Below are 144,179 nucleotides of genomic sequence, written 5' to 3' on the forward strand. Positions count from 1 at the left end.
CACATGAAAATTCTCTTGGTTCTCTTATGGGAATCCTGCTTCAATATCACTTGCTATCTTGAGAAAGTTGTTAAATAATGGACAGGATTTTGGTTTTTCTTATCACTCTTATATATACCATTTGCATATATATGATGAATGAAAGAAATTAAAGTTTGGATAGACAGAAACATAGATAGATAGAACTTTTGGGATAATAGAGAATTATTTGAGCAATGCAATATGATAATATTGAGCTTTCAACCTGAAAATAAAACAGATAATCTTGAGATTTGAACCTGGCATTCTAAACTTCAAGAGACACCAGAGAATTTTTTTGCTAAAATTATCAAAAGAAATAGGACTTTAAATATATATGGTTAGCAATAATCATATAATACATCACCTTTACTAATTATAATGTGTATTTAAATTCAAATAATTCCAATGGCTGACAAAATTAAACCTGGCATCTCTAGAATATATATTCTAAAAAATGAGAAAAAAAAGGTAAAAAAAAGATATATAGGTGATTGAAAATATGCTTCACATGCCCTTTCCAGTCGTTTAGGATTGGCTTCTGTAAAATACTTTTGGTATGGAACTATTGCTGTTTTCTATACATAGATTGAGAAATTAGCTGGAAGAGATTGGAACAGAGGCATTGAGAATTAAAGCCACCTATGAAAATGAACCAATCTTGAGGATTGGAGAAGGTGCAATCAACCCTAGTTGTCCTTTAGAAATAAGAAGTAAATGTTTCATACATTGATAGTAGTGAAAAATTCTTTACACGAATAGGTCTAGATATAAGTAAATGTATCCAAGTAGAAAATTTAATGTGAATGAAGAATATGTGTCATGAGATTAGATCCAGTCGCGTAAAAAACTTTTTCCACTGGCACAAGAAAAAACATTAGTTCTAGAAACAGTAGATGTTTTTTCAAAGAAAATAGAACATCTATGGGCTAATTTCAACTAAGAACTTGCAAAATAGAAATTAGATAAGAATTTTTGTTAGCAACAGTCAGAGAATTTTATTTATCTATTATAGCATAATTAAAGAGAGATATATGTGCAGTAACATAATAATATACTTGATGAATTTTAATTCTCACAATGAAATATAGCAACATTTACAATTAATGATAATATAAGAAGGGCCTAATGAAGCAGATAGGTATTAATGACAAAATTTCCAAAAATACAATCTTAGGCGTGCAGGAACTTTCACCAATTTTATTTAAAAACCAAGGTTAAAAAAAACAGAAAAGAAAAGAAAAGAAGAAGATGATAATGAAAGTAAAGTCTTACCGCAGGTAAAATGTATACAACTTTTTGGTAAAATACTGAAAGTAACACATATAGTACACAGTTTTCTCCATGATGTTTTCTTTTTGTTTTTGCTTTTTGACTTTTCAATGTGGAGATGTTTTTTTTCCGGATTTCTTCCAAACCTTTCTAGAACTAGTGAATAATGAGAATTTGGAAGGACCCTTTTTTTTTTCTTTTCTTAAAGGAAGAACTGCGTCAAATTTGTAAAGGCTACCAGTAAGTTAGACAAAGTCATCAGTGGTTCTCTTAGCATAAGTCAAATGAATTACCAGGTAGACGAGAACCTAAAGGGTGATTGCCACTAAGTTGAAGCTAAATAAATAATGTGTTTGGATAGATTATTATTTAAAATATTATTTGGAGTAATTACTGTAGTATTTTTTGTGATTGATATGTGTGAGATAAAAAAGTGATTGAAAATATTAAAAGTTATGTTGAAAAGTATGTTTATGATGGAAGTGAAATAATATTTAAAAATTTTGGGAGAAATATAGTTTTGAACATTAATGTGTAGCATTTGTACAATTTTGGTACTTAAAGTTTTGATAAAAATAAATTTAGTCTCTAATATTTGGTACTCAATACGATTTTACTCCTTAAAGTTTCGGTAAAAACAAAGTCCCTAATGTTATCAATTTGAAGCAGATTTAGAACAATTAGCTGATTTTTCCATATATCAATGGAATCAATCATGTGTAGCCACGTGTTTGCTGAATTAAACTCCTTGAAAAAGAAACAAAATAACGAGTAATTTTGAAGCATAAGAATAACTCATGTGATAACATGTTAATAACTAAATTAACTAAGAAACAAAAAAAATTATTAATCTATACGAAAAAAAAATTAAATATTGCTATTTTTTTTTTTTGCTTCAGGCTGTGGGGATGGAGAGTGAAAATGAGTTCTGGATCAATGAACTGAATGTTCCAACTAGTTTTAGTTTTTATAGTTTAAAAAATTTTCTTCTACTTAGTAGCCAATTAATTAGCATGTGAGTTATTACTTCTTAATTTTTGTGGTTTAAAGTCTGCTATTATTTTGCTTCTTTATTCTGAAATATAATTTAATGTACATATCACTAGATATGATTAAATTCTGTCACTAATTAGGAAAAATTCTTCAAATGTCCTAAATATGCTTTAAATTGGATCTATTAAGGATCAAATTTGTTCTTACCAAAACTTTGGGAACTAAAATTACACATGCATTAAACATTGAAGACTAGATTTTCTTTTGTCAAAAATTTAAGGAGTAAAACTGCACAAAGACTAAACATTGCAGATTAAAACCGTATTTTCTTCGAAAAATTTTGTGTCCAAACACACATTCTTAAGTCCCACTAAATTAGTTAAAGCTAGCTAGATAGAGATGTGGTTGTGCTTGGATGTACCATTATTTGGCAAAAAATATTTGTTTGCATCACAAATATATTTTTAAATATGTTTTTATCTTTTTAATTTTTTCTTTTTATCTCACATATATCATATAACACAAGTGTTACAGTAATTATTTTAAAAAATATTTTAAATAATCTTCTATACAGTCACTCTTATTGGTTGATTTCTTGAAATATTTATCTTCAAGCATGCTTGAACCTTGAAAATTTTACTGGCAAAAGTAGGTAGGTTCATGTTGAGGTGATGAAATAACTATGGATACTTAAGAGTTCACAAATTATCTCAATACACGTGACATAAATTTTCAAAATGAAGACAGAATAAAACTTTGCCTCCCAAGAATGATCATCAAAAGTAGAACAACACTTTTATAATACATCCACAGTTCTCTCAATTTTTTTTTCTTTTTTTTTGCTTAATTAACTTTGGTCCTTTAAAGTTCTTTCATGTTCTTAATTTTATTTTTTCATTTACATTTTAGTGGAAATTTTCGAAGACCATTCTAAATACAAGAGAATTAGGAACTTTAATTGGTGTGAGACAGGGAAACTCAGGTCCATGCAACAATTGATTGATTGTGAGTGGAGTGATTCAAAATCTTATTAAATTTGGTGAAATTATTGAGAAATCAATATGTAAGGGTGCATTCGAATCTAATTGAGCTCTCCTGCTAACCGACAATATGTAACATCTCATCTCTTGAACGAGTAGCAAATTGATGATGAAGGCTACTTACCTCCACAGAAGTCAAATGAATCGCTGGTTCCGTCAAGACAACTGTAAGTTTGTAACCTTCACAGCAAGTTGACACCGACACGGTCCTAAAGGAGGATTTGTCCTCGGACCCCTTAACTTTTGCAAAATTTGCATTTTATCTACATTAATTGCCCCCAAAGATGTAAATTAGAGGTGCAAACGAGTCGAGTCAGAGTCGAGTTTTTGGTTTATCGAGTCGAGCCTCCAGTTAATTTCATGCAACTCGAACTCGAGCTCGAGCTTAAAAAATTAAAAAAAATAATTTTTATTTTTAAAAAATAATTATTTTTATTTTTAAAAATGAATAAAATAATAATTTTTTAATAAATAATAAAATATTAGAGATATATATGTAATTTTACTATTAAAATAAAAAATAAAAAAATATATAATCGAGCTCGCGAGCAAGGCTTAATATTTTTGAACTCGATCTCGACTTAATTAGCTCGAGCTCGACTCGAGTTTGATATTGACCGAGCTCGAGTCGAGCTCGTATTCAAGCGGCTGCAAACTGTACAAATTCTCCTTTTTATCTACCTTCCCCCTAAAATGATTTGAAACTTTATAGTGATCCAAGTACAATGATATCTCTGAACTAGTACAAACCAATCGTAATTATGCTTCTAAAGAAAATTTCCTCCTTTGATGCCTGATGCACACCCTGCTGATTTCTTTATCAAACTTAAGCAAATTAAGCATTTATCCAAACCCTTCACTAAACATATATTATTAGTTTGTGTAAGCCCATTTTTCACATTCTTGATCTTCTCCACCGGCTTAGGTTACATTGCTGTTCTCACGATTTTCCTAGAACAATGTCCATTTTCGAGCCAGTACATGATTAAAAAAAAATTCATATATTCAAGTAGAATAAACTAGTTTAATTGCAGAATAAATGCTAAAACAAATACAAAAAGTGTACCGCAAAAGTTGTATATAACCTACTTTCCTTAATTCCTGAAACGTTATTTGTTTTCTTGACCGTACCATGGAGTCCATGGACCTTTTATATATGACATTTGGATGTAATTATTACATTCTCCATTTGACAATAGAATCCAAGGATAACATATTAAATGAATGATATTATAATTTTGAATTTTGTAGTCAAGCAGATGCTTATTCTAGGAAAAAAAATAAACAAGAATATAAGGCATGACAGTAACGTGTTTTACTCTTTTTTGGGCATAGACATAAACATAGTTAAGATTAATGGGAAAGATGGCATATATATCAACTATTCTTACTACAAAAAAATAAAAAGGGATAATGGAGCGACATGACACCATTGAGATTTCAAAACGTAGGTAAAAAAAAAAAAACCATGATCAGAATTCACAAGATTGATTAGGCTTGAAGGCCAAGTAAAGTGCACAAGAATAATTGTTGGCTAATATTGGAGAGTCTTTTTTATCCATTACACCATAAAGCTTTATATTGTTCTGTAAAATACTACTAATCTTTGATGGACTTAAGTCACGAAATGAAAACTAGCAACATTTATATTAAAAGAAGAGAAAATGCAATTTTGGTACCTAAACTTTGACGCATGAGCGGTTTTAGTCCCCAAATTTTGGACAAAAACAAATTTGGTACCCGAACTTTCAAATTTTGAGCACATTAAGTACCCTTGACAATTTTTTCCCAAATTGTTACCGGAAAAAGCCACGTGTCCGGTCAAAAATGCAGTTTTGGTACCTAAACTTTGACGCACGAGTGGTTTTAGTCCCCAAATTTTGGACGAAAACAAATTTGGTACCCGAACTTTCAAATTTTGAGCACATTAAGTACCCTTGACTATTTTTTCCCAAATTATTATCGAAAAAAGCCATATGACAGTCACGTGTCCGGCCACAATTGTATAAAAAAGGCCCAAAAAATATCAAATGCCATTCTAATACTAAGTATTAAATTTAAGGACTAATAGCGTAATAAAGAAAAATCCAAGGACTAAATAACATCACATGAGTCAACAAAACCCAAGAACCGATACAAATGAGCTCCAATTCTAGACAAATTTTGTAACTTGATTCTTAGATTAATGAACTGGAATTGGAGCTCATTTGTATCGGTTCTTGGGTTTTGTTGACTCATGTGATGTTATTTAGTCCTTGGATTTTTTCTTTATTACGCTATTAGTCCTTAAATTTAATACCTAGTATTATAATGGCATTTGACATTTTTTGGCATTTTTTTATACAATTGTGGCCAGACACGTGACTGTCATATGGCTTTTTTTGGTAACAATTTGGGAAAAAATAGTCAAGGGTACTTAATGTGCTCAAAATTTGAAAGTTCGGGTACCAAATTTGTTTTTGTCCAAAATTTGAGGACTAAAACCGCTAGTGCGTCAAAGTTTAGGTACCAAAACTGCATTTTTTGCCTTTTTTAATTCCATTTTGGCCGGACACGTGACAGTCACATGGCTTTTTCCGGTAACAATTTGGGAAAAAATCGTCACGGGTACTTAATGTGCTCAAAATTGAAAGTTCGGGTACCAAATTTGTTTTCGTCCAAAATTTGGGGACTAAAACCGCTCGTGCGTCAAAGTTTAGGTACCAAAACTGCATTTTTCTCTTAAAAGAATGAAAGGGGATAGGACAGATCCCAACACTGCCAAATACACAATTTCTCGACCTTTTGTGTACCCAATTTTTCCTCCCTTTTGGCAAAGTCACCTTGTACTAGGGAGGAGGGTGGTTTGGCACTAGGATAAGGGCAAATGATATTTTACATCCCAAAAGTTTGGGAGCTGGACCATTTTTCCTTTCTAAAGTTTAAGTGAAAAAACAGTTGGGCCCTGTAATTTTAATTTTTGAGCAATTTAGTACAATTGACGTGAACCAGTTTGGACGGAAAAAAGTTTAGAAATAGTTCATTTAATTCTTCAACTTTTTTGTGCAAAGTATCTTTTAGTCCCTAATGTTTTAAATTTTCTCATTTAGTCGTTTTATTTTTGTTTAACACCAAAGTAGTCTTTATTTCACTTCTTTCCTTCCACCACCAAGCCCAGCGTTGCCAGTGGGCATGGCCAAAATTTTAACTATATATCCTCTTTTAAACTGTTTCCTTTCCATTTAATTTTTTTTTGCTTTTTTCTTTCTTTTTTTGTTTGTACTTACCTCAACCATTTTTCCTCTATTATTTTTATATAATTTATTCCTTTTGCTTGAAATAGAAAAGGAAGAAATTATATGTAAAAGATTAAGATTACTCTTCTATACATCGTCAATGTATCTTTTTATATAAGCGATTGAGTTCGCCTAGTTCCTCTTGAGTGTTAACGATCTGGTAAATCACAGCGACATCCCCGACTACATGACTTGATCCTATACGACATCACCAAAGAGTGGTAAGAAGAAACTATAGAAGGGCGGAGGATGAGTTCTGCTGGGGAAGATAAAGAAAATAAACTTTTCTTTTTAACCCCAAAGTTTCTTCATAATGTCGTTAAAACCTCAATTTGAAGGACAATGTATATTTATTAAAAAAAATCTGACTATTCTCCTTTGGCTGTTAAATCAAATGGAAAACTAATGGATTGAATTTAATCAAGAACTATAGGATTTAATGGTAAGTTTTCAAGTCACAGGGAGTTAATGTGCACAATCGCTTAACCTCAAGTAGGTTTTTTGTACTTAACCTTTAAAGATTTTATAACAACATATTTTTCCCAAGCACAAGTAGCAATCTAGCTAGATGTTTAAGAAACAGAAAGGGATAGATTCCGATGCAATCTTTTGTAGGATCTTACCATTTTAATCACAAAATTTACAACAGAAACGTTGTTGCGTTGACAATCTCTCTCTGTTTTTTTTCCCTTTTTTTTTTATATGTCCATATTGTTGAATTATCAATCACTGGTAACTTGTCAAGCAACAACATCAATTCAGGCGGCGCTGAGGTCCCCGACCTTATGAGTTATAACGTTAAATTACATTAAAATCAAGTATCTGTATGGAATTTGAGTATATCTGAGTTAATTTTCCAGCCACATCGCAAAACTTTACCCCTATAAGATGACGAGTCTTGGAGCCATGGACTGCAGCACAGCAAAATTAATTAAGTAAACTTCAAAGCTTCGAGCGAAAAATATGGGTTTCTTTCAAAAATGGTTTTGCATGTTCATTCTTGTCTTGGGCATTGCCTTGCGAGTGCAATTGCTCATGGCAATGGCGATTGTGAATTTGGTAGGAAAAGGTGCGCTGGCAGGGGAATAAGAGCTAGAGCACTTCTTGCTGATGGTGGAGGGACTGATGGGGGTGGGAGATTTTGGTATCATCACTCGCTTCCCTAAATAATTTCTAAATCAAAAAGTTTTCATCCCTATCATTTTATCAATTTATCATTAATGATTCCAACTTGCATTACAAAGCCATATTCCCAACACAAAGATCTCGAATTAGGTATGATTTCTTTTAATTTCGTTTTTTAAGTAACTTTGGAGAATGAACATATTTTAGATATGAATTCACAGTTTTATATATAATTTTTATATGCATATTTGATTGCAAACCTAATATTTTTGGAACATTTTGTAAGATTGGCTGAATATAACTAAAAACTTAATTTCAATATTTCTGAAACTTATAAAAATATAAAATAATTAAGACATTATGCTGACTTCAACCAATTTTTGAGAACGGTTTGAGTGATCCTACTAATTGACCCTTGACCCAAAAGTTTAGTCGAGTCACCATTCGATCCGAGTTTAACACCATTGATCTTGACATCTTATCATATGAAAAGGAAATATAAGAAAGAAGGTAGTTCGTTGCTAATTAAGAAGGAAAACATTGAAAATTAGAGAAAAAAATATTAGTTGTGTTTGGACAGGGATAGTTAAAAAAATTGTATTATCAACCAAGAAAAAAGATAGATGGTTCTAAAAAATATTAGAGAACCTGGGTTCAAATCCTTCTTTTCTCGTTCCCGCTTCTTCAATCTCACTCCTTTCTTGCCTACATACGGTGTGTGATATGGTTTGGCTGGAAAAAATGTGTCTGTGTTAGGAATCTACTAATATATAGAAAATACTCCAGCTAGACTTTAACAAGCTTAGAAAAGCAGGTTCAAACACAAAATTGATTATTTTTTATATTCAACTTCATTAATTAATGTGCATTCTGAAAACCTTGGAAGTTTAGCTGCTGGGTATTTTCATACACTCGGTATTTCGACATGTACCTGCTGTAAAGAAAATTTGAGAGGCTAGAACAGCGAGGAAGCTCGAAAGGGACGTGAAGGGGGACACAGAATTAATGGCGCATATAAAGTGAATCAGAGAGAGGACTGGAAAAGGTGCAATTAACCCGAAGTAATTTTAGCCCATGCATTTAGCGCGGGATTTTTTTTTTTTTTTTGTTAGCTGTGAATTTGTATAAGATATGAATAACTTAAGAAAGAAATATCAGCAACATTCTTGTATTGTTGTTCTATTTACTTTAGAACATTATTGTATTTTGGATGTTCAAATATCAGATCAATTCTTAATAACTTCTACAGTTTAGTTTATTATAATGTGAAAATATCCATCAAATACTGCAATGCCGAGAAAAAATTATATGTATTCTTTGACATAGTAATTAAACAGTTACAGTGATTATATATCTACTATCTACAACTATGTACTTTTTGAATTGAATATAGAAGATGTATCAACCTATTTTCTCACAAGCGAATATTTAGTTTCTAGCAAAGTTAATAGATTTACCAATTAAGAATTAAGATTATACTGAACAAAGTATGGATAAGAAAAAAATTCAAAATTGTTAAGAAAAAAGTTAAAGTTATTACAAGAGAGAAACGATGAGAGAAACCCAAATACATTTTCTCTTCAATTAGATATAAGGTTAAAAATATAAATAATTATATATTTAATGAGAAACCAATTAGATAAAAGTTGTTGAATGAGGCTCAAATAGAATAACAGGCTAAGTATCTGGTTGCCCCATCAACTCTCTTTAATTAAACATGCCACCTTGGTGCTTTCAGACATGCGCGCGCACGCACACACACACATATATATATTTATAGAAATCGTGGAATAAAACTCTCGAGAATCTTAAATAGATTTCTCATTCATTTACTTGCTTAAATTTATTCTTTTTCCAGCCTTACTTTTATGAGTTAATTTTTCCTGCGCAATCATTTTGTGCCACCTGATTAATGACACTATAATGTTCTTTACCTTTTACCACTTTAAAAGATTTAGAGTCATTTTTTTGACAATTAAGGAGATCAACAATTAAGGAAGGGAAGACTGTTTTGGCAGTTAAGAAGTTATATTAGATTACCAAACTTTCATGAATGAGGTATTGCAAGACTATGAATCGCTAGTGTAAAATGGGTTTTTATTGACGGTACAGGAAATATTTTTCTTTTCTTTTTTTTTTTAAATATGTTTCATTGGAATTTTCTGCCTACTATTCCATAGACAAGGTATTAGGAGATTTTGCAGCAATGCTTCAAGCTGATGACGCTGGATTACTTTTTCAAAAGTAATGGATCAAATGGAAATGGGACAGGCAACGCCCCTAAAGGTTGATGGTCGTGATTTAATTAAAAAAATATAAAATCCAAATCACATCTTATATATAGATTTCAATCTTCTCACAAAATTTTGGTTTATAATTATAAGTTATTGAAATTACATCATGTTGAAATTAGAGAAAAATAGTTCGAAACGGTTTTTGTGGTTACTGTTCGGGCCTTGGTACCAAATCAATGATTGTTTACTCAAAAGGTCAAATGAAGCCTCCCAATTGATCACCGGCTCCATGGTCTGTACCAAAAAGTCGAACAAAGACTGGCAAGTTGACTCCACTGATCACCAACACCGTCCACAGATGATGATGTGCGGGTTTTAGATCCAGACATTTTCTTCGGCCTTTACACTAATTTAATGTTCACCAAATTAGTTGAGCATCTTTAATACAAATGTTACAACGAAATCTTACTTATATAAAATAATCATGGATAACAGGATAATAGTCTACAGCATTTCTCAATACATTGGTTCATACCAAGGGAAAAAAAACACAAACACACACACGTACACAGATTTATGATGAACCCATCGTCTTCTATGTAAAAAAAATGCAATTTTTTTTCAATAAAAAAATATAAATTAAAAGAAAAAAGAAAACTATTTACTTCATCGCTTTCAATTGCCTATTCTCAACCAAGAATAGGTTTTGTACGTCATGGCCATTATTCTGATTAGTTTACATGCACAAATTTGGATATACATTTGGAGATGTTATCAAAATTAAAATACCGAAATCATGTCAAAAATTCTCAACCAGATATATAGGCCAGTTTGCCAATATCCCGAGTCAAGACTTGTAATGCATGGTTGTTCGACATGAAGGTGTAATCAACAATAGAGATACTCAAAGCAAAGACTGCTACCTTCTCAATGATCTCATATTCCAACAATAAAAGCAAGGAAAGGGGAAAATTATTACTTGCTAATTGTAGGTACAAATACTTGATGGCATGGCCTATCACGAGTTCAAGACTAGATCAGAATCTTTCAAAGACATTTCATACTTTTTCATTTGTTTTATGCCATTAATCAATTCTCGGAGCTCCATCACAAGAGCGAGCAGATGTGTAGGTGTCTAATAGTAAAGTACGCTGGAAGAGTTGGGTACCAATCCATGGCTGTGAATTTTAAGGGCAATCTATACTAAGTGTCCGTTTGATAACATAAAAAAGTGCTGACACTGAATTCATTCAGACATTCAGATGTTTTGGGTGTTTGATAAATAAAAATTTTTGTGTTGAACTTATTAAGTGGTGCTGAATTTGTATGTATTTTTTTCAGCACAAGAATCGTAACTGAATGCTTAATTTGATAAGAATCAAGAGATTTACTTCAACTACTTTATTTTATCTACCAAATCTATCCTTGTTTGTTAATTACACTCAAAATCCTTATCCAATTAAACAACCTAATATTCTCTATCCAAAATTCTTATCTAATTAAACAACCTGACATTCTTTGTCTAATGGCTTTCTACTTCTATTTTCTCCTTATTTAATGACTTTTTTACAATTTTTCCATGCTACTCACATCTGTCTACTCCTTATCTTTTTCCATCTTTCTACTCTTTCATAATTTTGTCATTTTTTTCCTCCCAATTTTTTTTATTGCTACCGTACTCACCGATCTCAAATTCATTATTTCCAAGGTAGCGTCAACATTTTTCCATTGAAGTAATTAAATTTCTATATAATTTGGTGTGAATTTAAAACTTGTTTATTGCAGCTTCCTTTTGCTTATATTTAGACTTTTCTTATCAAACTCTGATTTAAAAATATATTTGCACCGATATTTGGACTTTTCCATAATATATTTCTTCTTTTATATTACTTTGATTTAAAAATAAATATTGTCATTTTCATACCTAACAATTTTAACCTAATTAAATCATAGGTTCTATTTCCTTTTTGGATTAAAAGATAGAAGGGCAAAATTGTACAATTTAGCTTATTAAGCATTAAGTTATAAATGTTTATCAAACAGTATAAATATGTTCAGCATTAAGATTCAGATATTCATATATCTCTTTTCAGCGCTTAATATTCAGCAAATTAATTGTTTCAGAATTCAGAATACAGAATTCAGATTCAGTTTTATCAAAAGGAGCCTAAGTATCACCTCACCTCTACACCCACGGAAAATTTTAATAGATTTGGTTTTTGTGCAAACAAAGCTCTAAATATTTGTACCAAGTGGGTTAAATGTTGCACAATTGGAAAGGTATTATGCAAGTTATGGTCAGTAAAAAATAAGAGTTGTATTCTTGAAATTTATGCATGAGAAAAAGCGAGTTAGTACTTACTGATTCACTTTCAGTAGTATTGAAAATATGCTCCAAAGATGCATCAGAGATTGACTTTGGCAGCCATATAATCAATTTAATGGCTCCCGACTTCCCGCCACATCTCCCCAACGGTTTAGACGCGTTGAGCAAGAATTTCACATGCTTACATTAATGGTGGATTGACAATCTTAGCAATCTTGCATGGAAACCTGTATAAATGCCAAGTCTTATGGTGCAATAGAGCAAGCCAAAGTGAACTCCGAAGTGTAAACCTTGTTAACAGTATGGGTTCTCCTTCTAGAAAATGCTTTTTTGTGTTTCTTCTTCTCTTGAGCATTGTCTTAGACTTGAGCATAACAACTGCTGGTGATGCCAAAGTTGAGAAACAATGGGGGGAAGATGGTTGTGGAATTGGTAGGAGAGGCTGTGGTAGTAGGGGAAGGGAAGGACGAGGGTTAGGTGGAGTTGGAGGAGGTTTTGGAGGTGGTGGAGGTGGAGGAATTGGTGGTGGTGCAGGAAAAGGTGGAGGGTTTGGAGCAGGAGGTGGTGTTGGTGGCGGTGCCGGGGGTGGAATAGGTGGCGGAGGAGGTTTTGGAGGTGGTAAAGGTGGAGGAGTTGGTGGTGGTGGTGGTGAAGGTGGAGGGTTTGGAGCCGGAGGCGGTGTTGGTGGTGGTGCTGGGGGTGGAGTAGGCGGTGGAGGAGGTTTTGGAGGTGGTAAAGGTGGAGGAGTTGGTGGTGGTGCTGGAAAGGGTGGTGGGTTTGGAGCAGGAGGTGGTGTTGGTGGAGGTGCAGGTGGCGGAGGAGGTTTTGGAGGCGGTAAAGGTGGAGGAATTGGTGGTGGTGTCGGAAAGGTGGAGGGTTTGGAGCTGGAGGTGGAGTTGGTGGTGGTGCAGTGGAGTAGGTGGTGGAGGAGGTTTTGGAGGCGGTAAAGGTGGAGGAGTTGGTGGTGGTGCTGGAAAAGGTGGAGGGTTTGGAGCTGGAGGTGGTGTTGGTGGTGGTGCAGGGGGTGGAAGGAGGTTTTTGGAGGCGGTGAAGGTGGAGGAGTTGGTGGTGGTGCTGGAAAAGGTGGAGGTTTTGGAGCCGGAGGCGGTGTTGGTGGTGGTGCAGGGGGTGGAGTAGGTGGTGGAGGAGGTTTTGGAGGTGGTAAAGGTGGAGGAGTTGGTGGTGGTGTTGGAAAGGGTGGTGGGTTTGGTGCAGGAGGTGGTGTTGGTGGAGGTGCAGGTGGCGGAGGAGGGTGACAAGGGTTTATTTTACGTATTTTTAGTGTGTTTTATTAGTTAATTTTGGTTTGATTATTTAGTTTTATAACTAAAATAACTAAGGTTTTGGTAAAAATCTACATTTTATGTTAAATTGGCTAAATATTGCATTTGTTGGATTTGTATGGGAAAAACTTCATATTTTGTAGGTTTAATGATTCAATCATCAAATGAAGTGCATTGAGAAGATATTTGGATGATTGAAGATGGATTAAAGTGGTGAAAATAAAATATGAAGTGTAAAAAGGAAAAATGCAATTTGAATCAAGAAAAGTCAGGTTTTGACAACTCTGACACGTTTTGGTATTTTGACTATATCTGGAGCTACACAGATCGGATCAAGGTGATCTTGGTACCATTTTGAAGCTAAGAGATATATCTACATTTGGTATGAAGACATCAAAGTCCAGTTTAGCCGTTTTCATAGTCCAAAAGTTGAAATACCGAAATTCAACTCAGCTGTCCAAAGTGGAAAACAGAGCTCTGACCAGTGTTTAGTATTTCGATCATATCTCAGGCTAAAAAGCTCAGATTTGGATGATTCTTGAAGCATTGGAAAGCTAACTCAAAGGGCTACAACTTTGGTGTTTTACAAAAAATCCAGTTCAGCCTTTATGATAGAGAAAATCGCAGCTGAAGTAAGGACAAAGTGAATACGCGAGTACACAAAACGTGACTTGTAACCGCGTTTTGTGTAGGCGCGTTTTCCGGCCGCAATTCTGCAATTTTGCTCAGTCAATTCTCTTGTGTTCTGACTACTTTCCAGCTACAATCTGCAAGAGAATTCGGTGCACATGCTTTAGAAGACAAAAGGGCAAGAAGTTGGCATATTTTCAAGTCAAAAACAAAGGCTATTGACTATCTTAACAATTTCAGATTTGGAAATCAAATGCAGCAAATTTGGACCAATGGAAAAGGAGCTTTTGGAGCAGTTTATATAGGGAGCAACCAGGACATGCAGAGCATACGGGAGAAGCTTGGAGTCTGCAAAAATGTAGCTTTTCCATTCTCTTATTGTTAGATTAGTTTAGTATAGAGTAGTAGTTCAGCCTTCTTGTTTATTAGCTAGGCAAAGATGAAGAAGGAGATGAAGAAGGCAAGGAAAGAGCTCATGTGACAAGGGTTATTTTTCCTTTCCAACTCTTTATCTTTTGTATTTGATTCCAAGTTTAGCTAATATATAAGTTCTGGATTTTGTGTTTAATATGTTTAGTTAAAGTTTATGCCTAGAGTTATGGTTGAACTTGCTATATTTTGTTAATGATGTTTATTTGGTTATTTGGTCATATTATTTTGAGCAAGCTAATTTATCAACTTTTGGTTATCTAATCATGATTAACTGGCCATTAATTATGATAATCTTAAGGTGTTAAGTTGCAATGAAAATTGGAATTTAACACTAGTTCAAAGAAGTTGATAAGCCTAGGGAGTAACTCACGAAAGTAGAGGTGGGCACCTATGCGGCTTAAGTGACTTGTTTTCATGTAATTTCATAGAAGAATGAACTTGTAGTTAATTTCATAACCACGAGAGTAGGTATGGATTTAATTACAAGTAAGTTGAATTCACTACGAAAGTAAGGTTCACATACATTAGGAATTACGCATAACTAATAAGATAATAGCATTCACTTAACCTATATCTTATTTGCAAGAGTAGTAAGGAATTCATATCTCTAGGAGCTTTCTAGTGTTATTTTGTCTTAAATTTTATATTTGTGGTAGTCTAAATAATAAAGGAGTTTGAAAACATCGGTAATTGTTCATTCTTCCCTGTGGGATCGACCCGATATATACCCTAAACTACTAGTTGATCTGTATACTTGCAGTGAACGGGTGTAATTCGGTATTTTTTAGCTTGCACGTATGTAAAATACCCGTCAAGTTTTTGGCGCCGTTGCCGGGGAAGATTTGGCAATATCGGTGTGAAGAGCAACTTTATTAATTTAGACAATTTTTCTTAATTTTTGTTATTTTTGTTGTATCTTGTGTGTTTTATGTCATTTTTTTTTTTTAGTCAACTTTTATTATTATTATTATTTTTTTTTCTGTTTTAGTTTGTGTCTTGGAATCTATCCTTCTTAACTAATCTTACTTTTGAGATTGTTTAAAAGTAATTTTAGATAATGAGGAGGGTAGGTGAATTTGGAGGACAATGCTTGAGAAGTGGAAGATTGGCAATGGATGGTTACCAAGTGCAAAACTCCTTCAACAGAGGTAACCAAGAAATTACTGAAGGTATGTCTTTTAAAGATGGTTTAAGGTGCTTAAAGGCAAAATTTGATGTAATTAAGTTACAAGTTCAAATGGACACCATGATGCATGAAATTGAGCAGAGAAGGAATGTTAATGCTTTTAATTCTTATCATGTGATTTGTGACTTGTGTGGAGATTATCATGCTTCTAATACATGTAGACAAGCACAAAATATGGATTATTATGATGAATTAGAGCATTACAATCCTTGTTTTGATCAATATAGTGCTAATTTGAACAATTCTCCTGCTTATGGTTGGAATAATCAATGTACTTATAGTAATTCTTCATATTTTTATGATTACCAACCTGAATGTGTCCAATATGAATCAAAACCATCTTGGGAATTGGCAATTGAAATGGTAGCTAATGATTCTAAGCCATCTTGGGAGTTAGCTTTAGAAAAATTAGCTAATGCAACTTCCAACCGTTTTGATAGGATTGAGGAAAGAATAGATGAATTAACTTCTCACTTTGGCAGAATAAATGAGCAATTGAATGCATTGTGTGAGGTTATTTCTTCTAATAAATTACAAAATGATCCTAGCATGAATGGTAAGAATGTTGTATGTGAAAATGGATTGCATGTTGATGAAAATGATGAATCTCAATTGTGTTTCAATGAGCAAATGTCTATTTCACAAGATAATATCTTTGGAACTAACTTTGAGGCTCAAGAGGTGAGTTTTAATGACTCATTTTTCACCCCTCTTGAGGAGTGCATTGAAAGTGTAGGTTCTAAGGGTATTCCTGCCCAAGATACTTTCATGACATTTCCTTTGGTAAGTTCTCAAGTGGTGCATATTCAAGGTAATATCTATGAAACACTTTGAGGCTCAAGAGGTGAGTTTTAATGACTCATTTTTCACCCCTCTTGAGGAGTGCATTGAAAGTGTAGGTTCTAAGGGTATTCCTGCCCAAGATACTTTCATGACATTTCCTTTGGTAAGTTCTCAAGTGGTGCATATTCAAGGTAATATCTATGAAACACTTGGAATATTTAAGTCACTTCCATCTCTCATATCATTAGATCATGTGGCTTTTTCTATTAAGTCACCTTACAATGATCCACCAAGGCATAAAATGGTGGATTATTCGTTAACAAAACCTCCTTGAAAAATGAGGTGAAATAGTCAAGCTATTGACTTTAAAAAAGCGCTTATTGGGAGGCAACCCAATGTTTTGGTTATTTATGTTATTTTGGTGTGATTTTATGTTTAAAATATGTGTTTGAATCATTTCGTTATTTTTCATTTATAGGTATTGGAAATGAAAGCAAAAGTGACCAAATGAGGTGAAAAAGGCGAAGTTTGATCAAGGAACTCAACCCCTCGATTTGAGTAATTGTTGTTTTTGATTCGTTACAAGGGGTTAAAATGCATGTTTTGATCATTTTACATGTGCATGCATTGAGTATATTAGCAAACAAATGATCTATGATGCATTTTGGGAAATTGGGGTATTATTTGTAAATTTTCAAAAGTTGAATTTCTGCTAAAATTCGCAGCAGAAAACGCGTTTCTCAAGAAAACGCGCCTCTGAGTCGCGTGTTTACAGAATCGCGTTTTCGATTCTGCATCTGCAGAACAGAAAACGCGCCTTCAAAACGCGACTTGAAGTCGCGTTTTGATGGAAGTCGCGTTTTGTTGCCTGGATCAAAGATGAAAACGCGCCATTGAAAACGCGACTTGAAGTCGCGTTTTCTCACAGAACCGCGTTTTCAGTACTGCAACTTTTGGGAAGAAACGCGCCTACAAAACGCGATCTGAAGGCGCGTTTCTACTCGCGTTTTCTGAGCATTTTTTTTTAAAAAAAAATGCAGCTTCCTTGATTCTCTTTTTCTTCTTTTCCTCATATATTTTCTTGTACCTTGAGTTGCTTATTGTGTATTTTCTATTGGTACATCACCACCACAAAGGCTAGGGAATTACGGATCACCGTTATATGTTTATTAAGCCTTTGTTATCACTTTTGTTTCTCATTTTCCATTTTTAGGTTTATATCACTAATGGTTACCAAATGGAACTCATGAAGCGATGAAGACAAGCGAACAACATACCTTGAAGCTTCATATTCAATCACAACAATAGGGGAGTATTATTTTTTTATCTTGATTTTCCTTTTTACACATTGAGGACAATGTGTATGTTAAGTGTGGGGGGAGAATTGAGATTATATACATTGTATGTGATTGAATTATTAGTTGCAAATATTGGACTTGTGTTAAAATTCAAAATTTTTCTAAAATCTTGTCCAAAATTGCAAACTTGCCCCAAAAAGTTTCATATTTTTTCGATTTTATCCAAGGGGTAACAAGTTCCATACCATTAGTAGTTCAAATTCCTCCTACATTTGAGATAAATATATGTGATTTGGAAACTTCTTTTCTCATTTAACTTGGAAATGACTATTATGTGATTATAATTTTTGCATTTGTAGGAAAGTATATCTTTTAAAGTGGAGAAAATTATACCTATATTTTTTTTGCATATTTGATGAAATTTCTTCTCTTTATTGGATTTTATAAGTTAAGTGATAAATATGGTCAATAAGTGCAATACTCTTCTCATGATTATTCTTTTGAGGAATTTATTATTATCTTTGCTGTAAAAAGAAAAAAAATGAAAAAAAAGAAGAAAAAAAAAAGATCTATTCTACTCCAATGATTCTTGTACTTAGTAACCGGGAGTCTTCATCTACAAATGTCGACTTTCGCGTAAAACGGTACTTGAATTAAGAGTATGCAAAGCAACTTGAGTATGTGAAGTGTTGAGTAACCGGTGATCTTCATCTAAAAATGTCGATCCTCGCGTCAAAAGGCATTCTCACGTCTTAAGTAATATTTAGATATGTAATATTAATAAATATCTTTTTAAACAGAATTAAAAGATGATCATGAGTTTAGGAAGCATTATTATTGATCATATGAGTTGCTTGCTTGTGAAATCAGGTAAGGATGAAAAATCGATTTGAATTTGTTATAATGATGGTATAATTGGCTCTCCTTTACTTGATATTATGAGTACTTGAACTTAATTGAATAATTGCATAATGGTTATTTACTTTGTTTTGAGGAAATGAAGTTGAAATGCTACATATATTTATTTTCAAATTTTGGATCATTGTTGGTTTGTATTTTTATTGCTTGAGGACAAGCAATGGTTCAAGTGTGGGGGTATTTGACAAGGGTTTATTTTACGTATTTTTAGTGTGTTTTATTAGTTAATTTTGGTTTGATTATTTAGTTTTATAACTAAAATAACTAAGGTTTTGGTAAAAATCTACATTTTATGTTAAATTGGCTAAATATTGCATTTGTTGGATTTTTATGGGAAAAACTTCATATTTTGTAGGTTTAATGATTCAATCATCAAATGAAGTGCATTGAGAAGATATTTGGATGATTGAAGATGGATTAAAGTGGTGAAAATAAAATATGAAGTGTAAAAAGGAAAAATGCAATTTGAATCAAGAAAAGTCAGGTTTTGACAACTCTGACACGTTTTGGTATTTTGACTATATCTGGAGCTACACAGATCGGATCAAGGTGATCTTGGTACCATTTTGAAGCTAAGAGATATATCTACATTTGGTATGAAGACATCAAAGTCCAGTTCAGCCGTTTTCATAGTCCAAAAGTTGAAATACCGAAATTCAACTCAGCTGTCCAAAGTGGAAAACAGAGCTCTGACCAGTGTTTAGTATTTCGATCATATCTCAGGCTAAAAGCTCAGATTTGGATGATTCTTGAAGCATTGGAAAGCTAACTCAAAGGGCTACAACTTTGGTGTTTTACAAAAAATCCAGTTCAGCCTTTATGATAGAGAAAATCGCAGCTGAAGTAAGGACAAAGTGAATACGCGAGTACACAAAACGTGACTTGTAACCGCGTTTTGTGTAGGCGCGTTTTCCGGCCGCAATTCTGCAATTTTGCTCAGTCAATTCTCTTGTGTTCTGACTACTTTCCAGCTACAATCTGCAAGAGAATTCGGTGCACATGCTTTAGAAGACAAAAGGGCAAGAAGTTGGCATATTTTCAAGTCAAAAACAAAGGCTATTGACTATCTTAACAATTTCAGATTTGGAAATCAAATGCAGCAAATTTGGACCAATGGAAAAGGAGCTTTTGGAGCAGTTTATATAGGGAGCAACCAGGACATGCAGAGCATACGGGAGAAGCTTGGAGTCTGCAAAAATGTAGCTTTTCCATTCTCTTATTGTTAGATTAGTTTAGTATAGAGTAGTAGTTCAGCCTTCTTGTTTATTAGCTAGGCAAAGATGAAGAAGGAGATGAAGAAGGCAAGGAAAGAGCTCATGTGACAAGGGTTATTTTTCCTTTCCAACTCTTTATCTTTTGTATTTGATTCCAAGTTTAGCTAATATATAAGTTCTGGATTTTGTGTTTAATATGTTTAGTTAAAGTTTATGCCTAGAGTTATGGTTGAACTTGTTATATTTTGTTAATGATGTTTATTTGGTTATTTGGTCATATTATTTTGAGCAAGCTATTTATCACTTTTGGTTATCTAATCATGATTAACTGGCCATTAATTATGATAATCTTAAGGTGTTAAGTTTGCAATGAAAATTGGAATTTAACACTAGTTCAAAGAAGTGATAAGCCTAGGGAGTACACTCACGAAAGTAGAGGTGCACCTATGCGGCTTAAGTGACTTGTTTCATGTAATTTCATAGAAGAAATGAACTTGTAGTTAATTTCATAACCACGAGAGTAGGTATGATTTAATTACAAGTATAGTTGATTCACTACGAAAGTAGGTTTCACATACATTAGGAAATTACGCCATAACTAATCAAGATAATAGCATTCACTTAACCGATAATCTCATTTGCAAGAGTAGTAAGGAATTCCATATCTCTAGGAGCTTTCTAGTGTTATTTTCTTAAATTTTATATTTGTGGTAGTCTAAATAATAAAGGAGTTTGAAAACATCGGTAATTGCATTCTTCCCTGTGGGATCGACCCGATATATACCCTAAACTACTAGTTGATCTGTATACTTGCAGTGAACGGGTGTAATTCGGTATTTTTTAGCTTGCACGTATGTAAAATACCCGTCAGAGGGTTTGGCAGTGGTGGAGGTGGTGGCATTGGTGGTGGGTCAGGTCATGGTGGTGGACTTGGAGCAGGAGGAGGAGCAGGTGGAGGCATTGGTGGAGGTGCAGGAGGCGGCAGTGGCGCTGGTGGTGGTGAAGGCGGTGGTGTCGGTGGCGGTTTTGGCCATGGTGGAGGTGTTGGAGCGGGTGGTGGAGTAGGAGGTGGAGCTGGAGGAGGTTCTGGACATGGTGGTGGATTTGGTGCTGGAGGAGGTGGAGCCGGTGGAGGAGTTGGAGGCGGTGGAGGATTCGGAGGAGGAGGTGGTGGTGGAAACTAAAACATTTCTGCTGGGATTAGTTCAACTTTGGTCCTTTGTTTTCTTGAACGTATGTATTACCACGACCCTAGTCTATGGTTCGGTGGAGCTCGTTGATTTCCTTGGATTAGTTGCGTAATATGGAAATTTTGGAGAAAAGGACGTAGGTCCGGTTAAATAAACAATTAATGCCCTACTAAACGTTTCCTCGTTCCCCTTTCATGCAAGATCTGCTACTAGTCTTCCTCCTCCTTTTTTCTCTTTCGAAACATCCATTCTGGTTGACTCGTTTGAAAGCGAAAAGGTTTCACAATTACTGAAAGTTAGAATAATAAACTCAAATAGTAATATAGTTTGAATAATATCATATTAATTAACATGTTCCCATAATTATTAATTCTCATGGCTTATTGAAAGACAAATATATTAAGCGAGACAAAAGTAAATTGTTCTTCTTCTTAAGCAGGGCCTATGGCCCATTAATAAATTGTTGCTATTAGCTCTATGAGACTCAATTCTCGAGTACATGCGAAATATTTGAACCACATTATGGAAGTCGAAATGAATGAATTCGATGCATTTTGCTAAAGGAAATTGTTCAAAAAATTTTGACTACAACATGTATGATTTCAATTCTAATTCCAATTAAAATGAGGAAACAGCCTAAAACATTATTATTTCCTTGGGTGCAATTATTTGAGTTCACAAATGACATCCCTATATTGGCAAATATAGGACGTTGAATGTACAGCAAGACATATATAGATTTGATTGCCACTATAAGTTAGCTTAGTTGATAAAGATGGGTCAAATTCTTACAAAAGGTCGTATATTCGAATCTCGCTGTCAATATGAAAGTTGTATTAGTGGATTGACAATGTGAAAATTGTATTAGTGGACGATCTGTATCAATATTTGTAAGCGATATGTGGTCCCGAATGCATGCTTTAACCAATTGTGGTGATTGGAATCAAACCCATCAAACCTTTTTATTATGAAAGGGAAAAAAATGGAGATGGATTTGACTAGATTACAAGAATTAGGAAGACCCTAAATTACAGCCTCCACTGCCTTTAGAACACCCAAAAATCTTGCTAGTATCTATCAATTTTGTCTCTCACTCTTTACAATTGAATAAAGTGGCTAAGCACCCTATATATGACCCACAATATTCGATAAATAAGAAACAACTAAACTGGACAATAAACTACTGAATAAATACTTAATCTCTTAAATAACTAAATTACCAAAGCTTACACCAGAACAAAAACTTGTAAACTAAAAATAGGAAAAATTAACTATTAGAAGTTTGCTTTAATTATCTCAATTGTAGTTCTACTACCTTTAAGCCAAATCGTGGTGCCATACTATAATTGAAGCCACTTTTGCAGTAGGAGTACTCCCAAACAGTCCCACAATTCTTGTCATAGCACTGTAGCAATATAGAACTTGCATCTGAGCTAGCCAGACTATGTATTAGGAACCAGCAAGCGTCTTTCTCCTTATAGTTACTTTCCCTTCCCCACAAATTCTGGGTTTGTTGCACCCTAAAAGGCTGTTAGGCACCAAAAATTACCCTAATATCTACCTTCATCTTTTATTTTTATTTTTGGTTCTATCTTCATGATTAAATACAAATAGCGACCATGGACAATGTAACAAAAAATAGACTAATTTGGAAATTTACTCCACAAATAGTCTTACACTCAAGGGAATGTAACTTGCCCTTAATAAGACCAATCGGCTATTTTTCTTTTCTGTTGAAAATAAAAACAAATAAAAAGACCGCGATTCATAATGCTTTAAAATGAATAATTTCAGAAATCATATACGTCGAAGCAGATATATTTTTTTTCATAAATTACTGGTGATGCTTCTTACTTAGACTCTGTTTGATAACATAAAAAAGTTCTGAATCTGAACTTTTTCAGACATTCAGATGTTTTGAATGTTTGATAAATGAAAATCTATTTGCTAAACTTGTTAAGTAGTGCTGAACTTGTGTGTATTTTTTTCAGCTAACTGAATGCTTAATTCTGATAAGAATCAATAGAATTACTTCACTTATCTTATCTTATCTACCAAATCTACCATTATTTATTAATTATGTTCAAAATTCTTATATAATTAAACAATCCAATATTCTCTATCTAATGATTTTCTATTTCTCTTTTCTCTCTTTTGAATGACTTTCACTTCTTTTCTATACTCCTCATATAATATAATTCATCTTTTATATTAATTTGATTTAAAAATAAATATGGTCATTTTCATGCCTAATTTTCATCTAATTAAATCATAGGTTCTATTTCTTTTTTGGGTGAAAAGATATAAGGGCAAAATTGTCAAATTTAACTTATTAAGCGTTCAGTTATAAATGTTTATTAAACAGTATAAATAGGTTTAGCATTAAAATTCAGACATTCATATATTTCTTTTCAGTGCTTAAAATTCAACAAATTAATTGTTTCAGTATTCAGATTTCAGAATTCAGATTCAGTTTTATCAAACGGAATCTTAGTCCTAAATTGGTCGTCCTAAACGGAACCTTAGTTTTAACATAGACGAATGAGCATCACTCATCATCAGCATGGGAGGACAATCTTTAGTACTACGTAGATTTTGTATTATGACTGAATAAGATCCTTGTTTGTCTGTTTGTTTGTTTCTTGCCTTGAAAAAAAAATCCTTTTTGTTATCTTCAATTAAAAAAATTGGAAATGCACCAGGTTAAGCGAAAAAGTTAACTTCAATCCTTTGAGTCAGTTAATGTAAAGATTATGCGTTTCTCTCAACGATGATTTTGTGTTGCTTCTTCTCTTGAGCATTGCCTTGGACTTGAGTGCAATCGCTCGTGGCAATGGTGATTGTGAATTAGAGTTCTTTTTGGAGCTAATAGAAATTTTGCTGTTGCTTCTAGTGACTTAATTGACTTGAGGCTGCAGGAAGCAAGACAAGATTGTTTTGGCAATTAACAGGTTATAATGGATTAGAACATATTAGGATCACATATGTTATAACTTTGAGAGCTACAGGCGATTATGAACCACTATAGTATTTCGTAATTTTTTTTTTTTCAAAAATTATTTCATAATCCTGCTATAAGTTTGTCTCTAAAATTATAGATATACCTATCTTTGAAAAGTAAACAGTCTCATGATCTCATAAGATTCGAAAATTGCAGATGCAACTATAGTCCAAATAGATTACCAACTTTAATGAACGAGTTACTGCAAAACTATGAACTAAAGGAAACACTTGCGTTTTTTTTTTCTCATTTTTCAATATGTCTTATTGGAATTTTCTGCCGACTATTGTCAAAATAAGAGATGTAGGAGATTTCGCAGCCATGCTTCAAGTTGATGATGCTGGATGATTACTTTTTCAAAAGTAATTGACAAATGATTCTATATTCAAAATGTCAAATAAAGACTGCCAATTGATCACTGGTTCTATAGACTATATATAGTCACCATGCCCAAAATTAAGGTCAAACAAATACTGGTTAGTTGACTTCAATGAGCTTATTATCCAATGGGAAAGAAAGACATTTTTCTTCGGCATTAGGACTAAGTTAATGTTAACTAAATTAGTTGTAAGATACACCTTTACTAAATGTTACGAAGAAATTCTACTCATATAATAGTCATGGATAACAGGATAATAGTTTACAACATCTCTCAATACACGTAAATCTTCACACACACACACACACACAATTTTGACGAATCCATCCTCTTCTATGTAATAATGTTAATGCCATTTCCTTCAATCACTTTCAATTGACTTTATAAACCAAAAACCTCCCCGAATCACAAGTTCAGAACTTAGTTCTCAACTAGCAGTTGTCTTTAATCTCTTTGACTACTTGAGCCATTTTAGCCGTCAAGAGTAACATCTTTTACAACTTAAAATTGCGTTAGTTGTTTTCCACAACCATAATTGTTGTCTAAGGGACAATTTTACGTGAAATTACAACTCCGAGAGTTATAGAAAATTCCCTTTGTAAAGAAAAAAAATTATTAGCACAACCATTGCAAAGTTTGTAATTCAATTAAAAGGTACATTTGAAAAAGAAATGATGCCAAAGTGATAGCTCTAGAGTATCATATGTCAAAATCCCCCAAAAAGCAAAAAAAAAAAAAAAAAGTGTCTTAACCAACAAGAGTGTTGTATGTCATGGCCATTCTTTCTATTATTTTGCAAGCACAGTTTTGGATATATAATTGGAGATGTTGCCAGAATTGGACAGAATACTGAAATCGTGTCAAAAAATCTCAACCAGAAATACGGGCCATTTTGGCCATCCCTAGTCGTCACAAGACACGAAATGCATCGTTGTTCAACAATGGAGTTGTAAACAGCAATGTATGACTCTATGCAAAGACTGCTGCCTTCTCAATGATCTCAGCGCCAAGGACAAGAGCAAGAAAAGGGAAAAAAAATATTACTACTTGCACATTGTAGCATGGTAAAAATACTTGATGTCATGGCCTAGCATGAGTCCAAGCTAGATAAGAAGTTTTAAAGACATTTCATATTTACTATTTGTTTTATGCCATTAATCAATTCTTTGGAGCTCCATCTCAAGCAGATATGCAGGTGGCTAATAAATTTGGTTGCTGTGCAAGCAAAGCTCTAAATATTTGTGCCAAGTGGGTTGAAATTAACTTGCGCAATTTGAAAGGTAATATGCAAGTTATGTCTGTAAAAAACAAGAAGTTGTATTTTTAAACTTGAATGCATGAGAAACACCGACTCAGTAGTACTTTTTAGTTTTTTGTCAACAGATTGGAAAATATGCTCCAAAGATGCATCAGAGATTGACTTTGACAGTCACTTCATTAATTAATGGCTCCCGCCATATCTCCCCAACGGCTGTGACGCGTTGAGTAAGAATTTCTAATGCTTACATTAACGGTGTATTGACAATCTTGGCACTTTCGCTAGTCAGGTGAAGCCTATATAAATGCCAAGTCTTGGGGTGCAATAGAGCAAATCAAAGTGAACTGCGAAGTGTGAACCTTGTTAGCAATATGGGTTCTTCTTCGAGAAAATGTGTCTTTGTGTTTCTTCTTCTCTTGAGCATTGTGTTAGAGTTGAGTGTAACAACTCTTGGTGATGGCAAGCTTAACAAAGAATTGAAGGAAGATGGTTGTGGAATTGGTAGGAGGGGTTGTAGTGGTAGGGGAAGGGAAGGACGAGGGTTATTTGGAGTCGGAGGAATTGGTGGTGGTGCTGGACAAGGTGGAGGGTTTGGAGCTGGAGGCGGTGCTGGCGGAGGTGCAGGTGGCGGAGTTGGTGGAGGAGGAGGTTTTGGCGGTGGTGGAGGTGGTGGCATTGGGGGTGGGTCAGGTCATGGTGGTGGATTTGGAGCAGGAGGAGGTGTCGGAGGAGGCATTGGTGGAGGTGCTGGAGGAGGAGGCGGCAGCGGCGGCGGTGGTGGAGGAGGCGGCGGCCAAGGAGGCGGTGTCGGTGGCGGTTCTGGCCATGGGGGAGGTTTTGGAGCAGGTGGCGGAGTAGGAGGTGGCGTTGGAGGTGGTGGTGGTGGTGGTGGTGGTGGAGGTGGAGGTGGTGGAGGAGGAGGAGGCCTCGGAGGAGGTTTTGGACATGGTGGTGGATTTGGTGCTGGAGCGGGTGTAGGAGGTGGAGGCGTTGGAGGCGGTGGAGGATTCGGAGGAGGTGGTGGTAGTGGTGGTGGATTTTAATTATGTCCATGCAGGACTAGTTCAAGTGTTGTACTTTGTTTTCTTGAATCCCATGTCTAAGTATTACCTCCCTGGCCTATAAATGGTGGGGTGGAGCTCGTTAATTTCCATAAATCAGTTGCATATTATGGAAATCTTGGAAAAAAAAAAGTACGTATGTCCTATTAAATAAATAACTACTGCATGATTTTCATGCCCTACTAATTAAACACTTCCAGATTTCCTTGTTCCCTTTTTGTGCAAGATCTGCTAATCATCCGTCATTTTATGCACTTGCGTAACGAGACCTATAAAACCCGATGCTCAGCTCACTGATTTCCGTGAATCTAATTTGACAAATATTGTGTAAATTTGGCATCTAACATATTTTACTTCCAAATTGGTTTCTAGGTAGAATTATGTTACATATGGGCTTTTGTCCTACTTTTGTTCGCTGGATCATGACGTGTATCTCCACTGTTTCTTATTCTTTTAATTTGAATGGACAAAAGGTGGGCTATATCAAACCATCTAGAGGTCTCCGTCAAGGGGATCCCCTATCCCCCTACTTGTTCATTATATGCATGGAAGGGCTGCCCAATTTAATCAAGAAAGCTGTGGATTCTAAGCAACTAACGGGCATCAAAGTCTGCAAAGACAGCCCTATGATCTCTCATCTCTTTTTTGCAGACGATTCTCTTTTGTGTTGCAAAGCAAGCAAGGAGGAGGCTAAGAAGGTAAAGGAGATCATTCAGACTTATGGACAAGCCACGGGACAGGTAGTAAACTTTGATAAATCAGCCATGTTCTTTACTAAAAATACCCCCAACAGGATTCGAGGAGAGATTAGGGAGGTTTTGGGCAATATGAGGGAAGCCTCTAGTGGGAAATATTTAGGATTACCTATGACTATTGGGAGAGCTAAGAATCAGGTTTTTGGGTCCCTGAAAAGTACCATCATTAGCAAACTCCAAGGATGGAAACATAAAGTGCTTAGTCAAGGGGGTAAGGAGATCCTAATCAAATCTGTCATCATGCCCATGCCTACCTATATAATGTCTTGTTTTAAGCTCCCTAAAGGCTTGTGCAAGGGTATTAGTGCAACTATTGCCAGGTTCTGGTGGGGCGGGGGTGGTCTAGAGAACAAAGTGCATTGGGTGAGGTGGAGTAAGCTTACTGAAGTTAAAGGGAAAGGGGGATTGGGCTTTAGAGATTTAGAAGCCTTTAATGTTGCCTTGCTTGAAAAACAAATTTGGAGAGTTGTTACAAATCCGAATTTGTTAGTAAGCAAGGTTCTGAAAGCTAAGTACATGAAAAAGAATGACTGGCTTGTTCAAAAGCCCCCGAGCACAGCATCTTGGTGCTGGAAAAGTTTACACAAGGGAGGTGAGCTGCTTCAGCAGGGCCTATACAAGAGGGTAGGAGATGGAAGGTCAATTAAAATCTGGGAAGACAGATGGGTAGCTAGATCGTGCAATGGGAAATTAACTACGGCAAAACCAGCAGGGTGTCAACTTGAGTGTGTCCATGAACTAATAGAAGAGGGTAGGTGGAAGACTGATACTTTGCATCGCTGGTTTAACATAGATGATGTGGAACTCATAACTAACATCCCTCTTAGTCTATATGAAAGGAAAGACAGATTGTATTGGTTGCATAGCAAGTCTGGTGTTTATACAGTCAGAACAGGCTACGTTATTGCCAAAGGGGGAAGGGAGACTATGAACCACAGGATAGCACCTGACTCTGAGACTAGCTGGGCAATTAGGAAGCACACGGTGTGGAAAAGATTGTGGGGCTTAAATATCAAAATGAAGCTCAAGCATTTTTTATGGAGGTGTTTGCAAATGGGCTGGCTACTAGTGAAGCTCTCTACCAAAGAGTTGGGAAAGGAAGCAATCTGTGCCAATGTTGTGGTGAGGCTACGGAAACCATTGAACATGTATTCTTTTTTTGTCCAACAGCTCAAATGGCTTGGAGGCTAGCTCCGGTGAGTTGGGAAGGGATAGTTGAGCTACAATGCAACATGTGGAGGTGGTGGGATGCTGTGATGGAATCGGCAAAGGTGGCCCAAGGAATGGACCGCATCAAGCTCACAGTAAATATCCTTTGGCAACTCTGGAAGGCGAGAAACAAGAGAGTATTCCAGCTGGAGAGCGAGGATGCAAAAGTGATAATTGACAAAGCCCAGCAAGAGTGGATCGAATTTGAAGAGGCAACTGTTCCTCAACCCCGAGGATTCGCTTCAACAGAGCAGGAAAGACTGAGTCAGCATAATTGGGAGCCACCAAAGGATGGAGTAGTGAGAATTAATACGGACGCAGCAATCTCAGCAAAAATGGTCAGGACCGGATTGGGAATTGTTGCACGGAACTGGCGAGGAGATCTAGTGAAAGTCCGAGGGATTAGTAGAAGGAAAAAAGGGGAAGCTAACACGGAGGAATCATTAGCAATCCGAAGTGCGCTGGAAATGGCTCAAGCTGTAGGATGGACAAAGATAGAAGTCCAGTCGGACTGCAGAAACGTTGTGAGCTCGATTAATGAAGGCAATGTTCAGGATTGTAAGTTACAAACAATCCTAGAAGACATTGAGGCCCTAAAGACTAGTTTTGACAGTTGTATTTTCTCTTTTGTTCCCAGAAGTGCGAATGGCTGCAGTCATGCAATGGCTCAATTTGCAACCAAGGTGGTTAAAACCATTGATTGGCAAGCTTCATTTCCAACATGGTTAACTGTTCTTGCTAGAAAAGATATGGGGGTAGTTACCCATTTTTGTAATTAACCCTTGTATTTTCAAGTGTTAATATCTATATAATGTTATCGTTTGATTAAAAAATATATATTTTTTACTTCCAAAAGGAAACTTTTTATTATGCGTAAATTTTACTGAAGAACCAAAATGATGCGAATTTACTGAAACATTTGGACCTCGTTTGGCTCTTCAAAATTATACCAAAACAGGCTTATTAATTAATTCCAATCTTTTGGTTAAAACTGATTTCATTGACAGCTGATTTTGTCTCTACCGTGTGCTATTTCCTTCGGTTTGATGAGAATCTGGAGCTTCTCGTCCAAGTGCTAAATGTCCTTCTAGACATTGGCCTTCGTTTTACAAAAGAAGAAAAGGTGGAATAGGTTTAGTATTGATCTAACGTTTATAATCTAAACAAAATTGCCTTTACAATACTCAAACTTTCACTAGTCTCTCTTTTGCCTCACGCTCTTTGCAACTAAATACAATAACAAAAATTTGAAAACAAGAAACAAGCAGGAAATAAACTACCAAATAACCGCTTAATTTCCTAAATAGTTAAATTACCAGAAATTAGATTAGAACAAAAACTTCAAAATCAGAATAGAAAATATTAACTTTCAGAAATTTGGACTAATTATTAACTTTCAGATAGTTATTCTACAACATTTTAAGCCAAATCCAGGGGCCATTTTTGCCGTAGAAATACTACAAACAATCTCACAATTCTTGTCAAAGCTTAAATCCAATTATCTTTCCCCTCAAATCTTGATGCACCCTAAAGGCATTTAAGCTACCAGAATCGCCCTAATATTTACCTTCATCAGTGAAGTTCTTTTGGGTTCTAGCTTCATGGCTAAATATAGATACCAACGGTAAACATAAAACAGAGTATTTCAGAACATGTTTGGAAGATAATGGTAGGAAAAATTAAGTCAAAAAAGGAGACGTAATCTCACAGTAATACCAAACCTTTATTTCTCTTTTCTCATGCAAAAAAAAAATAAGAAAAAAGAAAAAAAACCATGAGTCTTAAGCTTGAAAATAATACTTTCGAAAACCATATACTTCAAAGTAAATACAGATGCACTCATATAAAAACTAACTGGGTGATGCATCTTTTTCTTTTTCTTTTGTGAAAAGGTAATGCATCTTAGTTATTCCTAAATTGGTATAAACTAATTAGCATTATTTGTTAGTATTATTTTCAATTAAAAAGTGCAAATGCATCAGGATCCGCCACTTTTTTTCCCATAACGGCGATCAGATCGCCAGTATGGAGATTTTCCGTGGTCGTTGACATTGAAATTTGATCTTGTCAAACGTACATTAATGGATATTTATGTCAAAGAAATTTAAACTTGACCAATGTACGTTAAAGTCTAATTATTCGACAGTATTTGACAATGGCTACATTTTTTTTTATTGACAGTATAATGGCTACATTTAAGTAGCTAGTAATCCTTCCATCCTAATAATTGGCTTGGTATTGTTTTAATAATGAATCTTTTCTACGCTTCAGCGTTAGATGAATGACAACTATGCAAATTTTGAATTTGAAACTCAACTTTTGTACACATATCATGAATCTAACGGTGATTGTGTATACATTGTCACTATTTACTCTTGTTTTAATATTTGACCTCAACAATTGTAGTGCCAAATGCATATTGCATTAGACAATATAGATCATAAAATAGTAATTTTAAAATAATAAATGCAGATATTAAAATTGTAAAAAAAAAATCTATCTCTACACATAGTTTTTAGAGGTTTAAACATTTTCTTGCAACTTTAAGTATTCCTCTTTGACCCTCAAAACAAGGGTAAAAAGATACTAACCTCTCCAAAAAGGAAAAAAAAACACACACGCGCTTACACTTGAAGCCTAATAAAACTTGCTAATTGCAGCAAATAACCAATACTTTCCAACAAAACACGCTCTATTGATGAACTTAACATAACTTCAAATGACTACCATAGATTTTCTTTTTCTTTTTCTGTGTAAATTTATTTTAAGTTATCTATTTATTGAACTACTACAGAATCAAATTTTCTTCAAATTTCAACTTTACCATTCATTATCAAAATGCTGGAATTTTATCATTAATTGCCCTCAGCAATTGCTCTAACAATTATTAAACCCATCATCCGAGATATACCTAGTTTCACTTAATAGGATACAAACTAATAATAATAATACACTTGCAAAAACAAGTAGAAAGGTTTAAAGGGGAAGGCCATTTACTTCAAGAACGTGGATATAAGAAGAAATTTATGGCCGATTGGCCCCAGTGACCATAGTTTCCATATGCATTAATCGTAGCGTGTCAATTTGGAGTAAAATAACTTAGTAAATCCTTGTCGGTGGAATTGAAAACAAGCACAAGCGATCCATTGGATTTGACTTTGAATATCTCTTCATTTAATGTTCCCGCCTCAATTTCTCTTATCTCCCCAACAACTCGAACGCGTCGTACAAGCCATGCAACAGTGCATGCATTAATTACGTAGTGAGAATTGAAAACCCTATTGCCAACTTACTACTTTTGGTAGTACTTTAAGGAATTAAGCCTCTATATATACCCATGTCTAAAGGCCAGTAGAGCAAAGCAAGTTTGAATTCTTGTAAGCATTATGGGTTCTTCTCAAAAATGGTTTTGCGTGCTTCTTCTTATCTTGAGTGTGGTGTTAGAATTGAATGTAGTTGCTTTTGGAGATAGCAAGATAGAAAAAGAGACGTGGGGAGATAATGATTGTGGATTTGGAAGGAGAGGTTGTTTTGGTGGTGGACGTGGTGGATTTGGAAGACCAGGAGGAAGAGGTCCTGGATTTGGAGGTGGACGTGGAGTGGTGGAGGTTTTGGTGGAGGAGCTGGAGGAGGTCTTGGTGGTGGAGGTGGAGTAGGTGGAGGTGGCGGTTTTGGCGGTGGAGTTGGGGGTGGTGCAGGTAAAGGTGGAGGGTTTGGAGCAGGAGGTGGTGTTGGTGGAGGTGCAGGAGGTGGTGTAGGTGGAGGAGGAGGGTTTGGAGGAGGTGGAGGTGGTGGTGTTGGAGGAGGTTCAGGTCATGGTGGTGGATTTGGAGCTGGAGGTGGTGTAGGTGGTGGTGGAGGACTTGGTGGTGGTGCTGGTGGAGGAGGAGGAGGGGTAGTGGTGGAGGCGGTGGCCTTGGAGGTGGTTCAGGTCATGGAGGTGGGTTTGGAGCTGGTGGAGGTGTAGGTGGTGGTGCTGGAGGAATTGGTGGAGGTGCTGGAGGAGGAGGTGGTGGCGGTGGAGGAGGAGGAGGTGGCATTGGTGGTGGCTCTGGGCATGGAGGAGGGTTTGGAGCAGGAGGTGGAGTAGGGGGTGGCATTGGAGGAGGAGCAGGTGGAGGTGGAGGAAGCGTGGCGGCATTGGAGGTGGTTCTGGCCACGGTGGTGGATTCGGTGCAGGAGGAGGTGTTGGAGGTGGGGCAGGTGGAGGATTTGGAGGTGGTGGTGGTGGAGGAAGAGGGGGAGGATCAGGCCATGGTGGTGGTTTTGGAGCTGGTGGAGGTGTAGGAGGTGGAGCTGGAGGTGGTGGTTTAGGAGGTGGCCATGGAGGTGGAATTGGTGTTGGGGTTGGAGTAGGCATTGGCGTAGGGGCTGCTGCTGGTGCTGGCAAGGGCGTTGGTGTTGGTAGTGGTTCCGGCAGCGGTGGAGAAGGTGGTGGACAGTAGAGATGCTGCTGCTTATAAACCCAGCCATGCAGATTCAAAGTTTCAACCCACATTCTGCTGTCAAAACTTAAATGAGTGCTACTTTTTTGTCCTTTTTTCTTTTCTTTGTTTTCTGCTTAAGGTGCTTAAAATGAATATGTTCTCGTGATTAATTGTAATATCATTACTACAACTAAAGCAATGCAATGCCATTTTCTTCCGTATCTATACAAGATTTAATTATTCGATGCAGATTGAACTATGAAAGTCCACTGGAAAATGGCAGCACAATCTTGTAATATAAAGAAAAATCTCACACTACTACTCTTTGTTTTCTTTCCAAACTTGAGGAGGAAATGGAAAGAAGAGCCCAGAAAGAGGAATGGAATATGTAACAATAGAACTATGGTTTTGACGTGGGTAATAAGAGTTCTTAACCATGATTTAAGAAGCAAGTGGAACGTATAGACAATTGATATGTATAATAAGAGTTTCCTTACGAACAATTTCTAGGAAAACGTTATTTGCACTTCTATTTTTGTTAATCATACTTTCACTACCATTTTAATTATATATTTTTCATATATTAATTTATATGATAAAATAAAGAATGAGACTGCAAATAACAAACTATGGAGTACAAATAACATTTTTCGAATTTTTATAATGCTAAAATTGCATCTAAATGTATTATCAAAGAAATGTTACTTTTGAATGTAACGTATGCTTAGATACTTTTCTTTCTGAATAATGTGTTCATATTGAGATTAAATCTTCATAATAGCATTGTAGACTCCTTTCAGGATTTTTTTTTTTAACAAAAATGACCTATTCCGGAATTATCTAGTGGTAAAGTGAACTTTATGGTGTGACTAAAAAAAGAATGCGAATTCAATTTAATGTTGTGAGATCTTAAGCAAATCGTTCATAGATACATTTTGCTGCAAGCAAAATGAATGCTGCTTTTTGCACATCAAAAAGATTAGATAAAGTTGCTTTTGAAGAAGATAAAATTTTTCCCAATTATCACTCTATTTAATTCTTGGGACGTCAAAGGCATCAAGAAGTGCAAGAATCCTTTGTTGGTGACAACCTTAGCTGCGGAGTACGATGTCTCTGCATATTCATATCAACTTTTTCTCTTGACCTGTATTTGCCATACATTGGGCAAATCTGAGTTTACAATTTATTCAAAGAAAAGATATACTAGTTACTTTTGAACCCATTTAATATGGAAAGCTGTCCCAGTCTTAACTATATTAATTATTTCGAAGAATAATTCATGGGAGTCAAAAGCAGCAATTTTTTTCTCAAAATTTTTCAAAGAATTAATTGAGTGTGTTTGGATAGGAGATTACTTCAAATATTATTTAGAATAAATACTGTAATACTTTTTGGAATGTGATCTATATGAGATAAAAATGTGATTGAAAATATAAAAAGTTGATTAGAAATTGTGTTTGTGATTACGCAATCGAAATAATATGCTTTGCTTATAGGGACCTTAGGGATCCTCACACATCTTCTTATTTTACAGGCTAATATATATTTTATAACTCATACTATTTCCATATGATTGTTGGCTTGCTATTTTCAGATATAGATGTTATTTCCTCTTTCTCTTTTGCTTTTTTGGATCCAATGGACTGACTTGTTACATTGGAACGAAACCAGGTATCGCAACACAAACAACATCTAAAACAAGAAGAGATTTGAGAGAGGATAACTTTTTTATATACTGTCAGTGTATAATTTTGTTTTTTACACTAACATATTTAGATTCCGTTACATATATGAATTCAAATTTGAAATCTAAATTATGTGCATATAACATATATCTAAAACTGTTAGTATAAAAAATTTACTACACTGTCAGTACATAAAAAATTAATCCTTTAAGAGATTCTAGTGGTTCCCGTGAACTTTGGAAGACTTATTTGGCACGCTGAGACTCATTTTAGCTAGATGATTAGCACAGAAGTTTCTTTTTCTCCATGGGTGTCAAAAATAGATATTTAGTTCTTAAGTCGATCGTCAAAGACTGTGGAATAGTTAATTACCTTGAAAAGTTTCAACTAATAGTAATCTTTGGACTATATTACTACATGCCAGTCGTTTTCATCTTAAGAATAGTCCATAGGTTGCTATATTATGTTCCCCTATGACAGAGGATCTTTGTCATAAGAAGTGGTTCGATGTAACCTCGTTACAAAAGAGTAAATTTTATTTACATGTGGGAAGTAAACGGAAATTATGAACTTTTCATAGTGAATCCGCCCTACTTTTATTTAATTAGTGTAGTTCTTTTTTGTTCTTAGTAAACCATGATGATAGAAACCATTAATTATTGTATCATGCAATAAGGATTAGTGGTTTATATTGTCATATCCAGTACAAAAATGAATGTAGACACAATAAAAATTAGTAATGGCAGTAGAGTGCAATGTAGACACTATAAAATAGGGATTAATCTTACATACACGGTTAGTATATACACTATCACCCTTAAGTATATGACATATGTGCAAAATTTGTTCCTGTGTCATCCATCCAACTGTAATAATATATATACTGACAATATATAAAAGTTACTCTAAAAATAAATGTAGACATTAAATAATAGATGTAAATATTAATACAAAAATAGGTAAAAGCACAATAAATTTTCTGTCTCATTAAAATTTGAGTCCAAAAATTTGTTGTAATTTTTAATCTTATTGTATTAGTGTCTACATTTACCATATTACTGTTTACATTAGTATTATATTAGTATTTATACTCTATTCTGCTGTAGTCACCCGTTCCTTGATCCATGCAATAATACTTGTCCATGTCAAATACGTCCAAATGGTTGGAGTTTCAAACACTTAATGGGCATAACTGGGTGATGGCAGAGTGTAAAAATAAAATTTTGACCAGCCGAATTGTTTAAACGAGCTAAAGCACTTTTTCTCTAATCAACATGGTTACTTGATCGGGTCTAACAATTTTTAGTTCACTAAAGTTAAAGTTTATTAGTGACGTTATAAATTTTTAACAGATTAAAGGTAAAAGATTTAGTTAAAAGGAAAAAGGGATTTAGTTCTCTAAGGCGCAATGTAGAAAATGAACAAAACTCGAGAAAATTAAGGGGTGCAGTAGAGAATTGTAAAATTTCAGGCTGTGCTTGGATTAAGTGTTTCTAAAATATTTTACCATAGGCTTTATTAGCTAAAAATAACTTTATATTTTTTTTTTGGAGTGTTTTTTCAGTTTTTTGAGTAGTTGTTAAGCATTGACACCCTTCCTCTTCCTCGCCATTCCGGCCAACCATTGCCTGCCGCCACTTTCTTTCCTTTCCCCTCCTTGACCCTGCCTAGAGTTCAAATCACGTTTCCCTTTCTTCCACCAACATCAAGCTAGCAGCAACCCCTCCCCTCCTCACTGATAGGGTATAATTTGTTAGTATTTTTATTATTAATTTTCCCTTTTATCCCTGACAAATATTGTGTTAATTGCTGATATTTACTCATATTTGGTATTTGGAATCAATTTCAGGAATGAAGCAGAAAACTACAAAAAAGGAGGGACTTTGTGAAAAATATGGAGACTTCTAAGGGCTTCAATCCTTGGGCCCTTGAATTGGTGGGGGACCACAAGCTAGTGAAAAACATTTGGTCATTTGGGCTTCAAAGAAAGCAACGTAGAGAGACTTGAAACAAGAAGTACTTGGGAGGCTTTGTCCATATGTGTGGGGACCACCTAGATAGCTTTTAGTCATCTTTCTTTTGTTGCTTTAAAAGGGGACAACGGACAGAAGCAAAAGATATCTAGGGCTTTAGTTTTAGTTTTTTAGTTTAGTTCTAGTTTTCTTTCTTTGGACTGGCCTCTGGCACACGCCAGGTATTCGACAATATTCCCCAACGGGGAGATTTTCTCATGAGGCGTGGTTAAGCTTTTCTAGTCAAGGGGACAACTGACGATTTGGTTCGACAATTACTGTGAGATCGAATCTGTTTTAATTATTTTCTTCATTTATTGGTATTTATATGTTTCTTGATTTTAATTGCTATGGCCTTGTGTATGATTGATTAGTGCGCAATAATTAATTATTCATATAGGCTATTTTTGCTAAATATGGGTAATTGAATCCGTAATTGTTCGTTATCTCTACCTCAGTAGCAACTGGCGTAATTGGGTTTATGTCAGGGGAGCATATGATCTAATTTAAACAAACCCTCGTAGCGTGTTTGTTGGTTAGGATTGGGCCTTTCTAATTATTAATGCAATCTAGAAATTAAATCCTACGGTCGTACCTAGGGTTATTTTTGGGTTAGAGAAATAGCTAACGGTCGTACCTTAGCTATCGAGAAATTAAGGAAGGGTTGGTTGTTTATCGCGTGCATGACAATTATAACTAATCTATTGCTAAATGTTGGAATTATTTCTGCATCAATGATCAGTGCATGAACCATTTCTGATGTGTACCCTTGGCTAGAGTTTTCCCTTAATTATTTCTCTTAATCAATTATTTTCTGCAGTTAATTTATTTAGTTAGCATTTAATCCAAAACCCCCCATACTTTGAACTCTAGAAGAAACGAATTATCCCCAGTCCCTGTGGATTCGACCCTACTCACCGCTATATACAAAATCTGTATTTTTCTCGAGTAGGTATTTATTATTGTACAGGTTCGGCACCTGTCAATTTTTGGCGCCGTTGCCGGGGACTGGTGCTAGATTAATTTGTTTCTTTTTGAGTTCATCTTATTTTTATTTTTATTTTTTTTATTTTATTTTTCCTCTATTTTTTTTATTATAGTTTATGGCTTCTAACACTCCGTATTTTGGTGATAGACTGGATTTTGTTTCCGGGGAAGGCGATGAGACTAGTTTTTTTGCTAAGTTTGCATATTCAGAGGCACTAAACTCTATTAGAGAAAGAATGGCTGCTGCAACCTGTAAAATTTGTTATGCCAGGGATCATTCGACCGGTATGTGCCCCGAATATCAAGATAATCTGAGTGTCCCACTCAATAATTATGGAGATTTTTCACCATGGTCTCAAACGTGGTATAACCCTAATCCAAACGGGTATGATCAAGGATGGTGGGATAACTCCAGTTATAATTATACAACAGGGCCACTAGATTTTCAACAGCTAGAGTCTCAAGAACCGTCATCCATGTCAGGTATGTCTCTTGAAGAAATGGTTGAATTAATAGCTACTAACACATATCAAATTCAACAGGAGGTACATCAACTTCAACAGGAGACACAAAAGATGAGTGAAGAGATGAAAGAAAGAAGGCGTGAATGGGCATCTAAAATGAGCAAATTGATTTCTCCAGTTTATGAAGAATTGCCCTCACCGACTATTATCGACCATGAGGAAGATGAGAGTGCAATTATTCTGACAAAGGACATGGTATTGCAAGGGTCTCAAGAAGAAGAATCTAAAGATGCAGTTGAAAAGAAAGTTGAAGCGCAAGAATTGAGACCCCAACATCAAATGGTTCAAGTGAATGAATCCAGTGAACAATCTCCAAATGCGGTGACATCTCCTCCATTTCTTGATCAATATTTTCCTGACTCTTATTCTTTAATTTCTGTTAGTGAGATTGATTTTATTATACCAGAAAATTTTGAGTTTCATGACAGGAACAAGTTAAGAGTCACGATGGCAAAATATCTCAAACCAGTAGGTGCTTGTGATGGAGGAGTGAATGAAGATTTAAAGTCATTACTTGGTTGTTTGACGCAATCTACTGGTCCATGGAAGACCGTAGCTCGTGTGCTCAAGAATTACTCTATTTACGAGGGCTATCAGGATCACATAGAAGATGAAGCACTGAAGCGAGCTACGCGATTTTATCCTCCATGAATAAACAGGACAATGTCTAGCCAAAGACATTAAAGAAAGGCGCTGCTTGGGAGGCAACCCAAGGCTTTTGTTTTAATTTTCTTATGTTTTTGGAGTTTTTGTTAAGTGTTAGTTGCATTTAGTGATTTGTTGCTTGGTGGCAGGAAAGTGGCAGTTAGACGTGCCCACGCCAGGTGGTCACGCCTGAGGGAAAGAAATTTTCGTTCAAGATCTGCGGACTCTATAGCAGTTAGACGTGCCCACGCCTAAGCCAGAGGTTCCTTGAAAAAAAAAAAAAAAGAGTTAAAATTTCACATTGAGAAAATTCAAAAATTCAAAAAGCATTTTTTTTTTTCTTTCCTTTTCTTCAAAAATTCAAATTTGGAAAATTTAAATTCGGAAAAAAAATCCAAAAACTATTTTTTTTTCTTTATTTTTTCTTTCTTTCTCTTTTTCTTTTTCTTTCTTTCTTCTTCTTTCTTTCTTTCTTTCTTCCCCGCTGCCCTGTTTCCCTTTTCTTTTATTTCTTCTTTCGGCTGCCCTCCATCGTCCGCCACCCACCTCGCTGGTGCACCTCCACCAGCTAATCGCAGCTTCTACCTCCACCACGGACCTCCACCTCCACCAGCCGAGCGCCGCGCCCCTCTCCTCCCATCGCGCGCGCAGCCAACAGCCGAGTGCACAGCTCCGCCTGAGCTCGCGCTCCACCAGCAGCCCACGGCGCGCGCCCGCCGCCTGCCGCTACCACCAACCCGCCGCCAGGAGTTTCCTCCGCTTCACCCACAGCCCACGGCCGAATCTTCACCTGCGCACAGCTCCTCCTACCCACTCGCAACACCATCAGCAGCATCCTCCTCTGCTCCGCACACCGCGCGTAACCCACGGACAACCAGCGCCGCCCTCTTTTCTCCCTTACTCACCCTCGCGCTCCACCTCTCGCTCAGCCCACGTCGTTCGTCCGTCGCCGCCGCTGTCCGCCACGCCACCAGACAACGCCGTGCGCCGCCCGTCTCTCTGTTTTCCCCTTGCCGCGCGTCACCACCTGTCAATTTTGACAGGTGGAGGTATTAACTTTCTACCCTTGTTTTGGCATTTTTCCTGAATCTTCAGGTGCTGGGTTTTGTGCCTCTTTGTGGGTTTCTTGATGGATAACGCAGGAGGTGATTTGAACATTTTCTGGGGTTAATTTTAGGGTGGAATTACGTTTCTTTACTGCTCCATTTGGGCGTATTTTCTGATAATGATTACATTGTTGAATATTGATTTGGTTTTACCTGCTTGAGGCCTCTATTTTTCATCTGTGTGGATTGAATTTGGGTTGGCCATTTGATTTACTTTCTCCTTGAGCATTTACCAGTGGTACTGATAGCAGTAGTTTGCCTCAAATTTCTTAATCTTAAGTGCTTGACTGCCTAATTGACTACTGGGCTCTCGTGCTTAAAGTGTTGCCCGAATTCTGCACTATGATTGCTGGAATTCCCACTCTCTTGGGTCATTTGCTATTTTTAGTAGGTTGAACTGTGTAATTGACTGTCCAATTGGAGACAGTTGTTGAGATTTTGGGTGGAGTTGTGTCCAATTGCTGAATTTGTTATTTTGATTAGCCACTAGCACCGCTCTTCGTTGTTCGAGTTATTGTTTTGTTGCATTGTTGGGAGCTGTGCTCTGGTGTGGTGGGTCCTTTTTCTGCGTCCGTTTGCTGAATTGGGATATGAATGTGACTTTGCATTTGCTTATTGAAGTGGGTTGCCTCTAATTGTCTTGTGTGGGAATATTTTGTCTTGTTCATCTCAATTACTTAGTTCATTGGGGTACCTTTACGGCCTTTGGGGGCCTTAGGTGTGCATTTTATTGTTTGGTTTGGCCGTGTGATTTACTTCTTTTCTACATGTGCACCAGTGGTACTGGTTGTGGTGTTTGGCTTATAATTTATTCGTCTTATGTGCACCAATGGTACTGGTTGTGTTGGTAATCTCGGACTGCTTTGTTTCTACATCTGACTGATTTGGGGCCACCAGTGAGTATTGATTGAAATTGCTGTATTGTTGGGATATTTGTATAGTCTCTAGGTGCCTAGGTTATGCATTTTGTTGATTGGGTTGTCTACGAGGGAGGCACCAGTGGCTATTAAATTGTTATTGTTTTGAATTTGTAAGTGGCCTCTCACACCGATGGCCTCTGATGCTAAGTGGCGCCACTTCCGAGATCAGGTTCACCACGCGGATGAGCAAGTAATGCATATCGCCAACCAGATGGCTCCAATCTCTAAGAACCTGGCCGCGTACTTCCACCATGTCTGCTTCACTCCCCGTTCCCGCCTATCCCGTAGCCGCTTGAGAGGGAAGTTTCATTTTTCTCTTCGCTTTAATTGCTATATTACCTCCATCGAGGGCAATGTCGGACATAGGTGTGGGGGGGACAGCTGTGGTACAGCTAGTATTTCTAATTTTTAGTTTGTACATGTTTTCCTTTATTTTTGTTATTTGTTCTATTTTTCGTTTATTTCCTTTTCTTTCTTTTTAGTGGTCAGTCTTCATATGACTACCAAGTTTTGATGCTGGATTGTTGCCTCTAATTCTGCTATTGCCAAGTTTTAGTAATAAAAGGATATCAAGTTGATGTGGTTGAGTTCAGGAACATCTCTTTGGTGAATATCAATAATTGCTTAACTTTTCCAATTTTTGGTTAACTTTTCTAGGCATAGGGAATGATTATTGGCATTCTTCATGTGAATTGGTCCAATTATTAATTTTAGTTCTCCATGTTTGAAATTTGAGGCTGGCTGCTGTTATTTTTATGTTATTTTTAGTTATTGTGCTATATGATTGTAAATAAAAGGTGACTGTACTCCGCTAGTTATCACTACTGAGTAATCGGGGATCTTCACCTAAAGTGTCGATTCTCGCGTCAAAAGGTAGTAGTTGCTATGAGTGCGTGGTCCTGTAGCGATTGGAGCTGAGTAACCGGGCTCCTTCATCTATCAAATGTTGGAGTTCGCGTCAAAATGCTCTAAGGGCTATAGACTAAGTCTTTTGTTCCTCAAAAAAAAAAACAAAAAAAACAAAAAAAAAAAAAAAAATAAAATAAAATAAAGATTGTGTTAGTATGTGAATAAGTCAGCTTGCCGGTTTGTGATCTTAATGTCGAGATTTTGGTTAATAGTTGGACCATTTGCTGATAAATGTGAGCAACCATTCCTTTTTCTTAGATTAGTTTGCTTTAAATTGGAGGAGTTGGTGGTTGAGAAGCTAACCGGAGTGATTTTTCTTGGATCTTAACTGTGATGCTTGATATATGTTTTTCTGGGTATCTTGGCAATATGATAGTTAGAGCAATAGCCATTGTCAAAATTTTGGTGTTCAATTGCTGTTCTTATGCTTGAGGGCAAGCATGATTCAGGTGTGGGGGAATTGATAGGGTATAATTTGTTAGTATTTTTATTATTAATTTTCCCTTCTATCCCTGACAAATATTGTGTTAATTGCTGATATTTACTCATATTTGGTATTTGGAATCAATTTCAGGAATGAAGCAGAAAACTACCAAAAAGGAAGGATTTTGTGAAAAATATGGAGACTTCTAAGGGTTTCAATCCTTGGGCCCTTGAATTGGTGGGGGACCACAAGCTAGTGAAAGACATTTGGTCATTTGGGCTTCAAAGAAAGCAACGTAGAGAGACTTGAAACAAGAAGTACTTGGGAGGCTTTGTCCATATGTGTGGGGACCACCTAGATAGCTTTTAGTCATCTTTCTTTTGTTGCTTTAAAAGGGGACAACGGACAGAAGCAAAAGATATCTAGGGCTTTAGTTTTAGTTTTTTAGTTTAGTTCTAGTTTTCTTTCTTTGGACTGGCCTCTGACACACGCCAGGTATTCGACAATATTCCCCAACGGGGAGATTTTCTCATGAGGCGTGGTTAAGCTTTTCTAGTCAAGGGGACAACTGACGATTTGGTTCGACAATTACTGTGAGATCGAATCTGTTTTAATTATTTTCTTCATTTATTGGTATTTATATGTTCCTTGATTTTAATTGCTATGGCCTTGTGTATGATTGATTAGTGCGAAATAATTAATTATTCATATAGGCTATTTTTGCTAAATAGGGGTAATTGAATCCGTAATTGTTCGTTATCTCTACCTCAGTAGCAACTGGCGTAATTGGATTTATGTCAGGGGAGCATATGATCTAATTTAAACAAACCCTCGTAGCGTGTTTGTTGGTTAGGATTGGGCCTTTCTAATTATTAATGCAATCTAGAAATTAAATCCTACGGTCGTACCTAGGGTTATTTTTGGGTTAGAGAAATAGCTAACGGTCGTACCTTAGCTAACGAGAAATTAAGGAAGGGTCGGTTGTTTATCGCGTGGATGACAACTATAACTAATCTATTGCTAAATGTTGGAATTATTTCTGCATCAATGATCAGTGCATGAACCATTTCTGATGTGTACCCTTGGCTAGAGTTTTCCATTAATTATTTCTCTTAATCAATTATTTTCTGCAGTTAATTTATTTAGTTAGCATTTAATCCAAAACCCCCCATACTTTGGACTCTAGAAGAAACGAATTATCCCCAGTCCCTGTGGATTCGACCCTACTCACCGCTATATACAAAATCTGTATTTTTCTCGAGTAGGTATTTATTATTGCACAGGTTCGGCACCTGTCACTCACCCTAACTGGCCACCCTGTTTGCTATACCTTGCCACTCATTTCTTCTCCCCTCTCCTTGATCCCAACTGACACTCCCCTTAATTACCTTTAGTCACTGTCAACGGACCAGGTTTTGATCAGGAACCAACTCGAACCCACTCAATATTTTTGGATACGGATATAGTTATAATTCTATTTACTCGGATTTGATCCAGACCCGTTTATACTAATCTAAAACTAGGTTGGTTATGGAATATTGAGTTTTGACCTAGGTTCGAACCGAACACGTTTGAATAAGTAATTGTTTTGACCATATGTTTGAGTATTTAATATTTGTTTGGATCTTCTAGGAGTTGTAATTTGTAGGCCTTAGAATAATTATCTAAAGTGATTTGTGATTTTTAATTGGGATTGTGGTGTGTAATTAATGTTTTTTTCGAAAGACATTTTTTTCATTTCTTTGCCTATTTTTTTTTTTGTTGGGCATACTTGACTTGTATCTGAACCTGATCGAATCTAGATCCTAGAGAATAAGTTCAAGACCCGTCGAGTATTTGGAGCAAATCTAGTACAAGTATAGTTAAGAGGGACTAGATCCGAAATATTCAATTCCGACCCGAAACTACCCAATGATAGGCCTAATCACTTTTAACCCTATTCCCGTTTCCTCCCGATTTGGATGCGACAAAATATTGATCCTATAATTAACTAAATACACGTCTCATCATGACCCTTCGAAGAAAGAAAACTATTTCTATATCTTATGTAACAAATACACTAATCTGCACCCCAACATGACCCAATGATTTTTTTTTTAATCATTCTATCCCTTCTCATACCCTTCCACCCTCGATTGTGCACATCAAATTCTGAACCTCACAATAGATGGACTCTAAAAGTCCTCTCAAAACCACTAGACTGGCCCTAGTAATTACATAGTCATCATGGTTCATTTATTACTTGAAGAGTGGTTCCAATTATGAATTAGCCCTTATGGTTTAGCCAAATTTGATTGACTTCCTCTATTATTTTTAAGATCCAAATCCAAATGATGGAAAAAGTGAAATGACAAAAGTGCCTATTGCTTAAGTATAGTTACCTCCCACATGATTGGTCCAAGTCAAGGAAAAAAAAAAGAGGGGGAGTGGGAGTTAGGAATAGGGCTAATGGTCCCCTATGGGCACCATTAGTAGGTGGAGTTCTTGAAATTTTTGGGTTGAAGGTTAAGTTTGTTGGTTTTTTGTTTCTGATTAGTTTACTAGGTTTAAGTGTTTGGTATACTATCTTTTGTCTATATTGCCCTTCATTTTGTTTATTTTTGACTATCTTACCCTTGTTGGTCTTTAATACCCTCGTACTTGCATTGGAGATTGTTATGTAGGATTCATTTTGTAGTCTTTTTCTCTTGTTGAAATCTAACAATATTGAACATTCAAATTTTCAAGCATCATTTCCAGTACAAATTCATGCTGTGCTAAGTGCGGTGTTAGCGGTAGTTAGCGGTGATGTGCTATGTGCTGGGTAGTGCATGTACTTTGAGCATTGGATTGAAGTTAAACCTAATCAGATTGTTAAAGTGATCAATATATAAACTAATCTGGTTGGAATTGTAGTTACATAAATGTCAGTGGAGACAAATATATATGTTCACAGTGAGACCTTCAAGAGATTATCTTAACATTTGGTTTGAAATTGCAATTTACAAATAGGGTCAGCCATTGGTTAGTTTAATTTTCATTTGTTTTTATGCTTCTTAATATACTATATTTGTGGAATTTTGATAGGGTATAATTTGTTAGTAAATTTATTATTGATTTCCCCTTCTATCCCTGACAAATATTGTGTTAATTGCTGATATTTACTCATATTTGGTATTTGGAATCAATTTCAGGAGTGAAGCAGAAAATTACCAAAAAGGAGGGACTTGTATGGAAAAATGCAGACTTCTAAGGGCTTCAACCTTTGGGTCCTTGAATTGGTGGGGACCACAAGCTAGTGCAAGGCATTTAGTCATTTGGGCTTTTCAAAGAAAGCAACGTAGAGAGATTTGGAACAACAAGTACTTTGGAGGCTTTGTCCACATGTGCGGGGACCACGGATAAGAAGCATGAGTCATTTGGACTCTAGGAAAAGAAACGTACAAGACTTTGAATTTGGTGTGGGGACCACTAGAGATAGCATTAGACTTCCTTTTGGCTTTAAAAAGGGGGAAACGTACAGAGAACTGGGAGGAATCGATAGTTTTAGTTTTTCTTTTCTTAGCTTTTTCGCATGGTTGTTCTCCATTAATGGAGGACTAACCTCTTAATTCTAGTCAAGGGGACAACTGAAGACTTGGCTCAACAATTACTGTGAGATCTAATTTATTTTAATTGTTTCCTTAATTTATTGGTATTTATATGTTTCCTGCTTTTAATTGCTATAGCTCGTGTGAGTGATTGAATAGACGCGCAATATTTAATTATTCACATAGGCTATTTTGCTAAATAGGGATAATTGAATCCGTAATTGTTCGTTATCTTTATCTCAGTAGCAACTGGCGTAATTGGGATTTACGTAGAAAGACAAGAAAACACGCACACGACTGTTGAGTGACCCCTTTCCCCCTTCTTCTTCAAAGTCAAGAAAACCCAAATTTTCGTTGTAATTTGGAAAACCCAGAAAATCCCTAATCCTACTTTTCATTTTCCTTCTTGTTTTAGGGATGAATCTCCGTTCTCGAGCTTCAAAAGGTACCGTTCCAAGAACCCTGCTGTTTATTGGTTGCTGACTTGCTGTTTGTCCTTCTTTATTTCCTTATCTACTACTCTTTGCTTGATCATTTGGTTCATTAAAATCGAAATGGGATGTCTTTTTTTTAGCTTTCATATTTCTGGGTTTTTTGAGGAAATAGATTTATAGATGCTATTGTTGTTTTTGAATTCTTCTTCAAAAGACGTGTCCTTTTTTTTTTCTGGGCTGAATTTTGATTATGATGTGGATGCAGGAAAAGATATTATTCAATATATAGAGAGCTCTGATGATGATGAACAAGGCCGTACAGATTCTTCGGATTCTGACATTTATATAATAAGTGGTTGTGAAGGTACAAATATGCACACACAGATAGTTTATATTACTTCAATAAATATTGATTTTTGCAAATATGAATGCCAGGATGAAAGATTTATTGATTTGTCTCTTTTGGATTGTTTAATTATATTTAATATTAATTCGATTAAATATATAATGACGAAGGCCAAGCACAAGGACCTCTAGTTTTTGCCCTTTTGATACTTTGGCCAATTTTGTAGTGGAATGCACACGGTTGTAATGAGAAACATGGAGTACATTTTTTTTTTTGCCTATTTTCCTGTTTGAAAGTTTAATTATGTTAATAATCACTGCTGTAGTAATGCATGTAAAAGCTAATGCTTTGGTGTCATGAAACTGTGAGTTTTACTATGGAAAAATTTGGTAATTGGTAAGTAATTTGTCCGATAATAACTGAGATGGTGAGTTAGATTAACTCTTAAAATGTCGGAGGTACATTACATTGTGGGGATTTTGCACGCGCATGTCTTTGTATCTCTGTGTGCGTGTGTATAGGGTTGTAAACTTTGGCGGTTTCTTAGTAGGCACCACATTGCTTTTCTTGATATTGGTTCTTGACATGCAGCCAAACCAAATACTTTTGAAGATATAAGCTAGTTTTGGAAATTGGAGATGATTCCAATTACCCACTGGACATTTCATGTTTTGAAAATATGTAGATCATTGGGTGTATTTTTGTTTAGAAATTGATAGAATTATTTTGTATCAGGAGTAAATGCTCATGTGAATTCGGAAATCTGAATGCTACAGGAAACCTAGTTGCATTCCATGTAAACCTGGTTTATGTATATTTTGAGTTCACTTGGTTGCATGGCATTTTATTGACTTGGGTTGCATTCCACGTATATCTTGTTTATGTATTTTATGGTACCAGCTCAACTCCAGAGTAAACACACTTAGTAATATTGTCTTTCAACCAATAAACACACTTATTGGTTCTTGCTAACAACCAAAGTCTCTTTCTTTTTTGAGTAAAATATTTTATCTATGTTTATATGTTCCTGGCAGAGGTAGCGGTGTGGATGAATGAATTGGACTGTACTAAATTGTTAGTTTTTTTGTGCTTGGGCAGCCAGGTTGGTACTTGCACTAGGTGCTTAGGCAAAGCTTGAATCTGTGCCTGGTGCTGCAGAGTATGCATTGCCATTTTCTACTCTTGAAGATGCTCGCGTTAGTATATGTACTACTGAGCATTAGTTATTCAGTAATTACTTCAAACAGTAATGCAGCATGTAAATTAGAATAATTGGTATTGTCTTGGTCTTCTTGAAATTCAGATGGTTGATGAAAAACTTAGAGCATTAGAGCGCCAGAACTTTGGTAAGGACTCTCAAATACGTGTAGCTGTTGTGGGATGTGGTTACTCTGGAGTTGAGCCAAAGTCCCCAGGCTCCCCCGAACGTATTGGCTATTTGAGAGTCCCAAGTTCTTATTTGATATTTACTCTCAAATACGTTTATTGGAATGATTTTTCTTTTAAAAAAAACAAAAAAAAAAGATCAAATGATGAAAACTTTCAATATTAAATGCCAAACGTCATGCTTGTCAGTGCATTAACCATCAACAAATAAAATTTTATAAACATTAGGATGGATCAAGTGGTGAAGAAGTGAAGATTGAGATAATCGAATAATTAGTGGTAAACTTGAGTTTCAACTTAGCAAAAACACTAGCTGAAACATGTATAATGGCATTTCCGGTCAATATCAAAATCATATGTCAAGAATACCTAAAAGACACTACAAGGACTTGAGGCGATTTACATGCATGCAAGAGAATCGAAGTCCAGCAAGAAATTTGTTGTATTATTCACCATGTGGGAATGTATATGCAATTGTTTTAGAAATTTGTCTTGTCCAAATATTCTATTTATGGGAACAAGAAAGCTAATTTTTGGACTTTGATTTACAAATAGAAAGGGCAAATATGTAAAGTTATATTCTCATAAAATCCTTTCTTTCCATATCTCTCCAACTCTCAAATAAAAGAAAGATATTTTTTTTCTTTTCTTTCATTAAACTCCCAAACGAAATATGCATCTTTTCCCTTCTCTTCCTTTCTTTCCTAAGCTATCTTTTCTTTTCTCTTCCTTCATAAACTCCCAAACTAAGCCGAAAACACGCACACGACTGTTGAGTGACCCCTTTCCCCCTTCTTCTTCAAAGTCAAGAAAACCCAAATTTTCGTTCTAATTTGGAAAACCCAGAAAATCCCTAATCCTACTTTTCATTTTCCTTCTTGTTTTAGGGATGAATCTCCGTTCTCGAGCTTCAAAAGGTACCGTTCCAAGAACCCTGCTGTTTATTGGTTGCTGACTTGCTGTTTGTCTTTCTTTATTTCCTTATCTACTACTCTTTGCTTGATCATTTGGTTCATTAAAATCGAAATGGGATTCTTTTTTTTAGCTTTCATATTTCTGGGTTTTTTGAGGAAATAGATTTATAGATGCTTATTGTTGTTTTTTGAATTCTTCTTCAAAGGACGTGTTCTTTTTTTTTCTGGGCTGAATTTTGATTATGATGTGGATGCAGGAAAAGATATTGTTCAATATATAGAGAGCTCTGATGATGATGAACAAGGCCGTACAGATTCTTCGGATTCTGACATTTATATAATAAGTGATTGTGAAGGTACAAATATGCACACAGATAGTTTATATTACTTTAATAAATATTGTATTTTTGCAAATATGAATGCCAGGATGAAAGATTTATTGATTTGTCTCTTTTGGATTGTTTAATTATATTTAATATTAATTCGACTAAATAGATAATGACGAAGGCCAAGCACAAGGACCTCTAGTTTTTGCCCTTTTGATACTTTGGCCAATTTTGTAGTGGAATGCACACGGTTGTAATGAGAAACATGGAGTACATTTTTTTTTTTTGCCTATTTTCCTGTTTGAAAGTTTAATGATATTAATAATCACTGCTGTAGTAATGCATGTAAAAGCTAATGCTTTGGTGTCATGAAACTGTGGTAGTAGGGGAAGGGAAGGGCGAGGGTTAGGTGGAGTTGGAGGAGGTTTGGAGGTGGTGGAGGTGGAGGATTTGGTGGTGGTGCAGGAAAAGGTGGAGGGTTTGGAGCAGGAGGTGGTGTTGGTGTTGGTGTTGGTGGTGGTGCCAGGGGTGGAGTAGGTGGTGGTGCAGGTGGCGGAGGAGGATTCAGAGGCGGTGAAGGTGGAGGAGTTTGTGGTGCTGCTGGAAAAAATGGAGGGTTTGGAGCCGGAGGTGGTGTTGGTGGTGGTGCAGGGGGTGGAGTAGGTGGTGGAGGAGGTTTTGGAGGTGGTAAAGGTGGAGGATTTGGTGGTGGTGCTGGAAAGGGTGGTGGGTTTGGAGCAGGAGGTGGTGTTGGTGGAGCTGCAGGTGGCGGAGGAGGTTTTGGAGGCGGTAAAGGTGGAGGAATTGGTGGTGGTGCTGGAAAACGTGGAGGGTTTGGAGCTGGAGGTGGTGTTGGTGGTGGTGCAGGGAGTGGAGTAGGTGGTGGTGCAAGGGGTGGAGGAGGTTTTGGAGGCGGTGAAGGTGGAGGAGTTGGTGGTGGTGTTGGAAAAGGTGGAGGGTTTGGAGCCGGAGGCGGTGTTGTGGTGGTGCAGGGATGGAGAAGGTTTTGGAGGTGGTAAAGGTGGAGGAGTTGGTAGTGGTGCTGGAAAGGGTGGTGGGTTCGGAGCAGGAGGTGGTGTTGGTAGAGGTGCAGGTGGCGGAGTTGGTGGAGGAGGGTTTGGCAGTGGTGGAGGTGGTGGTGTTGGCGGTGGGTCAGGTCATGGTGGTGGACTTGGAGTAGGAGGAGGAGTAGGTGGAGGCATTGGTGGAGGTGCAGGAGGCGGCGGCGGTGGCGGCGGCGGCGGTGGCGGTGGCGGTGGCGGTGGTGGTGGTGAAGGAGGTGGTGTCGGTGGCGGTTTTTCCATGGTGGAGGTTTTGGAGCAGGTGGTGGAGTAGGAGGTGGCATTGGAGGTGGAGCTGGAGGAGGTTCTGGACATGGTGGTGGATTTGGTGCTGGAGGAGGTGTAGGAGGTGGAGCAGGTGGAGGAGTTGGAGGCGGTGGAGGATTCGGAGGAGGAGGTGGTGGTGGTGGAAACTAAAACATGTCTACTGGGATTAGTTCAACCTTGGTCCTTTGTTTTCTTGAACGTATGTATTACCACCACCCTAGTCTATGGTTCGGTGGAGCTCGTTGATTTCCTTTAATATGGAAATTTTGGATAAAAGGACGTAGGTCCTGTTCGAGAAACAATTAATGCATGATTTACATGCCCTACTAAACGTTTCCTTGTTTCCTTTTTATGCAAGATCTGATACTAGTCTTCTAGTCTTCTTCTTCTTCTTCTTCTTTTGAAACATCCATTCTGGTTAAGGCGAAAAGTTTTCACAATTACTGAAGTTAGAATAAACTGAAATAGTAATATAGTTTGAATAATATCATATTAATATGTTCCCAGAATTATTAATTCTCATGGCTTATTGAAAGACAAATATATTAAGCAAGACAAAAGCTAGTTTACCAATTGGTGTAGACACTTCTATGGGTAGTATTTGATAGTATTTGATCTCCAAAAGCCAATTGTATATCCTTTGGAGTCAAAAGCTGATGCTGCTCACTGATTTCCCAGAATGGAATTTGACAAATACTGAGCGAATTCGATCTTTAACATATTTTAGCTTGCAAAAAAATCCTTCTTACAGAAAAATTTACTGACAAACCAAAAAGATGTGAAACTACTGAAAAATTTAGACCTCATTTGGCTCTTCAAAATTATACCTGCTTATTCCAGTCTTTTGTTTAATGGATTTCACTGCTTGCTGATTTTGTCTCTAGGGCGCTTATTCCTTCTTTTTACAAAAGTAAACTGTTCTTTTTTTTTTTTTCCTTTTGGTCTTAACCAGGTTCTATGGCCCATTAATAAATTGTTACTATTAGCTCTATGAGGCTCAATTCTAAAGTACATGCGAAATATTTGAACCAAATTATGGAACTCGAAAAGAATGAATTCTATGCATTTTGCTAAAGACAATTGTTAAGAAAATTTTGATCACAACTTGCAAGATTTCAGTTCTGATTCCAATTAAAATGAAGAAACAGCCTAAAACATTATTTCCATGGGTGCAAGCAATTATTTGAGTTCACAATGACATTCCTATATTGGCAAACATGGGACATTGAATGTAGATGGATTTGATTGCCACTACAAGTGGGTTCAATTGACAAGGATAAGTCACTTCTTCACAAAAGGTTGTATGTTTGAATTCGACTGTCGATGTGAGAGTTGTATTGGTGAGCGGTACGTAAGAATTTCTATAAATGACTTATGATCCCGTAAACATGTGTTGGCGAGCGACTGTAAGAGTCTTTATAAATGATTTATAGTTCTATTGGCATGCCCTGACTTGAAATGTTAATGGGAGTCAAATCCACCCTAATTTTAGAACTCCCAAAAGTCTGAATAGTATCTATTAATTTTGTCTCTCACTCTTTACAATTGAATACAGTGGCTAAACACCCTATATATGACCCACAATATTCAATAAATAAGAAACAACTATAACTGGACAATATTCAATATTCTGGGTTTGTTGCATCCTAAAAGGTTGTTAGGCACCAAAATTACCCTAATATTTACCCTAATCTTTTATTTTTATTTTTGGTTCTATCTGCATGATTAAATACAAATAGCGACCATGGACAATGGAACAAAAAATAGACTAATTTGGAAATTTACTTGACAAATAGTCTTACACTCAAGGAAATGCAACTTGCCCTCACTAAGACCAATCAGCTATTTTTCTTTTTTGTTGAAAATAAAAACAAATAAAAAGACTGCGATTCATAATGCTTTAAAATGAATACACTGAGAAATCATATACGTCGAAGCAGATATATTTATACTGGGAGGACAATCTTTAGTACTACGTAGATTTTAACTTCAATCCTTTTGAGTCAGTTAATGTAAAGAATATGCGTTTCTCTCAACGATGGTTTTGTGTGTTGCTTCTTCTCTTGAGCATTGCCTTGGACTTGAGTGCAATCGCACGTGGCAATGGTGATTGTGATTTTGGTCGGAAAGGAGCAGTGGCAGGTGAGCAAGAATTAGAGTGCTTCTTTGTAGAACTAAAAAAATTCACCAAAAATATATAGGAGATATATTTCATAAAATCAATGCATATGGAGAGGCAATTTACACACATAAAAATATGTGTGGAAGAAGAGGAATAATATCAATGATAATCTATTACTCAGATCATAAGAACAAGACTCTTAATCCTTCGCTCTTCTCAACTGACAATAATAATAAGACTCCCTATTTATAAACTACATGACTTAGTAAACAAGCCTTATAACCATAAGAAATTTCCTAATAAAATATTCATTTCTAAATAATGAAACTACCATAACTTGACTCCAATAGATTTACTAAAACCCTAACTTAACTGAAACACTACTAAATAACAATATAAAAAATTTCTAATTTTGAGTCTTGATTTAATATGCCAACATTCTTGGAGCTAATAGAAATTTTGCTGTTGCCTCTAGTGACTTAATTGACTTGAGGCAGGAGCTAGATTTGGTGTAGGATCAAGAGAAAATTGTTTTGGCAATTGACAGGTTATAATGGATTAGAACATATTAGGATTACATACGTTTATAACTTTGAGAGCTACAGGCGCTTATGAACCATTATAGTATTTCATAATTTTGATAAAAGTTTGTCTCTCAATTTAATTCTAATCATATCTCTAAAATTTTAGATATACCTATCCATGAATAGCAAACAGTCTCATGATCTCATAACATTCGAAAATTGCAGCGTCTTTGATGCAACTATAGTCCAAATAGATTACCAACTTTAATGAACGAGTTACTGCTCCAGCGTTTTTTTTTTTTCATTTTTCAATATGTCTTATTGGAATTTTCTGCCGACTATTGTCAAAATAAGAGATGCAGGAGATTTCGCAGCAGTGCCTCAAGTTGATGATGCTGGATGATTACTTTTTCAAAAGTAATCCACAAATGATTCTACACGCAAAATGTCAAATAAAGACTGCCAATTGATCACTGGTTCTATAGACTGTATATAGTCACCATGCCCCAAAATTAAGGTCAAACAAATACTGGTTAGTTGACTTCAATGAGCGTATTATCCAATGGGAAAGAAAGACATTTTTCTTCGCCTTTAAGACTGAGTTAATGTTAACTAAATTAGTTGTAAGATATATCTTTAATAAATGCTACGAAGAAATTCTACTTATATAATAATCATGGATAACAGGATAATAGTTTACAACATCTCTCAATACACATAAATCTGCACACACACACACACACACACACAATTTTGACGAATCCATCCTCTTCTATGTAATAATGTTAATGCCATTTCCTTCAATCACTTTCCATTGACTTTATAAACCAAAAACCTCCCCGAACCACAAGTTCCGAGCTTAGTTCTCAACTAGTAGTTGTCTTTAATCTCTTTGACTACTTGAGCCATTTTAGCCGTCAAGAGTAACATCTTTTACAACTTAAAATTGCGTTAGTTGTTTTCCACAACCATAATTGTTGTCTAAGGGACAATTTTACGTGAAATTACAACTCCGAGAGTTATAGAAAATTCCCTTTGTAAAGAAAAAAAATTATTAGCACAACCATTGCAAAGTTTGTAATTCAATTAAAAGGTACATTTGAAAAAGAAATGATGCCGAAGTGATAGCTCTAGAGTATCATATGTCAAAATCCCCCAAAAAGCAAAAAAAAAAAAAAAAAAAGTGTCTTAACCAACAAGAATGTTGTGTGTCATGGCCATTCTTCCTATTATTTTGCAAGCACAATTTTGGATATATAATTGGAGATGTTGCCAGAATTGGAGAAAATACTGAAATCGTGTCAGAAAATCTCCACCAGAAATACGGGCCATTTTGGCCATCCCTAGTCGTCTCAAGACACGTAATGCATCGTTGTTCAACAATGGAGTTGTAATCAGCAATGTATGACTCTATGCAAAGACTGCTGCCTTCTCAATGATCTCAGCGCCAAGGACAAGAGCAAGAAAAGGGAAAAAAAAATATTACTACTTGCACGTTGTAGCATGGTAAAATACTTGATGTCGTGGCTTATCATGAGTCCATCACAAGCAGATATGCAGGTGGCTAATAAATTTGGTTGCTGTGCAAGCAAAGCTCTAAATATTTGTGCCAAGTGGGTTGAAATTAACTTGCGCAATTTGAAAGGTAATATGCAAGTTATGTCTGTAAAAAACAAGAAGTTGTATTCTTACACTTGAATGCATGAGAAACACCGACTCAGTAATACTTTTCCTTTTTTTTTTTTTTGTCAACAGATTTGAAAATATGCTCCAAAGATGCATCAGAGATTGACTTTGATGGTCACTTCATTAATTAATGGCTCCCGCCATATCTCCCCAACGGCTGTGACGCGTTGAGTAAGAATTTTTAATGCTTACATTAACGGTGTATTGACAATCTTGGCACTTTCGCTAGTAAGGTGAAGCCTATATAAATGCCAAGTCTTGGGGTGCAATAGAGCACGCCAAATTGAACTGCGAAGTGTGAACCTTGTTAGCAATATGGGTTCATCTTCGAGAAAATGTGTCTTTGTGTTTCTTCTTCTCTTGAGCATTGTGTTAGAGTTGAGTGTAACAACTCTTGGTGATGGCAAGCTTAACAAAGAATTGAAGGAAGATGGTTGTGGAATTGGTAGGAGGGGTTGTAGTGGTAGGGGAAGGAAAGGACGAGGGTTATTTGGAGTCGGAGGAGTTGGTGGTGGCAGTGGGTTTGGAGCTGGAGGTGGTGTTGGCGGAGGTGCAGGTGGCGGAGTTGGTGGAGGAGGAGGGTTTGGCGGTGGTGAAGGTGGTGGCATTGGGGGTGGGTCAGGTCATGGTGGTGGATTTGGAGCAGGAGGAGGTGTCGGAGGAGGCATTGGTGGAGGTGCTGGAGGAGGCGGCGGCCAAGGAGGTGGTGTCGGTGGCGGTTCTGGCCATGGGGGAGGTTTTGGAGCAGGTGGCGGAGTAGGAGGTGGCATTGGAGGTGGTGGTGGAGGCGGTGGTGGTGGAGGTGGAGGTGGTGGAGGAGGAGGAGGCCTCGGAGGAGGTTTTGGACATGGTGGTGGATTTGGTGCTGGAGCGGGTGTAGGAGGTGGAGCAGGCGGAGGCGTTGGAGGCGGTGGAGGATTCGGAGGAGGTGGTGGTAGTGGTGGTGGATTTTAATTATGTCCATGCAGGACTAGTTCAAGTGTTGCACTTTGTTTTCTTGAATCCCATGTCTAAGTATTACCTCCCTGGCCTATACATAGTGGGGTGGAGCTCGTTAATTTCCATAAATCAGTTGCATATTATGGAAATCTTGGAAAAAAAAAAGTACGTATGTCCTATTAAATAAATAACTAATTAAACACTTCCCGATTTCCTTGTTCCCTTTTTGTGCAAGATCTGCTAATCATCCGTCATTTTATGCACTTGTGTAACGAGACCTATAAAACCCGATGCTCAGCTCATTGATTTCCGTGAATCTAATTTGACAAATATTGTGTAAATTTGGCATCTAACATATTTTACTTCCAAAAGGAAACTTTTTATTATGCGTAAATTTTACTGAAGAACCAAAATGATGCGAATTTACTGAAACATTTGGACCTCGTTTGGCTCTTCAAAATTATACCAAAACAGGCTTATTAATTAATTCCAATCTTTTGGTTAACTGATTTCATTGATAGCTGATTTTGTCTCTGCTGTGTGCTGTTTCCTTCGGTTTTGATGAGAATCTGGGAAATTCTCGTCCAAGTGCTAAATTTCCTTCTAGACAATGGCCTTCGTTTTACAAAGTGCTATTATTGACTCTATCAGACTCAATTCTCAAGTATGTGTGCGAGGCTTTTGAACTAAAGACAATTGTTCAGAAATTTTTTTTTTTTTTAAAGTTGTATGATTTCAATTCTAATTCCGATTAAAGTGAAGAAATAGCCTAAAACGATTATTTCCTTGACACAAATATTTGAGTTCGCTATGACATCTCTATATTGGCAAAGCATATTTTACGTCAAATGCTTAGCAGAATGAAATATATGAATCTTATAAGATTACAAGAATTAGGTTAAATTACCAAAAATTAGATTAGAACAAAAACTTCAAAATCAGGATAGAAAATATTAACATTCAGAAATTTGGTCTAATTATGTCGATAGTCATTTTAAGCCAAATCCAGGGGCCATTTTTGCCGTAGACTACAAACAATCTCACAATTCTTGTCATAGCTTAAATCCAATTATCTTTCCCTCAAATCTTGTTGCACCCTAAAGGCATTTAAGCTACCAGAATCGCCCTAATATTTACCTTTTCATCAGTGAAGTTCTTTTGGGTTCTAGCTTCATGGCTAAATATAGATACCAACGGCGGACATTGGAACATAAAAAACTATTCAGAACATGTTTGGAAGATAATGGTAGGAAAAATTAAGTCAAAAAAGGAGACGTAATCTCACAGTCAAGGAAATCAAACTGACTTGCCCAAGTAATACCAAACCTTTATTTCTCTTTTCTCATGCAAAAAAAAAAAAAGAGAAAAGAAAAAAAAACCATGTGTCTTAAGCTTGAAAAATAATACTTTCGAAAACCATATACTTCAAAGTAAATACAGATGCACTCATATAAAAACTAACTAGTGAAAAGGTAATGCATCTTAGGCTTTTTCTTTTTCTTTTTCTTTTTCTTTTGTGAAAAGGTAATGCATCTTAGTTATTCCTAAATTGGTATAAACTAATTAGCATTATTTGTTAGTATTATTGTCAATTAAAAAGCGCAAATGCACCAGGATAAGGCGTCAACGGTTGACCACCCTAACTGTATACAACCATGTGAACAGTTGATCCGCCGCTTTTTTTCCCATAACGGCGATCAGATCGCCAGTATGGAGATTTTCCGTGGTCGTTGACATTGAAATTTGATCTTGTCAAACATACATTAATGGATATTTATGTCAAAGAAATTTAAACTTGACCAATGTACGTTAAAGTCTAATTATTCAACAGTATTTGACAATGGCTACATTTTTTTTAATTGACAGTATAATGGCTACATTTAAGTAGCTAGTAATCCTTCCATCCTAATAATTGGCTTGGTATTGTTTTAATAATGAATCTTTTCTACGCTTCAGCGTTAGATGAATGACAAATATACAAATTTTGAATTTGAAATTCAACTTTTGTACACATATCATGAATCTAACGATGATAGTGTATACGCTGTCAATATTTACTCTTGTTTTAATATTTGACCTCAACAATTGTCAGTGCCAAATGCATATTGCATTAGACAATATAGATCATAAAATAGTAATTTTAAAATAATAAATGCAGATATTAAAATTGTAAAAAATAAAAAAATCTATCTCTACACATAGTTTTTAGAGGTTTAAACATTTTCTTGCAACTTTAAGTATTCCTCTTTGACCCTCAAAACAAGGGTAAAAAGATACTAACCTCTCCAAAAAGAAAAAAAACACACACGCGACACACACGCGCTTACACTTGAAGACTAATAAAACTTGCTAATTGCAGCAAATAACCAATACTGTCCAACAAAACACGCTCTATTGATGAACTTAACATAACTTCAATTGACTACCATAGATTTTTTTTCCTTTTTCTGTGTACCCTTTCCTCTAGTAAATTTATTTTAAGTCATCTATTTATTGAACTACTACATAATCAAATTTTCTTCAAATTCCAACTTTACCATTCATTATCAAAATGCTGGAATTTTATCATTAATTGCTCTAACAATTATTAAACCCATCATCCGAGATATACCTAGTTTCACTTAATAGGATACAAACTAATAATAATAACTAGGGAGGGACAGCCCGCGCGACGCGCGGGAATTTGGTGTTTGTAATTCAAGATAATTAATAATTATTGTTAAATATTTTGTAGTATAGGAACTGAAGTATGATGATTTTATCATGTGATTTTAATAGAAAAAACATAAGTTACATAGTGAGTCAATAAAATAATATGCAATGAAACATCCTTATCGTTATACTATGTAAGAATCCGTTGTGATCAAAGGTTATGTTTGAATTTCAATCACAAAGATAAGGGTAGTTTGAAAAGGTAAAAATGTTTAAAGTGCAATTGAAAATTATCCAAAAGTCTCTTCTAAAACTTATCCAAGATGATAAAACATTTTAAAGTATCAATTGGACCCCTCATCTCTCGAATCTATATATGTTCGTGAAAGATCCCTTAAGTAATGCTTCTGATTTCTCCCTCAACTTAAGGTCAACCTGAATTATCAAGTCAAGTTTATCCATCAATCACTTTGCGTCCAATCTAATCTAAAATAATTTTATTTTAGACTAACTATTTATATAATTTGGTGGGCATAATACGACTTAATCACATGTTTCTTACAGAGATAATAATGCCCAAAAATGATAGATAGATAAGAAACTTAAGTGGTCTTTTTCAAAGTTTTGTAGAAACTATTCAGATTTGGTGTTTTTTGCTAGGGGCATTTCTTTATAATCTCATAAATAAGTTCAAATCTGCATAATTGTTAAAGATCTGAATTGAAACTATCTTGATTATAAAAAATTGGTGCAAATAATATGTTCTAAATTTGAAATTGTAGAAAATGGTAACTAAAATCAGAAGAAATTCCTCATATGAATTCGAATTGCAAACTATAGGTAGAAACTGCTTAATGATATTTTCTAATGTTTACTTGTATGAGTATTCAATATAGCAACTCTACTTAATTGACTCGTTTGAACTATAGATAATAGTTGCTTCAATCAAATCAAGAAACATTATTTATCATTGTACAACATACAATTATGAGTAAATGAATTCATACAATGCAATCAAAATGGTGCTATAGCTAAAGCATTTAAACTCATCAAGTTCCACTGCAAATTCTTTTAGATAGCATAAAAAGTAAATTTTTTGTATTTGAAACTATATAAACATTAGAATACAAGAACGAGATCATAACAGGGAAAGCAAATAGAGTGCAAATGACATTTTAGTACTATGTAGCATGATTAATTTTTTTTTTTAGTTTCAATGAAGTACAAAATTCTAAGTTAATAAATTTTACAATCATAAAATTCTCAGTTAAAATAAACACAAGATGAATTCCAAATCATATTACATGAAAAAATAACTACTTGAACCATACTATATCCATAATATACAATGCCATAATAATTCTGTTCAACCATCAAAAAATTTGTCAAGCATTAAACTATCAGCAGAATCACCAGGCCTCAACTCCATCCCTTCTTGCTATACTTATTGCAACGCCGACACCCATATGCCTATTGCCTCAAACCCTCAAGTTTCAATCGCTTTCATCGATTTTTCATACCTTAGTTTCAACAATACTGATTAGCGTTTTCAAGCAATCTGAGACCTTAGAAGAAGATGTCAAGGTTGGGGTTTCTTCATGGTAATTGTCGGATCATACCCTTTTCTTTTTTCTTTTTTTTTCCACTTGGGAATTTGGATTCCTAGCTACTTGGTAACAACAAGACATCGGGAATTCTGGAAATTCAAACTCCTTTCTTTCGAGAACTGTCAAAATATATCATGCTTCTACATGATTTAGTTTGAATGATATATAGTATGTGACGGTATGTGTAGGTGGTGAATCACGACATATAAGAAAGTCTTTTTTTTTTAGTAAAATAAAGATGCATTAAAACAAAGTCAAAGTCTATAGAGTAATAGTTAAAGTAAAGTCATCCGTGTGTTGATGACACCCTTTTAAGTCTTGCAAAAGTAAGGGAAGGACAAAATCAGGATAGGATTAAAAAAAGGTGGAGTCTTCATTGATGCTTCTTCCCCAATTCGCTAGCATGTCTACACATTTGTTTGCTTTGCGGTAGTTATGGTAAAAACATAACTGCTAGAATGTAGTCAACAGATCCCTGGAGTCAAAAATAATAGGAGAAAGTTCATGAGAAATAAAGTTATTTGACTTAAATAAAGAGATAATACCTTGGCCGAGGAGAAAAAGATGATAAAATTGCTTTTCTGATTATTTTAGAAAGTGACAACATTATCTCAAATCAGAGACAGAATCTCTAGGATCTACTAAGGAAAATAATACAATTAGTCAGTTTTTGGAATTAGAAGTATCAAAAAGCAAACTATATTGAGTTCTTGAATAAACCACTCATCAGAAAAAAAAAACTACATTCGAAGAAGACTAACCCAAAGAACTCACCTCAATTTAAAGGAAAACCTATGCCTTCCACCAAATATTTAATAGCCATAATAAAACCAAAGAGGTGAAACCGAAAAAGAAGAAAGGGTATCGGCTTAACATGGGGGCATAAATATGATAATGATTGTTCAAATAACAATTAAGTTAATTAATTGTAATTAAAATCCAATTATGTAAACATCCAATTAATTCCTTAACGTATGAGAAAGGTTTTCAGGAAATTGGAAGGTTTGGATGTTAGTATAATAAATGATTAAAAGGGCTTTTATGTAATTCTATCAAAACACAAGCTTAATTCAGTTGTACTTGATACTCAACTTGGCACCAAATATTATAACATATCAAACCTGCACCTAACCTTAAATGTCTGAAATGTTATATAAGTAATTATAGTGAAATTAAAGTTGTAATGACTTGTACTCAATGCTCCAATTACACTTCAAACACTCTAACATTCCCAAAATAGCCCCACACTTGCGGTTGAAATCTAAAACCATCTTTGTCCTAAACTCGTTCTTATATAGTATAAAATAATAAAATATAAGGATACACTTGCAAAAACAAATAGAAAGGTTTAAAGGGGAAGGCCATTTACTTCAAGAACGTGGATATAAGAAGAAATTTATGGCCGATTGGCCCCAGTGACCACAGTTTCCATATGCATTAATCGTAGCGTGTCAATTTGGAGTAAAATAACTTAGTAAATCCTTGTCGGTGGAATTGAAAACAAGCACAAGCGATCCATTGGATTTGACTTTGAATATCTCTTCATTTAATGTTCCCGCCTCAATTTCTCTTATCTCCCCAACAACTCGAACGCGTCGTACAAGCCATGCAACAGTGCATGCATTAATTACGTAGTGAGAATTGAAAACCCTATTGCCAACTTACTACTTTTGGTAGTGCCTTTAAGGAATTAAGCCTCTATATATACCCATGTCTAAAGGCCAGTAGAGCAAAGCAAATTTGAATTCTTGTAAGCATTATGGGTTCTTCTCAAAAATGGTTTTGCGTGCTTCTTCTTATCTTGAGTGTGGTGTTAGAATTGAATGTAGTTGCTTTTGGAGATAGCAAGATAGAAAAAGAGACGTGGAGAGATAATGATTGTGGATTTGGAAGGAGAGGTTGTTTTGGTGGTGGACGTGGTGGATTTGGAAGACCAGGAGGAAGAGGTCCTGGATTTGGAGGTGGACGTGGAGGTGGTGGAGGTTTTGGTGGAGGAGCTGGAGGAGGTCTTGGTGGTGGAGGTGGAGTAGGTGGAGGTGGCGGTTTTGGTGGTGGAGGTGGTGGAGGAGTTGGGGGTGGTGCAGGTAAAGGTGGAGGGTTTGGAGCAGGAGGTGGTGTTGGTGGAGGTGCAGGAGGTGGTGTAGGTGGAGGAGGAGGGTTTGGAGGAGGTGGAGGTGGTGGTGTTGGAGGCGGTTCAGGTCATGGTGGTGGATTTGGAGCTGGAGGTGGTGTAGGTGGTGGTGGAGGACTTGGTGGTGGTGCTGGTGGAGGAGGAGGATGGGGTAGTGGTGGAGGCGGTGGCCTTGGAGGTGGTTCAGGTCATGGAGGTGGGTTTGGAGCTGGTGGAGGTGTAGGTGGTGGTGCTGGAGACTTGGTGGAGGTGCTGGAGCAGGAGGTGCAGTAGGGGGTGGCATTGGAGGAGGAGCAGGTGGAGGTGGCGGCGGAGGAGGAGGTGGAGGTGGAGGCGGTGGCGGCATTGGAGGTGGTTCTGGCCACGGTGGTGGATTCGGTGCAGGAGGAGGTGTTGGAGGTGGGGCAAGTGGAGGAGTTGGAGGTGGTGGAGGATTTGGAGGTGGTGGTGGTGGAGGAAGAGGGGGAGGATCAGGCCATGGTGGTGGTTTAGGAGCTGGTGGAGGTGTAGGAGGTGGAGCTGGAGGCGGTGCAGGTGGTGGTTTAGGAGGTGGCCATGGAGGTGGAATTGGTGTTGGGGTTGGAGTAGGCATTGGCGTAGGGGCTGGTGCTGGTGCTGGCAAGGGCATTGGTGTTGGTAGTGGTTCCGGCAGCGGTGGAGGAGGTGGTGGACAGTAGAGATGCTGCTGCTTATAAACCCATCCATGCAGATTCAAAGTTTCAACCCACATTCTGCTGTTAAAACCTAAATGAGTGCTACTTTTTTGTCCTTTTTTCTTTTCTTTGTTTTCTGCTTAAGCTGCAAAAAGTGTACTATCAATATGTTCTCGTGATTAATTGTAATATCATTACTACAACTAAAGCAATGCAATGCCATTTTCTTCAGTATCTATACAAGATTTAATTATTCCATGCAGATTGAACTATGAAAGTCCACTGGAAAATGGCAGCACAATCTTGTAATATAAAGAAAAATCTCACACTACTACTCTTTGTTTTCTTTCTAAACTTGAGTAGGAAATGGAAAGAAGAGCCCAGAAAGAGGAATGGAATATGTAACAATAGAACTATGGTTTTGGCGTGGGTAATAAGAGTTCTTAACCATGATTTAAGAAGCAAGTGGAACGTATAGACAATTGATATGTATAATAAGAGTTTCCTTACGAACAATTTCTAGGAAAACGTTATTTGCATTTCTATTTTTGTTAATCATACTTTTATTATTATTTTAATTATATAGTTTTCATATATTAATTTATATGATAAAATAAATAATGAGACTGCAAATAACAAACAATGGAGTACAAATAACATTTTTCAAATTTTTGTAATGCTAAAATTGCATCTAAATGTATTATCAAAGAAATGTTACTTTTGAATGTAACGTATGCTTGGAAGCCTTGGATACTTTTCTTTCTGAATAACACTTTTTAATTTTTAATTACAAACGTTAATACATTTATCATAAATTAAATATTTGAAAATAAAATATCTGTAAAGAGTCGGTACTTTAAATAGATTATGTGTATTTGCCTATAAACTATACTCTTTAAAGTAAGGAGTATAGTTTATTGATTTAAGTTAAGGAGTGTAGTTTATTAATTTAAGTAAGGAATGTAGTTTATTGATTTAAGTAAGGAGTGTAGTTTATAGGCAAATACACATAACCTATTTAAAGTATCCGCTCTTTACAGATATTTTATTTTCAAATATTTAATTTATGATAAATATATTAACGTTTGTATTAAAAAGTGTTACAGTAATATTCTCGCAAAAAGAAAATCAGTAGGTTATCTAAATTTATAAAGGATTAGTAACCTCAAGGGAGGTCAGTGTAATTGTTCAAACCACAGGGGAGGTTAGTGCAAATGTCAGAAACCTCAGGGGAGGTTTCTGAAATTATCCCTAAAAAAAATTGATCCTTTAAGAGATGCTAGTGGTTCCCCTGAACTTTGGAACACCTGTTTGGCACGTTGAGACTCATTTTAGCTAGACGATCGGCACAGAAGTTTCTTTTTCTCCATGGGTGTCAAAATAGATATTTAGTTCTTAAGTCGATCGTCAAAGACTGTGGAATAGTTAATTACCTTGAAAAGTTTCAACTAATAGTAATCTTTGGACTATATTACTACATGCCAGTCGTTTTCATCTTAAGAATAGTCCATAGGTTGCTATATTATGTTCCCCTGTGACGGAGGATCTTTGTCATAAGAAGTGGTTCGATGTCACCGTCGTTACAAAAGAGTAAATTTTATTTACTTGTGGGAAGTAAACGGAAATTGTGAATTTTTCATAGTGAATCCCCCAACTTTTATTTAATTAGTGTAGTTATTTTGTGCTCTTAGTAAACCATGATGATAGAAACCATTAATTATTGTATCATGCAATAAGGATTAGGGGTGTATATTGTCATATGCAGTACAAAAATGAATGTAGACACAATAAAAATTAGTAATGGCAGAAGAGTGCAATGTAGACACCATAAAAATAAGGATTAATTTTATACACACTGTGAGTATATACACTATCACCATTAAATATACGATATATGTGTAAAATTTGTTCCTGTGTCATCCATCCAACCGTAATAGTGCATGCCTTAACAATGTATATAAAAGTTACTCTAAAAATAAATGTAGATATTAAATAATAGATGTAAATATTAATACAAAAATAGGTAAAAGCACAATAGATTTTCTCTCTCATTAAAATTTGAGTCTAAAAATTTGTTGTAATTTTTAATCTTAATATATTAGTGTCTACATTTACCATATTACTGTTTACATTTATTATATTAGTATTTATACTCTATTGTCCTGTAGTCACCCGTTCCTTGATCCATGCAACAATACTTGTCCATGTCAAATACGTCCAAATGGTTGAAGTTTCAAACACTTAATGGGTATAACTAGGTAATGGCAGAGTGTAAAAATAAAATTTTGACTAGCCGAATTGTTTAAACGAGCTAAAGCACTTTTTCTCTAATCAACATCGCTACTTGATCGGGTCTAACAATTTTTAGTTCACTAAAGTTAAAGTTTATTCAGATTTTACTTATTGATGTAGTGACGTTATAAATTTTTAACAGAATAAAGGTAAAAGATTTAGTTAAAAGGAAAAAGGGATTTAGTTCTCTAAGGCGCAATGTAGAAAATGAACAAAACTCGAGAAAATTAAGGGGTGCAGTAGAGAATTGTAAAATTTCAGGCTGTGCTTGGATTAAGTGTTTCTAAAATATTTTACCATAGGCTTTATTAGCTAAAAATAGCTTTATATATATATTTTTGGAGTGTTTTTTCAGTTTTTTGAGTAGTTGTTAAGCATTGACACCCTTCCTCTTCCTCGCCATTCCGACCAACCATTGCCTGCCGCCACTTTCTTTCCTTTCCCCTCCTTGACCCTGCCTAGAGTTCAAATCACGTTTCCCTTTCTTCCACCAACATCAAGCTAGCAGCAACTCCTCCCCTCCGCACCCTAACTGGCCACCCTGTTTGCTATACCTTGCCACTCATTTCTTCTCCCCTCTCCTTGATCCCAACTGGCACTCCCCTTAGTTACCTTTAGGCACTGTCAACGGACCAGGTTTTGATCACGAACCAACTTGAACTCGCTCAATATTTTTGGATACAGATATAGTTATAATTCTATTTACTCGGACTTGATCCAGACCCGTCTATACTAATCTAAAAATGGATAAGGCATTTTTATCTTATGAAGCCAAAGTTGTCCAATAGTTAGCTAGGCATAAACTTGTGGGAGTCCCAATGGAACGTGACCAAGCCCAGTTTGCATCTCCAGTTTTCTGCAACTCTGCCAACTGTCATGAATCAATTCCATCAGCAACAGTATCAAGTAGAAGACTTGAGTTTAAACTTGTACATTTTCAAAATACTCAAAGCCAAGATTTAATATGTTTACTTTGTTTGGAGATGAAAATGTTGAAATATTATGATTTTCTTAGAGAAGCATAAGAATTCCAAGCGAAGTCTGTGTGCTGTCACTTAAATTTTCACAATGTGTTACTTGTAAGAAGATTAATCCAATCATAAGCTGCATTTACAAAAGAGGTAGATCTTTATAACATTTCTCATTATTCAAGTGTTTTTATGTTGCATGTTGGAAGTTTCAGTCTTACCGTCACCAGTGTATGGCTGTTGTAATAGTTAGCAGATGATAATTAGATGCACTAGGTACGATACGAAACTTAGAGTAGGCAATGAATTAGATTGCTTACTCTGCCATCTCTTAGCTCAAATATTGAAAAGTAAACAGTCTCATGATCTCATAAGATTCGAAAATTGCAGATGCAACTGTAGTCCAAATAGATTACCAACTTTAATGAACGAGTTACTGCAAAACTATGAACTAAAGGAAACACTTGAGGTTTTTTTTTTTTCATTTTTCAATATCTTATTGGAATTTTCTGCCGACTATTGTCAAAATAAGAGATGTAGGAGATTTCACAGCCATGCTTCAAGTTGATGATGCTGGATGATTACTTTTTCAAAAGTAATTGACAAATGATTCTATATTCAAAATGTCAAATAAAGACTGCCAATTGATCACTGGTTCTATAGACTATATATAGTCACCATGCCCAAAATTAAGGTCAAACAAATACTGGTTAGTTGACTTCAATGAGCTTATTATCCAATGGGAAAGAAAGACATTTTTCTTCGCCTTTAAGACTGAGTTAATGTAAACTAAACTAGTTGTAAGATATATCTTTAATAAATGTTACGAAGAAATTCTACTTATATAATAATCATGGATAACAGGATAATAGTTTACAACATCTCTCAATACACGTAAATCTTCACACACACACAATTTTGACGAATCCATGCTTTTCTATGTAATAATGTTAATGCCATTTCCTTCAATCACTTTCAATTGACTTTATAAACCAAAAACCTCCCCGAATCACAAGTTCAGAACTTCGTTCTCAACTAGTAGTTGTCTTTAATCTCTTTGACTACTTGAGCCATTTTAGCCGTCTAGAGTAACATCTTTTACAACTTAAAATTGCGTAAGTTGGTTTCCACAACTATAATTGTTGTCTAAGGGACAATTTTACGTGAAATTACAACTCCGAGAGTTATAGAAAATTCACTTTGTAAAGAAAAAAATTATTAGCACAACCCCTGCAAAGTTTGTAATCCAATTAAAAAGTACGTTTGAAAAAAAAAATGATGCCAAAGTGATAGCTCTAGATTATCATATGTCAAAATCCCCCAAAAAGCAAAAAAAAAAAAAGTGTCTTAACCAACAAGAATGTTGTGTGTCATGGCCATTCTTTCTATTATTTTGCAAGACAAGTTTGGATATATAATTGGAGATGTTGCCAAAATTGAACAAAATAGTGAAATCGTGTCAGAAAATCTCAACCAGAAATACGGGCCATTTTGGCCATCCCTAGTCGTCACAAGACACGTAATGCATCGTTGTTCAACAATGGAGTTGTAATCAGCAATGTATGACTCTATGCAAAGACTGCTACCTTCTCAATGATCTCAGCGCCAAGGACAAGAGCAAGAAAAGGGAAAAAAAATATTACTACTTGCACGTTGTAGCATGGTAAAAATACTTGATGTCATGGCTTATCATGAGTCCATCTCAAGCAAATATGCAGGTGGCTAACTGTTATAGCAGATGCAACGGAACAGAAGAACAAACAAGAACAGACAAGAACCACTTGGGAGAAATCAGATTTTATTAGGGTTGTAATCGAAATAGTTTACAGACTAAAATAAGGTGTATATATATACAACCAAATGAACTGGACCCAAAAATAGATCCAAAACAAGACCCGAAATAAAACAGATACGGTAACTAATATATACCGTAAGCTTCGGGGGCGTTGCCCCCAAACCCCCACTGGGGGCAACGCTGCCCCCCGGGCCCCCTAGCCGAGGCGCGTCGCCCCTTGGACCCCCGACTCGCTGACCGAGCAGCGAGACCCCCGATCAGCTCAACGAAGGTCGAAGATCTAATTCAAGGCATCTCAACAAATCTTCACCTTGACTTGAATCTTCCCCGAAAAAGATGTAACAGACGCACTAATGAAGTGCCAGATGTACTCAGAGAATTATCTCTAAGTACCATCAGGATGCCCATAAGGGCTATCAGAAACTCAGGACATTTAGCAAGTCCAAACAATGTTTGAACTTACTATGAGGAACCGACTTGGTGAACATATCAGCAGGATTGTCAGCCGTGCCAATTTTCTTCACCTTGATCCTTGTCTCAGATCTTAGAAAATGATATCGGACATCAATGTGTTTAGTCCTCTCATGATGGACTTGATCCTTGGCTAGACATATTGCACTGAAACTATCACAATATATATTAGTCTGATCCTGATGTAGGCCAAGATCTCCAACTAGTCCTTTTAACCAAATTCCCTCTTTAGCAGCCTCTGTTAGTGCCATATACTCTGTTTCAGTAGTAGACAGAGTCACTGTAGGTTGTAGAGTTGCTTTTCAACTAACTACAGAATGTCCAAAAGTGAAAACATAACCAGTCATCGACCTCCTATCATCAACATCTCCAGCATAATCAGAATCTGAATAGCCTGTAACCAAACACTCTGTATCACCTCCATAGATGAGACCAACATCAGATGTACCTCTCAAGTACCGAAAAATTCGCTTCACGGCCAGCCAGTGCTCTTTCCCAGGATTAGCCATAAATTTGTTAATAACACTGACTGCATGTGCCAGATCAGGTCTAGTGCAGACCATGGCATACATCAAACTGCCCACTGCACTAGAATAAGGAACCTTAACCATATACTCTATCTCGGCTTCTGACTGTGGTGCGAGTGTAACTGATAGTTGAGTATTCGCTGCACTCGGAGTATTCAAGGGCTTTGCTGTAGACATGCCAAATTTGGATAGTACCTTCTCAATATATCTCTTCTGTGATAAGAAAAGCTTCTTGTGACTTCTATCCCTGAAAATCTCCATTCCCAAAATTTTCTGTGCTACACCCAAGTCTTTCATCTCAAACTCTGCACTGAGAAGATTTTTCAACTTTTGTATATCAGCTTTGTTCCTCGCAGCTATGAGCATATCATCTACATACAGAATCAAGTAGATCATCGAACCATCTTCAAGCTTGTTGTGATATACACAACAATCATACTGACTTCTGTTGTAGCCGAGCTCAATCATGTAGCCGTCAAATCTTTTGTACCACTATCTTGGGGAATGTTTTAATCCATACAAGGATTTCTTCAACTTGCATACATAATCTTCTTTTCCTGGAACATGGAATCTATCTGGCTGAGTCATATAAATCTCTTCATCTAACTCTCCATGTAGGAAAGCTATCTTCACGTCTAGCTGCTCAAGTTCTAAGTCCTGATGTGCAACCATTGCTAGTAGCACCCTGATTGAAATGTGTCTGACCACTGGTGAGAAAATCTCATTGTAGTCTACTCCTTCTCTTTGAGTGAACCCTCTTGCAACAACACGTGTTTTATACTTGATGCTCTCAACTGGAGAATTCCTTCCTTCCTTTTAAAGACCCATTTGCAAGTCACAACCTTTCTCTCTACTGGCCGTTTAACTAATTTCCAAGTGTCATTCTTGTGTAATGACTCCATTTCATCACCCATTGCAGTAAGCCATTGAGCTGACTCACTGCCTGAAATAGCTTCTCTATAGGTAGAGGGCTCAGGAGAATCCACCTCCTCAGCAACCTGAAATGCATAACTTACAAAATCCCGATATCTGCTGGGAGGTCGTACTCCCACTCTCCTCGCACGATCATAAGCAATACCGTGCTGTTAAGTTTCTAACGCAGTATGGGATATAGGTGCCGACCTTTCTGCTGATGTAGGTTCTGGGGACTCTACTTCTGCAAGAGGTTCAGTTTCAAAGGATAGCTGTTGATGATCATCAAATTGCTGTTGTGATTCAAAACCATTTTGAATGATTTGTAACTCCACCTGCTTATCAACACCTACACTTTCTTCAACAACAGTCTTTACAAGGGGGTTAAGTATGGAGTTTTCATAAAAAATTACACTTCTGCTAAGTATAACTTTCTTTTCTGAGGGTGACCAGATTCTATACCCTTTAACCCCATCTCCGTATCCCAGAAACACTCCCTTTTTAGCTCTTGGTTCTAGTTTGCCCTCACTGACATAATAATACGCAGTACAACCAAAAGCTTTCAAACTTGAGTAGGAAGGGGACATATCAGACCACACTTCATAAGGTATCTTGCAGTCTATACCTGTATGAGGTGCACGATTGATCAAGAAGTAGGTTGTGCTCACTGCTTCTGCCCAGAACCTCCTTGGCAACCCAGCATTGAAGAGCATACACCGTGCTCTCTCTAGAAATGTCTGATTCATGCGTTCTGCTACACCGTTTTGTTGTGGTGTGTGTCGAACTGTGTGATGCCGAGCAATTTCTTCATCTTTGCAGAACTCATCAAACTCCTTTGAACAAAATTCCAGACCATTATCAGTTCGCAGCCTTTTGATCTTCTTTCCAGTTTGATTCTCCACTAAGGCCTTCCACTGCTTGAAGTTCTTGAAAGCTTCACCTTTTTCCTTCATAACGATTATCCAAGTCATCCTTGAATAATCATCAATCATGGATAAAAAATACCGACAACCTCCCAAAGACTCAACTAGTGAAGGACCCCAACAGTCAGAATGGATGTAATCAAGTGTGCCTTTTGTCTTGTGAATTGCCTTCCCAAACTTTCTGCGATGTAGTTTACCGAAAGTACAATGTTCACAGAATCCAAGATCGGTGACCTTGTGGCCTTCTAGAAGATCACGTTTAGACAGAACCTGCATCCCCCTTTCGCTCATATGACCAAGCCTAATGTGTCACATCTTGGTCATATCAGACCTACGATCTTCAGAAGATGCAACAGCAGCAGCGGCAGAACCTGTTAGCGTAGAACCCTGTAAGATGTACAGGGTGCCATGCTTAACTCCTTTGAGAACCACTAATGAACCTTTACTGATGCACAACTTTCCACTTCCTCCGCTGAACCTGAAACCTTTACTGTCAAGAGTACTAAGTGATATCAGATTCTTCGTCATTTTGGGAACGTGCCTGACTTCGTTCAGTGTGACAATTCTCCCAGCATGTGTCCTGATCTTAATCGAACCGATTCCAACAGCCTTGCAAACAGCGCTATTAGCCATCACGATATTTTCGCCATCTATCTGTTCATATGTTGTAAACCATTCCTTGTTTGGACATATGTGATAGGACGCCCCAAAATCAAGAACCCACACATCAGAGTGATGTGTTGGTTCGTTTGCAATTAGTGCCAGGTCTTCTTCTGAATTTTTCGCTTCCTTTTCAGCAACTGAAGCTGAAGCGTGTTGTTTTTCCTGCTGCTTCTTCTTCTTAGGACAATTAGATTTCCAATGACCCTTTTTCTTGCAGTAGTTACAGACATCATCCGGCTTGGGACCTTTAGAGAACTACTTCTTGTTTTCGGATTTCTTTTTCCAAAATTTTCCTTTACCACTGCTGACAACTAGCCCAGCAGCCTGATTATCTGTAACCTTATCAGCCGCCTTATGGCGCAACTCTCTACTATGCTGTGCTGATCTTATTTCTTCTAAAGTCACTGTATCTTTACCGCCAATGAAAGACTGAACAAAATTCTCATACGATAACGGTAGAGACACTAACAGAATCAACGCGGTATCCTCATCCTCAATTTTAACATCAATATTATGCAACTCAAGAAGAATCGTATTTAATTGATTTAAATGTTCTCGAAGAGGAGTACCTTCCTGCATACGCAGACTGAACAGACGTTGCTTTAGGAGCAACTTGTTGGCTAAAAACTTCGTCATATAGAGACTCTCAAGTTTAACCCACAGCAATTTCTTCACCGGCGACCTCAGTGATGACATCATCTGCCAGGCACAGCATGATTGTCGAGTGAGCCTTTTCCTCTAGACTCATCGACTCTTCATCAACGGAATCCGATTTCTTCTTCGTCAGCGGACTCCACAGACCCTGTTGCTTTAACAGAGCCCGCATCTTGATCTGCCACAGACTAAAACTATTTCTCTGGTGAACTTGTCGATCTTGATGTTCAAAGCAGACTCGTTATTGCGTGATCCGAGCCCTAGGACGAACCTAGAGCTCTGATACCAGTTTGTTATAACAGATGCAGCGGAACAGAAAAATAAACAAGAACAGACAAGAACAACTTGGAGGAAATCAGATTTTATTAGGGTTGTAATCGGAATAGTTTACAGACTAAAATAAGGTGTATATATATACAACCAAACGGACTGGACCAAAAATAGGCCCAAAACAAGACCCAAAATAAAACAGATACGGTAACTAATATTTACCGTAAGCTCAGCGAAGGTCGAAGATCTAATTCAAGGCATCTCAACACTAACAAATTTGGTTGCTATGCAAGCAAAGCTCTAAATATTTGTGCCAAGTGGGTTGAAATTAACTTGCGCAATTTGAAAGGTAATATGCAAATTATGTCTGTAAAAAACAAGAAGTTGCATTCTTAAACTTGAATGCATGAGAAACAGCGACTCAGTAATATTTTTTTTTTTTTGTCAACAGGTTTGAAAATATGCTCCAAAGATGCATCAGAGATTGACTTTGATAGTCACTTCATTAATTAATGGCTCCCGCCATATCTCCCCAATGGCTGTGACGCGTTGAGTAAGAATTTCTAATGCTTACATTAACGGTGATTTGACAATCTTGGCACTTTCGCTAGTAAGGTGAAGTGTGACGCCCCGAAAGAATGAGTGTGAAAACTAAAAAATTTTATATATTTTCTAGACATTATTTTGTTTTCTTGTCTATAATTTTATACCTTTCTTCAATATATTAATTTCCTATACATTTTTATAAGGGAATATAGTTTTCAAATCATTTCCTTGATACAAGTTAGTCCACGTTAAGTTTGAAGTGTATTATGGACGTGGGACCCGCTAGTGCGGTAAATGCGATATATTTTTGACAACTTGTTGGAGTTTTGTATTAAGTAATATTATTTTACAAGGTGTTAGGAAATAATTAGAGGTTACTTGGAGGGATTAACCATTGGAAGACAACAAAATGAGGATTAACCCTTGGATGCCATTTGTCCTTGAAACATTGGACCTTGACTTTGACTTGGACTTGTCTTAACCTTTACTAAACCAAATTTTGACCCAATTTCTTTCCATTTTCATTGTCTTGGCCGAAATTTATGGAGAGGAAAGAACAAGAGAGAGTTTCTTCAACTTCAACTTCAATTCTTGCTCAAATCTTGAGTTTCAACCGTTGAATTATCAAATTACTCCATCAAAGTTGTTTATTAAGGAGGATTAAAGCTTCTAGTGGAGGGATTTGTGAAAGGAAAATCCTAAGTTATCATCTTTCTTGAGGTGTTTAGGTACTTTGTTTACAAACTTTCTCTTTGTTCTTGCTAATGTCAAATTAGTGGCTTAGTGGCTAAATATGTTGATTTGTGGTAGATTTTATGGTTGAAAGTGGAGTTTTGATGAATTTTTGATTGATTAGTGATTTTTCTGTTTTTATATCATAATTATTGTTTAGTCATGGATTGATGGCCTGTTATAGTGTAAAATGGAGATTGGTATATGTTGGATATGATTAGTTGCAGAAAATTTCAGAGTTTATGCGGAATTTTCAGTTTAGGGTTTCATCCTACCCTGTTCTGTCCGAACCTGTTAGGCCATGATTGAGGCAGAATCAGCCTTTGCCCAAAACATGAAAGTTGTTGGTAATTGAGTTAGCTAGCTATCTGTAAAATTTCAACTCAATCGGAGCACTGTAGCATATGAAATGACAGAAATACCCTTGACTGCCCATGAGCCCTGTTTCGCGCCCAGATTTCTGTTTTCGTGGAGTTTTCCATTTTTTTGACTCTGAAAATGCATGATTTGGCTTTGGAGGTCTTCATAAGAAATGTAGGGTTATGTCTTGGTTTCGAAACGCCATAAGATTCGTTTCAATCCGATAAGTATAGCTTCAGTTATGGATATTGTGTCGAAAGGTGTATTTGATAGTCTATGATGTGTATGTGGTTGATTTGAGATGAATTGGTGTTGCTTGTAGGATGGAAAAGTAAGGAAATTAAGGGTATATGCTGTCCGATCTTTGAAAGCATTTGATTGCTTTGAGTTTGAGTTGAAGGGTTTGGACTTGAGCAAGGCAACGATATATGATGGATGGTTCCTGAGCCGTGGTTGGTGAGTGATCCCTCAACTACTTCCAAAGTTACTTTTGAACTAATTCTTGCTAATTCTTGCACTGGTTCCTCAATTGCTTGCATTGGTTGTTTGATTGCATATCATTTGTGTATGTGTGTGTGCTATGACATAATTTGGCTCCAATGAGTTTTTGAAAAAATCTTGTGTTTAGAACCAACGTCTCCACTACGGTTTACACATTCTTTGGAGCACGATGGCTCCTTATTTCTGTTTATCTGTTACCTGATCTAAATGAGCGTTGGATATTTAAGTACAAGAACTTCACCGGCTCACACGAGCAATAAATGTACATTTGATTACTGCATCATGACATCATCTAAATGCTTTATTGTGAAATATACTTAATTATTGATTTTACTGGACACTCGCTGAGTTTCTAGCTCACCTCCAAATGTTTTCTTCTCTCCATAGGGATCGAGGCAAAGGAAGCACGTGTAATAAGTTAACGTATCTGGAAGATTATTTCATGTATATTTCGCTTTTGATTCACTTGTGGTTTATATATTCGTGGAACTTGGGGAAAAATATTATTTTGTTTATTATTGAGATTGTACCATAGGTTATTGGATGTGATGATTCACCTTGTGTAATTGTGGGCCTGTATAAATATTTGGAATTGAATTGGTTGTATATATACGTTCCACGTTTAGAATTAGTTTTCGCTTCGCTTATGATATGTAATTTTTGGAGAATTTGATGTATTATTTGAGTTGTGCCTTATATTTTATTGAGGAATGTAGTGAGTGAGTAAGTCCCGACGAGAGCTGGGCAGGCGGTCCGCCGAACCCTTTGGTTTGCCTTAGGGGGAGGTGGGGCTGTCACATGAAGCCTATATAAATGCCAAATCTTGGGGTGCAATAGAGCACACCAAATTGAACTGCGAAGTGTGAACCTTGTTAGCAATATGGGTTCTTCTTCGAAAAAATGTGTCTTTGTGTTTCTTCTTCTCTTGAGCATTGTGTTAGAGTTGAGTGTAACAACTCTTGGTGATGGCAAGCTTAACAAAGAATTGAAGGAAGATGGTTGTGGAATTGGTAGGAGGGGTTGTAGTGGTAGGGGAAGGGAAGGACGAGGGTTATTTGGAGTCGGAGGAGTTGGTGGTGGCAGTGGGTTTGGAGCTGGAGGCGGTGTCGGCGCAGGTGCAAGTGGCGGAGTTGGTGGAGGAGAAGGTTTTGGAGCAGGTGGTGGCGTTGGATGTGGTGGTGGTGGAGGTGGAGGTGGAGGTGGAGGAGGAGGCCTCGGAGGAGGTTTTGGACAAGGTGGTGGATTTGGTGGTGGAGTTGGAGCAGGTGGAGGCGTTGGAGGCGGTGGAGGATTCGGAGGAGGTGGTGGAGTTGGAGCAGGTGGAGGCGTTGGAGGCGGTGGAGGATTCGGAGGAGGTGGTGGTGGTGGACTTTAATTATGTCCATGCAAGACTAGTTCAACTGTTGTACTTTGTTTTCTTGAATCCCATGTCTAAATATTACCTCCCTGGCCTATAAATGGTGGGGCGGAGCTCGTTAATTTTCATAAATAATATGGAAATCTTGGGGAAAAAAAGTACGTATGTCCTATTAAATAAATAACTAATGCACGATTTTCATGCCCTATTAATTAAACACTTCCAGATTTCCTTGTTCCCTTTTTGTGCAAGATCATCCGTCATTTTATGCACTCGTGTGACGAGACCTATGAAACCCGATGCTCAGCTCACTGATTTCCGTGAATCTAATTTGACAAATATTGTGTAAATTTGGTATCTAGCATATTTTACTTCCAAAAGGAAACTTTTTATTATGTGTAAATTTTGCTGAAGAACCAAAATGATACGAATTTACTGAAACATTTGGACCTCGTTTGGCTCTTCAAAATTATACCAAAACAGGCTTATTAATTGATTCCAATCTTTTGGTTAACTGATTTCATTCTGATTTTGTCTCTGCCGTCTGCTGTTTCCTTCGGTTTTGATGAGAATCTGGGAGCTTCTGTCCAAGTGCTAAATTTCCTTCTAGACAGTGGCCTTCGTTTTACAAAAGAAGAAAAGGTAGAATAGGTTTAGTACATAAAAGTACGTATTGATCTAACTTTTATAATCTAAACAAAATTGCCTTTACAATACGCAAACTTTCCCTAGACTCTTTTTTTTTTTTTTTGGTCAAACCACCCGGTATCCGGAGCCACTGCTCCAACTAATCCGAATTCGGCCCGGATTGCGCCCGCAGAGTCTGACTCTTGCTCAGGAGTAAGGCCTGGCCCGAACTGTTGAACTTGGCGCTCACAACGAGAGTCGAACCGAGGACCTCGTGTAGCATTCACTAGTCTCTCTTTTGCCTCACACTCTTTGCAACTAAATACAATAACAAAAATTTGAAAACAAGAAACAAGCAGGAAATAAACTACCAAATAACCGCTTAATTTCCTAAATAGTTAAATTACCAGAAATTAGATTAGAATAAAAACTTCAAAATCAGAATAGAAAATATTAACTTTCAGAAATTTGGTCTAATTATGTCGATAGTTATTCTACATCATTTTAATCCAAATCCAGGGGCCATTTTTGCCGTAGCAATACTACAAACAATCTCACAATTCTTGTCATAGCTTAAATCCAATTATCTTTCCCCTCAAATCTTGTTGCACCCTAAAGGCATTTAAGCTACCAGAATCGTCCTAATATTTACCTTCATCAGTGAAGTTCTTATGGGTTCTACCTTCATGGCTAAATATAGATACCAACGGCGGACATTGGAACATAAAACAGACTATTTCAGAACATGGTTGGAAGATAATGGTAGGAAAAATTAAGTCAAAAAAGGAGACGTAATCTCACAGTCAAGGAAATCAAACTGACTTGCCCGAGTAATACCAAACCTTTATTTCTCTTTTCTCATGCAAAAAAAAAAACCATGAGTCTTGAGCTTGAAAAAGAATACTTTCAAAAACCATATACTTCAAAGTAAATACAGATGCACTCATATAAAAACTAACTGGGTGATGCGTCTTAGGCTTTTTCTTTTTCTTTTGTGAAAAGGTAATAATGCATCTTAGTTATTCCTAAATTGGTATAAACTAATTAGCATTATTTGTTAGTATTATTTTCAATTAAAAAGCGCAAATGCACCAGGATAAGGCGTCAACGGTTGACCACCCTGACTGTATACAACCATGTGAACAGTTGATCCGCCGCTTTTTTTCCCATAACGCCGATCAGATCGCCAGTATGGAGATTTTCCGTGGTCGTTGACATTGAAATTTGATCTTGTCAAACGTACATTAATGGATATTTATGTCAAAGAAATTTAAACTTGACCAATGAGTTAAAGTCCGATTATTCAACAGTATTTGACAATGGCTAAATTTTTTTTTATTGACAGTATAATGGCTACATTTTTTTTTATTGACGGTAGTCCTTCCATCCTAATAATTGGCCTGGTATTGTTTTAAGGATTAATCTTTCCTACACTGACAGTGTATATACTGTCAGCGTTAGATGAATGACAATTATGCAAATTTAAATTTGAAATTCAACTTTTTGGACGCATATCATGGAATCTAATGGTGATAGTGTATACACTGTCAGTGTATATAAAATTTACTCTTGTTTTAATATTTGACCTCAACAATTGTTAGTGCCAAATGTAAATTGCACAAGGCAATAGAGATCATAAAATAGTAATATTAAAATAATAAATGCAGATATTAAAATTGTAAAAAAAAAATCTATCTCTGCACATAGTTTTTAGAAAATCTATCTCTACACATAGTTTTTAGAAAATCTATTTCTACACATAGTTTTTAGAGGTTTGAACATTTTTTGCAACTTTAAGTATTCCTCTTTGACCCTCAAAACAAGGGTAAAAAGATACTAACCTCTCCAAAAAGAAAAAAACACACACACACACACACACAGAAACACGCGCGCTTACACTTGAAGCCTAATAAAACTTACTAATAGCAGCAAATAACCAATACTTTCCAACAAAACACGCTCTATTGATGAACTTAACATAACTTCAAATGACTACCATAGATTATTATTATTTTTCTTTTCCTGTGTACCCTTTCCTCTAGTAAATGTATTTTAAGTTATCCATTTATTGAACTACTACATAATCAAATTTTCTTCAAATTCCAATTTTACCATTCAATATCAAAATACTGGAATTTTTATCATTAATTGCCCTCAGCAATTGCTCTCACAATTATTAAGCCCATCATCCGAGATATACCCAGTTTCACTTAATAGGATACAAACCACTGGCGGATTTAAGGTGGGGGCACGGGCCCCCACTGCTCCTCCTTAAATTCCTACAATATGCATAAAATTTTGATATTATCTTAAATGTGCCTCTAAAGTTTTTTTATGAAATAAATGAAAGAATTACATGATCTTTTAAATTGGTTCATGAACTAATATTCTAAAAGAATATGTGGATCACAAAATTTCATTTGAAATAAGTTCAAAATTTTTTTTTCATTTTAACTTATTGGTGAATATTTTTACTTAAAAAACTAACAAAAGAGTAGGAAAAAAATTTTAGTGTTACTTTTGCCCAAACTTTTTCTGGCTCCACCACTGATACAAACTAATAATAATAATACACTTGCAAAAAAAAATAGAAAGGTTTGAAGGGGAAGGCCATTTACTTCAAGAACGTGGATATAAGAAGAAATTTATGGCCGATTGTGACCATAGTTTCCATATGCATTAATCATAGCGTGTCAATTTGGAGTACAATAACTTAGGGGGCATTTGATAAAAGGGTATCAGAATGAAGTAATGGAATAAACTACATAATTGGTGTTTGGTTCACTGGTATGAGAATTGAAATTTTGGAATGATTTCTAAAAATTTGGCATCCCTTCATTCCTTAGTAAAATGGTGGGTTTTGTCCAAAACCCAAGTGTGATTCCAAAATCTTATAATTACATAATATTTAGTATAATTAATATTTATATATATTATATATTATATATTTATATTATAACATATACATATATTATAATATATTATAATTATAAAATTTTATTATAATTATATATTTTATTATAATATTAGTATATTATATAAATATATATTATAATTATTTAGTTAAATATAATTATATTTATATAATATATATTATAAATTTATTAATATTATACCATAATATATTTATAATATATATGTTTATTTATAAATGTATATTATATGTGCATATAATTATAATAAATACATGTATATAATATTAATAAATTATATAATTATATTTATATTTATTATTTTAAATATAATAATATATAATAATAACTATATCTAATTAATATGCATTATATTTATTTAAAATATTAGTACAATTAATATTTATATATTATATAATTATAATTATATATTTATATTATAACATTTGTATAATTATAATTAATTATATATAATATTTAATTTAATTAGTTACAAACTTATAATAATGATATTATTATATTATATAATTATATATTATAATTATTTAGTTAAATACAATTATATTTATATAATATACATATTATAAATTTATTAATATTATATAATAATATATATGTATATTTATAAATGTATATTATATGTGCATATAATTATAATATATACATGTATGCAATATTAATAAGTTATATAATAATAATTATTATTATTATTATTTTAAATATAATAATATATAATAATAACTATATTTAATATGTATATATATTATATTTATAATTAATATTTGTATAATTAATATTTGTATATATTATATAATTATAATTATATATTTATATTATAACATTTGTATATTTATATTTAATTATATATATAACATTTAATTTAATTAGTTACAAACTTATAATAATAATAATATTATTAGTTATATGTATTTTATAATGTATATTAATTTATGTAATATAATTAATATTATCAATTATACTAATAATTATACATGTTTACTAATAGAAATTATTAATCAGTTAGACTAAATTTACTAATACATTTATACTAATATATTTAATTAGTGAAAATTTCTTATATCCCATTTACAAAGAGCCAATAACTATCATTTACGATTTAGTTTATGATATATTTATTATATTCCATTCTGAAAGAGTCGACGAACCAAACATCAACTATAGTAATGATATACATTTCTGGTATTTGAACCAAACAAATGTATTGAAATGAATGATCTCATTCCAAACCCAAGATATTCAATTCCGAATCCGATTCCGATTCCGATTTGCGAACCAAACGCCACCTTAGTAAATCCTTGTCGGTGGAATTGAAAACAAGCACAAGCGACCTATGGGATTTGACTTTGAATATATCTTCATTTAATGTTCCCGCCTCAATTTCTCTTATCTCCCCAACAACTCGAACGCGTCGTACAAGCCATGCAACAGAGCATGCATTAATTACGTAGTGAGAGTTGAAAACCCTATTGCCAACTTACTACTTTTGGTAGTATCTTTAAGGAATTAAGCCTCTATATATACCCATGTCTAAAGGCCAGTAGAGCAAAGCAAGTTTGAATTCTTGTAAGCATTATGGGTTCTTCTCAAAAATGGTTTTGCGTGCTTCTTCTTATCTTGAGTGTGGTGTTAGAATTGAGTGTAGTTGCTTTTGGAGATAGCAAGATAGAAAAAGAGAGGTGGGGAGGTAATGATTGTGGATTTGGAAGGAGAGGTTGTTTTGGTGGTGGACGTGGTGGATTTGGAAGACCAGGAGGAAGAGGTCCTGGATTTGGAGGTGGACGTGGACGTGGTGGAGGTTTTGGTGGAGGTGCTGGAGGAGGTCTTGGTGGTGGAGGTGGAGTAGGTGGAGGTGGCGGTTTTGGCGGTGGAGTTGGGGGTGGTGCAGGTAAAGGTGGAGGGTTTGGAGCAGGAGGTGGTGTTGGAGGAGGTGCGGGAGGCGGTGTAGGTGGAGGAGGAGGGTTTGGAGGAGGTGGAGGTGGTGGTGTTGGAGGAGGGTCAGGTCATGGTGGTGGATTTGGAGCTGGAGGTGGTGTAGGTGGTGGTGGAGGACTTGGTGGTGGTGCTGGTGGAGGAGGAGGAGGAGGTAGTGGTGGAGGCGGTGGCCTTGGAGGTGGTTCAGGTCATGGAGGTGGGTTTGGAGCTGGTGGAGGTGTAGGTGGTGGTGCTGGAGGAATTGGTGGAGGTGCTGGAGGAGGAGGTGGTGGCGGTGGAGGAGGAGGAGGTGGCATTGGTGGTGGCTCTGGGCATGGAGGAGGGTTTGGAGCAGGAGGTGGAGTAGGGGGTGGCATTGGAGGAGGAGCAGGTGGAGGGGGTGGCGGCGGAGGAGGTGGAGGTGGAGGTGGTGGCGGCATTGGAAGTGGTTCTGGCCACGGTGGTGGATTCGGTGCAGGAGGAGGTGTAGGGGGTGGGGCAGGTGGAGGAGTTGGAGGTGGTGGAGGATTTGGAGGTGGTGGTGGTGGAGGAGTAGGGGGAGGATCAGGCCATGGTGGTGGTTTTGGAGCTGGTGGAGGTGTAGGAGGTGGAGCTGGAGGCGGTGCAGGTGGTGGTTTAGGAGGTGGCCATGGAGGTGGAATTGGTGTTGGGGTTGGAGTAGGCATTGGCGTAGGGGCTGGTGCTGGTGCTGGCAAGGGCGTTGGTGTTGGTAGTGGTTCCGGCAGCGGTGGAGAAGGTGGTGGACAGTAGAGATGCTGCTGCTTATAAACCCCTCCATGCAGATTCAAAGTTTCAACCCACATTTTGCTGTCAAAACTTAAATGAGTGCTACTTTTTTGTCCTTTTTTCTTTTCTTTGTTTTCTGCTTAAGCTGCAAAAAGTATACCAGTAAAATGAATATGTTCTCGTGATTAATTGTAATATCATTACTACAACTAAAGCAATGCAATGCCATTTTCTTCCGTATCTATATAAGATTTAATTATTCCATGCAGATTGAACTATGAAAGTCCACTGGAAAATGGCTTTTCAAGCTGGGATAAGCCCTCCAGGAGGTCTGTTAGTAGGACCAAATCCACACACAATAGGAGAAGCTGTCATGGCACAAAAGCATCCAAAATATTACTGGCTTCTGATTCGGGCAAACACAATAGCATTTGTTTCATCTCTGAGCACAATTATTTTGCTCATTCGTGGGTCGAGCATCTCCAGCAAGTACTTGATGCCGCTGTTGGCCTTCGTCATGTGGCTAGCCATTGCAGCCATAGCCATAACTTATGCTATAGCACTTGTTACAGTAGCACCAAAAGGAGCAAGAGGGCGGCAATTGGGTAATACAAGTGATATTCTAGTCATCCTACTCATGGTCTGGAGCGGTTGGATGGTCACAACCCTGTATGAGATAAACGCTCTGTTCAAGAAATGGCTGAAAATTCGTCGGATGGACAGCAGAGGCTACTCGTTTTCTGATTTTGGCAGTCAGGTGCTCTCTCGGCTCAGCTTGCGGGCACCTAGGTCCAGTGGCGGAGTTAAGCAAATCGTTCTTACATTTTGCTGCAAGCAAAATGAATGCTGCTTTTTGCACATCAAAAAGATAAGATAAAGTTGCTTTTGAAGAAGATAAAATTTTTCCCAATTATCACTCTATTTAATTTTTGGGACGTCAAAGGCATCAAGAAGTGCAAGAATCCTTTGTTGGTGACAACCTTAGTTGCGGAGTACGATGTCTCTGCATATTCATATCAACTTTTTCTCTTGACCTGTATTTGCCATACATTGGGCAAATCTGAGTTTACAAATTATTCAAAGAAAAGATATATTAGATACTTTTGAACCCATTTAATATGGAAAGCTGTCCCAGTCTTAACTATATTAATTATTTCGAAGAATAATTCATGGGAGTCAAAAGCAGCAATTTTTTTCTTGAAATTTTTTCAAAGAATTAATTGAGTGTGTATGGATAGGAGATTACTTCAAATATTATTTGAAATAAATACTGTAGTACTGTTTGGAATATGATATACATGAAATAAAAAAGTGATTGAAAATATAAAAAAAGTTGATTAGAAATTGTGTTTGTGATTACGCAATCGAATTAATATGCTTTGCTTATAGGGACCTTATGGATCCTCACACATCTTCTTATTTTACAGGCTAATATATATTTTATAACTCATACTATTTCCATATGATTACTGGCTTGCTATTTTCAGAAATAGATGTTATTTCCTCTTTCTTTTTTGCTTTTTTGATCCTATGGACTGACTTGTTACATTGGAACGAAACCAGGTATTGCAACACAAATAACATCTAAAACAAGAAGAGATTTGAGAGAGGATAACTTTTTTATATACTATCATTGTATAATTTTTTTTTACACTTATATATTTAGATTCCGTTACATATATGAATTCAAATTTGAAATCTAAAATATACATATGGCATATATTTAAAACTGTTAGTATAAAAAATTCACTCCACTATAGTACATAAAAAATTGATCCTTTAAGAGATGCTAGTGGTTCCCCTGAAGTTTGGAACACCTGTTTGGCACGTTGAGACTCATTTTAGCTAGATGATCAGCACAGAAGTTTCTTTTTCTCCATGGGTGTCAAAAATAGATATTTAGTTCTTAAGTCGATCGTCAAAGACTGTGGAATAGTTAATTACCTAGTTGGATAGAGTATTATTTGAAATATTATTTGGAATAATTACTGTAGCACTTTTTATGATGTGATGTATGTGAGATAAAAAGATGATTGAGAATATAAAAATGTGGGTTGGAAAATATGTTTATATGCAAGCGAAATAATATTTGGGATAATTTCACAATCCAAACACTCTCAAGTAATCTTTGGACTATATTACTACATGCCAGTCGTTTTCATCTTAAGAATAGTCCACAGGCTGCTATATTATGTTTCCCTATGACAGAGGATCTTTGTCATAAGAAGTGGTTCGATGTAAACTCGTAACAAAAGAGTAAATTTCATTTACATGTGGGAAGTAAACGGAAATTGTGAATTTTTCATAGTGAATCCGCCCTACTTTTATTTAATTAGTGTAGTTATTTTGTGTTCTTAGTAAACCATAATGATAGAAACCATTGATTATTGTATCATGCAATAGGTATCAGGGGTCTCTATTGTCATATGCAGTACAAAAATGAATGTAGACACTATAAAAATTAGTAATGGCAGAAAAGTGCAATGTAGACACCATAAAAATAAGGATTAATTTTATACACACTGTGAGTATATACACTATCACCATTAAATATACGATATATGTGTAAAAAATTTTCCTGTGTTATCTATTCAACCGTAATAGTGCATGCCCTGACAATGTATATAAAAGTTACTCTAAAAATAAATGTAGATATTAAATAATAGATGTAAATATTAATACAAAAATAGGTAAAAGCACAATAGATTTTCTCTCTCATTAAAATTTGAGTCTAAAAATTTGTTGTAATTTTTAATCTTAATATATTAGTGTCTACATTTACCATATTACTGTTTACATTTATTATATTAGTATTTATACTCTATTGTGCTGCAGTCACCCGTTCCTTGATCCATGCAACAATACTTGTCCATGTCAAATACGTCCAAATGGTTGAAGTTTCAAACACTTAATGGGTATAACTAGGTAATGGCAGAGTGTAAAAATAAAATTTTTACTAGCCGAATTGTTTAAACGAGCTAAAGCACTTTTTCTTTAATCAACATGGTTATTTGATCAGGTCTAACAATTTTTAGTTCACTAAAGTTAAAGTTTATTCAGATTTTACTTATTCTTGTAGTGACGTTATAAATATTTAACAGAATAAATGTAAGAGATTAGTTTAAAGGAAAAAGGGATTTAGTTCTCTAAGGCGCAATGTAGAGTATGAACAAAACTCAAGAAAATTATGGGGTGCAGTAGAGAATTGTAAAATTTCAGGCTGTGCTTGGATTAAGTGTTTCTAAAATATTTTACCACAGGCTTTATTAGCTAAAAATAACTTTATATAGTTTTTTTTTGGAGTGTTTTTTCAGTTTTTTGAGTAGTTCTTAAGCATTGACACCCTTCCTCTTCCTCGCCATTCCGGCCAACCATTGTCTGCCGCCACTTTCTTTCCTTTCCCCTCCTTGACCCTGCCTAGAGTTCAAACTGGCCACCCTGTTTGCTATTCTTTGCCACTCATTTCTTCTCCTCTCTCCTTGATCCCAACTGGCACTCCCCTTAGTTACCTTTAGGCACTGTCAACGGACCAGGTTTTGATCACGAACCAACTCGAACTCGCTCAATATTTTTGGATACAGATATAGTTATAATTCTATTTACTCGGACTTGATCCAGACCCGTTTATACTAATCTAAAAATGGATTGGTTACGGAATATTGAGTTTTGACCCGGTTCGAACCGAACATGTTTGAATAAGTAATTGTTTTGATCATATGTTTGAGTATTTAATATTTGTTTGGATCTTCTAGGAGTTGTAATTTGTAGGCCTTAGAATAATTATCTAAAGTAATTTGTGATGTTTAATTGGGATTTGTGGTGTGTAATTAATGTTTTTTTTAGAAAGACATTTTCTTCATTTCTTTGCCTAATATTTTTTGTCGGGAATACTTGACTTGTATCTGAACCTGAACAGATCTGGATCCTAGAGAATAAGTTCAAGACCCGTCGAGTACTTGGGTCAAATCTAGTACAAGTATAATTAAGAGGGACTAGGTTCAAAATATTCAATTCCGACCTGGATCTGACCCAATGATAGGCCTAATCACTTTTAACCCTTTTCCATTTTCCTCCCAGTTTGGATGCGACAAAATATTGATCCTATAATTAAGTAAATAAACGTCTCATCATGACCCTTAGAAGAAAGAAAACTATTTCTATATCTTATGTAACAAATACACCAATCTACACCCCAACATGACCCAATGATTTTTTTTTAATCATTCAATCCCTTCTCATACGCTTCCACCCTTGACTGTGCACATCAACTCCTGAACCTCACAATAGATAGACTCTAAAAGTCCTCTCAAAACCACTAGACTGACCCTAGTAATTACATAGTCATCATGGTTCATTTATTACTTGGAGAGTTGTTCAAATTATGAATTAGCCCTTATGGTTTAGCCAAATTTTATTGACTACCTCTATTATTTTTAAGATCCAAATCCAAATGATGGAAAAAGTGAAATGACAAAAGTGCCTATTGCTTAAGTATAGTTACCTCCCACATGATTGGTCCAAGTCAAGGAAAAAAAAAAAAAAAAAAGAGGGCGAGTGGGAGTTAGGAATAGGGCTAATGGTACCCTATGGGCACCATTAGTAGGTGGAGTTTTTGAAATTTTTGGGTTGAAGGTTTAGTTTGTTGGGTTTTTTTTCTGATTAGTTTACTAGGTTTAAGTGTTTGGTATACTATCTTTTGTTCATATTGCCCTTCATTTTGTTTGATTTTTGACTATCTTACCCTTGTTGGTCTTTAATACCCTCGTACTTGCATTGGAGATTGTTATGTGGGATTCATTTTGTAGTCTTTTTCTCTTGTTGAAATCTAACAATATTGAACATTCAAATTTTCCAGTACAAATTCATGCGGCGCTAGCGGTAGTTAGCGGTGATGTGCTGTGTATTGCATGTACTTTCAGCATTGGATTGAAGTTAGGTTTAATCAGATAGTTAAAGTGATCAATATATAAACTACTCTGGTTGGACTGTAGTTACATAAATGTCTGTGGAGACAAATATATATGTTCACAGTGAGATCTTCAAGAGATTATCCTAACATTTGGTTTGAAATTGCAATTTACAAAGAGGGTCAGCCATTGGTTAGTTTAATTTTCATTTGTTTTTATGCTTCTTAGTATACTATATTTGTGGAATTTCGTATAGTTTATCATTGATGTAAGAATTATTGGATATCTTTCAACTGGTCTCATGTTCTTAGTTGCATGTGTTCTATTTGTGCAGATATTATCTGTGCTCTATGAATCTTTTAGTATTTCAAGTTTTCCTGAATAATGACCAGTTTCTATAAAGGGGCGATCCTCGGGTACCTGTGGACAAGCAAAGCGGATTAGGATCAAAAAAATAGTGATCCAATATATTAGGGTCGGATCAGCCATTTGCCGTTCGGGACGGGTACCCGACCCATGCCCACCTCCAATATTTATCCAAATACCAACATTACCCTCATTAGTAAGTCTCGTATATTTTCATTGATTTTGTTAGACCTATTATCCATCAATTACTCCTTTTCTTCCTCTTTCTCATTAACATAACATGGTTTTGTCTGCTTCTCTCACTTCCCCTCCAATCCTGTCTTCCAATCTCTCTCCATCTTTCCTATTTTATACTTTCTTTTCATTTTCTTGAAACTTTTGCAGCATGTGGTTCAAGATATTTTGCATAATACTCCTCTATTTCGCTCTTGTTATTTTTCCATCACTATCAGTAAGTTTTTCTTGGCTTTTTTTTTATTCCATTATTTGTTTTATTAAATAGTCTCTGCTTACAATTTTCTGGAGTGACCATAAATTTTGATTAAATTTGCAATGCAGTTTTGTTGCAATTCTAGAGAGATTCAAGTGTTCATCTTTTGAGTACTTTTTGTTGCAATTATAGCAATATATATATATATATATATATATTTGCTATTCACTCAAGCAGCACTGTGAAATTATAGGCTCTGTATTGAGTTTTTTCACGTTTTGCATCAATATGAATTTGGGTTCAATTATAAATGATGAGTAAGGGTTCAATTATAAATGATGAGGAAGACTTGTTACTTGCATAGGAGTTGTTTATGAATAGGATATTATAAAAAAAAATATGTCTATGAGCTATTGGAAATCGACTTAAGTACTAGAAAACTTTTACACAAGATCATAATAGTAATTTAGCTTGTAATATTTTAATAGGTATATAAAATCTAAACCATACTTAAATGCATGTTCTTTGTGTCTAATTTATGGCCAGAATATTAGATTAACATTTTTCTGAGTTTCCACAGAATGAAAGGTTATCAACTTGACTTCAGGAATCCTTAATTAGTTAAGAGCGTATTTTGTTTCATGTTCCTATCTCCTACTTAATGCTATAAATAGACTGTAACTATACTATATATCATCTCATGTTCTTGTTAATATATATTTGTTTCTAGATTGTGCAAATGGAAAATAAGGTTGGTAATCAAGTTTGAATATAAAACATTAAACTAAAAGAATTACAATATAAGGAAAAACATGATAAAAAAACTCAAAACCAAATCAATGTGATATGAAAACAATAGATAAATAAATTAAAGAGATTGAAGAAGTAGTCAAGCTTCTCAACTAATTAGAGAGAAGAAAACTAGGCCTAACAAAATCAATGAGAATATATAAGGTTGACTAGTGAGAATAATGTTAGTATTTGAATAAATATTGGTCCGGTCTGCGGCTGGAAAACCACTCGCAAGGTCGTGGGATCGAACCTCACCTAACGCCTGGGTGCGGTTGGGGTGGCGCTGTACTCCAGGCGCAGGGGATTAGTCGGGCCGCCTTCGGGTCTTGACCCGGACACCCCTGTGTTGACAAAAAAAAAAAAAAAAAAAAGAATAAATATTGGTCCGGCAAGAAGATTTTAGCTCTGGGAGTATCGGTAGTATCGCCAACCAACGTCACCTAACAAAAGAAGAAGAAAAGCCGACTGTCTAGAAATTGCTGAGTTATTGCAGCAATAATTGAATGAACACTTATACCTTCATTGAATCAGCCTTTAATGATCAAAGATGGGAAAGGTGAACAAAATCATTTCACCAAAAGTTAAAGCATCAATAACTTGTACATAATGCAAAAAACATACATCTAGATATGTTTCTATGGATGGAATCCAATTTGTATTATATATTTTTGCATCAATTATTGTTTCCCAAGGCTTGATGCTCTATGGTTAATTTATTCCTCTTTTGTGACAATTTTTCATGAAAATTTGTTGGTTTGTTGGAGAAGTTCAGAACTTGGTTAATTGGATGACAATGGAAAGAAATAGTCGCTAATTGTGACATATCGCAAAATCAATTGAATATCAATGGATTGGGTTAAGGAAAAGAGAATTGTTATCCATTTGTAACTAACACCTCGATTGGAAATTGACATGAAAAGCCTAAATTCATTACAGGCTTCTAGTTAGAATCAATTTTGATGTTTACATTGAGGGCTAACAGGCTTTTGAAAGCACTCCAAATCCCTCAAAAAAAAAAGGGTAAAAAAAAAACCCCTATGGTAAATCTAATACACAAAAAAGCTTCTCGTGGTTTCAAAATATACAACATGACACGCCATATTTTGAACTAAATTGTAAAGGTGACGGAATCTGTTAAACTTAATGGAAATGGACAAAATGACTAAAATGCTCTGATATAATTAAGCAAAAGACAGCTCAAAAAATCATTTGTTTTATTCTCTAGATAGAGAGAATTGAGAGTTAAGGGGTAGAATAGGTATATTTGTTAAAAATTAGATATAATTTTTTTTTTAGGTTCCAATAAGTAATTTCTGTTAAATTTAACGGATTCCGTCACCTTTACAATTTAGTTCAAAATACGGGGTGTCGTGTTGTATATTTTGAAATCACGAGTGACTTTTCTGTATATTAGATTTATCACAGGAGACTTTTTTGTATTTTACCAAAAAAAAAAACACTCCAAAGTCCATCAATCAAAGAATAACTCTTTTGATTTAAATCACAAATCAAGACAAAGGTGGGCATGAAGAGAAACGAAAACAAAGACCAAGTTTTGGAACTTTACCTTTCTATGATACTAAGCATATTCTTAAACTTTTTCATGTCCAAGGATAAGGAAACCATATTTGTGGAAGCCAAGCCAAGACCTTGGAAAAGACATGGAGGCCACAAAACCCTTTACATTCCTACTACCCGACTCCAACACCATATTTACCACCCCCCCCCCTACCCACAAAATTTTTGAACAAAATTTCATCAAAATTAATTTTGGACACACCATTCCCATGAGGATGCCATTACATGGAAGAATCTGAATTAGTTTAGACACAGTTGTCAATCAGTCAACCTGCATTTGCTTCATGATACTTTGTGGAGGAACTCAAATATAATCACTAAATTAATCTCTCTCTATGTTGGATACTGGGGTGAAGTGTACCCTTGACAAGATGATTGTGGAGAACAACATGGGAATTCACTTTTACCAAAAAAAAAAAAAATTAGCAATTCATAGTGCTGATTGGACTACTTTCAAATTAGATTATCTAGATTAATTACATGCACATTTTTTTCAAAATAAATACAAGGAGAAAATTGTGGGCTATTTTACAAAGATGAAGATGTACAACTTTCACAGGATGGTATAAGGGTTACTCTAAAACCTTTTATTTAGTTATTGATGTCCAATTAAGGATAGATGAGCCACTTATATGTCCAAATTGGATTATAAATTATTTGAGATAATTTTGAGAAAAAAATACTGTAACACTTTTTTGATATGATGTATGTGAGATAAAAAGATTATTGAAAAATGTGTTGATGATGCAAGCAAATCAGTGTATGTAAATAAGGTGTAAATAATGTGTAATAACTTACAATCCAAACACACTCTACATATAAAGGAGTTTTAGTTCAAAAGTAGCAGTATTAACACTTAACGTGTTCTTCAATCTGTACTAGTGAACATAATAACATTTTAGAGCATTTACTAATTGCATATATTTAGTTTTGTTAATGGAAACAAAAAGGCATAAGATATTTTCTATTTCAAAGTGTAAGAATCAAAAGTAAAACATCCCATAAGTTATAAAAAAGAAAGCCTTTTTTCCCCTATAATATATATTAAGAATGAATAGCAAGAAAAGACATTGGTTTCTTAAAGTACAATAATTACTTTTTTTTAAAAAAAGAGTCCAATATGTAAATTTCACCCTCTTCCTTTCAAAATCAAAAAATTACATCCTCTCGCGTATTGCCAGTCCACAACACTTTCTTTTCCAATTCTAAAAGACTTGTTTAATTTTTGTACATATGCAAATATGCCCCAAAAAAATTCTATATTACTCCATTTTCGAAGAATTCAATTAAAATCCAAAACGCTGATATCCTTGTACACATTGCATCAATACTTGTACCTCTGAAAATAAAAAAGAAACAAAAAGAGAAGAAATTGTCATTTGTCCTTAATCCTTTTTCCACAATATAAAATATACTTTCCCGCCGCGGAGACGAAGTAGCCTTTCTTTGCTCTCTTTTTCTCACTCTTCCCCACACACTGACATACTCACACGGTAGAAAGACAAGAAAACACGCACACGACTGTTGAGTGACCCCTTTCCCCCTTCTTCTTCAAAGTCAAGAAAACCCAAATTTTCGTTGTAATTTGGAAAACCCAGAAAATCCCTAATCCTACTTTTCATTTTCCTTCTTGTTTTAGGGATGAATCTCCGTTCTCGAGCTTCAAAAGGTACCGTTTCAAGAACCCTGCTGTTTATTGGTTGCTGACTTGCTGTTTGTCCTTCTTTATTTCCTTATCTACTACTCTTTGCTTGATCATTTGGTTCATTAAAATCGAAATGGGATGTCTTTTTTTTAGCTTTCATATTTCTGGGTTTTTTGAGGAAATAGATTTATAGATGCTATTGTTGTTTTTTGAATTCTTCTTCAAAAGACGTGTCCTTTTTTTTTTCTGGGCTGAATTTTGATTATGATGTGGATGCAGGAAAAGATATTGTTCAATATATAGAGAGCTCTGATGATGATGAACAAGGCCGTACAGATTCTTCGGATTCTGACATTTATATAATAAGTGATTGTGAAGGTACAAATATGCACACACAGATAGTTTATATTACTTCAATAAAAATTGATTTTTGCAAATATGAATGCCAGGATGAAAGATTTATTGATTTGTCTCTTTTGGATTGTTTAATTATATTTAATATTAATTCGACTAAATATATAATGACGAAGGCCAAGCACAAGGACCTCTAGTTTTTGCCCTTTTGATACTTTGGCCAATTTTGTAGTGGAATGCACACGGTTGTAATGAGAAACATGGAGTACATTTTTTTTTTTTTGCCTATTTTCCTGTTTGAAAGTTTAATTACGTTAATAATCACTGCTGCAGTAATGCCTGTAAAAGCTAATGCTTTGGTGTCATGAAACTGTGAGTTTTAGTTTTTGCCCTTTTGATACTTTGGCCAATTTTGTAGTGGAATGCACACGGTTGTAATGAGAAACATGGAGTACATTTTTTTTTTGCCTATTTTCCTGTTTGAAAGTTTAATTATGTTAATAATCACTGCTGTAGTAATGCATGTAAAAGCTAATGCTTTGGTGTCATGAAACTGTGAGTTTTACTATGGAAAAATTTGGCAATTGGTAAGTAAATTGTCGGATAATAACTGAGATGGTGAGTTAGATTAACTCTTAAAATGTCGGAGGTACATTACATTGTGGGGATTTTGCACGCGCATGTCTTTGTATCTTTGTGTGCGTGTGTATAGGGTTGTAAACTTTGGCGGTTTCTTAGTAGTATGAGCTAGAGCTTTTGTGGAGTTAAGTGTATGTGTACGAAAATGTAAATAAGTTTTGCTGGGACGAGTCTGTTATCCTATTAAGAATACTATCTTAATTAGTGAAAGCCACATGGATTACCTTGTGGCTCTAGCTGTGCTGAGCTGTCTAAAGTTCATGAAAAGCTTCTTGTCTAAATCTCTGACCCAAGGAATAGGAATAAACCCTTTTTGGGTGCTTATAATAGTTTTTGAGGTTGTTATTGCATGAATGGCAGTTTGTTCCATCATCAATTGCAGTTTCAATTTGCTTCTTCACTATACGAGTGTGAACTGCTTTTTTCTTTTTCTTGGTTCGCTTTATCACAAGTTGGACATTTTCAAGTTGGAAAAGATTTTATGATTTGGTTAGGAAATTTCAGCATTAATTAGTGTTGAATGGTATATTCTTGGCACGGTTACCATAATTTGCTTTCATGAATCAGATTTAAAGATATAGTGAGTCTTATACGTTGGTGTCCTCTGCTTTTGGTGGGGTATGAGTCATTTGGGAAACATTAATTAAGAAAATCTGGACTAGATTAGCTTGCCTGCTTGTGCTGACTTGTTCAATTATTTGCAAGTCGTATTTTTGCCGTGTTTATCCATCAAAGATGGTTTTTATATTAGTAATGGCAGCTTGAATTTTCTGTATTGTCTATGGACTAGCATTTTCTTGGTATGATCAGCATGAGTTCAATACATGGTCACATTTGAAAGTATCTTCATGCTTTTGATTTAAATCACATAGAAGGTACAGGAAGACAATCCGGGAGAATTACTTCTTATTAGTCAGACTAGTTGTTAATTTCTAGCACTTTTGTGTAACTGATTTGGGTATGCAGATGAAGTATGTATGCACATGTTGGATGAGCATGAGGGAAAGGATATTCCAGACATAAATCTTGAACCAACTTTTGAGATTTCTGATGATGATATCCAGGATAATGTGTCAAAGAGGAGGAAAGTGGGGCCTGTGAAAATGAGGGGAAGGCGGAGGAACAAGAACTTGGATGTGGTCCTTGTAAGTGTTGACAGAGATAGAGAGTGCAATCAGATGGATACTGTTTTTGAGGATATAGCTGATCAATCTGAGAAGAAAAGTTTGAAAAGGAAGAGTAAAGGGCATAAGAGGCCAATATTAGTGTGGGAAGCATTGCAACATGAAATTGAGAGATGGATTAAGGAGAATGAAGCTAATGATGTTGACTTGAGTAACCAGAATGAAATTTTGGCAGAAACTGTTGAGCCACCTGCCAATTTGATTATACCACTGCTCAGGTACCAGAAAGAGTGGTTAGCTTGGGCACTAAAGCAAGAGGAGTCCACCACAAGAGGAGGCATTCTTGCCGATGAAATGGGGATGGGAAAGACAGCCCAAGCAATTGCACTAGTTGTGGCTAAACAGGAGATCCAAAAGGCAATCAGTGAACCCAGTTTAGTAGCATCTGCTCCCAGTTCCTCCAGCACATTTCCAGCAGTCAAAGGCACTCTTGTAATATGTCCATTGGTGGCAGTGGTTCAATGGGTAAGTGAAATTGACCGTTTCACCACAAAAGGTAGCAATAAGGTTCTTGTTTATCATGGATCACACAGGGGAAGGAATATTGACCAGTTTTCCGAATATGATTTTGTTATTACCACCTATTCCATAGTAGAGGCTGAGTACCGGAGAAATGTGATGCCACCTAAACACAAATGCCAGTGGTGTGGAAAGTTACTTTATGAGCACAAGATGTCTGTTCACCTGAAGTATTTTTGTGGGCCTGATGCAATCAAAACGGCTAAGCTGTCAAAGCAACAGAGAAAGAAGTCAAATTCAAAAACAACAACCTCGAAGCAGAACTTAGAGTTTGATGAAGATGACGCCTTTGATTCGAATGGTGATATGCAAAAGCGAGGTCGTAAGAAGGGTGCAAAGACTTCGAATTTTGCTTATGGTATTCCAGCGGATATTGGAGAGTCATCTTCTACAAAGAAATCTATCTTGCATTCTGTGAAATGGGAGCGCATCATTCTGGATGAGGTAACCGTTTTGAGTCTGATGTTATGTACATATCTATACAGTATCAGAGGCGTCAAAACACAATGAGTTTGTTTGGATAAGAGTTTATTTGGATGATTTATTTGAGATATTTACTGTAGCACTTTTTGTGATGTGATGTATGTGAGATAAAAAGGTGATTGGGAAGATAAAAAGGTGATTGGAATTTGTGAAAACAAATTTTGCAAACCAAATTATCTTTGTCCAAACAAACTCAATGTTTTTTCTTTTTTTGTTTTTTAATTCATTCTCTTTTCAAATATTCAAACTTTTTTGTCATTTTTCATAGGATCCTATTCATGTTACGGAACAAACTGGTAATGTTGTTAACCATGTGCTCTGTGCTAATAAAAAAAACTTCACATCTATGATTTTTAATTATTGGTTTGTGTGTATGTTGACTTCTTATTTTGAGAATAATTATGACCTCATGTTTTGACGATTGCTGTATTTGTTGCTGGGACTTTCAGATTGTTTTGGTTTTGTCACTTATGGCAATTTGCAGTCTGGGGTGAACCCAATAATAAGTTCTTTAGTGAAATTGCATTATTTTTATTAGCATTTTGAAATCTGTTCGTAGATATGTGTTTCAAGTGCAACTGATTAATATTAGAAAGATTTACTTCTCAGTGGTTCATTATATTTTGAAATAGGCTCATTACATAAAAGATCGACGCTCTAGTACTACAAGAGCGGTGTTTGCTTTACAATCTTTGTACAAATGGGCACTCAGTGGTACTCCACTCCAGAATCGTGTTGGTGAACTCTACTCCCTTGTAAGTGTATTTGCAAATTGTAAGATTTTTTTTTCCACAAAAAGCAATTGGTTTGTTTTAGACCTATTATTCATTGACTTTGTTTCCTTAATACAAGGTACGCTTCTTGGAGATAGTTCCTTACTCTTATTACTACTGCAAGGACTGTGATTGCCGATCACTTGACTACAGGTATTCTCTAACCTTGTTTAGACCCTCTACATTTACCGTCAAATAAAATAGTGAAAAGACACATTTTGCATGCATACAACTAGAGACAACTTCACTTGTCAAACAAAATCTGTCCTCCACTTTTTCATTACAGCTAAATTGCTGTACAATATGGTTGAAACTCTTACACATGTTTACGAGTGAAGGCAAGATTAGGAGTTGACTGATTAATGATTATCTGGAGTGAGTTGTAAAATAGTATAATCCATACAAATGCACTTGATTTTGTTCCAATATGCACCCAAAAAAAAAAACAATTTATAAAAGATAAAGTTGTTTATGATAGGCAGAGGATTTGGTGTTCATGCGGCCTTGGCACTTTAGTAGCTTTGAAATTGCAAGCTTTCATGTCTTCTTTGTCATTGTATGTGGGGTTGTTCACTGGATTTTAATAGGATTATAATTGACTTATGCACCTACTGATTTATAATTTTTAACAGAATATGCTTGTTATTATTTGTAGAAAGCAGATTATAACTGTACTGTGATTGATGTTGCATCATGGTGGCATTGTAATTTTTTTTGGCTGTTAGAACATTTTAATTATTTGTGTTTTATAACTGATATTCTTCAAAGAATAATTTTTTGACTTGCAGCACCTCAACTGATTGTCCACACTGCCCCCATAAATCTGTCAGGCACTTTTGCTGGTGGAACAGAGTATGCAATTCAGTTCATCTTTTTCATTTTTGTATTTTTCTTTTTGCTTTTTTACTGGGGCTTGAGTGGTATCTTTTACTGAAGTTATCTGGTAATGAAATGTTGTCCTCATAGCATGTTGCTTCTCCAATAAAATATGCTGGAAATCTTGGGGAAGGGAGAAAAGCAATGCTGTTGCTGAAGCATAGGATTTTAAAAAGCATAGTGTTAAGACGTACTAAAAAAGGCAGGGCTGCTGATCTGGCACTTCCCCCTAGGATTGTAAGTTCAATGTGCCTCTGATGACTATATGCAATCTCTAAATGTGTTTAGATTTCTGTTGAAGTTTTTACTCTATGTCCTTTCTTTGTTGTAACACATTTTCCTTCTCTTATCTGTGACACATTTCAGGTTACCCTGAGGCGGGATGAACTTGATATCAAAGAAGAAGATTATTATACATCACTATATAATGAAAGTCAGGCACAATTTAATACGTATGTGTTTTAATGCGTCTCTCTTTTATGGTTTAGGTTTGACAATATTATTATTCTGAGTGTATACTGGGAGCAGTTGCTTGTTATATGGCTATATTGTTGATTTGACACAATTGTTTTCTTATATTTGTTGGTTGATTTTCAAAGATTATCCTCTGAACAGAGCATTTGATTATTATTGTTACTTTTGGTTGGGTTACCTTTCTTTCATGTGCAGATATATTGAAGCAAATACTCTGATGAATAACTATGCCCACATATTTGATCTTCTCACACGCCTGCGGCAGGTTAATTAAAACTTTAGTAATTTTGACTTTCTATGACTTTGATACCCATTATTCCCACTTTCTGGACTTTCTTTTCTTTTCTTTTGCTTGCCTTACATGGTTGTTCCCTGGTTTATTGGTTATTTTTGTGTCTAAATGCATATACCAGTGCACTGGTTGTATCATTTGAAATGCCTTCTTCTGGCTATTACTCTCTCTCTCTCTCTCTCTCTCTCTCTCGTTCCGATGATTGAGATATTGTAATTTATATCTGATTGTTAGCCGTGATAATTTGGTTTTACCTGTTGCTCAGCAGCTGAATGTTTTTTTTCCGTTCTTTTGTTCAGCAAGCAGCTGGATGCTATTAATCTTTGACTTATGAGTTCATTTTATAAGAATCTATGTGTTTCTTAAGATTACATGCGATCCATTTGACAACGCCAAATTATGATAGTATTTCAATTTGCTGCTCTTTGCCTAATCTAAGTCCATCATGTGAACCTAGAGTTTATTTTTACCAAGGCTTTGTTTCCAATTTGCTTCATTTCTTCTAGTGATGGCTTTGGATAGTTCTGCTAATGCGTAATGCCATTGGCTTTGCTGAATATTTATGTATACATTATTTGGACTTAAGTAGGAATTGACAAGTTGGTAGATGCATCTCATGAATTTTCTAAGGTACTACCAAGTATATCCCTGGTAATGTACATCCACTTATATTGTGCTGTCTTAGATTAGGACGGTTAAGATATAGATTCAAAAGATTTTTCAGTTTTTCAGGAAAAAATTTGTTCCACTGTCTGATGAATTTCAGTTTGTGATTGTAGGCTGTTGATCATCCTTACCTTGTGGTGTACTCTAGCACAGCTGCTGGAAGAGGTGGAAGCATAAGGAATGCTCCCAGTGGTGAAGTATGTGGCTTATGTCATGAGAATGCTGAAGATGCTGTGGTGGGTATATTATTTGCTTATATCCCTTGCTACTCACTGATCTTTTTCATCCGGTTCAGATTTGCTTTTTCTTGACAACCATGCAAGGGAGTTGGAACTCTTGAAGTTCAGCTCAAGACAGAAGATTTAGGTTTTGCAATAAAAGAAAAAGGAGATATTTGAACTTGTAAGTAGAACTTAGAGAAAAGCCCTCTCTTGGCGGTTAATTAGTAGATATTCCTTGCCACTTTTGCAACTGGAAAAGGGACTTAGTGTTTGCGGAGCTGAAAAAGCCCCATATGTAAGCTCTCTGTAATTGATGTAAAAGGTGGGATGCAGGTGGAATGCTAATAAGTGAGATTGTCATGGATTGTCTAGCCTACCAAGAGTGCTGATTGTTGAATAGAGAATGTGAAGTTTTAAGCACTTGTGAAGCCTAATTTTGCTTCAAATCACAAAAAATTGATGGAGTTTTTGTTCTGAGCTATAGCTTTATTCTTTGATGATCGTGAATTATGGCCTACATATTCGGTTGATTAGTTTTTAGAGGGTTAAGATGGTCAGCAGATTAATCAGTTAAGTTGTTGGTTTTCATTGTTTCAGGTGACTTCATGCACTCATGTATTTTGCAAGTCTTGTTTAATTGATTTCTCCGCTAGCATGGGACAGATATCATGCCCATCTTGTGCAAAACTGCTTACTGTGGACTTCACAGGAAACAAGGAAAATGAGGATCAGATGCCTAAAACAACTATTAAAGGATTTAGGCCATCAAGTATTCTTAATAGAATCCGGCTGGATGATTTCCAGACAAGCACAAAAATAGATGCTTTGGTAAACCTCCTATTATGATTTTGTTGTTTTCATTTAATATCTGTTCATCTTCTCATTCTTTTTACGCTCATCGGCAGAGTTCCGTTGGTTTTGCTTGTAACTGGTTATGCTCAGTTGTGCATTAAAATTTAAATTAGGCTGAGGTTTATGCCTTTCAATTTCTATAGCCTTGAAAGGTTAGAGAATCATGCTCTAAATTTTTGTTTTTCCACAATAAATGCACAGCAACAGCATTTGCTCTCAGTGGCTTGCATGTCTTGGAAATATGTGAAAAGGGATCAAAGCAGAAATATAAAATGTTAGACAAGCAGGCTTTTTCTGTATTTTACAACAAACTACTTGTGGATCTAATTTTCTTTATTCTCATTTTTTGATGTCAGAGGGAAGAAATCAGATTTATGGTTGAAAGGGATGGGTCTGCAAAGGGAATTGTTTTTAGCCAATTCACGTCATTTTTAGATCTGATACATTACTCCCTCCAGAAGGTGAAGTGTCTTGTGCTTGTTTGTTGATTTATATTCTGTCAAACAGTGAAACTCAAGAAATGGCAGGTACCCTTTTGCAGTCTGGGGTTAGTTGTGTTCAATTAGTTGGATCAATGTCTATGGCTGCAAGAGATGCAGCTATAAAAAAATTTACTGAAGATCCTGATTGCAGAATATTTTTAATGAGTCTCAAAGCAGGAGGTGTTGCACTCAACCTCACTGTGGCATCTCATGTAAGTCACCGTTTCTTGTTCCTGATGAGACTGCTGTATCACTCTCCTGGACTAGGTCATTAAAAGTTTTCCAGTGCTTGATTACTGTTAGGATACTGACCTTTAAATACATGCAAACCGGGTCCTGTATCTTTCCTTCCTTCCTTGGTTCTAAATAATACCAATAGTATTGAATTAGCTGCTGGTATGATGAATTGCTAATTCATGTCGGCCAGCTTGTGGAATTTACAGCTTATGCACAATCTTGTGAGAAATCGTGGTGGCAGGATAAACATGAGAGGCAAGTTAGGAAGAAATAAGGGAGAAATATCTGGGTGAGTATGATTTCTCAAGTGTAGAACGAACTCAGGTGTTAGGAAGGGAGAAGAGGGGTTTCCTTTTCTTCTTAATTACTTTGGAATTTAATTCGTTTGAAAAGGAATAGAGGAAGAAACTAGTGCTGCATTCCTGGCCTCAGAACACTAATTTTTGGGTCAGTGGATATCAGCAATAACTTGCTGTTTATGTGTTCATAGCTAGGTTACCTGTAGATAGGGCTTTTTTTAACATAAAAATTTGTTGAGAAGAATATGGAAATGAATCACTCCCAAACAAGCACTACTTTACGCGGTGAGGGAGTAAATATTCATCTTCGTGCTTACTCCTTAGTGGCACATGAGGCTTACCTTGAGAAGCTCAACATTTTTTGGTTAGATCTATATGTACCCATTTCAGCTTCCTTTGTGTCTATGGATGCATTACTGTTTTATTTACCTGGAAGTGGGAATCTGACGTAGTAGAGGTGTGACCGACACATAATGCATGAGAGAGAGAGAGAGAGAGAGAGGGAGAGACTTACACTCAAACATGCACCTCAATGTGCAAGATACTCTGGATTGATTGAGCTTTCTCTTGCAGCCTTCGAGCATCTGTTGTTTCATACTACGAAAGTGGGTATATTTATTCTGTCGGCGGATCAACTCCAGATTTCTAATATAGTAATGAGATACTATGCTGTGCTCACTTACACTTCTTTTGAGACTGTCATTCAACTTCATCGATGGCTTATCTTTGCCACTTTTTTTAGGTTTTTTTGATGGATCCGTGGTGGAATCCTGCAGTTGAAAGGCAAGCCCAGGATAGAATTCACCGAATAGGACAGTTTAAACCAATCAGGCCTGTTTGCTTTTCCAATACATGATACTTTTATAGTCTGCCTTAAGGTATATGGTGTTTCAACCTATTTACAGTTTAACTTGTACCCTTGCAGAATTGTGAGGTTTGTTATCAAGGATACAGTTGAGGAGAGAATCTTAAAGTTGCAAGAGAAGAAGGAACTGGTCTTTGAAGGGTAAGTTAATCTTCAATCAACCTTTGGTAAACACCTTTTTTCTTTTTTTCTTGTAATAACTGCCAAAATTTTGTAGGTGACTAAGTCTACATACCTTGTTGATCTTTTGCAGGACTGTGGGTGGCTCTTCAGAGGCTTTAGCAAAACTGACGGAGGCAGATCTCAGATTCCTGTTTCTTACTTGAGCAAAGACCACAGTTTGCAATCCATGTAATGCTTTTTGGTGGGTTTCTCCCAACTGTCTTATTTTGTAAGCATCTTAATAGACTTTGGAACTACCAAAACTCGACCGCATAGCTGCTGTTAAGTTTGTCCTTCTGGGCAACTGCTTTTAATCTATCTCTAGAACCTGGTCATACCATGAAACCTGTCCTTTTCTTGTTTGTGATATTGGAAATTTGAACTTGAAATAGCCTGTTTGCTATTCAGCTATCGAATGTGAATGATTGTGTTTGGACAACCCTTCTGTGGCCAACCCCTACAATACTTGAGTTACCATCACCTTCAATCTTTCAGCAAAGGTTGGAGAAACACTCAACATGACACAGACTGATTTTGTTCAAGAAAATCCCAGATAGGTCGCTTTGCCTAAACACATTATCAGAAGCCATTGAAAGAAACATGTAGACTGCAAGAACTATAGTTTTCGGGATCAACTGCTGAACAAGCAAACCGACTTGAAAATCACAACGCAAGACTTTTTGTTTGGACAAAGAGATTTTGGAAAAAAAAATTTTTGCCTCACAAATCCCAATCATCTTTTTATCTTCCCAATCACCTTTTTATCTCACATACATCACATCACAAAAAGTGCTACAGTAAATATCTCAAATAAATCATCTAAATAAACTCTTATCCAAACAAACTCAAGAATCAACCGCAAGAACATGGAAAATAGTGATGGAATGAAACTTATTGCGGAATCCGGGGGCTGGTTTAGGTGGGGATGTTTTAGCCATTTAACCGGAATTGTCTATTGCGGCTCTATGTCAGCACACATTAATAAAACAAAAGGATTTGTTTTAGAAAATTAATTTTATTTGTCCGGAAAAGAGTGAATACTATTTATCTTTAACGAGCGTGTGTTTAGTATCTGTTAATCACTTGTCAAGTCAATTCAAACAAAAATTTAATTAAAAACAAAGTCAAGAGATTGTAAAGGAAAAATAAAATGTTATTTTCCATGTTATATATGGTTTTTAACTATTTATTCTATTCTAAAACAACTAAAATTTTTCTTTGTTTTCATTTCTTATATCTAAAATTTGGGTGAAAATTTTTTATTGATAAATGATGTCTATACTCCAAAATAATCTGCCGACACTATTCCTTCACTGACAAAAGGGTAGAGGATGTCAGAAATTATTTTTGAAGTGCAAATATCACTTCGTAACAGTCTACCCTATTTTGTATGTGTAGGTGGCTTCCGAAGTCACAATTTTTTTGCATTTTTATGTGTAAAGCATTTTAGCTATTGCTCGTTAAGGGAGGACGGATGGGTCTGGATGGCGTGGGAAAATGAGGGTCTGTTTGGTTGGAAGTAAAATGTTTTCCTTGGGAAAATATTTTCCGTGGAAGTAATTTTCCATGAAAATCATTTCCCTTTCATCATTTTCAGGTGTTTGGTTAGCTTATTGAAAATATTTTCTTACTTCATTTTTCTGGTGTTTGTTTAACTTTTGAAATATTTTCACTTTTATCTCTATCTTTACTTTCTACACATTATAAATACATACTTCTTCCCATGGAAAATAAGAAAATTTATCTCATTGTTTAACTTTAAAAAATTTTGGAGATAGGTATATATGAATAAAAAATATCTCCTTAAGCAAATAAATAAATTGCTGGCCATTTAGTGTCAAATATCAATCACATGCAATGCTTATTGTGACATATATCTTGCACTCTCACTGCTGAAAGTTTCTCTAGAAAAGAATGTCCCTATTATACATAATTAATTACTAGCATAGGATGAACATGATGAGGTTTTTTTTTATTTTGAACATACTAGGGGGAGGGTTGGGTGGTACGGGGGAGGGAGTGTAAGGAAGAGGTCTTGGGTTCGAGTCTTCCTGTTTACACTAAAAAAAAAAAAGAACATACTGCAAGATGATTTCAGTAAGTTTGGAACATACTACAGGCAAGATGCATGCATTTCGGAAAACAACTTCAGGAAGTTGGGAAGGGAAGTTGTTTTCCATAAGATGAGTGAAAATATTTTACATAGGAAAATGTTTTCAGTAACTTTTGTGCAACCAAACACGGGAAATTAGGAAAATATTTTCCTGGAAAACATTTTCACCCGAAACAAACGGACCCTGAGTGTAAGTGGGAAGTGTTGAGTTCGAAATTTTTCACTAAAATTTTAAGAGAGTTATTGCTCATTAAAATAATAAAATTTCGTTTGCCAAATCCAATAAAGAAATGCCACAGCCACAATGGTTCTTTAGCAGTACTTACAGGCACCGACAGCACACGCAACCCACACTGAACAGTCAGTCAACCTTCACACATTCAAATTCCAGCAACCCGTGTAGACTCCCCAAATTTCCATACAAAACCCAGAAATCCCTTTCCATCCCTCTTTCTATTCAGCCAAGAATTGAGTAAATTCAGCAAAAAAAGAAAAAAAGAAAAAAAATGATACAACTGTTTTTCACTGTGATATTCTGTGAAATGGCAGTGATTTTGCTGCTATTGTTCAAAACCCCCTTGAGGAAGCTTGAAATCTTGACTCTTGATCGAGTGAAGCGTGGAAGTGGACCTCTTGTTGTCAAATCTGTGGGTGCTACAGTTTTGGTGATGATGACTTATTCAGTATACACGATTCGAGAACTCAATTCTCGACCCGTTGAGTCCTTCAACCCAACTGATCAAGTGCTCTTGGCTTATGAAGTTTTAGATACTTCACTTATGGGTAAAAATTAGTACCCTTTTTCAATATCAGATACTAGTTACCTAGTACTTTATTTTTTTTTAGCTTTTTGTGTGCGTAAATTTGTGGTTCCCCCAACCCCTCCTCCTAACAATGGGTTTTTGCTCAGATTGTTTGATTATTAAGTTATTTGGTGGGAAAGGGAAAAATGTTTTGTCCTTGAAGGGATGGAGAAATTACTCGATTAATCCTATGTATGACTGTTCTGCAGTTGGTGTTTGTATATGTTGTTATTATGTGAAAATGGTTTGATGTCAACGAATTTTGAGGTGCAGGGAAAAACTAGTGGAATTAGGCTGTAAAGTTTATTTCTGTGTACAGTTTTGGCTATGTAAAACTGTGTGACCTTTTTTTTAGGGTTTTCATTGTTCTTATTTATTTCCAGCTTAGGCAGAAGTGATCAAGTTAACTGTTTTACAGGTATTAAAGTTGTGATATTCAGGTTGTTGGTCAAATGCTGGTACATAGAAAGCTTGAGGTTGAAGTTTTAAGGCAGTAGAATTAGTTCTCTTTTACAATTCTAGGTGAAGGAAAAGTTAAAATGATGATGAAAATGAAAAACAATTTTTCATAAAGCTTCGCCTCTTAAGTTGAATTATTAGCTGTTGTAGGATGACGTTTAAATTGAAGGAACTGATAGAAAATGAATTCTGAAAAATTGTATCAATGGAATAGAACTATTTAAGACTCTTGAGATGCATTCCCTGAGAAGAATGTTTGTGGTGTCTTAATATAATGTTTTAGATGAGAGATAAAAATGCACTATAGTTAAATAAGATAAAGAAACATGTTGCTATTGTGCTACTGTGTCTTATGTCGGAGATACGCTATATGGTGAAGGAACTGTTGTCATGCTGGTTGAAGCATTGAATGATAAGATGTATTAGAAATTCAACCTTGTAGATTTCAATGGATCGGATTGTGAGCAAGTATTAGGCAAATATAGGATGGCTGACTGCGAAGCTTGATTGTTGCAAGTAAATTCTAGAATGCTTTCCTGGTTTTTCCTCTCCTTCTTAACCATCAAGTAGTGGGAAGTGGGCTACTTTTATGAGGACGGCCTGCAACACAGGTTCCCTTTTTGAATGGTGACCTGCACTTTAAGTTTTAAAGACTGACCAAAAAAAAAAAACAATGCGATGATTACAGATTTGGGTCTCTTCAGAAGGGAGGATTACTTGAATACAAGTCTCAAGATTTCATGGATTTGATGGTCCTTCACTTTAACTTCCTCTCTTTTGTTTTTGTGTGCCATCTGTTGGTCAAAATCACCTGTGTTCATTCTTCACCTTCCCTAGTATTTTCTAAAGGAAAGAAGGTCTTTTTCTCATCCCTCGAGTTATACTGGATCGTAAAATGGATAAGAGGTTATAACTTACAACACAGAGTTGATGCTTGACCTGGAATTGTTTGAAGATGTTTGAACCTGAAATTGTGAACAGAGATCAGCCTTTGTGCATCAGATCTCTTCTACACTGGTTATCTGTTAAACTGGCTGCTGAATTGCATATAATTGCGGGGCAGAAAATTTGGAACTTTATGGGGTCAAACTAAAAAGCTAGAAATTTGTGAAAAAGAGAATAAGAATCCCTTAGCTTTTGTGATAACAATGAATGTATAATGACAAATATTATTTTTGTAAATGTTGATTGATGAATATATTAGTCTTTCTAATCAAACTACTCTACTAAGCAAATGTTGGATTGCTTGTATGCATAGAAATTTGTGAAAAAGAGAGAAAGAATCCCTAAGCTTTTGTGATAACAATGAATGTATAATGACAAATATCGATTTTTGTAAATGTTGATTGATGAATATATTAGTCTTTCTAATCAAACTACTCTACTAAGCAAATGTTGGATTGCTTGTATGCATGTATTTATCATGATGCAGCAATAGTAGTGCATAATTTGATTCATCGGAAGTTTGATGATGGCTGTAAAACATATAGGGTGAGAATGTTTTCTTTAGTTAAGCACGATAAGTACATCCATTTGGTCCTGTTGTTCAACTGTGACAAGCTATTAACGGTTTGAAGGATCCCCAAATTGGTAATAGTATATTTTCTCTTCATTTAATCTTGTCCTAGATCTAAGAAATACAAAGTTTTGCCCCCAATCAGATGTTTCTTACAACTCCTCTCTCCTATTAAATTTTATTAATAGCTATTCATGCTATGTAGGATTCTCGCTGTTTCTTGCGCTCATGATAGACAGGCTACACCATTACATTCGCGAGCTTCGTATTCTCAGAAAGACCATGGAGGCTGCTAAAAAACAAAGCAGAGAAGTTGATGAGGGCAAAAAGGCAAATGGAGCAGAGCTCAATGCCTTAAAGGAGGAGGTTTCTGCTATGAAGACAAAGATTAATATTCTGGAATCTGAGTGCAAGGCCAAAGAGAAAGAGTTGAAAGCGGCAGAAAGCAATTCTGAGTCTCTTAAAAAGCAATCTGAAGGTTTACTTCTTGAATATGACCGCTTGCTGGAGGACAATCAAAGTCTCAGGAGCCAATTGCATTCACTTGATCAGAGCTTGGCCAATTCTGATGGCAAGAAGAACATGTAGTTCCAAACATATGGTCATGGGAAACCAGCTTCTATGGCTGTTCAGAAGCTGGTTCTAAGTATGTAACCAGGAACATTTTTTGAGGTATTGTTCTGTTGCAGAGACTTTTGTACGAGATTTATGTGGAGGAATCCTAATGAGCTTTACTTAAATGGTGGCGCCAGTATGATCATAATCACAGTTATTTTTATAATTGTTGTGATTATTATTGCATCTAATAGGGTTATGTGATTAAGCAGTTGCCTGGATCAGTTATCTTTGTATGTCCTATTTCTGATGCACTCGGTTTCTTCAAGGCAGTAGGGTATCCCCCTTTTCTCCAAGAAAATCTAATGATAGATAATAATGTCGTATAAGCCTTTTACATCTTTACTGCTCTAATCGAAGGCGTCAACCTGGAAATTTCTGTATTGATTTGCCAAACATGGTTGGAGAACTCAATTGTATGTGCCACCCTTGCCATCAACTTCAAGTCTCAGAACAAAAAGCAAGTAGTAATGCTGCCTGTCTTGGTTGGTTGGTAATGCTATGAATTGGATTAGCATTACTTCTTCAGATACGGATGGGTCTTGATGGGCTCAAACAATCTTCATTTTTTGATCTTCTGGTGCAATTGACCACCAATAATGGCTTAAAGATAAATTCTAGAAAAAGGTATTCATCAAATTTGCTTTCCAGTTTTCATGCATTCGTATCCTAAGTATGATGAGATACAACTAATAAATTCGTGTGGACACCACATGGAATTCTTCCTGCCCAATTGATGTCTAAATGGATTTCCCACTATAGTTTATGTTTCCATTAACTTTTATCTCTAGGTAAAACATCTTTGTAAGTCACATTCAGAAGTTAATAAACGCCCTTTTTTTATACAACCTTATCAGTAATTCATAAAATTTTGATTTATTACGCTAAAGGTCCTTTATTCGAAGTTTTCATTTACCCAACATTGGTTATTTTAGTCCCTTTAACACGACTATTCTAGTGCAAGATGAAGAGTTGAACACGTCTTATTGACACGATTATTTTAGTGCAAAATAAAGAATTGAATATGAATACGATGGGACAAAGCGAAGAGTTCAGATAATGTAAATAAGTTTTTTTTTTAATGTGATACCAAGGCTACATTAGCGCAAAAAAAAAAAAAAGTAATTTCCTTGTTGGCATAAAGTGATATTTTGTCGCGGAATCGATTGCTTGGAGTTTATCATCCCCGAGGGATTTCTTGAAAACCTACTTCACAAAAAGGTACCTCGAAAAGAATGCTTGTGTCAACTTTAAGCTCTTGTAGATTGAGTCTCTCAATAGAAGACCAGAATTATGGAGCTATACACTCAAGTACGATATACTCTAGGTGCTTGCGAGTTATTTTGTCTAGAAGCATTTTTGGGTAGAAAACTAGAAACAAACACATCATAGGATTTTCGTTGCTATCCACAGCCTGCTCTAGGATTAGGTGTTGCCTCTATTGTCATGAAATGCTCACAAAAGGTGGGCAATTGGTTTTTTTTTTTTTTTCTTTTATGTCTGAGCCAATTTGTATTTACCCCCCAAGGATTCATTCTTTACATATTTGGTCTTGATTTTGTGGTCAAATCTCATGCCTATATCTCCCATTTCACTTTTTATACATTTGATCTCTAGAATCTAGATACAAGGTTTTTCATAGGTTATTTACCATCATTCGTTTATTAAACTTCGTCTAGTATTCTGTTTTTCTCCAAAAAATTTACATTGCAAAGCTATTCTGAATTCTAAATTTTAATTTTAAATTTATATTAGTTATCATTTATCCAATATTGTATACACTGTAAATATATAAAAGATTAATTTTTTTTATTTAACCAAATTTAAATGCACCTAAAAAAATAAAAAATACGCAAATGTTATAACATTAGATAAACATTCCTAATCGAGACATACGTTGAAACTTGAAAGTGTGAATTGGGAAATGCGCAGTAACGTAATAGTAGTGCCAGTACTACTTCTGAAATTCAATCGATTACTAACCAATGATTGAACCACATTTCCTCGTCAAAGGTTCGATTTGATTATTCTTTATTTAGTTCTCAAATGTTATAAATCAATTCTAAACTGTTGTATCCAATGATTTAGAATGGTTTTACAAAGGTTTAACCATTATTGATGGGGAGGGTGGGGTTGGGTTGAATAATACGGTAAGAGGATTATAAGTACAAGGTTTGGATTCCCTCCCACTTATCAAAAAAAAAAAAACATAAAAAAACCATTATTGATAACCGAGAAATAATGGTTCAATCAAATTTTTTTCTAGTTAATCAAACTGTTAACACATGTTGTAATATTCTTGATCACATATCTTTTGAAGACATCTGGTGACATAGTAAAACATTATATAACATCAATATGACAAAACTTCATGTGTTCAATCTTTAAATAAATGAAGTTTACTAAAATAAATTTCAATTTAAGAGACTAAATGTGTTAAGTTGAGAACTTATGGGGCTAACCAAGTACGAGTAGTTGGCCACCAAGAGAGTTTTAAAATTTTACTTCGATGTAGATCAAGTAATCAAATTCCCTTACGTACATTCTAAAATCCAAATTTTCTTGGAAATGTTGTCATTGGGTGTATAGACACTTGTTTGGGTCGATGGTGGTTCAGTCTCCTCTAAATTTTCTTTGGATCTCTTTAGGTCTCCCTCTCCGCTAGTATAAAATAAGTGTAGATCTATCGTATCTGGAAAAAAAAAATATGGAGCTGGACACTTTTTTTTTTTTTTTTTGGCTGACAAAACAACCAACAAATAATTTTATTGTCAAGATCAGGGGTTGGGACACTAGATGTGTTTTCTCTCAATGGACAGCCCGTCTCTATCCACATAAAAAACAAACATGAAGTCAGAAAATCGTAACCATTGCTAATCTATTACTTATAATGATTCAGAGCCACTTGATTCTCATTTCTTCATCCCAATTGTGAAAAAAAACATATTTGAGTATCTAATCTATAACTTCTCAAAATTGGAATAATGAAACAATGCAAGTTTTTTTAGTAGTTACATTTCTTATGGCCGGCAATGTTCTACGTTTCCTTCCCCCTCTTCCTCTGTAAACTATATAAGCAGGCAAATTCCTCAAGAAATGGACATCATAAGTAATCCAATTATCAATCTTTGCCCATAATTGTAACCTTTTCTCAATGGCTTCAAACTCAATCAAACTCTATTTGCTGTTGATCCTTGCTTTAGTCACATGCTCAAAAGCTGAATTAGGAGAGCTCAAGGAAACAAGCATGACCATATATTTCCAAGATCAATATGGAGGGCCAAATGCCACTGTAGCCCAAATCCTACCGGAAAATCCAGACGGCCATCTTAGTTTCAAAAAGTTTGGGGCCATTTTTTGCACCGACGATCTCGTAACAGAAGGCTTTGATGTAAGTTCAACCCAGGTTGCAAGGGCCCAAGGTGTGTATATAACCTCAGCATTAGATGGTTCTAATACTCATGTTCTGGTATCAATTGTCTTCAATAATGGTGAATTCAAGGGCAGCACATTGGGGGTACAAGGTGCTAGTGCTCAGTTTGAGAGGGTGAGGGAGGTGGCCGTCGTCGGCGGCACCGGAAAATTCCGGTTTGCTCGTGGATATGTTACTTTTGAGACTATTCACATCAACTCAGCAGCTAACCTTGCAGTTATTCAGTGCAACATCACAGTGTTACATTACTAAAAGCACAACTTTCCTTTATTCTTATGGAGCAAGTTTCCTAGTCGTTGAATTTGACAAAATAATTAGCATATGATGTTTGTATTTTGAGTTTGTTTAATGTTGTTCTTTACGCATTTTATACACGCACCATGGCTAATTGATATTGAATAAAATTCCAAATTCTAATACTACTATTTTGCTAAGTTGGTTTTATTTGGCAAAGGTGTTTACAAGTAATAAAAACTAAAAAGATGTGCCAAGAAAAATTGGAAAGTCAAAAACAAAAATAATCGAAATTTGGTCTATTTTGTCCCTAAACTTTTTCACTAAAATCGATTTAGTTCTTTATTATTATTATTTTTTTTGCTAATTTAGTCCTCAAACTACGTTTCTTAGTTCCAATGTTGGACTCTCACAACAGTGCCACCACATTTTGCGTGTTAGGGATGTCGCGGAGGAGGTAAAATAGGAAGCTCATATCTGATTTTCTAATTTTAGGGATTAGAGCAGATCCCCTGTTGCTTTTCTCTCAAAATCTCACAAGAGAGAATCCTAGGAATGCTGGAGACTATTAGAATATATTTAATGGAAAGGCTCAGAACAAAAAGGGAATGGATGAAGAGGAGGACTCATGATATTTGCCCACAAATCCAGAAAAAGCTGGAGAAAGCAAAATTTGATGCTGCTGCCAACATTGCAAGATGGTCCGAGGTTGATAAGCTCGAAGTCACTCACATGTGTGGAGGCAAATATGTGGTGGACTTGGAGAATTAGACCTGCATCTATAAAAAATGGGAGTTGACTAGGATCCGCTGTTGCCATGTTATTTGCTGTGTTTCTTTGTCAGGATAAAGTCCAGAGAGCTTAGTTCATAAGTGCTACTCAAGAGAGAGCTATATGAAGGCCTATGAACCAGCAATTGGTCCCATAAATGGTCCAAATGCTTGGGCTAAATGTGACAAGGAACCTGTGTTGCCACCCATTAAGCTGAAGTTAAGAGGTAGGCCCAAGAAAGTGAGAAGATGGGAGCCAGAAGAAGCAAGGTCTAATGCCTAAGGTGTTACAAAGCTCCCCAGATCTGGGCTTGGAAAAATAAGCTGTTCAAACTGCCATGAAGAAGGACATACCATTAGAAAATGTCCAGCTCTTGTACCAGAAAGTGAGCTTCCTCGACCTACTAACAAGAGGCCACCACTATCCAACTCCAACAGGTGCAGCAGGTGTAAGGAACTAGGCCACGACAAGAGAACCTACCCACAAGGAACTACTCAAGGGGAGAGTGATGCTAGTGAAAGACCACAAGCATCTGGTAATGATGATGGCTGTTTTGTTATGGTTGATAGTGTGGACATCGAATCTAAAAATCAACTTTTGTCTGCAGGTCAAATGGAAAAGGACAATGTGACGATTGAAGAACCTCTAACGCTCAGTACATGAAGCTCCTGCTGGTTAGTTGGTCATTTTGTTACTTTTTTTTTAAGCTTCGGTTTGCTGAAAGGAAATGCAGTTGTAATTGTTTGGCTACATTGTTCTCTTAGGTGGACGTATAGATGCTGGAACTGAAGAGGCTAAGGTGATTGAAGCAGTTCCTGATGTACCTGGGAAAACTACCAAGTGCTCCATCTGTCTTCAAACAGGACATAATGAGCAGACTTGTGACACCGGGCAGGCCCACGCATGGCAAAAAAGACATGCTGCTATTGTTGAAACTTTTACTTATGTTATTGTTTAACTTGTTTTTCTAATGGAGTCAATCATTTAGTGGCCTAGAGTTTAGGAATTTGCTGTACGTTGGAGTCTTTCAGTTATGATTTAGTCAGCAGATTTAATGGCTTAATGGTCTAGTCTTTAGGAGTAGCGGGGTTATGGAGAAGGTGCCAGACATGGGACCTGATCTTTAGGGATTTCAGTTGTGCGTTTTGCCTATTTAAAGGCTCTAAAGGTTATGATTAAAGATGACTTTTGGCCACAGTACTACTGTTATCTTTTCTATTTGTTATCAGTGGCATCAGAGCTACAAGATTCCTGAGACCCGAGAGTGAAACACCTGAAATTATCTACTCCTCCCCACTACCCTATCCAAATGGCCAATGATTCAAATTTTGTGCAAGCCGCCATCCCTCGCTTTGATGGTCACTATGACCACTGGAGTATGCTCATGGAAAATTTTTTACGGTCCAAAGAATATTGGCCAGTGGTTGAATCCGGAATTCAAGAACCACCAGCAGGTGTAACCGTGACAGATGCTCAGCAAACAGACATTGAAGCTAGAAAGCTCAAAGACTTGAAAGCGAAGAACTATCTCTTCCAGGCTATTGATCGTCCCATCTTGGAGACTATTCTTTGCAAAGATACATCCAAGGATATTTGGGATTCAATGAAGAAAAAATATCAAGGCTCTTCTAGAGTGAAGCGCGCACAGCTTCAAGCCTTGAGGAGGGATTTTGAAGTTTTGTAGATGAAGGATGCGGAATCTGTTACAAGCTTTATTGGAAGGACGATGGAAATTGCAAATAAAATGAGATGCTATGGAGAAGAGATTAAAGACGTTAACATAGTAGAAAAAATTCTACGTTCTATGACGCGAGAATTTAACTATGTTGTTTGCTCAATTGCAGAGTCAAACGACATAGATGACCTCTCTCTTGATGAATTGCAGAGCTCCTTGTTAGTCCATGAACAGAAGATGAATCGAAGCTGGACAGCAAAGGAACAAGCTTTAAAAGCTTCTACCAACACTCGCTCCAACAGCTCAAGAGGAAGAGGCAGAGGCCGAGGAAGAGGAAGGGGAGATCGAGATCATGACAAATCTAAAGTAGAGTGCTTTAGATGTCACAAATATGGTCATTATGCTTCTGAATGTGTCACTGAGCTGCCAAATTATAAAGAAAGAGAGGAGAACTCAAATTTTGCGGAAGAAACAAATGAACCAGAAACTTTGTTGATGGCTGTCCATGAAGGAAAAAAGATTGAGTCGAATATTTGGTATGTCGATACAGGCTGCAGCAATCACATGAGTGGAAGTAAGTCTTCTTTTTCGAATCTAAATGGAAGTTTTCACTCTACTGTCAATTTTGGTGACTTCTCTACTGTGAAAGTGATGGGAAAAGGTGATGTTAAGATACATACTAAGAATGGCCTTGTGAAAACCATTTCTAATGTGTTGTATGTTCCTGATTTGAAAAGTAATTTGTTGAGTGTTGGTCAGTTGCAAGAAAAGGGGTATGTCATTACAATTAAGAAAGGCACTTGTGAAATTTATGATCCTGATAGAAGAAGTCCTATTGCGACTATCCAGATGAGTTCTAACAGATTATTTCCAATGAAAATTGAAAGCATTCAATCTTGTTTGATGGCTGAAGTAAAGGACCCCTCATGGTTGTGGCATTTTCGTTATGGCCACTTAAGTTTTGGTGGACTGAGGGCTCTACAACAGAAAACCATGGTGACAGGGCTTCCGAAAATTACTGTTCCCTCCCTAGTTTGTGAAGACTGTGTTGTTAGCAAACAACATCGTTCTCAATTTCCCAAAGGAAAGTCTTGGAAAGCAAAGGATGTGTTAGAGCTGGTGCATTCAGATATTTGTGGCCCAATAAACCCATCGTCTAATGGAGGTAAAGGATACTTAATTACCTTCATTGATGATTTTTCAAGAAAAACATAGGTTTATTTTTTACAGGAAAAATCAGAAGCTCTTACTATGTTTAAAAGGTTCAAAGCTCTTGTGGAAAATGAAGCAGGCAAGACTATTAAGTCTCTTCGAACAGATCGGGGTGGCGAGTATTGCTCAAAAGAATTTGAAGGTTTTTGCATGCAACATGGCATTCGAAGAGAACTTACAGCTGCACATACACCACAACAAAATGGTGTATCGGAGCGGAAGAACAGAACAATTCTTATTATGGTGAGAACTCTATTAACAAGAGGAAGAGTTCCAAAGACCTTTTGGCCGGAGGCTGTAAACTGGAGTATTCATGTTTTAAACAGAAGTCCAACTTTTGCTGTTCAAAACAAGACTCCTGAAGAGGCTTAGAGTGGAAGAAGACCAGCTGTAGATCACTTTATAATCTTTGGTTGCCTCGCTTATGCCCACATCCCGGATGTGAAAAGGAAAAAACTTGATAACAAAGCTGAGAAATGCATCTTTCTTGGTGTAAGTGAATCCTCCAAAGCCTATAAATTATTCAACCCACTGACGAAAAAGATTGTGACCAACAGGGATGTTGTTTTTGAAGAAGAGAGCACCTGGGATTGGGATGGGCAGCAGCCTAAACAAGTCCTTTATGATGATGATGCTAAACAGGAGCAAGTTCCAGCACTTGTCATGCCACAAATCTCTTCAGATACAACTCAAACAGCCACTGGAATTTCACAACTAGTTGCTGAAGTAAATGAAGAAGGAGCCCAGTCAGTTGGTCGAGTTAGAAGAAGGCCTGCTTGGATGGAAGATTATGATGTAACTGGGTTAAGTAATCCAATTACTCATTTTGCTTTGTTCGCAGATTGTGATCCTACAACTTTTGAGAGTACCGTCAAAGAAGAAAAATGGCAAAAGGCAATGGATGATGAAATCAATTCAATTGAGAAGAATGATACTTGGGAGTTGTGTGATCTTCCTAAGGGGCACAAAACCATTGGTGTCAAATGGGTCTTCAAGACAAAGCTAAACAAAAATGGCGGTGTTGACAAGTACAAAGCACGCCTGGTGGCAAACGGATACAAGCAACAGTACGGGGTTGATTATACAGAAGTATTTTCTCCAGTTGCAAGACATGACACGATCAGATTGGTGGTTGCATTAGCAGCGCAAAATTCTTGGCCTATCTTCCAGCTAGATGTCAAATCAGCATTCTTGCATGGGTATTTGGAGGAGCAGGTATTTATTGAGTAACCCCCTGGCTATATTAAAGTTGGGAATGAGAATAAAGTGTTCAGACTGAAAAAGGCTCTTTGTGGATTAAAGCAAGCTCCGAGGACTTGGTATAGTCGAATTGAGACTTATTTTCTTAAAGTTGGTTTTATAAAATGTCCTTATGAGCATACAATGTTTGTTAAGATTGAAGATGGGGGGAAGCTTCTCATAGTTTGCCTGTATGTTGATGACCTTATATTTACTGGAAATTGTGATACCATGTTTGGTGAATTCAAGAAGTCCGTGATGAATAAATTTGAAATGACCGATCTTGGTTGGATGCATTATTTTCTTGGCATGGAAGTAATGCAATCAGATGATGGAATTTTTCTATCTCAAATGAAATATGTGGGAGAAATTTTGAATAGATTTCAGATGAAGGATTGCAATTCCGTAAGTACTCCACTTGAATGTGGCGTGAAGCTACACAAAGATCATGATGGAAAGAAGGTTGATAGCACACTCTACAAACAAATTGTAGGCAGTTTAATATATCTTACTGCAACAAGGCCAGATATAATGTACTCTGTGAGTTTAATCAGCAGATATATGGGAAGTCCCACGGAGTTGCATTTGTTAGCCGCCAAGAGAATCCTTCGTTATTTGCAAGGAACTCGAAACCTAGGGATATATTACAAGAAGGGTGAAAAATCTAACTTGGTGGGTTATACTGATAGTAATTATGCAGGAGATCAAGATGATGGAAGGAGCACTTCTGGCTATGTTTTTATGCTTGAAACAGGTGCAATCTCCTGGTCGTCAAAGAAGCAACCAATTGTCACCTTATCCAGTACAGAAGCTGAATTTGTTGCAGCTATGACTTGTGCTTGCCAAGCCATATGGCTGAGAAGAATACTTGAGGAGTTGCAGTTCAACCAATGTGGAGCTACTATAATACTATGTGATAACAGCTCTACAATCAAGTTATCAAAGAATCCAATGCTATACGGAAGAAGCAAGCACATTGATGTGAAGCTTTATTTTTTGAGAGATCTTTGCAAAGACGGAACTGTTGATTTGATGCATTGTAAGAATGATGATCAAGTTGCTGATATATTCACCAAGGCGCTCAAGAGAGAATCGTTTGTGAAACACAGAGGATTACTTGGTCTCTGCAACCTAGGTTTAGTCAAGGTTGTAAACTGATGTTAGTAAACATCAGTTTAAGGGAGGGATTGTTGAAACTTTTACTTATGTTATTGTTTAACTTGTTTTTCAAATGGAGTCAATCATTTAGTGGCCTAGAGTTTAGGAATTTGTTGTACGTTGGAGTCTTTCAGTTATGATTTAGTCAGCAGATTTAGTGGCTTAATGGTCTAGTCTTTAGGAGTAGTGGGGTTATGGAGAAGGTGCCAGATATGGGACCTGATCTTTAGGGATTTCAGTTGTGCATTTTGCCTATTTAAAGGCTCTAAAGGTTATGATTAAAGATGACTTTTGGCCACAGTACTACTGTTATCTTTTCTATCTGTTATCAGCTATGAGTATTGATGGTCCATTTCCATCTAAAAAGGGAAAACAGACTAGGAAGAAGCAGAAAGTAAGTTCATGGTTGAATGTTGACTCTATCATTTTGTTACGTGGTCAAAGTTTCATGATCGTCTTCATTTATTCTCACAAATTTTGATAGAGTATTATTTGAAATAATTATTATAATACTTTTTGTGATGTGATGTATGTGAGATAAAAAGATAGTTGAAAACATAAAAAGGTGGATTGCAAAATATGTTTATGATACAAGCGAAATATTATGTAAAATAATTCAGCAATCCAAACACACTCTGTGTTTCTGGCGCATAGGTTGTTAGATGAAGAAGATGATGGGAACCATCATTCAATCTGGCTAGTGTATTACATTTGGCTCAAGTTTAATGGCAGTGGCTCATTTCTTCTGCTGACAAGATGGCTGTTTTGCTGAATGATTGATGTCCTTATTTCTTTTGTAATTGGATTACCAATATTTATTGAATCTGGATTTTTGTTTGGGCCAAAGCTCAAGAAACATAAGCTTGTTTGGATTGCATTTTGTCAGAACTGAACTAGTGTACTGATGTAAAACTCAGAATTCAGGTTTACTTGATTAATTTGCTGACAAATGGAATTATATAATGTCAAATTTTGCTGGAAGAGCATAGGAAGTTTGGTGTTATGGATTGCTAAAAAATCAACCGAAACTTTATCCAATTTTTTCCAGCTACATTGCTGACAAAATTCCATTAAATTGCATAGGCATAAATTACATCAGCCATTGTTTGCATTACAATGCCAAAAATCCTACTACCCATCTCCTAGCTTTATAACACATAATATACTACACCTAATTCAGTATTTGAGGTTTGCATTCATTTCTTTGACACTATCCAGTAGTGTAGCAATAACACAACACAAAAGCAAGCTATTCCCCTCACCAGCCACTTCATTGTTGCTTTTATTTTTCGAATTTCACTCTTCATGAGCTTCAAGCTTCAAGACTTCAATTTTTAGCAAATTATTCTCTTCTTCAGGTTTCCTCTAATTCTTGAAACATTTCGCCACTATATTTTTCGCCATCTTTGGCATAGGTGGATCACACCACAAAAAGTAGTTGCAGGCTTTTGGTGACTACAATAACCATTAAGGTCTTGTTTAGTTGCACAGGTACAATTCTAGAAAATTATAATATCAGGTTATGAATATTTACCCATAATTTATGCATCCATCAAATCTTTCGCCTGGGTTGGCTATTGTCTACGATGTCATAATTCGACATGCTTCACAGTAGTAATAAAATACAGTCTCATCCCCATTGTAGAATTCCATCCTTCTCCTTTTGACATCCCTGGTGATTGGCCTCTTACTCGACATTAATTGCTTGAGTGTTCACTGCTGCATGAAATTTTGGTACGATTTACAAAGCTCCTTCTTTGCTGCATTTTACTTACTTCCTTGTCTACTGCAATTGTTCGAACAAGAATTCTTACTTCCTAGCACTAGCCTCTCGAGCAATTTGTGAGATGTTGAGAGAAAAGCAATAGGGGATTCATTCTAATCCCTAAAACTAGAGAATTAGACATGAGCTTCTTATTTTACCCATTCCTCGACATCCCTGATACGTAAAATTCGATGGCGTTGTCGTGGAGCCCAATAGTGGAACAAGAAAAATTGTTTGAGGACTAAATTAGCCAAAAAAAAAAATAAAGGACTAAATTGGTTTTAGTGAAAAAAAATATAGGGGCAAAAAAGGTAAATTTTCCCAGAAATTATTCTTATAGATGCTAATAAAATTATAAAATTGATTTATCATCCATTTTAATTATGAGTTGACAGATAGAGATATCAATTTTTTGCCATGAATATGAATGTGGACTATGTCCAAAATGGAAGGTGAAAGGCTATTTGACTTAATCCTTCCAATATTTGCATAAATCATTGAGTTTTTTTTTTCTTGAGACACAAAGAAAATAAATTTTTTAGACATTTCATTTGAAGAGGATCTAAACAAGCTAACACTCCATCAATAGTGAGAAATTTTTAGACATTACACAATTTTATTGGTTGAGAAATTTATGAAATAACAATAGCTCAAAATTTTTTAAAATTGTAAGAAGTCTTAACATTCACTATGTCTAATTAACTTTACATGAGATTTTTAAGAAGAACCGTAGAAAACCAGATAAAATAGTTGGACGAAAATTCAAAATGCTATTGAATGAAATTAATTAGAACTGGAATTAGATGGTATTCATTTTAACTTAAATTTCTATGGAAGACAATTCTAGTCATTTTTAAATTTATTAAAGAGTCAAATCTAATATAAACTTTCTTATTCTATTAAAGTACATTATTGGGAGTAAGGTTTACTTTTGAATATCTTAAATTAAAGAATAACTAGAAGATTCCGCCATCATTCCATACTTTTAGACTGGAGTAGAAAGATTCTAGAAGTTGAAATAAAACCAATTAGTTGTGCTATTCTCTTTTCAAACCTATAGTCAATAAACTAACAATAGACGACTTGCATCAAATAGACTCAAATCTTTATGCATTCATATAATAATACTCTCCAGCAAATCCTAAAATTCTGTGATAGCATAAGTCCAAATCAGTACCATTTTCCACATATATGTTGTTGCTATTTCATATGAACTAATGAGTGCCTCTATTCAGGGCACTGTTGATGTACAGATGGGGGATCTACAACATATAGCCATTGTGCTGTATGTAAATCAATTCTTCTACCTGTAAATTGTGAAAATTTAATTCAGCCAGTGCGAGCACTTTTAAGCTTTTATTGTACATTTCTTCTATTATAAAGTTGCAACTTTTCCTAATATTCTATTTGAATAGTATCTATGAATATGCTAATTTTTTGAACTTGTAACTAAATCTTCAGATGTTAGACATTGAGAGGTTCATAGCATACGCCGTGCAGTTTTCAACTAACTGCAAAATCACATCCTCATGAAGGGACAACTTACAAAAAAAGATAGCCCACCATATAAATTCTTGGGCGGATATTCAATATTTGAGTTACCATGTAATTAGCAAGTAGAAGTAATTAAGAATCTAGAACACTAGAGTCAACAAACACAAAAAAAAAAAATCTCAAAACAAATAGAGCTAAACAATTTTGTATTAGAAATAGCATACTAAAAAATATTTTGGCACATTGATTCTAAATATTAAACATCTTACATCTTGAATAATTAGAATTCAAAAGGAATATGAAGGGAAATGCAATTGTTAGCTTGTAAAAGGGAAAAAAAAAAGAAAGCAAATATATAAGAAAAGAAGTTTGTTTGTATAATTTCTTGTGTATACTTTGGTTTCATAAATAATACTGATAAACTAGGAGAATTTCAATCTGACATCTTATGTTTGATTGGAAATTGGACTTGTTTGAACAAATATATCACAATTTAAGTATCAAAAGCAATCTAGGATTGGCCCAAGTTTACAATATTGTGTATAAGGGGCAATAATGGTTGCAAACCGTTGCTTTTAGCACCTATTCTTAAAGGTGGATGACAAAGATTAGCTCATTCTAAAAATTTAAAAAATACTTGGAATAATTCGTTGTATATCGTTTTTGATATTATGTGGTAGGTCTTGCATAGAAATGCAAAAGATATGCCTACTATCTAAAATAATTTAAAAAATAATGATATTTGTCACAGGTCATATGCTCACTGTTGGTGTGGATTTTAGTTTCTTTTTTTTTTTTCATTTTTCTAGAGTAATGATATGGTGACTATATTTGGACTAAATATTATTTTAACCAAATTTATAATGCTTAATCTTTCTTCCAATGTTACCTTAAATACTTCCTATACGATCTCAATTGAGATCTGACATTTGCAAATTTCTAAATAATCGACTTGCTACTGATTTGGGACATTTCTATGACTTATGCTTTGTGTAATGTGGAGCTAATTATTCATGTTTTTTGCCAAGGAATTCGTTGTGCACATATTGAAAGTGATTTAAGTAAAACTTTCTATATCATTTCTTTCTTCATGTCTATTTCCTTAATCCCTTCTAGCACTCCATAACAGAGATCCAAAACAGTCGCCAATGCACATGCTTTCTACAGAGTTATGTGTGTCTATGGTATATTTATTATTTTATTATTATTTTATTGTTGATTTCTATAGTAGGAGATTCGGTATGAATATATGCTGAATAAAGTAGTGAAACTGTCATATGTAAGCTATGTCTAGGAGCAAGCTGACCTTTGTATGTAGTAAAAAGGGATGGAAGTATTATGCTTGGTAATGTTTTGTTGGGAAAGGGGTACTAGTGCAGGCACACAATATCAGAGTTAGCCCAGAATAAATTTCTCTTTACCAAAGTACCAGTTAAAATAGGAATAAACCAAATCATCAAGTAGCAATGCTAACAGTAATAATAAAATGCAAGAAAAATAAAAGGCACAGGACACCAAGATTTTTACGTGGAAAACCCAAATTGAAAAAAATCACGGGACTTAGTCTAGTCAATAAATCTCCACTATCACAATAATGGAAATACACACGTCTATCTGGAATATCCAGATGACAATAATACCACCAATATCAATCAAGTCAAATCACTACAAAATCACCTCCAAAAACTGTGACAGCCCCACCTTCCCTTAAGGCGTACCCTGAGGGTTACCGGACTGTCTGTCCAATTCTCGCCAGAACTACTGAGCCAAAATTCACATAAAGTATTAAAACGCACAATTTAACTTCCATTCATCAACCCAGAACTATATACAATGGAGTCCGTCACTAACGTTTCAAACTTAAAGTACCAACTAGAGTATTCAAACTTATACAAATACATGTGAGATTTACTAATACAGAGGAGTTTAAAACAAGACAAAACTATAACTAACTCAACTCTTTCCCCAAAAATTACGCTTCCAATCTTCGTCCCCTATAAGGAAAACAAAAGTCACAGGGTGAGCTTTCGCTCAATAAGATGCCAAAAGGTCACGCAACCACGAATCACATAGTTAGAACTTATTCTATCAAATATGTGCATCAAATAGAGGAATAAGTAAACACTACAACTTATACAAAGCAGTTCAAGTAAAAGATACAGGTGGCTCTCAAGAGCCAATTTTCTATTGCATTAACTTGATCTAAATCCGTTGACACTTCGTCAATGTTTAAAGAAGCAAAAATAATGACCGTAGATCTCTACTTTACACCAGTTTCCGTCTATCAAATATACCACTTATCGGGTCCGAACACCAAACAGAAACAGTGGTGATAATACTCGAGTATACCAAATATCAGAAGGTTTCAATATTCAGTGAATTAGTAACAATTTCCTCATAGTTCCTCAATCTATCTCAACCAAACCCTTGCTGCCTCGATTCGATTAACTACCAATGAGATTTGAAATCAAATTTCACATTAAGGTCGTTGGATATTAGACTCCAAACGACATCAATTCATGCACAAGTAACGGATTTCAATGGCACAATAAACCAGTCAAACAGTTAAGGGAAAACGAGTGTGATAAAGTACACGCTCGTCCCGTCCAGATTAAACTAAAGCCACAATCATTCAAATTATCAATTTCAATCACAAGTAAATCGGTTAAGCAACAAGTCATGCGAGTCACCAGTTCAAACAAAATAACGTCAAAAGTTCGCCCTCGAGTTATGCTTTTGATCACCAACAAACTCTAAGAACAACCAAGATAAAGTATTATGGTTTAATCATTCAAAACTTAGGTGAGCCAAAGAAAATCCAATTAACTACTAGTACAAAGATGCAAATATGATTTTGGGAGTGAAAAGAGAACATTTGGACCTAAGAGACATGAGTAACCAAGGAGTTTCTCATTCCAATTCATGGCTGGAATTTCCAGCAGCTAAATAATAAAGAAACAACCAAATCTTGAGCTTAAAGTGGAACAATGCAACTAGACGGCATGCTAGAAGAAAAATCATTACTTTTCCTCTTATTTCACAAATAGTTTTGTCAAAATTTCAGCTTATACACCATCACCAAAGTGCACTCAAGAAATCACATGTAACCTAAGTCCAACCAACCCAAACCCATCTAACATCACTTATTTCACAAGAAAGGGAGTAATAAAAATTTCAGCAGCACTTCCCCTTATTTTCTTTACTTTTCCATCCAAACTCAACACATATATTCATATCAATCCATCTCAATCACAACCACAAGTTACAAGCTATAAAGTATACTTGTTTAAGGTCACAAAACCATCCAAAATAGCCAATTTTTTAGCTCAAAAACCGGCCACAACAAAGCTAAAATTTGAAACCCTAAACTGAAATTTTGAACTACAAGCTGAAATTTTTCATAGGCAACCCAAAATAACATATAAAAGCTAGAAGATTCACATGGCAAAGCTACTAGTTCATGGCCAAGATCAAAGCTGAATTTTCACCATCAAAGTTGAAATTTTTGAATCACCACTCAAACCATAAAATTTCTCATGAAAACTACCAAAATCAAATCTTAAATCCACTCATAAGCAAGTAATAAAAGAAAAGAGAGTTTCTTGATATAGTTACCTTAATACCTTAAGAAGAAATGGAAATCAAGTGCTTCATTCTCCCAAATCATTCCACCAAATCCCTTAATCTTCCTTAGATGTCACCTTTTATGGAGTACTTTACAAGCTTAAGTTGAAAACCAAAGGATTCAAGGAAGATTTGGTGGTTGAAGATGAAGGTTTTTCTCTCTTTTTCCTTGCTCAAAAGTCGGCCAAATGAGGAAGAATGATGATAGGATTTTGGCCAATTTTTTTGTTAATAAAAAAGTAAGAAAGGTCTTAGTCAAAAGTCAAAGGTCCATGGCTTTTGTGACAAATGTCCATCCAAGGTTAATCCTCATCTCTTTTGTTTTTCAGAGGCTAAAATATCTAACAAATTTCTAATTATCTCTTAGTACCTTATAAAATAATATTCCTTTGTACAAAACTTCCCCTAATCTTCAAAAATTTATCGCACATACCACATTAGTGGGTCTTACTTTCATAATGCACTTTAAACTTAACATGTACCAACTTATAAAAGAAAAATGATTTAAAACTTGATTCACTTATAAAAATATCTAGAAAATTAAGGCAATAAAGTAAAGTAAAGAAAATGTATTCGAAGAAATAAAATAAAATCAAGAAATTTTTCGTATCCTCATAAAATTAAAAACTACAACTATCAAAGAAGTGGGTTTGAAAGGGTGTTACCAAACGAGGAGGAAATCCAAAATCTGAACCAATAGATGAGTAGAGTTTGACGAGAGAATCGCTTGGGTAAAATTTCGTCTCAAACGAATTTTGAATCACCCTCCAATCAAGACCTTGAAGTGTCTCTCTCTCTCTAACTTCTTTACTCTTTCCCTTTCTTCATTTGTTTCCAAGCAAAAAGGTGGCGGTTGTAGTTTTTCTCACAAGAAGAAGAAAGCTTCTCGCAGCTGCTGCTTGTATTTACCACTTGAAAACCCTCAAGCCTTATTAACTTGTGTTTTAGGTTGGCCCACAAATGGGTTGGCCCACACAAGTCTAGTAATCTCCCCCTCCAGCTCATTTGATGGGTATAGTCAAACTAGTTTCCTGTCTACAAAACAAGAGTTTCTCCTTAGGCAACATCTTGGTCAGCATATCAGCACCATTATTATTAATGTGAACTTTCTCAAATGTCAATAACTTGGAATCCAGTACTTCCTGAATCCAACGATACCTCATATCAATGTGTTTGGACTGAGAGTGAAATGTAGAATTTTTATACAAATGAATGGCACTTTGACTGTCACAATAAAGACTATACTTCTCTTGCTTCATACCTATCTCCTGAAAGAATTTTTGCAATCAAAGAGTCTCCTTACATGCTTCAGTAGTTGCGATATACTTTGCCTCTGTACTGAAAAGGGCGATACATTTTTGTAACTTACTTTGCCACGACACTGCTTCCCCTGCAAAAAATCATCTAGTACCCAGATGTGGACTTCCATTGTCAAGATCACCTGTCATATTTGCATCGGTGTACCCATTTAGCATAGTTTTACCATTGCCAAAACACAGACATAATTTAGAAGTTCCCTTGAGATACCTGAGAATTCATTTGACCGCATTCCAATGCTCCTTACCAGGATTGAAAAGATACCGACTGACTACTCCAATTGTATGAGCAATATCTGGCCTAGTGCAAACTATAACATACATTAAACTACCAACAATCGAGGCATAAAGAATCTTTTTTATGTCTTTTTTATCTTTCTCATTTGTAGGACACTGCTTGATACTCAATTTAAAGTGACCCGCAAGTGGAATAGAAACTTCCTTAGTTTTACTCATGTTAAACCTTTTAAGTACCTTTTCAATGTACTTTCTTGAAACAGCCAAAACTTCTCATTTTGCCTGTCTCATGAGATTTTCATCCCTAGTATTTGTCTAGACGGACCCAAATCCCTTTTCAGCTTGTCAATTTTCATAATATCACGGCCAACAATCAACATGTGATCAACATATAACGAGAGAATAATAAAATCACTATTTGAAAAGTTTTTCACATTAACACAGTGATAAGATGTAGTCATGTGGCACTCGTGATCTGTTATGAAGGAGTCAAACTTATTATACCATTATTTCGGTGCCTGTTTCAACCCATACAAATTTTTCTTGAGACGGCATACAAGATTTTCCTTGCCACTTTCTTTGAACATCTCCAGTTATTCCATGTAGATCTCCTCTTCTAAGTCACCATGCAGGAAGGCTGTCTTTACATCAAGTTGCACGATTTTCAAATTTAAGCTAGCTGCAATGCCCAGAACAACTCAAATTGACGACATCTTTACCACATGAGAGAAATTTTTTTCAAAATCTACACTCTTCTTTTGACTAAATTCCTTCACGACCAATCTTGCTTTGTACTTTGATTGTGAACCGTGTTTCTGAGTTTTTAACCTATAGACCTATTTGTTTTTCAGAGCTCTCTTACTCTTAGGCAGTTTTACTAAATCATAAGTGTGATCCTCATGTAGGGACACCATCTCCTCTTGCATGGCTTATAGCCAATTTTCTTTGTTTTCATACTCTAGAGCCTCACAGTAGGACATTGGTTCTCCTTCATCTGTCAACAACACATATTCATAGAAATTATATCTGTTAGAAGGTATCCTCTATCTAGTAGATCTCCTAATCTCATTTTGTGGTGGCGGTGGTAGAGTAGGTGGTGCCTCATACTCAGGTTCATCAGCAGCAGGATTATCACCATCATCAAAATCCTCTCTCTGCTCTGTCTCAACTCCTCCTTAATTAAAATCAACAAGTATTGGAATTGGACTTGGATCTGAATTTGAACTAGCAGGAATGTCATTTGAGAATTTTGGATTGTCACCTTTATCAATGACTTCAATGATTTGATTTTCAAAGAAGACAATATCTTTGCTCCTGATCACCTTCTTATCAATAGGATCATATAACCGATAGCCAAAATCCTCATGTCCATTACCCTAGAAAATATACTGCTTTGATTTTACATCAAGTTTTGATCTCTCATCTTTGAGAATATGAACAAATGCCTGACAACCAAAAACTCCCAATTGCTTAAAAGATACATCCTTTTTTGTCCATACTCTCTCTGGAATATCACCATTTAGAGGAACTGATAGAGAAAGATTAATCAAATCGACCGCAATCCTCATTGCCTCACCCCAAAAGGATTTTGGCAACTTAGCATTAGAGAGCATACATCTGACCCGCTCAGTGATGGATCTATTCATCCTCTCTGCTACTCTATTCTCTTGAGAAATTTTTGGCACAATTTTCTCCAATCTGATCTCATGGGACTTGCAATAGATTTCAAATGATCCTATGTACTCATCACCATTATCAGTACATACACACTTTAACTGTTTCCTAGTTTTTCTTTTAACTTTGTTATGAAAATCTTTAAACATATCCAAAACCTGATCTTTGGATTTCAAAACAAAACACCAAACCTTTCTAGCAAAGTCATCAATAAAAGTTATAAAATAAACAGTATCATCAAGAGACTTATCTTTCATATAGCAAACATCAGTGTGCACCAACTCTAACGGATTCAATTTTCTAGATGGAGAAAAATTCTGAAATGAGACTCTATGTTGTTTTCCATAAATGTAGTCAACACAAGATTTAAATGCATTACCTCTAACTTCAGGTAGGATCTGTTTGTGAACAAGTGTCTGAATCTCCTTTTCATCTATGTGCCCAAGTCGCCTATGCCCAAGGTCAATTGATGAATCACGAACTGTATTCACTTCTCCATTCCTTAACTTGGCTTGCATCACGTAGAAGGTACTATGCCTATTTCCTCTGGAAACAACGAAATTTTTTTTGCTGAGTTTTCATTTGCCTCGACCTTGCGAGTTATGATAGCCTTCATCATCAAGTTTTCCTCTAGAAATAAGGTTAAGGTGAATATCAGTAACATGTCGACCATTTCTCAAGATCAGCTGGCACCTGGCATCTGTGTCCAAGTATATATCTCTCATGTCAACAACTTTGCACGAGATCTCATTTCCCATCAGGTTGAGAAGATATGCTTATGTGGAGTGACATGATAGGATGCATTCGAATCAACTACCCGATCACTGTCATAACAGATAATATTCACCTGATCATTATTACAGAACACAAACATATCATCATGAGCTGCCACAACTGTTGTAGTTTCCTCATCATCTTTTTCCTTCATTTTACCCTTTTTCTCAGTCTGATTCCGTTTTAAAATTCTGCACTCCTTCTTATAATACCCATTCTGTTTACAATAATAGCATACAATATTTTTCCGTGACTCAGACCTATGTCTGGATTTGTTATTCCTGTTATAGGGTCCTCTATTTTTGCTTCTCCCTCTTCTTTCTTTCTTTTCTGTCACCAGCTCTTGGGACTCATAGCCAATTCCTTGTTTCTTCCTCCTGAACTCTTCATTCATCACAACCTCTTTTGCAATAGTCATAGTCAATACACCATTGGCAGCTGAATTGCTGATGGAGATCACCATAATTTTTCAACTATCCGGTAATGAACTGAACAATAATAGAGTCTGCACCTTATCATCCAAGTTCAAATTCAATGTAGTTGTCTGGTTTATTAATTCCTGAATATTACTCAAGTGCTCAGTCATATCTTCCCTATTTTTATATCTCATCCGAGTAATCTGTTTTAGATAACTAGTTTTGTTCAAATCGATCTTCCGTTCATACATACTCTCAAGTTTTATTCACAATACATTTGCTCTGGTGTCATTAGCAAAGTGCTGAAAAATACTTTGACCAATCCATTTTCTAATATTACCAACAGTTTTTCTGTGCATGACAACCCATTTTTCATCACTTATATCACTTGATCTACCCTTATCCCCTAGAACAGGTTCAAACAAATCTTTATAATAAAAGTCGTCTTCTATTGTAGGTTTCCAAATCAATTAATTAGTTGCATTCAATTTTATCATACAACCACTATCCGAATCATCTATTTTATCTTGTACAAATGAGCAGCCCAACCCGACTGCTCTGATACCACTTTGTTGGGAAAGGGATACTATTGTAGGCATACAATATCAGAGTTAGTCCAAGACAAATTTCTCTTTCCCCAAGTACCAATTAAAATAGGAATAAACCAAATCACCAAGTAGCAATGCCATAGTTATAATAAAATGCAGGAAAAATAAAAGGCATAGGACACAAAATTTTTACTTGAAAAATTCAAATTGGAAAAAATTACGGGAACTAGTCCAGTAAAAAAATTTCCACTATCACAATAATGGAAATACACACGTCTATCTGGAATATCCATATGACAATAATACCACCAATATCAATCAAATCAAATCGCTACAAAATCACCCATAAAAACTAAAACTGTAAAAAAAGTGGGTTTTAAAAGGGTGTTACCAAACGAGAAGGAAAATTCAAAATCTAAACCAGTAGATGAGTAGAGTTTGACTAGAGGATCGCGTGGGTAAAATTTCGTCTCAATCAAATTTTGAATCACCATCCAATCAAGACCTTGAAGTTTTTTTCTCTCTCTCTCTCTCTAACTTCTCTTCTTTTTTCTCCAAGCAAAAAGGTGGTGGCTGTAGCTTTTCTCACAAGAAGAAGAAAGCTTCTCGCGGTTGCTGCTTGTATTTACCACTTGAAAACCCTCAAACCTTGTTAACTTGTGTTTTAGGTTGGCCTACAAATAGGCTGGCCCACACAAGTCCAACATGTTTGTCATGCAGGGAGAATGTTTACGACTCTGTTGATGCCTTCACCTCAAAATCTGTTCAGATCTTTTGGAGCCTTCTTCATTTGTTCTAAGTGAATGCTTATTTGAAGTGGTGTGGTGTTACCGGATAATGAGCATGATTTTGCATTCATGACATAATTTTGAAACAAAATTCTTAGTTTCCTCTTTTGTTGATGTTTCCATATTTTTAGTTTCTGTTCTTCCCAGAATTTTTTTTTGCCCCTTCTTCTGAAACCTCCATAACTGTATTATATCATATTGGTTTATGTTTTTCTTTTTTTCTTTCCCGATTCCAGAAGCTATTAGCGTCCTAAATATCAGTGTTTGAATGCTTATCATTTATGACATGATACACAGATAATGGCTTCATTAATTGCATACCACATAGATGGAGATCAATTTATCTTAAGGGCTGAAATATTTGCATTAATTTTGGTTGTTTTTGACAGGAAATAGCAAAGAGACTCCCGCGGCCACCTGCTTCATGATTTTCGAAATGTCCACAACACATTTCAAAATTGTGCATTGCAACTTTGCTACCGTCTGTAATATCGTGTATATTAAAGATGCATTTAGTTTGACTACTTTGTTGTGTACTGTGTACTTTTCGGCCAACTGTTTTAACTCCATGTTTTAGTTAAATTGGGCTGTGTGTGTCTACGTGGGGACCTCTCTTTAACTTTGGGGAAGGAATTAGGTGCATGCATGTCCTTGGGAAAAGATGTCCTTAACAGTACATTTTTGGTGAAAACATTCGAATTGCACATAAAATTTGTGCTCGATGGAAAAGTTACCATGATTTTAACATATGTTACTACCTTGTTGTGACTAGAAATTGAACAGAAATAAGGGATAATACGAGGATTTTAAAAAGAATTGGAAGATAAATTCGCACACATCGTAGCTTTTCACCAAATATTAGACCTATCAATCGGGCCATATGAGCCGAACTTTCATAAATTCAAATTCAACTTATTTAATTTGTGATACTTTCAGATTTCAGACCTTGAGTTTTGGGTTAATAAATGTGAAGATTATATTCAACTCAGAAAATATTCGAATTTTGAGCCTTATTCGGGTTTAGTCCAAATTCACTTATTACTTCTCAATTTTCTTAATATAATTACTATAACTATTAAGTTGTAAAATTAATTTAACATTCACAGGACTATAACATTAAAATTAAACATGAACAAGTAATAGTTTTTAAAAAGTACATAAATAAAAAAATTTCAACAAATTTATATCTAATTCGTTCAAAATACATAAAAATAGTAATAAAACATGCGATTATAAGTTAATACATTTTCAAAGGTTGAAACTTCTTCATAGCCTTGTAACTTAAATCCAAACATGCTTGATGATTTATATTTCTAGACCAAAATAAAATCAATCCATATTATGCCAATATAAAAATTTACTCAACCAATAAGAAAAGTTAGAGTTTTTGTTATGCATTACCAATATGGGCTGATAGGTTGTAGTTTTGTCATTTATTTTATAATTAATTCCCTCCTATTATCTCACCAACTGTGCATTAATTAGCGGATTCTAATCACTTTTGAAAATTTGTATTTATTATAGGGAGTTGAACAAAATACCATAAAAAGGTGCTAATTTGACGGTAGTCAGTAGAAGAGTTTGAGTAATAAAAGGGAACAAGAGTCCAAATTGAGATTGTTTTCCTTATCCAGTGGTCAACTGTAGCAGACCAGGAGAAAATTTTGGGAAACTTCCTTTTTTCCTTTTTTTGGTAGTTTCCAAAGAGGACGGAGGTCCAGCTCAACTAGGAGTCCTCCCTTTTATTCCTTTGGTAGCCGGATAGGAAGTAGGGAATTAGGGAGGAAAATGGCAGACAATCTTGACTACTTTTGTTTTTGAGTTTTTCGTCTTACTCGTGTGACTTATTCCATCGAATTCAATCATCTCAATTGAGGAACAATGTATGCGACAATTCTTTTTACGATCTTGTGTGAAATTGTTCCAATAGAGATGAACTAAATCTTTTTTTCTGGTCAAGAAACAACGGAGGTTTTGGTTTATCTAAAAATTGTGAGATCGAATTAATTTTATTTATTTATCTTATTTAATGGTATTTGCATATTCTCTGATTGTAGTGTTTATGGTTGTTTTATTAATTGAGTATTCTGAGCCCTAACGTTGAATTAATTTAGCAACCTAATGTCAATTGGAGTGTTAAATCTGTAATTGTTTAATTACTCTAAAAGATTGACAACTGGCATGATTGGGTTTGTATCAGGAGAATACGCGGGCTAATCTAAAATAACCCTAGTAGTGTATTATTTGGTTAGAATATGGCTCCTCTAATACGTAAGGCAATTGGGGAATTAAATCTTACGGGCATACCTAGGATTATTTCTCAATTAGAGTAGTGATTAACGGGCGTACCTTAATCACCAACACAGTAAGGAGAAGTTGACTGTCATCGCTTGTTGGGCAGCTATAACTTATTTATTAGTTGATAATTGGAATTACCTTTGCATCGATGATCAATTAGGTGAACCATTGTTGAAGTTATTTCTTGACTATAGCTTAGTTATTATTAATTTGGTTTTAATAATTTGTCATTTAATTTTTAGTCGGCTATTTATTTTTATTTGAACTGTTTAATTATTGCCATTGCTATAAGACAACCCCCCATTGTTAGTTTGAGCTTCAAAAGAGACAAATATCTCCAGTTTCTGTGGATTCGACCCTGCTTATCACTATGTACAGAAATTATATTTTGTTTGAGCAAATATTTATTATTGCATAGGCTCGGCAACTTGTCATGGACTCTTAAGAAAGCTAGTAGAGGAGTTTTCATATGTATTTTTGTGTTTTATAATTTGCATATATTTTAATATTTAGTAATAATATATTTGAATATATAATTATATATAATATCAAAATATAAATATTATGTATATCATTATATATATAAGTAATTAAAAGGCTGGCTCTACATCGAGTTTGGACCTAATGAAATCCAAACTCAGTTCATATTTAATTCGGACCTATTTTTTAGACCCAAATTCAGACCGAATCACTGAAAGGTCGGGCTTATTGGGTTTTTTCTGGGCCGAACGAGCTGAACTTGGGTTGGCTTAGCCCCCCCCCTTGATAGTCCTACAAAATATTCAATTTCGGATCGTTCAAATGCCAAAAAGAATCGATTAATGTCTCTAAATCACGCAACCTTTTCAAGAGCATGGCAATTCAAGAGTTGACATGTGATTTGATAACTAACTGTGCGTTATGTAAGGTTAGTGATTGAACTTTCTTTGTCTATTTTTTGAGTAGCTAGTCATTGTGTATTGAAATTAAATTTTCCCCCTTTTAACTGAGTTTGTAAATCCTGGACTGATAACTGTCAATTGATAGAGACTAAAATATGAAATTGTTTATTTTTCTGAAGATGTCTCACATCTCTAAAAATTGATCTTAATCCAAATTCGATATAACGCATAGAAGTACGTGGTAATAGGATTGAGTTTGCTGTTCGTATCAATTCTTTTTACCTCCACTTATCTGTCTATTTATGTGTATATAAGTAACTAAATCCTTTAAAAGTAATTTGATTATACCATTATTTTCATTTTACTGAGTAGATTAGTATACTTAAAGTCATTCAAGAATGCTTTATCATTACCTTTTCACAAAAATTTTTGATAGTAAAACAGGAGTAAAATAATAACAAGTTTATAACAATTAATCTGTTTTCTTTACATGACTTTGTAATAAGGCTGTAATATTTTTTATTATAAGAAAATGATGAACAAATGGCAAAACTTAGTGAATTTTTTTTGAAAAGCAAGAACTTTAATTTTATTTCAATTTCTATGTGTAACTCAAATAAATAAATCAAGCATATTAAGAATGGTTGCAATTTTGCAAATGATTTAAATAATTCTAAGATTAATGTTAATCTTGGGAATCCCAATCACTAATTGCAAATCTTCTATTGTTTCATCAGTTGTAACTTTTCGAATATTTGGTTGGTTGAAATATCTTACAACGTCTTTACTAAAAGAAAATAGAAATCTTGTGTATTCACGAAACTAGCTTGAATAATGCATATTTTCTATATGGATCCCAAAACAAGGAAGAAAAAGTAATGCATAGTATCTCAAGCTTCCAAAACAAGAAAGAAAAGGTAAGTTCCTAAATCCAACTCCAAAAATATGTACATCCTCCAACCCTCCTCACTTGCATTCAATTTATAAGTTAATTAATTTACTAATGTTTCATAATATTCTAGTGTTCCAATCACAAGATCGATCATATAGTGCGAATTTGATGTCAGAGAATCCATAGCCGTTGATTGCGTGACCATGAATAACTTAGTAGATGACGATTGTGCATCCAATGTTATTCCTTTGCTCAATGTTAGCCACGGCAGCATGGCAAAGGTTGTACGTTAGCAAGCAGACGAAACAGTCTCTGACGAGAACAAGAAGAAGTTTGATGATCAATTTTTAACATGGCAACATCGGACCTGATTGGCCTTATCATGGCAGCAAATTATCTCAACACCAAGCCACTATGAATATGTGTTCCACACGTATTGCTAATACCATAAGTCGCTGGAGGAAGTTCGACAGATTTTAAACATTGCTAACAATTATTCCCTTGAAGAAGAAGAACCAGTTCGCAAGAAAAATGGTAGGCTTTCGAGGGCATTGATGCATATACTTATATATATATATATATATAATTTTTGATCAAGTAGTTTATTATCCTGGAATTTGGATTTTATATACCAGGGCTTTGCCAAAAATGTTTAATTCATTATATAGACTTTCTTATTATTATTGTTTTTCGGGTTTCTTATAGGCCTTTACAAGTAAAGACAACTCAAGTTCAGACCGATAAATTACTTAGTTTTCAGGAACATTTATTCTAAGTTGACAAGTAGGCGTATCCGGTAAAGTCCTCGATATATTATTAACTCCCGATCAAGTACTTGCAGGATCACAGCTAAATTGTCTTTCATTAATTACTTCAATATTTTTATCATGAGTTGATGAAAAAACATGAACTAGTTAACTACTAAAATGGAAAAAGCAAACAGAAAAATTAAAGAAATTTGCTAAAAATCATGTTGGTTCGCCATGGAGGATTCTGGCGACTGATTCTAAGACCTACAGGACCGGACCTGGACCCATATCATGATCAGAGGCTTCGAAGAATTCAACTAGGCGACCAGCTTCCGATCCGGCCCAAGGATGAATAGGATCTGGCGCCGGTTCTAAAATAAATCGTCTCGACAAACTTCTATTATGGATCCTAAATGCATGACCTCTTGGCTTTTAAACGAGCCTCCTTAGACCCCATATCGTAAAGGAATGTTCTGCATTAGAAACCCCCTAACCCCCCTCTCCCAACACAAAAAAAACTTCAAAAGATTCGACCCCAAATATTACAGAAAAATTATTAGGGATATTTGTATGGCTTACCATTAGTGTGGTGTGGAAATACTTATGCTTGCCTTTTTGGCCAAGCAAGAAAATTTTAAAACACGGTTTGTGTAATTTGAATTGTTGAAAATTTTAATTTTATCGAGCTTCCTCATGCACATATGATACATTTTTCGGAAAAAAAAAATACTACACAGTTTCTTTTTCACGTCTGTTCCCTTAATTTCCTATGCCACCACCACTCCACTACAGAGATGCATAATGGTCGCCAATGCACATGCTTTCTACGGAGCTTCGGAATGGTTGCCAATGCATATACTTCATTGAGCATTTGCATAATTGGTCCCTTCCTGCTGCTAGCGCCACCCTAGGCACCCAAATGGTCACCTACTCCTATATCCTAAATGCATCACCATAAATATACATTCCTTCCACAAACTAGTTCTAACTTGTGTTGCTGCCTTCATTGTTTTCGTAACATATTTCTGTAGTCAAGATCAAACAATGGCAAAAACTTTAGCTTTGAACACATCCATTCCAGTTATTGTACTACTTTTATTAACCGGGATAACATGTATACAAGCTGAACAGTATCAGCTTAAGGAAACAACGATGTCTATATTCTTTCAAGACTCTATGATGGGACCAAACGCCGCCAGTTTGGAACCGTCTTTGTCATTGATGATCCCATAACAACCGCTATCAAACGCAATTCCCCAGAAATCGCTCGAGGCCAAGGGATGTACGTAATGTGTTCCCTAGATGGAAAAAACACTTATGTTTTGGTTTCTGTTGTTTTCTCCAATCTAGAATACGGTGGTAGCACGTTGGAACTACAAGGACGAAGCATACAACTTGTCCCAGTAAGGGAAGTTTCAATAGTTTCCGGCACCGGAAAGTTTAGATTTGCAAGGGGATATGCTACCTGATGCGACTGCCAAAAACGCGATCCGAACTGAGCTGCTGCGAGTTGAGCGAGCTGGTCAGGGACGAGCTGATGGTAGGAAAGCGAGCGAACTGAGCTCAGTCCTAGAATGCGATCCGAGCTGAGCTGCTGCGAGCTGAGGCGCAGGTGAGGTAAGCGAACTGACCTGCAAAGGGAAGAACGGCCGGGCTAGTTCTCCGGAGCAGCTCCGACGGTCAAGTCAGTAAGAGCTTGAGAGTAAAGTAACAGTGGGAAGTGTTGTTGATGGCGTACCTTGTGTTGTCTTGTAGTGCTGTATTTATAGGCTTGTGGGTAGTAGTTTCCTTATAGGATTAGGAGTCCGGCTGGAGAGGGAGTCCTTCTAGGGCTCCATCGGCTAGCTCCGAAAAGTTCGGAGGCCGCAACCCACTAGGGCCATCCAGCGGGGAGGTGGCAGCCATGCGCGAGCTGGCATCCCTCCTGTCCAAGCTGGTCTGGCTGAACTGACAAGTCATCATGTCCGAACTGACACGTGGCTCTGGTGAATTTGCTCCTCTACAATAGCTCCCTTTTGAGGACTAGAGTCTTTGCATGGTTGCATGAATCTAGTCCTAGTTCAGGTGGACGTGTCAGTTTGACTACACGTGTTCACGAGCGTCGAGCAGAATCGGCTGAGCTGGACGTTTTTTTCTCAAAAGGTTGAAGCTCTAAAGAAACAACCGGTTCAAATTCATACAGACCTTGAGGTGGTGACCTGCAAAGAACATCACTCTGTTCGCTCAACTGGAGATCGAACTGAAGAGTCAGCAGGTCATTACTCAACTAGGGGCCGAACAGAGGAGGTTGGCTGAACTGAACGGTCGGCAGGTCATTACTCAACTAGAGGCTGAACAAAGGAATTCTACTGTCTTTGCTTGGAGGCCGAACAGAAGAAGTTCTATCATCTCTATTTTGAGGCCGAACAGAGAGGTTCTATCATCTCCGTTTTGAGGCCGAATAGAGGAAGTTCTACCATCTCTGTTGTGAGGCCGAACAGAGGAGTTCTATCCTCTCTGCTCAGTTGGAAGAGCTCGGATAGAAGAAGTTCTATCCTCTCTGCTCAGTTGGAGGAACTCGGATAGAAGGAGTTCTATCGTCTCTGCTCAGTTAGAGCTCGAATAGAAGAAGTTCTATTCTCTCTGCTCAGTTGGAAGAGCTCGGATAGAAGGAGTTCTATCCTCTCTGATCAGTTGGAGGGGCTCGGATAGAAGGAGTTCTATCGTCTTTGCTCAGTTGGAAGAGCTCGGATAGAAGAAGTTCTATCGTCTCTGCTTAGTTGAAACTCGAATAGAAGAAGTTCTATTCTCTTTGCTCAGTTGGAGGAGCTCGGATAGAAGGAGTTCTATCGTCTCTGCTCAATTGGAGGAGATCGGATAGAAGAAGTTCTATCGTCTCTGCTCAGTTGGAGCTCGAAGAGAAGTTCTATTCTCTCTGCTCAGTTGGAAGAGCTCGGATAGAAGGAGTTCTATTCTCTCTGCTCAGTTGGAGGAGCTCGGATAGAAGAAATTCAATCGTTTCTGCTCAGTTGGAGGAGCTCAGATAGAAGGAGTTCTATCCTCTCTACTCAGTTAGAGGAGTTCGGATAGAAGAAGTTCTATCGTCTCTGCTCAGTTGGAGGAGCTCGGATAGAAGAAGTTCTATCGTCTCTGCTCACTCTTCAGGCAGTTTGCTTCTGTGGCATTAGCCCTCTCATGAGTTCGATCTAGCATTTTCTGAACTGATTTGGGAGGTTTCTCGATGAACTCGGTGTATAGCTTCTGCTTATGCAATCCATTGATGAAAGCTGCCATGACAATTTTATCGTCCCGGTCCCGGGCCTGGAGGGACTCGTTATTGAACCGCACCATGTATTCGCGCAGTGATTCCTCAGGCTTTTGCTGAATGGTCATCAGGTGAGCAGTGCTCTTGGAGAAGGCTCGCGACGAAACGAACTGAGCTGCGAACAGTCGTGCGAGCTGGCTAAAGGACTGAATTGATCTAGGAGGCAACCCTTGAAACCACTGTCGTGCCTTGCCCTCCAGGAACATTGGGAAAGTTTTGCACCTAACAGCATCAGCAGCCGTTTGTAGGTGCATTTGTGTCATAAACCCGAACAAGTGGTCCTTCGGATCTGTGGTAGTGTCGTAAGGTTTCATGCTTGATATTTTGAACTTAGCGGGCAGCGGACAGTTCTCAATGTCGGGGCATGAAGGGGGAAGCGATATACCTGTCCGCCTCTGGATCCAATAACAGATCCAGTTCGTCCTGTACCTAATACTCTTCTTTCTTGGGAGAAAGCTCCCTCCTTGGGAACCCTTGGAAGGGCTCTGGGTGTTCAGTTCGGGAGCACTTATGAGAGGGCTCCATAACCTCGATCTGCTCATGTGTGAGCTCTTTCCGCACCGGCTTTGGGCGAGAGTTGAGACTTTCCATTCTAGACTCTGACAGCCCAACTCCATCCATCCTCTATGTCTTGGGCTCCTGCTCGTGATGGCCTCCTGACTGCCCCTTTGGACCCATTGGTGTTTCTTTAAGATCTAGTTCTCGGCATGATTTGTGAAAAGAAGAATTGCGTTCCCACAGACGGCGCCAATTGATGCGACTGCCAAAAACACGATCCGAGCTGAGCTGCTGCGAGCTGGTTAAGGATGAGCTGATGGGAGGAAAGCGAGCGAACTGAGCTCAGTCCTAGAATGCGATCCGAGCTGAGCTGCTGCGAGTTGAGAGGGAGCGAGCTGAGGCGCATGTGAGATAAGCAAACCGACCTGCAAAGGGACGAACGGCGGGGCTAGTTTCCCGGAGCAGTTCCGACGGTCAAGTCAGTAAGAGATTGAGAGTAAAGTAACAGTGGGAAGTACTGTTGATGGCGTACCTTGTGTTGCTTTGTAGTGCTGTATTTATAGGCTTGTGGGTAGTAGTTTCCTTATAGGATTAAGAGTCCGGTTGGAAAGGGAGTCCTTCTAGGGCTCCATCGGCTAGCTCCGAAAAGTTCGGAGGCCGCGGCCCACCAGGCCCATCCAGCGGGGAGGCGGCAGCCATGCGCGAGCTGGCATCCCTCCTGTTCGAGCTGGTCTGGCCGAACTGACAAGTCATCATGTCCGAACTGACACGTGGGTCCGGTGAATTTGCTCCTCTACACTACCTTTGAGACAGTTTTCGTAGATTCCTCAACTGGTCGTTCTACTGAAAGGTGTAACATTAGTGTGCTATACTAGTGATTTTTTCTTTTTTCCTTCCTGGTAAGGGATTAGAAATCCCTCTGGCCAGCCTGATAGATCGGCTTAATATATTAGATGAAATTATAACCTGGTGAAATGTGTTAGCTTCAAGTAAAGATGTTGATTGATAACACCTACAACCTATTTGGTTCTTGATTTTACAAGCTACTTTAACAAAAGCAATCTCATGATCAATTTTCCATACGTAATATTTATACAGTTCTATGGAATATAATTTTTGGTTTAATAGATTTAAGCCAACTGTCGGGTAAAGTAAGTGTAGGAGTTAAATCAAAATTAGCTTATTTTATAGTAATTCTGTAATTGGTTTCCCCGGGTCTTTGTCCAAGTGCGTTTTGATGATTTTCCTAATTGTTGGCGTTTCCTTAAGCTCATCGGTCACTAATCCAAGTCCAATTGTATCTTGGTTTCTTTAGTTGGTTCGAAACCAGAGTGCACAGACATTGGGAAATTGACTACCCTATGAATATGTGATATTAGTCTGCTTCTCAATTATAGCGAGATTATAAGATGAATAACATATCGAGTTGCCTCCCAAATTTTGTTTTTTAGTTTCTTCGGTTATGGTCTTGGAAACTCTCTGTCTTTTTGTTGTTTAATTGAATTACAAAGCCTTGTGGCTTATATTGATACTTTTTTGAGGGTCTATAGTAAGAGTTTGAATTAGTTCCACTCATATTGCCGCGGATCTTACATGATCATTGTTGAAGAGACGTCTGAATTTAACAATTGCATCAACTTGTAATGGACATCAAGAAAATCTTTAACATCCCACTACTCCTCCCCCCTCGCTTGCCCCCTCCCTCCCTCCCCCGGTTTTAAGAATATCAATACTCAATAATCATAACAAACAAATCACGCATGCTAAAATATGTTATCAACCAAATTGTCAAAAATAAGAATTGAAATGGTAGAGCAGAACGGCTTTTTTTTTTTTAATTATTATTATTTTGTTGGGTGGGATTAGGTTTAGCGGTCCGGAGTGGCTGTTAGCCCAATAGTTCACCAAAATGATGTTCAAAATGGACCGCATCAGATATGTAACCAAACCAATGGGCCTAATATTTTAGCGTTCTAAATCAGGCTATGGATCCTGCCAAAACTTGACTTAGAGAGTCCAATTGACACCCTCAAAATAAGAAGTACAGAGATCACATTAGAAAATAAGGAAGGTATGTTATATTTTTCAAAATTCAAGGGTATCAAGTGATATTATCACAAATCTCAAGGAAGGTTTCTGAAATTATCCCTTAGTAAAATTGGGAAAATATAAATTAGAAAAATGGGAAATATATAGAAAATTTGAAGAAAGCAAAGTCTATTTCTTATGATATCTTCAATGTAGAAAAGTATAGGATTTTAAAGGCATTAATTATATACGAGTATAAAAATCAAAGAATAATCTACTTATTCTAGTTTCTCCAAGAATTAGTAGTCCTAGGTTTTAATCCCTCTTCCCCCGCCTTGTTTCTTAAATCTCACCTCTTTCCTATTATGTGCCTTGTTTTTTATATTATGTGCCTCTAGGGCATAAGATAGGTGTACAAAATATAAGGGTGGACCTATTTTAAATTTTAAACATTATCATTTACCCCCTAAATTTAGGAAACTTTAGCAAAGAAATTTTAAACTTTTACAAATAACTAATACTCTGACCCATCTCTTGTCATGTGTCCTGAGGGCATAGAATGGAAGAACCTTAAAAAACTATTATTGACATTGGAGGAGGAAAGGAAGTTATTGTCTTGAAGGAGAAGAAAAAGTATAACCTAATAGAAAATGAGTATAGCCCCATAGAAGCCATTTAGTGTTGGTAGATAGTTTGTGGAATGTTATAAATTGACGTGTGCAGTAAAGCTAATTGAAGAAGGGAAAGTAAGAGATTTAATTGAAGATATAAAAATGTCATGAAAAACCGTAATAAGCAAAGAATATAGGGACTCACATTATTCAAAAATCTATAAAACAACGTATCACGAAAAGGAAGAATTCCTAGATTAAAAGGAGGGAGGAGTGATTGTCACGAAATTTTAAGTATTCAAAAGAAAAAAAAAAGTAAGTAGTCCAATACTACATATCCAAGTAGATGGAAGAAAAAAAAAGTAGATGAAAGAAAATGATACTACTAGACGCAATAAATATCTAAACCAGATAAGAGTAGGATCATGAAAACATCTTGGAAACATACATTTATGTTACAAACATTGATAAACATTTGGTACTCAAATATAGAGCTCTGTGCCACAAGCATGATTAAGATGGATTCACAGATGAAGAGTATGAAAATGAAAATTTATGGGCGGTGAAGGACAAGTAAATGTTGAAGAAGAAGAAACTTTTACCGTCAATCCAAATTAATCTTGAAATATGGACAAAATAAACAATTAAGTTTTAGAGGTAAATGAAGTTATTTAGACTTAGAAAATGATAATCATTGGAGGGAATCCATAACGTAGTAGCTATGTCACATTATCGAAAAGATTGGTCAAACAAAAAGAAATTTATTAGACTATATGGCTGTACCGTTGGATTGTCATATTCTCATTTGTTTAAATGTTAGGTAGCAATTGAACAGAGTGAGCATGTGTGCTAGATTCGGCTAATTCCTTTGTTTATTGTCCAAAGAACAAAAAATTGCAACAATAATGTTTTGACAACGTTCTGGTATAGAACTATACCTATCAAACCGATTAAACCTGGTAGACGAGAATTTTTTTTTTTTTTAAAGTTAGGCTGTCGGGTTTAGTCAGCTCGAAAGCCAAGTAAACATTTTTCTGATAGACTGTCAGGCTGGTAGAATTTTTTTTTTTTTTTTTACATGCTTGGCTGCCGGTCATAATTTTCAAAAAAAGCTGCCGGGTTATTCTTTTTTAATTAAAACTAAGCCCGGCAGCCTTTTTGGTTAAATTTTTTTTTATAGAACACTCAAATATCCCACGCATTAGGAGATTAATAGAGTCGGCTGATACTGGAAATTTTGACACTAACTGAAATGGGTAGAGGCGTAGTTTGACGCTATACTTACAATTGGGGCTATTGAATCAAGGGGCCAGGCTACCCCGCGCGGATTCGTTTTTCACAGCTGCTTGTATCAAGGCAGCGACTGAAGCATTAAACTGTTATTCAGGAAGCGAGAGGGATGGGTTTGGTGGTATTGGGGGAGGGAGTGTAAGTAAGAGTTTTTGAGTTCGAGTTCTCCTGCTTACACTAAAAAAAGAAGAAGTTGTTATTCAGGAAATTTATATATATAGCTGTTTTTGTGAAATCTTTTGGCATTCCATGTTGCATTTACTATACCGAACCTCTCTTATTCTTTAGGTTACTGATACAGGTCGTGGCAGTTACTATGGCCTCTCTATATTAAAGGGGGAAAAAGGGATAATTTCAGAAAACTCCGCCACGGTTTTTGACAATTGCAGAGACCTCCCCTCAAGTTTATTAAATTACACCTACCTCCCTTGCTTTTACTGTTTATATAACAATATATATCTAAAAGGTTATATATTTTCTCAAAAATCCTAAACTACCATTTTTGTACAAAATAAAACAAAAATTATTTTGCCAATTGCTTTCTTCCATATTTCAACCAAACCCACTATACTAATAAACTAGCCTAACAAATAGTCTAATTCCAAATTCTAAACTCAAACAATTCCATCATCATAGTCATAAAATTGCTTCTCCCAAAATATGAATTCAGTTATGAAGATTCGTTCCATTTTTCAGAAATATTCTCACCATATGGTTCCATATAATGGTTAAACTCAGAATCAACTGCTTTTATACTTGCATAATCTTCAATATAGGATGCCATAGTTTGGTTTCATATAGTGTCTTAACTCCTACTACATGAACCACATTATGGCTTTGAAAAAAATGCTTAGGGGAGATTTAGGTATGGTTGGGATTAATCAAGTTTAAGAGAAGGAAAAGCATCATTATGATTATAGAAATCTTCAAGAAATTCATTTTGCCAAAAACCAAAATTCTATTTACAACTAATCATACCCTAAACTTCAAATCCAATGCCCATACCTTCTCAAAACAAAATAATCTAGCCTACCATTAAATCTCCAAACATGTTAACGTCTTAAATATAGAGAAGAAACTCTTTCTCTATAGCGAAGCCACAACCAAAAATTGTCAAGCATAAAAAGAAATATAAATGCATTTATTAACATTTTAAAATTTTTTTTGAATGGATAATAGACAAATTAGCAAATTTACCAATTTCAATCCCTCTTCCACTTTTGGCCAATGATTGCATTATTTTCTCCATTATTATTGTATGCCTCTTTATCTCCTTTTAGTTTGACCATGGAATCGAATTTTGCTTCAACTATCAAATCTAATCCCTCAACTAAACTTGTGATTTGGCAATTCCAAAGAAACGAATGGAGGAATTGGAATATATAATAGAGTTTGAAGGATCACTTATGGTGTGATTGGCTGCAATTATAGGCAATGGTTGGTGGTAATTTGAAAGCAAGTTATAGGAGGAAGAGGTTGATGGATGAAAACAGAGTGATGTAAGTAAGAGAGAATCGTCGTTAGATGTAATTTGTAAACAGGATAGCGGAAGAGGTCAGGTTTTTTTTTTCTTTTTTTTAATCTCATTTCATTACACTGTGAATTGTTGATTAATTGAAGGTCATTATAGTCATTTTATTGTGACAAGGGAGGTCAGTGTAATTTGTAAAATCTGAGGGGAGCTGAGTAAAATTGTCATAAACCTCAGGGGAGATTTGCAAAATTATCCCAAAAGCAAAACTCTGAATTTTCATTGATGGGTATCAAGGAAACAGAAATAGATTAATTGGGAGAGCTGCTAATGAAATTGTATAGTACCTCTCTGAAAGAATGCTGCGTAAGAGGAAGCATGGAGTTTCGGCCTTCTGATGGAAGGTTCTGCAAAGACTAGCCTTACGATTTTTGCGAGTAACAAAAGTCCCAATGAGATTGCCTCGTCTATCAATCAATTAACAACAGCGATGGCTTCATGAAGATGAGAAACAAAATTGTAGCATAACCATAATCGAACAAAAAGAGGGATAACATATCATCTTACAAAGTCCAGATCTTACCCCGTGTGATCAATGGAAGAATATTAAAGCAACTTAACGAAGGGACGCAATTGGAGAAAGGAAGGGGAACCGTTAGGAATTTGGCTGGAGAGTGGTGAGACCAATACAGCATTAAAAATTACTGGTCTCCATCGAGCTTTTTTTTTTTTTTTCTCATGACGGCTGCCGACTTCTGTCAGACCGGTGGCCATCATATTTAATATTTATAAAAAAAAAGTCTTGGCCGTCGGGCTGACTCTTATACCATATTCATGTCGTTATTGTTGCGATCTTTTCTTTTTTGAGTAAT

At 36.0% G+C, this 144,179-nt stretch overlaps 11 protein-coding genes across 12 annotated transcripts; all 11 read left to right on the forward strand.

Annotated features, from left to right (window-relative positions):
* Window positions 1-12,585: 12,585 nt before the first annotated feature.
* Window positions 12,586-21,211, forward strand: LOC113771585 (glycine-rich cell wall structural protein 1-like). The gene is made up of 3 exons (XM_027316158.1): window positions 12,586-13,214; window positions 13,305-13,535; window positions 20,899-21,211. Exons 1-3 carry the CDS (start codon window positions 12,586-12,588, stop codon window positions 21,209-21,211), a joined length of 1,173 nt encoding a protein of 390 aa, XP_027171959.1.
* Window positions 21,212-26,226: 5,015 nt separating this feature from the next.
* LOC113771586 (glycine-rich cell wall structural protein 1-like) lies at window positions 26,227-26,898 on the forward strand. Its single transcript, XM_027316159.1, has 2 exons — window positions 26,227-26,746; window positions 26,834-26,898. Exons 1-2 carry the CDS (start codon window positions 26,227-26,229, stop codon window positions 26,896-26,898), a joined length of 585 nt encoding a protein of 194 aa, XP_027171960.1.
* A 2,005-nt stretch (window positions 26,899-28,903) lies between these two features.
* On the forward strand, window positions 28,904-33,325 carry LOC113771587 (fibroin heavy chain-like). The gene is made up of 4 exons (XM_027316160.1): window positions 28,904-29,635; window positions 32,440-32,758; window positions 32,848-32,994; window positions 33,060-33,325. The coding sequence occupies exons 1-4, from the start codon at window positions 28,904-28,906 to the stop codon at window positions 33,323-33,325; spliced, it is 1,464 nt and encodes a 487-aa protein (XP_027171961.1).
* A 16,410-nt stretch (window positions 33,326-49,735) lies between these two features.
* Window positions 49,736-50,972, forward strand: LOC113771588 (glycine-rich cell wall structural protein-like). The gene is made up of 4 exons (XM_027316161.1): window positions 49,736-49,744; window positions 49,881-50,452; window positions 50,487-50,773; window positions 50,818-50,972. The coding sequence occupies exons 1-4, from the start codon at window positions 49,736-49,738 to the stop codon at window positions 50,970-50,972; spliced, it is 1,023 nt and encodes a 340-aa protein (XP_027171962.1).
* Window positions 50,973-55,469: 4,497 nt separating this feature from the next.
* Window positions 55,470-56,108, forward strand: LOC113771589 (glycine-rich cell wall structural protein 1-like). The gene is made up of 2 exons (XM_027316162.1): window positions 55,470-55,944; window positions 56,035-56,108. The coding sequence occupies exons 1-2, from the start codon at window positions 55,470-55,472 to the stop codon at window positions 56,106-56,108; spliced, it is 549 nt and encodes a 182-aa protein (XP_027171963.1).
* A 6,003-nt stretch (window positions 56,109-62,111) lies between these two features.
* On the forward strand, window positions 62,112-63,160 carry LOC113771590 (glycine-rich cell wall structural protein 1-like). The gene is made up of 2 exons (XM_027316163.1): window positions 62,112-62,700; window positions 62,745-63,160. The coding sequence occupies exons 1-2, from the start codon at window positions 62,112-62,114 to the stop codon at window positions 63,158-63,160; spliced, it is 1,005 nt and encodes a 334-aa protein (XP_027171964.1).
* A 12,470-nt stretch (window positions 63,161-75,630) lies between these two features.
* LOC113771591 (glycine-rich cell wall structural protein 1-like) lies at window positions 75,631-76,125 on the forward strand. The gene has a single exon (XM_027316164.1). The coding sequence runs from the start codon at window positions 75,631-75,633 to the stop codon at window positions 76,123-76,125; it is 495 nt and encodes a 164-aa protein (XP_027171965.1).
* Window positions 76,126-81,239: 5,114 nt separating this feature from the next.
* On the forward strand, window positions 81,240-82,349 carry LOC113771592 (glycine-rich cell wall structural protein 1-like). The gene has a single exon (XM_027316165.1). The coding sequence runs from the start codon at window positions 81,240-81,242 to the stop codon at window positions 82,347-82,349; it is 1,110 nt and encodes a 369-aa protein (XP_027171966.1).
* A 9,506-nt stretch (window positions 82,350-91,855) lies between these two features.
* On the forward strand, window positions 91,856-101,826 carry LOC113772102 (DNA repair protein RAD16). Of its 2 annotated transcripts, XM_027316653.1 has the most exons (16): window positions 91,856-92,067; window positions 92,323-92,421; window positions 94,003-95,183; window positions 95,855-95,977; window positions 96,075-96,148; window positions 96,784-96,847; window positions 96,962-97,108; window positions 97,238-97,323; window positions 97,541-97,610; window positions 98,417-98,539; window positions 99,122-99,352; window positions 99,733-99,837; window positions 99,918-100,070; window positions 101,137-101,225; window positions 101,320-101,400; window positions 101,513-101,826. In XM_027316653.1, exons 1-16 carry the CDS (start codon window positions 92,040-92,042, stop codon window positions 101,583-101,585), a joined length of 2,727 nt encoding a protein of 908 aa, XP_027172454.1. In that variant the 5' UTR covers window positions 91,856-92,039; the 3' UTR covers window positions 101,586-101,826. The 2 variants fall into 2 exon arrangements, 1 of the variants encoding a protein (XP_027172454.1); XR_003468475.1 differs by lacking the exon at window positions 101,513-101,826 and having other exon boundaries at window positions 99,918-100,072; window positions 101,138-101,225.
* Window positions 101,827-103,821: 1,995 nt separating this feature from the next.
* Window positions 103,822-107,135, forward strand: LOC113770329 (B-cell receptor-associated protein 31). Its single transcript, XM_027314750.1, has 2 exons — window positions 103,822-104,317; window positions 106,518-107,135. Exons 1-2 carry the CDS (start codon window positions 104,041-104,043, stop codon window positions 106,898-106,900), a joined length of 660 nt encoding a protein of 219 aa, XP_027170551.1. The 5' UTR covers window positions 103,822-104,040; the 3' UTR covers window positions 106,901-107,135.
* A 2,946-nt stretch (window positions 107,136-110,081) lies between these two features.
* Window positions 110,082-110,612, forward strand: LOC113770020 (dirigent protein 22-like). Its single transcript, XM_027314365.1, has one exon. It carries the CDS (start codon window positions 110,082-110,084, stop codon window positions 110,610-110,612), a length of 531 nt encoding a protein of 176 aa, XP_027170166.1.
* The last annotated feature ends 33,567 nt before the right edge of the window (window positions 110,613-144,179 follow it).

This window comes from Coffea eugenioides, chromosome 5, assembly GCF_003713205.1.
Source record: "Coffea eugenioides isolate CCC68of chromosome 5, Ceug_1.0, whole genome shotgun sequence".
NCBI classification, from domain to species: Eukaryota; Viridiplantae; Streptophyta; class Magnoliopsida; order Gentianales; family Rubiaceae; genus Coffea; species Coffea eugenioides.

What these genes read in the sequence shown, in the direction of transcription:
- LOC113771585 (XM_027316158.1), top strand. Translation starts at nt 12,586, where the DNA reads ATGGGTTCTCCTTCTAGAAAATGCTTTTTTGTGTTTCTTCTTCTCTTG. An exon ending in TGGAGTAGGTGGTGGAGGAG is followed by an intron (nt 13,215 to 13,304) that starts GTTTTGGAGGCG and finishes GTGGTGGTGCAG; the next exon opens with GGGGTGGAAGGAGGTTTTTG. An exon ending in GGTGCAGGTGGCGGAGGAGG is followed by an intron (nt 13,536 to 20,898) that starts GTGACAAGGGTT and finishes AATACCCGTCAG; the next exon opens with AGGGTTTGGCAGTGGTGGAG.
- LOC113771586 (XM_027316159.1), top strand. Translation starts at nt 26,227, where the DNA reads ATGGGTTCTTCTTCGAGAAAATGTGTCTTTGTGTTTCTTCTTCTCTTG. An exon ending in AGGTGGTGGTGGTGGTGGTG is followed by an intron (nt 26,747 to 26,833) that starts GTGGTGGAGGTG and finishes GAGCGGGTGTAG; the next exon opens with GAGGTGGAGGCGTTGGAGGC.
- LOC113771587 (XM_027316160.1), top strand. Translation starts at nt 28,904, where the DNA reads ATGTGGAGGTGGTGGGATGCTGTGATGGAATCGGCAAAGGTGGCCCAA. An exon ending in TTGCTAGAAAAGATATGGGG is followed by an intron (nt 29,636 to 32,439) that starts GTAGTTACCCAT and finishes TGGATTTGGAAG; the next exon opens with ACCAGGAGGAAGAGGTCCTG. An exon ending in AGGACTTGGTGGTGGTGCTG is followed by an intron (nt 32,759 to 32,847) that starts GTGGAGGAGGAG and finishes GTGGAGGTGTAG; the next exon opens with GTGGTGGTGCTGGAGGAATT.
- LOC113771588 (XM_027316161.1), top strand. An exon ending in GGTGTTGGAAAAGGTGGAGG is followed by an intron (nt 50,453 to 50,486) that starts GTTTGGAGCCGG and finishes GTGGTGGTGCAG; the next exon opens with GGATGGAGAAGGTTTTGGAG. An exon ending in CGGTGGTGGTGGTGAAGGAG is followed by an intron (nt 50,774 to 50,817) that starts GTGGTGTCGGTG and finishes GTTTTGGAGCAG; the next exon opens with GTGGTGGAGTAGGAGGTGGC.
- LOC113771589 (XM_027316162.1), top strand. Translation starts at nt 55,470, where the DNA reads ATGGGTTCATCTTCGAGAAAATGTGTCTTTGTGTTTCTTCTTCTCTTG. An exon ending in TGGAGGTGGTGGTGGAGGCG is followed by an intron (nt 55,945 to 56,034) that starts GTGGTGGTGGAG and finishes GAGCGGGTGTAG; the next exon opens with GAGGTGGAGCAGGCGGAGGC.
- LOC113771590 (XM_027316163.1), top strand. Translation starts at nt 62,112, where the DNA reads ATGGGTTCTTCTCAAAAATGGTTTTGCGTGCTTCTTCTTATCTTGAGT. An exon ending in TGGGTTTGGAGCTGGTGGAG is followed by an intron (nt 62,701 to 62,744) that starts GTGTAGGTGGTG and finishes GTGCTGGAGCAG; the next exon opens with GAGGTGCAGTAGGGGGTGGC.
- LOC113771591 (XM_027316164.1), top strand. Translation starts at nt 75,631, where the DNA reads ATGGGTTCTTCTTCGAAAAAATGTGTCTTTGTGTTTCTTCTTCTCTTG.
- LOC113771592 (XM_027316165.1), top strand. Translation starts at nt 81,240, where the DNA reads ATGGGTTCTTCTCAAAAATGGTTTTGCGTGCTTCTTCTTATCTTGAGT.
- LOC113772102 (XM_027316653.1), top strand. Translation starts at nt 92,040, where the DNA reads ATGAATCTCCGTTCTCGAGCTTCAAAAG. An exon ending in TATAATAAGTGATTGTGAAG is followed by an intron (nt 92,422 to 94,002) that starts GTACAAATATGC and finishes TTGGGTATGCAG; the next exon opens with ATGAAGTATGTATGCACATG. An exon ending in AAGGAACTGGTCTTTGAAGG is followed by an intron (nt 101,401 to 101,512) that starts GTAAGTTAATCT and finishes GATCTTTTGCAG; the next exon opens with GACTGTGGGTGGCTCTTCAG.
- LOC113770329 (XM_027314750.1), top strand. Translation starts at nt 104,041, where the DNA reads ATGATACAACTGTTTTTCACTGTGATATTCTGTGAAATGGCAGTGATT. An exon ending in TTTAGATACTTCACTTATGG is followed by an intron (nt 104,318 to 106,517) that starts GTAAAAATTAGT and finishes CATGCTATGTAG; the next exon opens with GATTCTCGCTGTTTCTTGCG.
- LOC113770020 (XM_027314365.1), top strand. Translation starts at nt 110,082, where the DNA reads ATGGCTTCAAACTCAATCAAACTCTATTTGCTGTTGATCCTTGCTTTA.